This window comes from Hypanus sabinus, unplaced genomic scaffold, assembly GCF_030144855.1.
Source record: "Hypanus sabinus isolate sHypSab1 unplaced genomic scaffold, sHypSab1.hap1 scaffold_710, whole genome shotgun sequence".
NCBI classification, from domain to species: domain Eukaryota; kingdom Metazoa; phylum Chordata; class Chondrichthyes; order Myliobatiformes; family Dasyatidae; genus Hypanus; species Hypanus sabinus.
The window spans coordinates 88145-232323 of NW_026781562.1; the positions used below are offsets into that span (position 1 = coordinate 88145).

At 47.6% G+C, this 144179-nt stretch overlaps 2 protein-coding genes across 5 annotated transcripts; both read left to right on the forward strand.

The window, feature by feature from the left end:
• Positions 1 to 45604: 45604 nt before the first annotated feature.
• On the forward strand, positions 45605 to 56414 carry LOC132389931 (C-type lectin domain family 2 member B-like). Its single transcript, XM_059962501.1, has 5 exons — positions 45605 to 45695; positions 46325 to 46441; positions 54662 to 54804; positions 55093 to 55157; positions 56234 to 56414. The coding sequence occupies exons 1-5, from the start codon at positions 45605 to 45607 to the stop codon at positions 56412 to 56414; spliced, it is 597 nt and encodes a 198-aa protein (XP_059818484.1).
• Positions 56415 to 73149: 16735 nt separating this feature from the next.
• LOC132389930 (uncharacterized) lies at positions 73150 to 116574 on the forward strand. 4 transcript variants are annotated; one of them, XM_059962496.1, is made up of 3 exons: positions 73150 to 73613; positions 82345 to 83012; positions 114322 to 116574. In XM_059962496.1, exon 3 carries the CDS (start codon positions 115517 to 115519, stop codon positions 116201 to 116203), a length of 687 nt encoding a protein of 228 aa, XP_059818479.1. In that variant the 5' UTR covers positions 73150 to 73613; positions 82345 to 83012; positions 114322 to 115516; the 3' UTR covers positions 116204 to 116574. The 4 variants fall into 4 exon arrangements, with proteins under 4 accessions (XP_059818479.1, XP_059818481.1, XP_059818480.1 ...); XM_059962498.1 differs by lacking the exons at positions 73150 to 73613; positions 82345 to 83012 and adding an exon at positions 102184 to 102224; XM_059962497.1 differs by lacking the exons at positions 73150 to 73613; positions 82345 to 83012 and adding an exon at positions 108294 to 108572.
• The last annotated feature ends 27605 nt before the right edge of the window (positions 116575 to 144179 follow it).

Here is a 144179-nt window from a genome sequence, read left to right on the forward strand (position 1 = left end):
CGTCGCAGCACACCCTACCGGAGTCAACGAAAGTGCGGAGCCCTCTCCCTCCTCCGGTCTCCCCACTCACCGATACCCAGAATTTCGGCTTTCCAGTAGTCTTGAATTGTGTGTGTCTCTCGAAGATGGTGTGTGTGTGTGAGCGGACTGTGTGCTGCCGTTAGAGGAAGGAAGGGGAGGAGAGAGGAGGCCAGGGAAAGGGTGGGGAATTTGCAAACACTGATGCAAGTGGTGTGGAATCACATGACCGGCCTGTGCATGCAGAGTTGTGGAGAGTTTCAGATCCTGGTGATCGATATCCGGCGGAACGGGGAGAAGTGTAATACAGAGAGAGGATAAAAAACTAAATGTATCAGGGATGGCGCAAGAAGTGGAGGGGCATTAGCTGAAGTTAGAGAAGACAATGTTCATGCCACCAATTTGGAAGCCGGTATATACCGGCTGGGCAGCCTCCAAGCTGATGGAATGTACATTGAATTCTCTCACTTCCGTTAATGCCCCGTCCTGTTCTTACCCCATCCCTGATATTTAGTTGTTTCTGATTTTCTCTCTCTCTGCCCATAACATGTTGCCTGTTCTCCATCTTCCTTTGGTGCTCCCCTCTCTCTTTCTTTCTCCTTAGGCTTCCCGTCCCATGATCCTTTACCTTCTCCAGCGCTGTATATCTTTCGCCAATCACCTTTCCAGCTCTTAGCTACGTCCCACCCCCTCTGGTCTTCTCCTATCATTTCGCATTTCTCCTTCCCTCCCACCCCCCCCGCTACTTTCAAATCTCCTCCTATCTTTCCTTTCAGTTAGTCCGGACGAAGGATCTCGGCCCGAAACGTTGACAGCCCTTCTCCTTACAGACGCTGCCTGGCCTGGTGTGCTCCACCAGCACTTTGTGTGTGTTGTTCAGGAGAGGGTGTGGGTCACGAAATAGGGTTGCTTGTAGTCGAGGGGTGGGTGACGGAGACCGGAGTGGTGTACCGCAGTCTGTGTGACGGTGACTGGAAATGGTGTAGGAGTAGGGTGAAGCAGTCAGGGGGTGGTTTTGGAGAGGGAGGGTGTTATGCATACGGGGAAGGTTGTATTCGAGTTACTGTGCAGGGCCTGACTCTATGTTGGTATCGTTGAGTGGTCAAATCCTGCTGTGGTGTAGACCCTGTCAGTGTCACGATGAAGGGCGGGTTCATGTCAGATGTGGGTTGTGGCATTGACACCGAAACACTTTCAGTGTCCCATTGATGAACATCTCCGTGTCACAGTGAAGGTTGTGTGTCTCGTTCATAGCTTATGCAAACGGTACTGTCCCACTTGCAATCAAGTCTCACTAATATCTGTCGAGTTAGGCTTAGACGCGTTGACCCCCGACCTGAGCGCAACTGCCCTTCAAACAATACTTCCTGCATTGAAAAGTATGCAGCTCAGAACATGAGTCCCAGCAGGATCAACCTTTTGCTTCTTGACTTTTTCAGAAATCTTAGCAACATCTGTCCCAACAACCACTGAACTATCTGTATTGGTGCTCTTATTTACATGTCCCTGCAACTCTCGTTTATACGACCACTCTCCCCTTTTAATGGCAAACCCTACCGCTGGGATGTAAGTTCGATTACAGTCCAGATGTAAATTCGGAGAGTTGCTCACGGGAGAGGAAATGAAGGAGCTGAGCCAGGTGGGGGCGGTGTGGCGAGTCCTCCCGGCAGGAGTCTGTGCTGCCCCTCAGTGTTCGCTCGGCAGAAGACACCCTATGCTCTGATCAATTGCAGATTGCGGTGGCATTCAAAATGCCCAGGGGCCTCAGGCTGCATAAATGTGTGTGTGTGTGTGTGTGTGTGTGTGTGTGTGTGTGTGTGTGTGTGTGTGTGTGTGTGTGTGTGTGTGTGTGTGTGCGTGTGTGTGTGTGTGTGTGAGTGTGTGTGTATGTATGTGTGTGAATGTGTGTGCGTGTGTGTGTGTTTGTGCGCGTGCGTGCGTGCGTGCGTGTGTGTGTGTGTGTGTGTGTGTGTGTGTGTGTGTGTGCGCGTGCACATAATACGTGAATGTGTTTTAATGATATCCTACATAAGCGTGCTATCTTTCCATTTTATATGTGGGACTGTCGGTACTGCAATTAGCAGCCAGGTCCGGGCTGTGTTCTGTATTCATGGGCATTCCTGTGTGATGACTTTACAATCAAACTTCAATTGAAATTAATTAAAATGAAATGAAACCGTTCCGTCTGTAGAGTTCGTACCTTCAGTGGAAAAGAATCTAGTGACACACATGTCTGAAGTTCTCTTTCCAACCCTAATGTTAAACTGAAAGTTCTTTTTGATTTTGACTACACCTGCACATACATAAGTTTGCAGAAACGAATCCCTCTCTGTTCCTATATACTGGTGTCTATAACATAGGCAACGTAGAAACATAGAACAATCTACAGCACAATGCAGGCCCTAAGGCCCGGAAATCGGTGCCGATCAAGTCCCTAACTTAGAACGACCTAGGGTTTACCTATACCCCTCTATTTTTCCAAACTCCATGCAGCCAAAAGTCTCTCAAAAGCCCCTCTCGTATCCGCCTCCACCACCGCCGCTGGCAGCCCATTCCACGCACTAAACACTCAACATGAAAAACGTACCCTGGCAGCTCCTGTGTACATACTGCCAAGCACCATCAATCAATTGCTTTTGTGCCAGCCATTTCAGCCTTGGCGAAAGGGGTCTGACTGTCCACACGATAAGTCACTGTCATTATCTTGTACACATCTATCTGTTCACCGCTTATCCTCCTTCGCTTCAATTAGAAAAGATCGAGTTCATTCAACCTCATGAGGCATGCTCCCCAATTCCAGGAACAACATTGTGTTTTGGGGACCGCATACCATCGAGGAAGCTGGTTCTCGTCCACAGTACCTCTTTTCCGTTCCCCTAACAAAGACAACCCTATCGATACAGCTCGTCAGATTTCACCCGCCTCCCTGCTGAGCCACAGAAACATACTAAGTGCCAGACACCTGACCGGTGAGACTTTCCCCTGATTGGTCATTTGCACCTCTCCCCTCCATTCCAGAAGTATCTAAAGTGGTCTACCTGTTATTGTGCAGGTAGGCCACAAGCGGTCTCTGCACTGTTTCTGGCTGCTTAACCCCTTTCACCTTCCTGTCTGTCACCCAGATTCCTGTATCCTACACCTTGAGTGTAAATACCTCTCTATATTTCCGCCCTATCACTCACTCAGCTTCCAGAATGATCCCGAGGTTCCATGCCCTCCCACAACCCATAAGACAAGCAGTCAACTCTCCTGCAGGAATGCTTACTGCTCTTTCTAACTGTAATTATAAACGAAACAATCAATAAACTGAAAAGAAATATACCGCAAGTTTTGCGCCTTCTATCACCCGAGTCTCTCCTCCTTTCAGCATCAAATTGGATAAGCCCTCTAACTCGAACAATGTCCACACCTTGACTACGATATAAGCACCTTCTCCTCCGGTTCGTTACACCGATACAGGAATTCAAGCAATGAACGAAATTCACCCCACCCCCTCCCATCACCCAGACCCGGGTCAGGCACAGAGTGAAGCTCCCTCCCCCCGGACCCGTCACACACTCCGGGGATCAGAAGCTGCTTTCCTCTCCCCACCCCCAGCACTCCGCCGTTCCAGTAGTCCTTCATTGTGTGTCTGTCTCGGAGACTGTGCCTGTGTTCGTGTTCAGATGGTGAGCAGTGAAAAGCAGAGATGTGGGAGAGGTTGACGGGGAGGGAGTAGGGGCGTGGCGTTGAGACAGTGGTCACTGGGAGAAAGTGGAGTGAAACCGCAAGACCGGCCAGTCTGCGCAGAGCAGTGAACAGACTCAGAACCGAGAGATCAACATCCGGAGGAGGGGTTTGGGTGTTGTCACTCCAGACGTCACCTCTCCCCGTTCCTCCTCAGAATTCCAGATGAACCGAGGAGCGAGAGGGTTGATGGAACAATGGAGAGTGTAGGGGATCGAGCGGGTCATGGAGACGGGAAGAAGAGATGGGTAAGGAGGAGACGACGGAGACGGCAACGAGTGCGGGAGACGGAGGGTTGGTGGAGTCGGGGTGTGTTAAAGAAGATTGCGGTGATGGAAATGAAGGTAGGGGAAACCGACATCGGATGGAGGGTGTTGTGGAGTGGTGTTGTAACACCAGACGTCACCTCTCTCTCGTCCCCACAATTCCACATTATCACAGAAAGGGAGCGTGGTAGATGAGGGAGAGGGATGACGGAAACGTGGAAGGCTGTAGGGGACGCAGCGTTTCAGAGAGACGGGGACAGGAGTTGTGGAAGGGGGGATAACAGAGTGTGTGAGGTGTAGGGGACAAAGCGGTAATGGAGACGAGGTGTGTTGAAGGGAAGGGATGACGAAAACGGGGGAGGGTTGTGACGTAGAGGATGTTTTGTCTGACTGTGGCGAGGTTGATCGTCGGGGAACAAGGCATTGACGACGAGGGGAGTCGTAGGAGAGGAAGTGGCTGGCGGAGACAGGGTAGGGTGCAGGCACTGCTTGTGGTGACAGAGACTGGCGGTGAGTACAAGAGCGAGGGGGTCATGGAGGTGGGCAAGTGTTATTGGAAGAGATAAAGTGATTAGAACCGAGATTGGGGAAGAGGGAGGGACGGACAGAGACGGGGAGGGAATGAGGAGGAGAAGTAGGAACAACTGACATGTGTAGCGGGACACAGGAGGGAGGGAGCCATGGAGTCGGGTAGGATTTTAGTGGAGGGGAACGGTTCTGATGTCGGGGAGGGAGGAGATGATAGGGACGAAGGCGGCGGCAGTTGAGTAAGTACACGAGTTGGAAAGTCACGTTCTAGTTGAAAAGGGCGTTAGAAAGGGGCACAATGTCCGGCTCGGCTCGCCCCCTTCTCTTCTGTAAACTCTATTTTTTCGGCCGATGTCAGAATTATTCTTCAGGTGGGTGAACCCTCACAAGGCATCGCGTTCCGAATGTGTTTCCAGTAGGGCACTGAAAACCTTTGGCAACAACAAGCTGGATTGTTCAAGGACTCGGTAGTGAGGAAGCCTAATAAAAGGTTCGCATTCATTTCCCGGGCAAGGACTTAATTTTAAGGCTCTGGTGTGGCCTCATTTGGAGTATGCTTCGCAGTCATTTTCACTTTAAGACTCGGACTGCCAATTTCTGCCTGTCACAATCCTTCCTGGAATGTCTGTAGTTAAATGGATTGTGCTGAGCACTCAGTGCTCAAACGCAGGAGATCCATTTCCAGCACTTTGGGTTGTGGTTGACACTTCGGATGAAGTTACTGCAGTCGTTTATTTTGAGTCTAAGTCTGAGTTAATTCCAGACCTTACTCTGCACTTGGGTTGAAACCATCCATAACACCCTGGCCACAGAAGTTATTGTGACGTCAGGAGTTTGCGACGATTTGATCTCTCATTGAACACGAGTAAATGTCCATGGATATCCGCTGGGTGGCGCTCTCTCCAGTCGCATCTCTGTCTGGTATGTTGTCGACGACTCCCAGGGTGGCCAGATACTGCAGAGGGATGTAGACTCAGTCCCGTCAAGGGCAACACCGCTCCCGCCGTCTCGTAGATGAAACGGTTTTTAACACGATTGCAAGACGAACTCTTCCTGGACGATTTGCATTCGGTGCATTCGAACATTCTGGAGTTCATCTTGTACACAACATCAGAGGCCACTTTCCTATCAAAAATAGATCCAGTTGGCAACCAAGAGAGTTTTCTGGAAATATTCCCACTACTCCACTCTCTCGACGGCCCGTGCCATTCTCGAAACCAATCCCACTACACCGCGGTATCCGCGCAGCCCCACGTCGGTCTCCAAACTATTCCCACGATCCCCGTCTCACTCCACGATCCCGCGTCCATTTCCAGACAAATCCCACTGCAACTTCAGGTGATCCAGAGGGGCACCGAGACGGGTTGTGGCGGTGGGCCGACAGGAGATAACGGAGACGGTGATGTTTACAGAGAGGGAGTGTGCACGAAGACGGGTCAGCTTGTAAGGGAGGGACGGTGACGGAGGCGGGAGTGGAGTAAAGGAGGGAGTGTGTGACGGAGACAGGGAGTAGAGAAGGAGAACGAGTGTAGACGGAGATGGAGAGGAGTCTTAGAGTGTGAGGGGATATTGCATACGAAGTGATTGTGTCCCTGCTGCGTTGAAGGTCGTGACAGTATGTCGGTACCGTTGAGCGGTGTGTTTCTGTTATGCTGCAAGGCGTGTCGGTGTGCCGGTGTCACGGTGAAGGGTGCGTTCATGTCCCGTTGAGGGCTGTGTCGGTGTCACTGTGAGGGTGTGCCTGTGTAGTGGTGAGGTCTGTGTGGCTCGTTCACTGCCTATGTCGAGAGGTCGTTCCCTGAGTTTCTCAATGCAGTGTCATATTCCCTCATCTACCCCGCCCCCTGCGTTTCCCATCCCATGAGTTCAAAACACTCCCTGACCCTCCTGTAGAACGGTGAACGTAAATAACCGAACAGATGAGTTCCTTCGTCCCGCAATGTTGTGATATAGCAATTAATATAAATCCCTTCTGCAGACACACGTCCATCTCTATTAATTCCCTGCAAATCCACGTGCCTGTCAAAGAGCCAATGAAGCGGCTCTATAGATCTGCCCTCCCAACCGTCTCTGGTAACACAGTACAATCACCCACCAGTCTCTGTGTGAATAAAAAAACTTGCCGACCTCATCTCCTTTGAAGTTGCCACGCTCACCTCAATACATGCCCTCTGGCATTAAACATTTTCATGCTGAGGTTAATAACATCCGCTCTCAGCTCCATCTGTGTCTGTTCTAGTGAGATAACCCTCTGCCAGTTGTCCTCTCCGCCTTCGCCGCTCCAGAGAAAAGAAACCGAAAATTCTGACCACTGCCTATACATAGTACCCTCTATTCGGTGCACCATCCTCGTGATTATCCACTGTTACTTCTCTGAACACCCCCGCACACTTCCTTTAACGAAATGTCAGTAATTAGTCAGGAATCTCCGAAACGTCCAACCCAGTCCCAACTCTTATCTGCTCCGCCCCTTGGTTACCCGGCACGCTTCCCCATTCACAGTGTGTGGTCCCCAATCCTCCAGACTGAATTTTCTCTCTCCTTCCAAACCTCCCACAATTCTTGTGAGACTGCGCCTGGGCTCCAACTTAGCAGGTACATCTTTGCCAGAAAACAACCTGGCCGAATCCGCACTTGCCAGATCATCCCTGACGCCAAAAATATTGGCCTTTTTTCAATTTATGAACTAAATTCGAGAGGTAGTCAGCGTTGCTTTTTAAAGGGCAGGTCGCGCCTTACAAGCCTGATTGATTTTTTTGAGGATTTGATGAAGGAAGCGCAGTAGATGTAGAGTATATGGATTCCAGCAAGGCTTGCTGAGAAAGTAAGGAGGCATAGCATTAAATAGGACACTGCCCCCAGAAGGCAAAACCTGCTTTTAAACGTGTCATATTCTGCATGGAGTTCGGTCACCAGTGGAGTCTCTCGGGGATCCCTTCTGGGACGCTTACTCTTCGTGATTTTTATAAATGACCTGGATGGGGGAGTGGAGGGATGGTTTAGCACTTTTTGATGATGACACAAAGTTTGGATGTGTTGTGGATAGTGTGGAGGGCTGTCACAGGTAACGGCGGGACATTGGTAAGACGCGAAACTGAGCAAGAAAATTGCAGATGTTCAACTTTGGTAAGTGTGAAATGGCTCATTTTGGTTGATCTTCTTCATCAACTTACCAACTAGCAAAACGACAAATTGGCAAATGCAACACAATATTGGAAAATGCATGGTCGTGCACATTGGTTGTAGAAATAAATGTACGGACTATTTTCGAAACGGGGAGAAATTCCAAAACACAGAGAGGCAATGGGACATCTTCCTCCACTGCGCCATCACATTTTTCAACACGCGAGAACTAACTCCACATTTTTGCCGTATTTTTTAATATGTTTTAATTTACATGAATATTACATCATTCGTCCATACTGATGCTTCAGAGTAAGAAATTTCAGGCCGTGTAAGTCTCGGATAAACTGGTCTTTATTCCCTGGAGCGTAGTTGTAACTTTACAGAGTTGCTTAAACTCAAGCGGGGCACAGACAGAGGGAATGCGCACAGACTTTTTACCCAGAACTGGGGTATCGAGACCCAGACGGCACAGGATCGAGGTGACAGAGGTTGGAAAGTAGATAGAGAGAGAGAGAGATCAGAGATACAGGTGTTTGAGGGAACGGAGAGGAGAGGGAGAGAGTGTGGTAGAGGGGGGAAAGAGAGAGAAATATAAAGAGGTTGGAAGAGGGAGCGGAGAAATAGCAGACGGAGAGAGGTCGAGGAAATAGGGAGGAGATGGGGTAGAGAGAGTTAGAGGGAGTGAGGAAGTACGCGATGCGGAGGGATAGCGAGACAGAACCGGATAGATGGAGACTGGGGATTTCCATGCGTGGTGGGGACAATGGGGTTGCGAAAAGAGGAGAATAGAGAAGCAGGTAGGGCAGAGACCGTAGGGAGGATTTTGAAAGGATGGGGTGATTGAGAGTGGAGGAGAGATAAGGAAGGCAAAGACGGGTCAAGCATTTGATTCAAATCGGCTCTCCGGGCTGTTGACAGAGAACCTGGATCTTTTCAGGAATATCCGGACAGCAGGGGGCGGACTTCTCGCAGATGAAATGGTGCTTATCATGAAGGCAATATTCACTCCCTCCACTCGATGAGCATGCACTGCAGGAGGAACTTCCGGAGGACACATTGTACAGCAGACCAGTGGCATCATCCCTATCAATAAATGATTAAAAAATTTGAACAGAAACAAAACAGATCCGGCGGAACAAGAGCCCGTCGCCAAACTAGTCCCATTAAATCCGGGAAATCACCACAGCCTTGTGTCGTTCACAAAATAATTACAGTGCCCCAATGCCTCCCCACTGCTCTGTGTCAGTCGACAGATTAATCCAGCTACACCACCTCCCCCATAGCCTCCGGCCCGTCTTCCCGCGGTCTCCACAGTCCTGTGGCAGTCCCAATGCGAATCGAACACACCCACTTTCTCCCGTCAGATCTATTTCAGTCCCCAAACAAATCCCAATATACCACCCTACCCCCACAGACATACGCGGTCCCGAAATTAATCCCTTCGGCACAAACTGATCCTGCAAACCTCTGTTGGTCACCACATCCATCTCACGGCTCATTCCTCTCCCCACAGTCCATGTCCGTCTCCAGGTTAATCCCATTGTCTCTCACTGCTCCCTCAGCCTTGCGTCAGTGCGTCGTCTGGATCCACTGACCGAATCTGTGCCCACATACCCGTATCGGTCTCCAAACTAATCCAGTTCTCCCACTCTCTCCCCTCAGATCAGTGTCAGACCCCAAAATGATCCTGCTGCATATCTCTTTCTCACAGAGCAAGGCCTGTTGCCAAACTAATCCGACTTTGTCTCCTGCTCCCCACAGATCTGTGTCAGACTCCAAACTAATTCAACTGCATATCCCAGTCCCCACAGCCCTGCGTCAACCATCAAAATAATCCCAGGGAAATAATCCCCGGAGCCCACTGACAGTCGTTAAAAAAAAATCACTGTCCTGTCCCGCGACAGACACGTATCGCTCCCTAAAATATTCAACTTGTATCGTCCTCTCCCGACAGCAAATTCCAGTACCCCACCCTCTTCTCACAAACCTACTTCAGTCCGTACACAAATCCCATTTTCTCCCCTCAATACAGTGTCATTACTCATCTCCCATCACACAGATCAGTCCAAATCTCACCCGATCGCGCATTTTCCAACCCAGTAAGCACGGTTTCGGTTGTCAACAAGGCGGAAAACAAAACTCTGTAAAATTAAATCCCTTTGATTAATGCCAAGAATCGAAAACGGTTTACAGGAGTGTGTGATGGGGCGGTGTGGAGGCAGATTCACTCTGTGTCTAACCCCGGGAGTGTGTGATGGGACGGTGTGGAGGGAAAGTCACTCTGTGTCTGATTCCGGGAGTGTGTGATGGGACGGTGTGGAGGCAGATTCACTCTGTGTCTGACCCCGGGAGTGTGTGATGGGACGGTGTGGAGGGAGATTCACTCTGTGTCTGACCCCGGGGGTGTGTGATGGGACGGTGTGGAGGGAAAGTCACTCTGTGGCTGATTCCGGGAGTGTGTGAGGGGACGGTGTGGAGGGAAAGTCACTCTGTGTCTGACCCCGGGGGTGTGTGATGGGACGGTGTGGAGGGAAAGTCACTCTGTGTCTGATTCCGGGAGTGTGTGATGGGACGGTGTGGAGGCAGATTCACTCTGTGTCTCATCCCGGGATGTGCGATGATTCCTATGTTACTGTGGGATCTTCCCGTGCTGTGACACGTACCACTTCATCCCTCGAATTGATTTCCAGCAGCCTTGAGTCACGGGTTGAACATTCTTGCATCGCTCTGGGGAAAGATGTGTCAAACGTGGATACGTAATAACGCCGGTCTGTATTTGTGGCACAGTCCTTGAAACACGTTTGCTCTGGAAATCAGGAACAAGAAACAGTGAGACACAGAGAGAATCTCTCTTCACACCGTCCAATCGCACATTCCCGGAGAGAGACACAGAGTGAATGTCTCGCCATGCTGTCCCATCACGCACACCTGAGTTCAGGCACAAAGTGAATCTCCCCCACACCGTCCCATCGCACATTGCCAAGGATCAGACACAATAACCTTCAGTCCAATCCTTCCCACACACACTCCCGGATTCAAGGCACAGAGTGTATCTCCTGCCACACTGTCCCATCGCACACGTCCGGGGAGAGACACAGAATGAAGTTCCCTCCACAACGTCCCATCTCAAATTCACAGAAGCAGGCAGAGAGTGAGTTTCCTCCACATCATCCATCACAGACTATCCAGTCAGGCATAGATTGAGGCTTCCTCTATCCCTCCCCTGATGCACTCACGGAGTCAGACACAGAACGATCCTCGCGCGACACCATCCTACCACGCACTCTGTGTGTCAGGAACAGATGCTGCCTCCACAGCGTCCCGTCAGAGATCCCTGAAGTGGCGTGGAATCGTCACACAGCCTCTGGGCCGGACCCAGAGTGACGATTCCCCCACACTCTCCACTTCCAATGTTTAAGACACAAAGTGAATATCCCTCCACACCGTCTCATTACACACTCCCGGGGTCAGTCACAGATTGAATATCCCTCCACACCGTCCCATCACATACTCCTGGGGTCAGACACAGAGTGCATCTCCCTCCACACCGTCCAATCACACACTCCCGGGGTCAGAGAACATAATTTAGATCCTTCCACAAAGTCCAATTACACTCAAACTTAGTCAGACACATAGTGAATTTATTCCTCTCCATGGCCCCATCACACACTCAAACTGTCAGACAAAGCAAGACATATGTCAGACGGAGAGTGATTCTCCCTCTGCAGCTTCTCAACGCGCCACACAGCAACGTGTCAGACACAGAGGGAAGCTGCCTCCGCAAGGCCCCATTACACACTCCTGATTCTAACACAGTGTTAATCTCCCTCCTTAAGTCCTATCACAATTCCTGGCGAGTCACAGAGTGAGGCTCTCTCTGAACCGTCCCATCACACTCCACTGTTTTCTTACACAAATTCCGCCCACAGCCTCCCATGGCAAACTCACGGAGTCTGTCTCCCTCCACAATATCCAATCACACAGTTTGGCGACACATAAAATGAACGTTCCTCTACACTGTCCTGTCACACAATCTCGCTGTCAGGCACGGAGTGAAACTGGATCCATACTGTCCCATCAGACATTCCCGGAGTGGGACTTAGAGTGAAACTCTAATGTTACGTCTCACAATCCCGTGTTCAGACACAGAGTGAATCCACCTCCACAACGTCCCGTCACGCTCTGCTGGATTCATTGATAGAGTGAAACTTCCTCGCAGAACCATCACACACTCACCGGGTCAAACACAGAGGGAGTCACCCTCCATACCATCTCTTCACTCTTTCCCGATATTACACACAGTGACGTTTCCTCTCTCCATGCCTGCTCTGTGATGAGGATCGGGTGAAAGAGGGGGATGGTGCCTCACCTCTTCTGCTTGTCAACGATTCACAGATTTCAGCCTTGGTTTCGTTGACAGATCTGTACTTCGTTTCCATCTCAGTGAACTGGTGACGGAGATCGCTGTGCATTCCTTTAAGAAATGACAGATTAGAGTTGAATGAGGAAAGCTGGGACTGAAGAGATGAGTTTAACTCATGGTAGTTTCGGTCGGAGGTGACCCTAGACTGACGAATCTTTGATACTGAGAGACATGGTGAAGGATGCTTAACGTTTGCAGTGACACGTGAATCAGCGTCACGCTACCGAACGGGTCACAGAGAGTGTTGTGTCAGAGTCACGGTGAAGGGTGTCACAGTGAAGGATGTGCTGGTGGCACAGTGAGAGGCGTCGGCGACACTTTGAGGGGCGTGTCTGTGTCACACTGAGGGGTTATCAATGTCCCGGTGAAGGCTTTATTGTTGTTACCATGGAAGCTGCCTCTGTATCTTGCAGGGCATGTCCAGGTTGTTGTGAGGGACGTTTCGGTGTCATTGTGATAGGAGTATCTGTGCCCCGGCGAGAGGTGTGCCGAATCACAACGAAGTGTATCTCGATATTAAGGTGAATACAATGTCAAATGAGGGGCCTTGTGGTGTCACCGTGGGTGCAATATCTGACTCATGCAGTGCTGTTCTCACGTATATTTGTGTCACGTTGAGAGACATGTCATGGCCACGGTGTCACACTGACCTGTCCGACGGCGTCAATGTCGGTGTCATTGTGAATTTAGGTGTCGGTATCAGTTCAGGGATTTGCCTGTGTCAGGGTGAGGTGTGGATAATTGACTCTGTGAGGGCCCATACTGTCTCGGTAAGTGGTGTCACTGTGACTTTTGAGTGTTTGTCACGGGCCGATGCGGAGCGGATCACGTTGAGGAGTGTGATGGTGTCACGGTGCACGTTATCTCAGTGTCACGGTGAAGAGCGTGTCGCTGTCACTGTGAGATGTGTTTTGGTGTCCATGACATGTCTCTCACCGTGAAAAAGACATACCCCTATCTGTGAGACCTGCACACCCCTCACTCTGACATTCCCCTCGTCTGGACATCGAGATACACTTCATTGTGATCCGGCACACCTCTCGACGGGGCACAGAAACTATTACCATCGTGACACCTACACGCCCCTCACTGCAACCGGATATGGCCCGCAGGATACGGACGCAGACCCCCCATGGTAACAACAAAAAAACCTTCACCGGAACTTTGATATACCCCTCAGAGTGACACAGACATGCCACTCAAGGTTGCCCCGACACCACTCACTGTGCCACAAGACATCCTTCACCGTGACTCTGACACAACACTCTCTGTGACCCGTTCGGTAGCGTGACGCTGACTCACGTGTCACTGTAAACGCTAAACATTCTTCACAATCTCTGCCAGTGTCACAGATTCGTCAGTCTAAGAACTCCGACCGAAACTACCCTGAGTTAAATTCATCCCTTCAATCCAAGCTTTTTTCGGTTAGCTCTACTCTGTCTTTTCTTAAAGGAATGCACAACGATCTCCGTCACCAGTTCACTGAGATGGAAACGAAGTACAGATCTGTCAACGAAACCAAGGCTGAAATCTGCGAATGGCTGACCAGCAGAAGAGGTGAGGCATCATCCCCCTCTTTCACCCGCTCCTCATCACAGGGCAGGCGTGGAGAGGGGAAGCGTCACTCTGTTCTTGACATCGGGATTGTGTGAAGAGATGGTATGGAAGGTGATTCACTCTGTCTTTGAGCCGGTGAGTGTGTGATGGGGCTGCGTGGAGGTAGTTTCACTCAATCACTGAATCCAGGAGAGAGTGATGGAAAATTGTGGAGGTGGATTCACTCTGTGTCTGACCCTGGGAGTGTGTTATGGGACGGTGTGGAGGGAGTTTCACTCTGTGTCTAACCCCGGGAGTGTGTGATAGGACGGTGGGAAGGGAGTTTCACTCTGTGTCTAACCCCGGGAGTGTGTGGTGAAACGGTGTGGCGGGGGTAACACCCAGATTCTGACCCCGGAGGGAGCTTCACTTCGTCTTTGATTCAGGGGTCTCTGATGGGACCGTGTGGAGGAAGCATCGCTCTGTTTCTGACACTCTGAGTGTGTGATAGGATGGTGTAGCGCGAGGATCCTTCTGTGTCTGTCTCCGTGAGTATATCAGGGGAGCGGCAGAAGTGGCCTTATACTGTGCCTGACTGGAGAGTCTGTGATGGATGATTTGGAGGGAACTTCACTCTGTAACTGAGCATGTCAATCTGTGATGGGACGTTGTGGAGGGAACTTCATTCTGTGTTTCTCCCCAGGCGTGTGCAATAGGACAGTGCGCAGGAAGAGTCACACTGTTTCTCACTGTTTCTTGTTCCTGATTTCCAGAGCAAACGTGTTCAAAGGACTGTGTCACAAATACAGACCGGCGTTATTACGTGTCCAAGTTTACAACATCTTTCCCCAGAGCGATGCAAGAATGTTCAAACCGTGACTTCAGGCTGGTCGAAGTCAATTCGAGGGATGAAGCGGTATGTGACACAGCACGGGAAGATCCCACAGTAACACAGAAATCATCACACACCCGCGGTGTCAGAGACAGAGTGAACACACACAATACACTCCCATCACACATCCCGGGATCAGACACAGAGTGAATCTTCCTCCTCACCGTCCCATCACACACTCCCGGGGTCAGACACAGAGTGAATATCCCTCCACACCTTCCCATCACACACTCCCGGGGTCAGACACAGAGTGAATCTCCCTCCACACCGTCCAACACACTGTCCTGGATTCAGTGATAGAGTGAAACTTCCTCCACACCGTCCCATCACACACTTCCGGGGTCAGACACAGAGTGAATCTCCCTCCACAACAACCCATCACACTCTCCCGTAAAGTTTTCGATTCTCGGCATTAATCAAAGGAATTTAATTTTACAGAGTTTTGATTTCCACTCTCTTGTCCGCTGGAACGTTACATACTGGGTTGGAAAATGTGCGAACGGGTGAGATTTGGACTGATCTGTGAGTGGGAGATGGAGAATGACACTGTCTTGAGGGGAGAACGTGGGATTAGTTTTCTGACTGAAGTATTTTTGTGAGAAGAGGGTGGGGTACTGGAATTGTTGTCGGGTGAAGACGATATAAGTGCAATATTTTAGGGAGCGATGCGTGTCTGTCGCGGGACAGGGCAGTTAAATACTTTTGACGATTGTCAGTGGGCTTCGGGGATTATTTCCCTCGGATTATTTTTGTGACTGACGCAGGGCAGTGGGGATTGAGTGATGCAGTGGAATTAGTTTGGAGTCTGACACAGATGTGTGGGGAGCAGGAGGCAGAGTAGGAGTAGACTGACGACAGGGCTTACTCTATGAGAAAGAGTTATGCAGCTGGATCAGTTTGGGGTCTGGCAATGATCTGAGGGGAGAGTGTGGGAGAACTGGATTAGTTTGGAGACCGATACGGGGATGTGGGTACAGAGTCGATCAGTGGGTCCAGTCTGCTGACTGACACAGTACTGAGAGAGCAGTGAGGGGCAATGGGATTAACCTGGAGACGGGCATAAATTGTCGGGCGGGATACCAGACGAGGGATGTATTTTGGGACCGAAAGAGGGTTGCAGGATCAGATTGTGCCGATGGGATTAATTCCGGAACCGCGTACATCTGTGCGGGGTTGGGATATTTGGATTTTTTGGGGGACTGAAATAGACCTGACGGGAGAAATGTGTGTGTTCGATTCGCACTGGGACTGCCACAGGTCTGTAGAGACCGCGGGACGACGGGCCGGAGGCTGTGGGGGAGGTGGTGTAGTTGGATTAATCTGTCGACTGACACAGAGCAGTTCGGAGACATTAGGACAGTGGAATTATTTTGGGAACGACACAAAGCTGTGGTGATTGCCCGGTTTAAATGTGATTAGTTTGGTGACGGCTCGTGTTCCACCGGATCTGTTTCGTCTCAGTTCACATTTTTTTAACCATTTATTGATAGGGATGATGCCACTGGTCTGCTATACAATGTGTCCTCCGGAAGGTGCTCATGCAGTGCATGCACATCGTTTGGAGGGAGTGACAAGTGCCTTGATGATAAACACCATTTCATCTGCGAGAGGTCTGCACCCTGCAGGCCGGATATCCCTGCAAAGATTCAGCTTCTCTGTCAACAGCCCGGAGAACCGACTTGAGTCAAATGATTACCCTGTCTTTCCCTTCCTTATCTCTCCTCCATTCTCACTCAGCCCATCCACTCAAAATCCTCCCTGCAGTCTCTGCCCCTACCTGTTACTCTATCCTCCTCTTTCCGCAACCCCATTCTGTGACCTCCCGACTCCTGTACTCGGTGTCCTGACCAGTGAAGACCAGCGGGCCAAGTGTCCTGTCCACTCGCATCGGATGTCTCCTACTGGAATCTCCATTTGATTTATTATCTAAGACCTAGAATTCCTCTTTCTGCAGCATCAGCGCGGCGCAAAAAAGTAAAATGAATGTAAACTACAAATATTAATAAATACCGCAAAAATGTGGAGTTAGTTCTCGTGCGTTGAAAGATATGACGGCGCTGTGGAAGAAGATGCCCCATTGCCTCTCTGTGTTTCGGAATTTCTCCCCGTTTCTGCAATAGTCCACACGTTTATTTCTACAATCAATGTGCACGCCTATGCATTTTTCAATTGTGTTCCATTTGCCAATTTTTTTGCACATTCTACAAATTCTGTCTGTCCTTCTGCATCCTGCCTTTCTCCTGGTTGGTACGTTGATGGAGAAGAACAAACAAAATGAGCCATTTCACACTTAACTGGGTTGAACATCTGCCAACTTGCTCAGTTTTGCATCCTACCAGTGTCCTGCTGTTACCTCTGACAGCCCCCAACACTATCCACAACACCTCCAACCTTTGAGTCATCAGCAGATGTGCTAACCCATCCCTACACTTCCTCATCTAATTCATTTATAAAAATCACGAAGAGTAAGGGTCCCAGAAGAGATCCCCGAGACACTCCACTCGTGACCGACCACCATGCAGAATATGACCCGTCTGAAAGCACGCTTTACCTTCTGTGGGCAATGTCCTCTTTGATCCTACGCCTCCTTACTTTCTCAGCAAGCCTCGCTCGGGTTACCTTATCAAATGCCTTGCTGAAATCCATATACACTACATCTACTGCTCTTCCTTCATCAATGTTTAATCACATCCTCAAAAAATTCAATCAGGCTTGTAAGGCACGACCTGCCCTTTAAACGCCATGCTGACTACTCCTCCAGTTTAGTTTATCAATTGAGATAAGGCCAATATGTTTGGCGTCAGGAATGATCTGGCAAGTGCGGATTCGGCCAGGTTGCTTTCTGACAAAGATGTACCTGATAAGTTGGAGCCCAGGCGCTGTTTCCTAAGAATTGTGGGAGGTTTGGAAGCAGAGAAGAACTTCAGTCTAGAGGATTGGGGACCACACACTGTGAATGGCGAAGAGTGCCGGGTAACCAAGGGGCGGAGCAAATAAGAGTTGAGACTGGGTTTGACGTTTCGGAGATTCCTGATTTATTTCTGGACGCTCCATTAAAGGAACTGTGAGTGTCTTTGGGGAGGATACAATGGGGATTCACTAGGATGCTGCCCGGTATAGAGGGCAATATCAATATCAGAATTTTCGGTTTCTTTTCTTTGGAGCGACGAAGTCGGAGGGGGAAACAGGCAGAGGGCTATCTCACCAGAACAGACACAGATGGACCAGAGAGCGCGTGTTATTACCCCCAGGATAAAAATCTCTAGTAGAAGAGGACATGCATTGAGGTGAGAGTGGTACGTTCAGAGGAGATGAGGTTAATAAGTGTTTTATCCGCACAGAGACTGGTGGGTGATTGTTCTGTGCTACAGGCGGTGGTGCGGGCAGATCGATAGAAGCGTTTCACTGGCCCTTTGGCAGTCACGTGGATTTATAGGGAATTGATAGAGATGGACGTGTGTCGGCAGAAGGGATCAAGATTAATTGGTATAGCACAACACTGCGGGCCGAAGGGTCTCCTCTGTTACGTGATTGACGTTCACTGCTCTACAGGAGGGTCGGGGAGAGTTTTGAACTCATGGGATGGGAAACGCAGGGGGCGGTGTAGATGAAGGAATATGACACTGCATTGAGAAACTCAAGGAACGACCTCTCGACATAGGCAGTGAACGATCCACACAGCCCTCACTACTACACAGACACACCCCTCACCGTGACACCGACACAGCCCTCACTACTACACAGACACACCTCTCACCGTGACACCGACACAGCCTCAACGGGACATGAACGCGCCCCTCACCGTGACACCGGCACAGACTCAACGGGACATGAACGCGCCATTCACCGTGACACCGGCACAGCACTCAGTACTACACAGACAGCCCCCTTATCGTGCTCCCCGCATCGTGACATCTACACAGCCTGAACGGGACATGAACGCGCCCCTCACCGTGACACCGACACAGCCCTCAACGGGACATGAACGCGCCCCTCATCGTGACACCGGCACAGACTCAACGAGACATGATCGCATCCCTCACCGTGACACCGACACAGCCTCAACGGGACATGAACGCGCCCCTCACCGTGACACCGGCACAGCCTCAACGGGACATGAACGCGCCCCTCACCGTGACACCGACACAGCCTCAACGGGACATGAACGCGCCCCTCATCGTGACACCGGCACAGACTCAACGGGACATGAACGCGCCCCTCACCGTGACACCGGCACAGCACTCAGTACTACACAGACAGCCCCCTCATCGTGCTCCCCGCATCGTGACATCTACACAGCCTCAACGGGACATGAACGCGCCCCTCATCGTGACACCGGCACAGACTCAACGAGACATGATCGCACCCCTCACCGTGAACCCGACACAGCCTCAACGGGACATGAACGCGCCCCTCACCGTGACACCGGCACAGCCTCAACGGGACATGAACGCGCCCCTCACCGTGACACCGACACAGCCTCAACGGGACATGAACGCGCCCCTCATCGTGACACCGGCACAGACTCAACGGGACATGAACGCGCCCCTCACCGTGACACCGGCACAGCACTCAGTACTACACAGACAGCCCCCTCATCGTGCTCCCCGCATCGTGACATCTACACAGCCTCAACGGGACATGAACGCGCCCCTCACCGTGACACCGGCACAGACTCAACGGGACATGAACGCGCCCCTCACCGTGACACCGGCACAGCACTCAGTACTACACAGACAGCCCCCTCATCGTGCTCCCCGCATCGTAAAATCTACACAGCCTCAACGGGACATGAACGCGCCCCTCACCGTGACACCGACACAGACTCAACGGGACATGAACACGCCCCTCAGCGTGACACCGACAAAGCCTCAACGGGACATGAACGCGCCCCTCACCGTGACACCGACACAGACTCAACGGGACATGAACGCGCCCCTCACCGTGACACCGACACAGCCCTCAACGGGACATGATCGCACCCCTCATCGTGACACCGACACAGCCCTCAAAGGGACATGAACGCGCCCCTCATCGTGACACCGGCACACCCTCAACGGGACATGATCGCGCCCCTCACCGCGACACCGACACAGCCTCAACGGGACATGAACGCGCCCCTCACCGTGACACCGGCACAGCCTCAACGGGACATGAACGCGCCCCTCACCGTGACACCGACACAGCCTCAACGGGACATGAACGCGCCCCTCATCGTGACACCGACACAGCCTCAACGGGACATGAACGCGCCCCTCACCGTGTCACCGACACAGCCTCAACGGGACATGAACGCGCCCCTCATCGTGACACCGGCACAGCACTCAGTACTACACAGACAGCCCCCTCATCGTGCTCCCCGCATCGTGACATCTACACAGCCTCAACGGGACATGAACGCGTCCCTCACCGTGACACCGACACAGACTCAACGGGACATGAACGCGCCCCTCACAGTGACACCGACACAGCCCTCAACGGGACATGAACGCGCCCCTCACCGTGACACCGACACAGCCCTCAACGGGACATGAACGCGCCCCTCATCGTGACACCGACACAGCCCTCAACGGGACATGAACGCGCCCCTCACCGTGACACCGACGCAGCCCTCAACGGGACATGTTCGCACCCCTCATCGTGACACCGACACAGCCTCAACGGGACATGAACGCGCCCCTCATCGTGACACCGGCACAGCACTCAGTACTACACAGACAGCCCGCTCATCGTGCTCCCGCATCGTGACATCTACACAGCCTCAACGGGACATGAACGCGCCCCTCACCGTGACACCGACACAGACTCAACGGGACATGAACGCGCCCCTCACCGTGACACCGACACAGACTCAACGGGACATGAACGCGCCCCTCACCGTGACACCGACACAGCCCTCAACGGGACATGAACGCGCCCCTCACCGTGACACCGACACAGCCCTCAACGGGACATGAACGCGCCCCTCATCGTGACACCGGCACAGACTCAACGAGACATGATCGCACCCCTCACCGTGACACCGACACAGCCTCAACGGGACATGAACGCGCCCCTCACCGTGACACCGACACAGCCTCAACGGGACATGAACGCGCCCCTCACCGTGACACCGGCACAGCCTCAACGGGACATGAACGCGCCCCTCACCGTGTCACCGACACAGCCTCAACGGGACATGAACGCGCCCCTCATCGTGACACCGGCACAGCACTCAGTACTACACAGACAGCCCCCTCATCGTGCTCCCCGCATCGTGACATCTACACAGCCTCAACGGGACATGAACGCGCCCCTCACCGTGACACCGACACAGACTCAAAGGGACATGAACGCGCCCCTCACCGTGACACCGACACAGCCCTCAACGGGACATGAACGCGCCCCTCACCGTGACACCGACACAGCCCTCAACGGGACATGAACGCGCCCCTCATCGTGACACCGACACAGCCCTCAACGGGACATGAACGCGCCCCTCACCGTGACACCGACGCAGCCCTCAACGGGACATGTTCGCACCCCTCATCGTGACACCGACACAGCCTCAACGGGACATGAACGCGCCCCTCATCGTGACACCGGCACAGCACTCAGTACTACACAGACAGCCCGCTCATCGTGCTCCCCGCATCGTGACATCTACACAGCCTCAACGGGACATGAACGCGCCCCTCACCGTGACACCGACACAGACTCAACGGGACATGAACGCGCCCCTCACCGTGACACCGACACAGCCCTCAACGGGACATGAACGCGCCCCTCACCGTGACACCGACACAGCCCTCAACGGGACATGAACGCGCCCCTCATCGTGACACCGGCACAGACTCAACGAGACATGATCGCACCCCTCACTGTGACACCGACACAGCCTCAACGGGACATGAACGCGCCCCTCACCGTGACACCGACACAGCCTCAACGGGACATGAACGCGCCCCTCACCGTGACACCGGCACAGCCTCAACGGGACATGAACGCGCCCCTCACCGTGACACCGACACAGCCTCAACGGGACATGAACGCGCCCCTCATCGTGACACCGGCACAGCACTCAGTACTACACAGATAGCCCCCTCATCGTGCTCCCCGCATCGTGACATCTACACAGCCTCAACGGGACATGAACGCGCCCCTCACCGTGAGACCGACACAGACTCAACGGGACATGAACGCGCCCCTCACCGTGACACCGACACAGCCCTCAACGGGACATGAACGCGCCCCTCACCGTGACACCGACACAGCCCTCAACGGGACATGAACGCGCCCCTCATCGTGACACCGACACAGCCCTCAACGGGACATGAACGCGCCCCTCACCGTGACACCGACGCAGCCCTCAACGGGACATGTTCGCACCCCTCATCGTGACACCGACACAGCCCTCAAAGGGACATGAACGCGCCCCTCATCCTGACACCGGCACAGACCCAACGAGACATGAACGAGCCCCTCACCATGACACCGTCATAGCCCTCAACGGGCCTTCAACGCGCCCCTCACCGTGACACCGACACAGCCTCAACGGGACATGAACGCGCCCCTCATCGTGACACCGGCACAGACTCAACGGGACATGAACGCGCCCCTCACCGTGACACCGGCACAGCACTCAGTACTACACAGACAGCCCCCTCATCGTGCTCCCCGCATCGTGACATCTACACAGCCTCAACGGGACATGAACGCGCCCCTCATCGTGACACCGGCACAGACTCAACGAGACATGATCGCACCCCTCACCGTGAACCCGACACAGCCTCAACGGGACATGAACGCGCCCCTCACCGTGACACCGGCACAGCCTCAACGGGACATGAACGCGCCCCTCACCGTGACACCGACACAGCCTCAACGGGACATGAACGCGCCCCTCATCGTGACACCGGCACAGACTCAACGGGACATGAACGCGCCCCTCACCGTGACACCGGCACAGCACTCAGTACTACACAGACAGCCCCCTCATCGTGCTCCCCGCATCGTGACATCTACACAGCCTCAACGGGACATGAACGCGCCCCTCACCGTGACACCGGCACAGACTCAACGGGACATGAACGCGCCCCTCACCGTGACACCGGCACAGCACTCAGTACTACACAGACAGCCCCCTCATCGTGCTCCCCGCATCGTAACATCTACACAGCCTCAACGGGACATGAACGCGCCCCTCACCGTGACACCGACACAGACTCAACGGGACATGAACACGCCCCTCACCGTGACACCGACAAAGCCTCAACGGGACATGAACGCGCCCCTCACCGTGACACCGACACAGACTCAACGGGACATGAACGCGCCCCTCACCGTGACACCGACACAGCCCTCAACGGGACATGATCGCACCCCTCATCGTGACACCGACACAGCCCTCAAAGGGACATGAACGCGCCCCTCATCGTGACACCGGCACACCCTCAACGGGACATGATCGCGCCCCTCACCGCGACACCGACACAGCCTCAACGGGACATGAACGCGCCCCTCACCGTGACACCGGCACAGCCTCAACGGGACATGAACGCGCCCCTCACCGTGACACCGACACAGCCTCAACGGGACATGAACGCGCCCCTCATCGTGACACCGACACAGCCTCAACGGGACATGAACGCGCCCCTCACCGTGTCACCGACACAGCCTCAACGGGACATGAACGCGCCCCTCATCGTGACACCGGCACAGCACTCAGTACTACACAGACAGCCCCCTCATCGTGCTCCCCGCATCGTGACATCTACACAGCCTCAACGGGACATGAACGCGTCCCTCACCGTGACACCGACACAGACTCAACGGGACATGAACGCGCCCCTCACAGTGACACCGACACAGCCCTCAACGGGACATGAACGCGCCCCTCACCGTGACACCGACACAGCCCTCAACGGGACATGAACGCGCCCCTCATCGTGACACCGACACAGCCCTCAACGGGACATGAACGCGCCCCTCACCGTGACACCGACGCAGCCCTCAACGGGACATGTTCGCACCCCTCATCGTGACACCGACACAGCCTCAACGGGACATGAACGCGCCCCTCACCGTGACACCGACACAGACTCAACGGGACATGAACGCGCCCCTCACCGTGACACCGACACAGACTCAACGGGACATGAACGCGCCCCTCACCGTGACACCGACACAGCCCTCAACGGGACATGAACGCGCCCCTCACCGTGACACCGACACAGCCCTCAACGGGACATGAACGCGCCCCTCATCGTGACACCGGCACAGACTCAACGAGACATGATCGCACCCCTCACCGTGACACCGACACAGCCTCAACGGGACATGAACGCGCCCCTCACCGTGACACCGACACAGCCTCAACGGGACATGAACGCGCCCCTCACCGTGACACCGGCACAGCCTCAACGGGACATGAACGCGCCCCTCACCGTGTCACCGACACAGCCTCAACGGGACATGAACGCGCCCCTCATCGTGACACCGGCACAGCACTCAGTACTACACAGACAGCCCCCTCATCGTGCTCCCCGCATCGTGACATCTACACAGCCTCAACGGGACATGAACGCGCCCCTCACCGTGAGACCGACACAGACTCAAAGGGACATGAACGCGCCCCTCACCGTGACACCGACACAGCCCTCAACGGGACATGAACGCGCCCCTCACCGTGACACCGACACAGCCCTCAACGGGACATGAACGCGCCCCTCATCGTGACACCGACACAGCCCTCAACGGGACATGAACGCGCCCCTCACCGTGACACCGACGCAGCCCTCAACGGGACATGTTCGCACCCCTCATCGTGACACCGACACAGCCTCAACGGGACATGAACGTGCCCCTCATCGTGACACCGGCACAGCACTCAGTACTACACAGACAGCCCGCTCATCGTGCTCCCCGCATCGTGACATCTACACAGCCTCAACGGGACATGAACGCGCCCCTCACCGTGACACCGACACAGACTCAACGGGACATGAACGCGCCCCTCACCGTGACACGGACACAGACTCAACGGGACATGAACGCGCCCCTCACCGTGACACCGACACAGCCCTCAACGGGACATGAACGCGCCCCTCACCGTGACACCGACACAGCCCTCAACGGGACATGAACGCGCCCCTCATCGTGACACCGGCACAGACTCAACGAGACATGATCGCACCCCTCACCGTGACACCGACACAGCCTCAACGGGACATGAACGCGCCCCTCACCGTGACACCGACACAGCCTCAACGGGACATGAACGCGCCCCTCACCGTGACACCGGCACAGCCTCAACGGGACATGAACGCGCCCCTCACCGTGACACCGACACAGCCTCAACGGGACATGAACGCGCCCCTCATCGTGACACCGGCACAGCACTCAGTACTACACAGATAGCCCCCTCATCGTGCTCCCCGCATCGTGACATCTACACAGCCTCAACGGGACATGAACGCGCCCCTCACCGTGAGACCGACACAGACTCAACGGGACATGAACGCGCCCCTCACCGTGACACCGACACAGCCCTCAACGGGACATGAACGCGCCCCTCACCGTGACACCGACACAGCCCTCAACGGGACATGAACGCGCCCCTCATCGTGACACCGACACAGCCCTCAACGGGACATGAACGCGCCCCTCACCGTGACACCGACGCAGCCCTCAACGGGACATGTTCGCACCCCTCATCGTGACACCGACACAGCCCTCAAAGGGACATGAACGCGCCCCTCATCCTGACACCGGCACAGACCCAACGAGACATGAACGAGCCCCTCACCATGACACCGTCATAGCCCTCAACGGGCCTTCAACGCGCCCCTCACCGTGACACCGACACAGCCTCAACGGGACATGAACGCGCCCCTCACCGTGACACCGACACAGCCTCAACGGGACATGAACGCGCCCCTCATCGTGACACCGACACAGCCCACAACGGGACATGAACGCGCCCCTCACCGTGACACCGACGCAGCCCTCAACGTGACATGAACGCGCCCCTCATCGTGACACCGGCAAAGACTCAACGAGACATGAACGAGCCCCTCACCGTGACACCGACATAGCTCGCAACGGGCCTTGAACGCGCCGTGACACCGAAACACCCCGAATGGGACATGAACGCGCCCCTCACAGTGACACCGACACAGACTCAGCGGGACATAAACGCGACCCTCACCGTGACACCGACACAGACTCAACGGGACATAAACGCGCCCCTCACCGTGACACCGACACAGACTCAAAGGGACATGAACGCGCCCCTCATCCTGACACCGACACAGACTCAACGGGACATGAACGCGCCCCTCACCGTGACATCGACACAGACTCAACGGGACATGAACGCGCTCCGCACCGTGACACCGACACAGTCTGAACGGGACATGAACCCGCCCCTCACCGTGACACCGGCACAGCCTCAACGGGACATGAACGCGCCCCTCACCGTGACACCGACACAGCCTCAACGGGACATGAACGCGCCCCTCACCGTGACACCGGCACAGCCTCAACGGCACATGAACGCGCCCCTCACCGTGACACCGACACAGACTCAACGGGACATAAACGCGCCCCTCACCGTGACACCGACACAGACTCAAAGGGACATGAACGCGCCCCTCATCCTGACACCGACACAGACTCAACGGGACATGAACGCGCCCCTCACCGTGACATCGACACAGACTCAACGGGACATGAACGCGCTCCGCACCGTGACACCGACACAGCCTGAACGGGACATGAACCCGCCCCTCACCGTGACACCGGCACAGCCTCAACGGGACATGAACGCGCCCCTCACCGTGACACCGGCACAGCCTCAACGGCACATGAACGCGCCCCTCACCGTGACACCGACACAGCCTCAACGGGACATGAACGCGCCCCTCACCGTGACACCGGCACAGCCTCAACGGGACATGAACGCGCCCCTCACCGTGACACCGACACAGCCTCAACGGGACATGAACGCGCCCCTCACCGTGACACCGGCACTGCCTCAACGGGACATGAACGCGCCCCTCATCGTGACACCGGCACAGCCTCAACGGGATATGAACGCGCCCCTCATCGTGACACCGGCACAGCCTCAACGGGACATGAACGCGCCCCTCACCGTGACACCGGCACACCGACACGCCTAACAGCGTAACATGAACACACCGCCCGACGATACCGACACACCGTCACGCTCTTCACTCACCTCAAGGATTATTCTTACATCGGCCTTCGAGACGGGGGCGAGCAGAGCCAAACATGGTGCCCCTCTATAACGTATTTTTCAACTGCAACGCGACTTTCCAACTCCTGTACTTACTCAACCCCTTTCGTCTTAGTCATCTTCTCCCTCTCCGACATTAGAAACGGTCCCTTTGACCAAAATCCTACCAGACTCCATGGCTCCCTCCCTCCTGTGCACCGCTACACATGTCAGCTGTTCCTGCTTCTCCTCCTCATCCCCTCCCCCGTCTCTGTCAGTTCCTCCTTCTTCCCCACTCTCGGTTCCAGTTACTCTCTCCCTTCCAATCACCCTTGCCCATCTCCATGGCACTGCCAGTCTCTGTCAACACCAGCAGTGCCTGCACCCTACCCTGTCTCCATCAGCCCCTTCCTCCCCTACGACTCCCCTCGCCGTCACCCCTTGTTCCCCATCGACCAAACTCGCCACAGTCAGACAGAACATCCTCTACGTCACTACCGTCCCCCGTTTTCGTCATACCTTCCCTTCTACACACCTCGACTCCATTACTGCTTTGTCCCCGACAGCTCACGCCGTCTCTGTTATCCCCCCTTCCCCAACTCCTTTCCCCGTCTCTCTCTGTCGATTTCCCCTACCTTAATTTCCATCACCGTCATTTTCTTTTATCCAACCAGACTCATCCAACTCTCCGTCTCCGGCACTCCTTGCCGTCTCCGTTATATCCTTCTTCCTCATCTCCTCTTCCCTCCTCCCTGACCCGTTCAATCCCCTACAAACTCTGTTGATCTGGAATTCTGGGGAGGAAGGGGTGAGGTGACGTCTGGATGTTGGACTCCCAACCCCCCTCCTCCGGATTTCGATCTCTCGGTTCTGATCCTATTCACTGCTCTGTGTGGACAGGCCGGTCTTCCGGTTAAACAGCCGGAGCCAGTGCAGAGACCCGCTGTGGCCAACCCGCTCAATAACAGGTAGACCACTTTGGACACTTCTGGATGGGAGGAGAGAGGTGCAAATGAGCAATCAGGGGAAAGTCTCACCGGTCAGGTCTCTGGCACTGACTATGGTTCTGTGGCTCAGAAAGCAATGCGGTGAGATGTGGCGAGTTGTATCGATAGAGTGGTCTTTTGAGGGAAACAGGAAAGAGGTACTGTGGACGAGAACGAGATTCCTCGGTGGTATGTGGTCCCCAGATTTACAACGATGAGGCCTGTATTGGGGAGCAAACCTTATGAGTTTGAGTGAACTCGACCTTTTCTCCTTGGAGCGACGGAGGATGAGTGGTGAACTGATAGTGGTGCACAAGATAATGAGTGGCATTGATCGTATGGATAGACAGAGGCTTTGTCCGAGGGCTGAAATGGTGAGCACAAAAGAACATTGCTTTATGGTGCTTGGAAATAGGTACAGAAGAGGACTCAGGATCATTGTTGTACGCAAAGAGTGGTGAGTGCGTTTAATGGGTAAAGCTCAGGTAAATCTAAGGTAAGGTCATGTTCGGCACAGCTTTGTGAGCCGAAAGACCTGTGTTGCGCTGTCAGTTTTATATGTTTCTATGTTATAGACACCGGTATATAGGAAAAAGACTGAGCCGGTTCTGCAAACTTATGTTTGTGCAGGCGTGCACAAAATTATGAAGATCATTGAGTTCAACATGTTGCTAAACAGTTAGGGTTGGAAAGAGGTCTTCATATATCTGAATCACGGAAGGTGCGACCTCTACCGACGAGGCGGTTTTATTTCATTTCGTTTCAACTCAATTATTTAAATTATAGTTCTATCACAGAGAAATGCCCATGACTACAGCCGGGATCAAGCTGTTAATCACAATACAAGCAGTCACACTCGGCACAAGGCACACAGTTGATGTCAGAAGTTTTCGTACACCTTAGCCAAATACATTTATAGTCAGCTTTTCCCAATACCTGGTATTTAATCCTGGGAAACACCCCCTCTCTGAGTTCAGATAGGATCACTACTCTACTTACTGAATGCGGAATGTCAGAACAATAGTAGAGAGTGTGATTTATTCCAGCTATTTTCTTTTTTTCATCCCATTCCCAGTGGGTTACAAGTTTACATACACCTCGGGTGAAGTCATTAAAACTATTAGTTTAACCACTACACAGATTTCATATTCGCATACTACAGTTTAGGCAAGACGTTGAGAACATTTAATTTGTGCATATAACCATATAACAATTACAGTACGGAAACAGGCCATCTCTGCCCTTGTAGTCCGTGCTGAACGCTTCCTCATACCTAGTCCCACTGGCACGTACTCAGCCAATAACCCTCCATTCCATTCCTGTCCATCTACCTATCCAGATTTACTTTAAATGCCAATACATAAACTGCATCTACCCCTTGTACTGGAAGCTCGTTCCACACAGTTACCACTCTCTGAGTAAAGATATTGCCCCTCGTGTTACCCATAAACTTTTGCCCACGAACTCTCAGCTCATGTCCTCTTGTTTGTATCTCCCCGACTCTCAAAGGAAAAATAAAACCTATCCATGTGAACTCTATCACCCTAATAATTTTAAGTACATCTATCAACTTCACCCTCAACTTTCTACGCTCCAAAGAATAAAGTCTTAACTTGGTCAACATTTCCTTGTAACTTGGGTGCTGAAACCCAGGTAACATTCTTGTAAATGTCCTCTGTACTCTCTCTGTCTTGTTGATATCTTTCCTATAATTCGGTGACCAGAACAATACAAAATGCTCCAAATTCTGCCTGACCAATGCCTTGTACAATTTTAACATTACATTCCAATTCCTATACTCAATGCTTTGATTTTTAAAGGCCAACATACCAACAGCTTTCTTCACCACCCTCTCCACATGAGAGTCCACCTTCAGCGAAATATGCACCATTGTTCCTAGATCACTCAGTACTACTGCATTCTTCAATGCCCTACCATTTACCATGTGTGTCCTATTTGGATTATTCCTACCAAAATGTAACACCTCACACGTATCATCATTAAACTCCATCTGCCATCGTTAAACCCTCTCTTCTAACTGGCCTAAACCTGTCTGCAAGATTTGAAAAACTACTTGATTATCAACAGTGCTACCTAACTTAGCATCATCTGCATAGTTACTAATCCAATTTGCCACCCCATCATCCACATCATTTATGTATATGACAAACAAAATTGGACCCAGTACAGATCCGCGAGTCACACCATTAGACACAGGCCTCAAAACTGACGGACTGTTATCCACGACTACTCTCTGGCATCTCCGCTCAAGCCACTGTTGAATCCATTTTACTACTTCAATATTAGTATCTAACGATTCAACCTTCCGAACTAACCACACTTGCGGAACCTTGTCAAAGGCCTAACTGAAGTCCATATTGAAAACATCCACTGCTTTAACTTCGTCATCTTTCCTCGTAGCCGCTTCCAAAAATTCAATAAGAGTTGTCAAACATGACACGCAAAAAATCCATGCTGACTGTTTCTAATCAAACCCCGTCTGTCCAGATAATTATAGATACCATCACTAAGAATATTTTCCATTAATTTACCCACCACTGACGTCAAACAGACAGGCCTATAATTGCTAGGTTTACTCTTAGAACCGTTTTATAAAAATGGAACCTCTTGAGAAATACTCCAATCCTCCGGCACCATCTCCGTCTCTGATGACATTTGCAAGATTTCTGTCAGAGCCCCTGTTATTTCTACACTATGTTCTCTGAAGGTCCTAGTGAATATCCTGTCAGGACCCGGAGATTTATCCACTTTTATATTCCTTAAAAGCGCCAGTAATTCTTCCTCTTTAATCGTCATAATTTAGATAACTTCCCTACATGTTTCCTTACGTTACTCAATTCAATATCCTTCTGCTTAGTTGATACAGAAGAAGAAAAAAATGTTCAAAATCTCCCCCATCTCTTTCGACTCAACACATAACTGTCAATTCCGATTCTCTCAGGGACCAATTTTATCCCTCACTATCCTTTTGCTATTAATATAACTGTAGAAACACTTCGGATTTATTTTCACCTTACTTGCTAAAGCAACCTCGTATCTTCTTTTAACGTTTTGTAATTTCTTACTTAAGATTCTTTTTTTTTACATTCTTAATATTCCTTGAACATCTCATTTACTCCATCCTGCCTATATTTATTGTAGACATCTCTCTTTTTCCGAACCAAGATTCGAATACCACTTGAAAACCATGCCTCTCTGAAATTTTTAACCTTTCCTTTCAATATGACTGAAACGTTCTGTACCCTAAAAAGTTCCACTTTAAATGACTTCCATTTCTCTGTAAAATCCTTCACATAAAACAAAATGTCCAATTCAACTGCTTTTAAATCCTTTCGCATCTCCTCAAAGTCAGCCTTTCTCCAATCAAAAATCTAAAACTTGAGTGCAGTCCTATCCTTCTCCATAATTATAATGAACCTAAAGGCATTGTGATCACTGGACCCGACACATACTTCCGTCACTTGACCGATCTCATTCCCTAACAGGAGATATAACACTGCCCCTTCTCTAGCCGGTACCTCTATATATTGCTGCAGAAAAACTATGCTGCACAAATTTTACACACTCCAAACCATCCAGCCCTTTTACAACATGGGCTTTCCAATCGATGTCTGGAAAATACAAATCTCCCACAATCACATCTTGTGCTTACTACAAGAAACTGCTATGTCCTCGCAAATTTGCTCCTTCAATTCTCGCTCCCCATTAGGTGATCTATAATACACCGCTATAAGTGTTAATATACCTTTCCGCATTCCTTAATTCCAACCAAATAGGCTCCCTACACGAGCTCTCTGATGTATTCTGCCAAGTTACCGTTGTAATATTTTCTCCGAGAAGCAATGCAACACCTCCCCCTCTTTCACCCCCCGCCATAGATTCTATCACTCCTGAAACACCGAAATCCAGGAATATTTAGTTGCCAATGACACTCCTCCTGCAATCATGTTTCACTAATAGCTGCAACATCATATGTACAGGTATCAATCCATGCTCTAAGCTCATCCACCTATCTTACAATTCTCCTAGCATTAAAATAGATGTATTTAAGAAACTCTCCACCTCTTACTCTCTGTTTCTCCGTAACGATGCAAACACCTTTATTATATTTGTCTTCCTTCTCCCCAAGATCTTCGGTCTGATCACTCCCATTCTCTGTCACCTGCTTATCCTCCCTCACACTCTGTCTACTAGTTTTCTCTATCTATGAACTAGCCTCCACTCTCCTAGTCTCTTGAATTTGATTCCCACCCCCCAACCGTTCTAGTTTAAAGTCTCCCCAGTTTGGAAGAACTGGAGCTTGTTTTTAAGAACTGAGGAAATGATTGTGCTGAACGCTGAGCTACGGACGATAAACCGCAGCCTGACGTAATTATTGCTGTTGTGCAATGGTCCAGGGCCCGGTGGAGAGCAAATGAGATTGCACCCGTTGTGGACCTATCGTGGAGAGAGACAAAGTGCAGCTGGTCAGCGTTCAGGGCCCTCTATAGATACTCTGAGATGCTAACATCCGTGATATTCAAATAATTCGACAGGCTTCCCGGGTGACAGACAGGACTTATAGAGAGGCAGTTACACCCATGGTGAAGGACACAGGAAACTGGGTGACAGCGAGACAGGGGAAAGCGGTTAATGTGCCAGTGCAGAGTACCCCTGTGACCATCAGCATTAGTAGAATGTAGAACACTTTAGATACAGGCGCGCATACAAGCTATCAGAGAGAGGCTGGAGAGCGGGTGTGGGGTATGCGCTAAGTCTCATTGAAACTTACCGAATACTGAAAGAACAAGACAGGTTGAATCAGGAAGGTCGTTTCCTTTGGTTGGGGGGGGGGGGTTCTGTGCAGAACTGCAGTGAACTCCATCAGAATTGTGGGGCACCCTCTTAGACCAGAGGTAGGGAGGAATTATTTATTTACCCAGGGAGATGTGAATCTGTGTTATGTTCTGCCACACACCGGATGAGGCCGAATGTCAGGGATGATTAAAGCGAATTTTTGATCGTTGCTTCATCTTCTCCTAATCTGGAATTGAATGTGATGTTGTATTTGCCTTCCTCACCACCCACTACACCTGTAACCTAATGTTGAGTGAACCCTGCACGAGGATGCCCAAACCCTGTTCTACGTGTTCTGCTGCATTTTCTCTACATTTGGAAAGTAGTCTACACCTTTATTTCTGCTACCAAACTGCATGCCAATGCCGCTCCTCGCACGGTATCCCATCAGCCTCTAATTTGCCCATTTTCCTAATATGTATAAACCCTTCTGCAGCCCCTCTGCTACTTCAACACTCTTTGTTGATCGGAACTGTTATGGCCCATCTACACCGAGTGTGGTTTTGCGATGAGGAAGTATAACATTCTGTTGCAGATGGAGATGCAACGGCCCGGGATTAGGAGCGTGTCGATAAGAACTGAGGAAATGATTGTGCTGAACTCTGAGCTGTTGTCATAATCCGCAGACTGATGGAGGTCTTGCAATTGTCCAGATGGTCCAAGGCCCAGTGGGGAGACTGTCTGATCGCGTTCCATTTGGCTACTATTGGTATGGGTAGGGTAAGTGAGGAGCTCATACAGGGAGTTAGGTTAATGGGCAGGATCTCGAATACCATTGCTCGCCGTGCCCAGAACCATGAAGGTAATACAGTTTACGCTCATGGGTCTCAGGTAATTACAGAGAGATGGGAGACAGAGTTCCAGAACAACAACTGGAGAGGTTGTGGAGGCGGATGGTGGTAAGAACTCACACAAAGTTGGTGATCAGATAGTTGACATCACAACAAATATTGTGCTGGTCTGCATACATTTCAATGCAGAAGGACCTGAATTGGCTGAAAGCAGTTCTGAAGATGAGGTAACTGGTTTACAAACAGAGGCAATGCTTACTGAGGAGAGGCTATTGAGTGGGCAATATGGCAGTCAATTGGCGGAGTTGCAGCTCCATAGATACCATAGAAAAGGATGAATACAGAACTGAAGGTTGTGAATTTTACTGTGCGCAGTATAATGGATAAAACGGTGTTTTAGTTGCAGGGGCAAAGTGTTGGAATGAAAGGAAACCTTTTGGTTGGCTGCTGGTGGCTCATCACTTTCCAGGTGGGGCTGTGTTGGGACCAAAACGTTTTAGCTTGTATATTAATCATTTGGATGATGGAGCTGATTGCGTTGTTGCGAAGTTTGCAGAGAATTTGAAGATAGGTGGAGTGACAGGCTGTTTTCAGGAAGCAGAGATTATAGATCCTATTTTTTAAATTGAGAGAAAATTCGGAAAAAAAGAAAACTAAGGATGAATGGGTTCGAAAGCAAGGATCGGATGGGTCTATAGAGGAATATAGGGTAGGAAGAAAGGAGCTTAAGAAGGGGCTGAGGAGAGGAGGTAGGAGTCGAACTTGGCGAGAAGAGTAAAGGAGAACCGCATGGCACTGTTCAATGATGAGAGGAGCAAAAGGATGACAGGAGTGAAGTTAGGAACGATTAAAGAAGTTGGAAGGTGTACATGGAGGCTGTGGAAGAGAGCGAAATACTCAATGAATACTTCTCTCCGGTATTCACCAATGAGAGGGAACTTGATGGCGGTGAGGACAATATGAATGAGTTTGAAGTTCTGGGGCATGTTAGTTCTGGGATCCCTACTTTTCCGAGTATTATGGGGGTATGGGGGTATTATGTGGGGGTAGAAGGGTGGGTTGACAAGTTTGAAGACAACACAAAGGTTGGTGGTGTTTTGGATAGTGTAGAAGATTGTCGAAGGTTGCAGAGAGACATTGATAGGTTGCAGAAGTGGGCTGAGAAGTGGCAGATGGAGTTGAATCTGGAGAAGTGTGAGGAGTTACTCTTTAGAAAGACAAACGACAAGGCAGAGTACAAAGTAAATGGCAGGATACTTGGTTGTGTGGAGGAGCTGAGCGATCGTGGGTGTAAATGCCCTCTGATTTCAGAAAGTTGCCCCACAGGTAAATATAGTAGTTAAGAAAGATTATAGGGTGTTAGCTTTCATAAGTCGAGGGATAGATATTGTTTCGCGAAGTAATGATGTTCTATAGATCTCTTGTTAGGCCACACTTGGAGTATTGTCTCCAGTTCTGTTTTTCCTCACTGTAGGAAGGATGTGGAAACATTGGAAACGGTACATGGAGATTAACCAGAATGCTGCCTGCAGAAGGGAGTATGCACTATGATCAGGGATTAAGGGAGCTAGGGCAGTACTCTTTGGAAAGAAGTCAAGTCAAGTCACTTTTTATTCGTCTTATCGACCATAACTGCTGGTATAGTACATAGTAAAATCATGACAGCGTTTGTCAGGACAGTGGTGTTACATGACATAGTACAAAAACTATACTGAACTATGTTAAAAAAAAACAAACAAAAAAAAAAGAAAATAAAATCTACACAAAACAACGGAGCTATGCAGGCATTACAATAAGTAATATACAGGACAATAGGGCAGTAAAGTTTCAGTCCAAATCTGGGTATTGAGAAGTCTGATAGCTTGGAGGTAGATATTGTTACAAAGTCTGGACGTGAGAGTCCGAATGCTTCTGTGCCTTTTCACAGACGGCAGGAGGGAGAAGAGTTTGTTTGAAGGGTGCGTGGGGTCCGGCATAATGTTGTTTACTTTGCGGTTGCAGCGTGTAGTGTCAATATCTGTAATGGCGAAAGAGAGATGGAGGATGAGAGGAGTTATGATAGAGGTATACAAAATATTAAGATGGGTAGATAGAATGGACAGCCAGCGCCTCTTCCACAGGGCACGACTGCTCAGTACAATAGGACATAGCTTTAAGAGAAGGGGTGGGATGTTCAAAGGGGATATTCGAGGAAGGTTTTTCACTCAGAGAGCGGTTGGAACGTCAAATGCACTGCCTGAGCCAGTGGTGGAGGCAGATACACTAGTGAAATTTAAGAGACTACAAGACAGGTATGTGGTAGAATTTACATTGGGGTGTTATATGTGAGGCAGTGTTTAAGGGTCGGCACAACATGGTGGGCCGAAGGGACTGTACTGTGCATTCTATTTTCTATGATCTATATTACGGACTCGGCCCTGGATTTCGAGCTTCTTTTTAAGAACTGAGGAAATGATTGTGCTGAACGCTGAGCTAAGGCCAATAAACCGCAGCCTGACGTAACTAATGCTGTTGTGCAATGGACCACGGCCCAGTGGAGAGAAAATGAGATTGCACCCGTTGTGGAACTATGGTGGAAAGAGACAAAGTGCATCTTGTCAATGTTTTGGGCCCTGTGTAGATCATTTGAGATGCTAACATCCGGGGTATTCAAATAATTCTGGAGGCTAACCGGGTAATAGATAGGACTTATAGGGAGGCAGTTACACCCAAGGTGGAGGACACAGGAGACTGGGTGACAGATAGGACGGAGAAAGCGGTCAGCGAGCCAGTTCAGTGTACCCCTGTGGTCATGCTTATCTGTAGCCCAGGTAAACACTTCAGATACAGTCGGGCAAACGAACTAATAGAGACAAGGAGTTTCCAATGCTCCAGTGGTCTGCCTCTTGACTCAGAAGGGAAGGGGGACGAAGAGACACGCTGTGGTGATAGGGTATTCATTAGTTTGGGGAACAGACAGGAGGTTCACGGTGCCAGAATGAGATTCCCGGATGGTCTGTTGGCTCCTGCGTGCCTGAGTCCTGAATATTTCAAACCGAATCACCAGCATTCGTAAGTGCGAGGTCCAAAAAGCCAAAAGCCTGTTTACAGAAGTACGATTATTTACATACTCCAATTAGTGCGGGAGAAGCATCAGTCACATGTATCAGTAGCACCGTGGAATAATGGGATTTACAGAGTCATCGAAGAGGAACTTGCCCAGGGAGAACGGACTTGGATAATGGCTGGGACGCCGGCAGAGCAGGGATGGCTGAAATGTCTGGTGATTGAACACAATGAGCTGGATAGATATGTCACACAGAAGAAGTTCTCAAATGACAGACACTGACAACTGACGCTGACAAAGGAAGTTAAGGACTGCAGTTAAGCCAATAAATGGTAGCAAAATTGAATGGGAAAATAGATGATTTGAAAGTTTTTAAGATCCATCAAAAGGCAACCAAAAGGTTATAAAATGGAATAAAAATGGATCATGATGAAAAATTAGGCAATAAAATAAAGCAGGATCCCATAATTCATTTTCCTCAGTAATACAAATGGGAAGGTGTGAGCTGTTATCAGGCCACTGGAAAGTAATTCTGGTGAGGTATTAATGGGTGACAAAAATAGCAGATGGACGTAACGTCTTTGTCTTCACTGCGGAGGAAACCAGCAGTGCGCCAGAGAGCCATGAGTGTCCGGGTGAAAGAGTGAGTGCCATTGCGATTACAAAGGAAAATGCGCGAGTAACACTCAAAGGTCTTAAGGTGGATAGGTCACCTAGAGCAGTCAGACCACATCTCAAATACCTCAGAGAGGTTTCCGAAAAGAAATCGGATGCATTAGTCTTGATCTTCGGAAATCACGTATCTCGCGGAGGACGGGAAGATTGCAAATGTCATTCCACTCTTTGAGAAGGAAGGGGGGCTAAATAACTGAAATTATAGGCCCGTCAGCCTGATCTCAGTTGTTCAGAAATGTGTTGGAGTCTGTTTTCAAATTTGAGCTTCCGGGGTTCATGGAGGGGAATGATAAAATATGTCAAACTCAGCATGGTTTCTGTTGAGGGAAATCTTGCCTGACAAATCTGTTAGAGTTGCTAGAGGAAGTAACAAACAGTCCGGGCAAAGGAGAGACAATGGAAGCCATTTACTTGGATTTTCAGAAGGAATTTGATAAGATTCAACACACGATGCTCCTCAACAAGACAAAATCCAGTGGCGTTCCGGGTAGGATACTGCCATGGATACAGGGATGTCTGTCAGGCAGGAGGTAGCGATAGGGAATAATATTGTCCATTTCTGGTTGGCTGCCTGAAACTAGAGCTTGTCCTCAGTTGCCAGTGTTTGGATCAAACACATTTCCACATTGTTTGACAATTATTTGTATCGTGATTTGGACGGTTTTGTGGAAACATTTGCGCATTATACGAAGATAGGTGGAGAGGTAGCTAGTGTTGAGGAAACAATGCGATTGCAACAGGACAGGACTTGGGCAGATTGGAAAAATGGGAAGGGAGTATCAAGTGGAACACAGTGTAGGGAAATGCATGATAATGCGTTTTGGTTAGAGGAATAATAGGGCAGACAATTATCTAAATGCGGAGACGTTTCATACATCACAGTTGCAGAACAACTTGGAACGCTTGTGCGAGACTCCCAGAAGTTTAATTTGCAGTTTGAGTCTGGGGTCAGAAGGCAAATGCAATAGTGGTATTTATCTCAAGGGGAAATAAAAGTGATAACGGTGAGGCTTTATAAGGCAACAACAAGGCCGCTTTTGGAGTATTGGCAAGGGTCTGGGCCCCACATGTCAGAAGGGATGTGCTGTCATTGGAGAGAGTCCAGACGGGTTTAACGAGGATAATTATGGAAATGAAGGGGTTAACATGCGGGGAGCGTTCGGCAACTGTGTGCCTGTACTCACTTGAATTTAGAAGTTGATAAAGCTAAATACGGTGGATGCGCAGCGGATGTTTCCGGTGGCGGGGATATCCAGAACTAGATGGCACATGCTCAGAATCGCGGGACATCGTTCTAGAATAGAAGCAAAGAGGAGCGTTTGTTGCCAGGGACGAGAGAATATGCGGAATGCTCTGTCACAAACCATGCTGGAGGCCAAGTGCACCGAGGCGGAATTTGACAGTTTTCTGATTGGGGAGGCAAAAAATTATACGGCGAGAAGAAATGCTGAGTGGGATCCGGGAGCAGCCGGGAATGAAATGGCAAATCAGTTTCGATGGGCTGAATGGTCTTATGCTTCGCAATGCCTTATGATCGTATCATCTCCAATGTCAGCAAACCCTTTACTTTATAAGGGGACCAACACAGCTCATAATGCTACAAATGAGCCCACACCAGTGCCTTGTATAGTCTAAAAATTAAAAAAAAAATTGTTCTGACGTTGCGGTCATCTGGAAATGAACGTGAACATTGCGCTTGTCTTTCTCACCACTGACTCCACCTGTCAGTTAACCTTGAGGGAATTCTGCAGCAGGACTCCCAAATTCGCTTTGCGCCGTAGATTATTGATTTTTTAAAAAGTTATATTCTCTACACTTTTATTTCTTCTGGCAAATTGCATGACTGTACACTTCCAGGCTCTGTATTCCATCTGCCAGTTCTTTGCCCGTTTGTATCTGATCTGTATGACACTTGGTAACCTCTCTGTTACTGCAATACTACACCTGGATCGGAAATGTTAAGACCGATCTCCACGGACTGTGGTTTCACGATGAGGATGTCAAACATTATTTTGCAGAGGGAGAAGCAACGGCCCAGGGTTTGGAGCTTGTTGATGAGAACTGAGGAAATGACTGTGATGAACGCTGAGTTGTTGCCAATAAACCGCAGCGTGACGTAAGAATTGCTGTTGTCCGGATGGTCCCAGGCCCACTGCAGAGCAAATGAAATCGTGTTACTTGAAGGTACCAGTGCCATGGATAGGGTGTATGAGGAGGGAGTACAGGGAGTTAGGTTCTAAGTTAAAGGGCAGGATGTCCAGGGTGGTGATCTCAGGATTGCTGCTCGTGCCGCGTACTAGTGAGCCCAGAACCAGGAAAACTGGACAGTTGACAGTCATCGGTTCGGACCAGTTGCTGAGGGATGGGAGCCAGATTGCCAGAACAGATTATGGCGTATGTGTGGAGGCAGATGGTTTTAAGACCTCACACGATATTCGGAATCATACGATTGAGCTCAGTGCAACTCCTGTCCTGAACTGCATACATTTCATCGCAGAAGAATTGTAGGAAATGCGGGTAATAGTGCTGACGATGAAGTATTTGGTTTAGAAATAGAGGCAATGCACACTGAGGAGAGGTTGATTACTGGGGGAAATTGCAGTCAGTCGGCTGAGCTGCAACTTACACGGTGGACAAAAAGGAAAAGAAACTAAAGAGGTAAAGATGGGATATAATATTAAACTAGCCAATAATGTTAAAGAGGATGCCTGAAGTTTCTTCAGATGGATGAACCGGAAAGAGGTGAGGAGGTGCGTGTAGGACCGCTGGAGAGCATCTGGAGAGAAAGAAACAGCAGATGGAATGAATGAGTACTTTGCACTAGTCTTCACAGTGGCAGACACGACCAGAAGGATGGAAGTTACAGGTTTTCAGGGTGTCGGAAGTGTGAGAAGTTACCATCACTGGACAGAAGGTTCTTGCGATACTGAAAGGTCTGAAGGTAGGTGAGACAGCTGGACCTGATGGTCTACACGCCTGGGCTCTGGGGAGTTTTGACGCCTGGTCTTAAATCATTTTCTACTCGATATCGGCCACTCGTTTCTGAGCCTCTCCACAGTTCTGTGTAGATAGGTCGATTATTTGGTTCCTGTCGTGTGTGCAATGTCACCAAACCGGTCCCGCCCACTCTTCGCCTCTCCTTCCTTCCTCTTCCCTCTGCAACACAGCAGCTATCAGACACACACAGACACAGACGCGCAGTCTCTGAGGCAGTCACACGAGTCAAGACTTCTGGAACGGCCAGAGGTAGGGAGATGGTGGGGAAGGGGGGAATGGTGAGAGGAAGAGAAGGAGCGGGTGAGGGCTGAGGGTGGGAATTGAGGGATACGGAGGGCGGGTCGTGAGGGAAGTAGGCGAGAGGGAAAGAGGAACTGTGTGGTGGTAGGAAGGGGAAGCGAAAGAGGGTGTGGAGGGAAGGGAACGAGAAATGAAGCGGACGGAGTGAACGGGTGAGGAGGGTGGGTATTGGGGGAATAGGAGAAGCTGAGAGACGACTGCGTGTGCCGAGTTAAGAAGCCCAAAACCCTTCCCCACCCTCGAAAAGTCGGAAGGGGAAAGTGTAGTGGGATATCTGGAAAAAGAGCGAGTGGGATTAGGAGAGAAAATGGGAATGGGAGAGAGAAAGCAACGGAAGAAGGAAAGGAGAGAGTGATAAAAGCAGGAAGGTGGGAGCGGGAAAATGAGAGCGAGATGGAGTGAGAATGAGATGGATTGAGAGAGAGATATAGAGAGACAGAGAGAGAGAGAGAGACAGACAGAGAGAGAGAGAGAGACAGAGAGAGAGAGAGAGAGAGAGAGAGAGAGAGAGAGAGAGAGAGAGAGAGAGAGAGAGAGAGAGAGAGAGAGAGAGAGAATGTCGTTTGATAAGGGCAGATCAAGTACAAGGAATTCGAGTGTGTGCTTGTGTGCTGGGGAGTTTCCTTTGGCCAGTCACTCTCCAGATCTCTCTCCTCCCTCTATTTCTCATCACCCCGCCCCCGCCACTCTCATCTCACTCAAACACCCTCTCTCACACACAATCTCTCACCTCCCCGCACTACCTCTCTTATCTCTGTCCCTCTCTTTATCGGCTGTTCATCAGGTGTTAGTGGATCACGGTGTCCCACTCCGGGTTTCCTGTCCCGAAGGTCCCGTCCCTTTCAGGAGCTCAGAGACTCGACAGGATGGACGAGAGCGAGACCTACGCGAACATGCGGCTTACAGGAACGGACCCACAAGCTCCTTCGGGAGGTGAGTAGTGCAGAGAGAGGGAGACAGCTTACAGCTGTCTCTGACCCCGGGAGTATGAGATAGGATAGCGTGGACGGAGCTACTCTCCATGGCTGACCCTGGGGATGTGGTGTGGTCGGTCGGTGCTGAGGGCGCTTTACTCGGTGTCTGAACCCAGGTACTCATGACGACTCGCTGCGAAGGGAGTTTTAAGGCTGATTTACACTCTGCGTCGTTGCCGAAAGCGTAGCCTTTGTAAGTAGCCTGCGCCGTTGTGAACATTTATATCTGTGCCTCGGTATGTCTGCGTTGCTCTGCAATTCACTAGCCAAACGCTAGATGGCGGTATGGTTTATATGATTCTCAGTCACTGACCCGGGATCAGTGACGTGACAGTGTGGAGGGAGCTGCACTGTGTTTCTGTCTAAAAAATGTGTGATAAGACTGTGTGGAGAGAGTTTCTCTCTGTGCCTCAACCGTGAATGTGCTGTGTGAAGGTGTGGATGGAGACTTACTCTGCGTCTGACCCCGGGAATGTGCGGTGTGACGGTGAGGAGGTAGCCACTCCCAGATTCTCACCCTCAGATGTTCTGTCCCCAGCTGAACCGGATGTATCGTACGTGCAGCTGAATATCTCGGCCACCTCGGCGCCCCGGGTCCGGAGAGATGAAGGTCAGTTTCATCTTTTTTGGTTTGACAGTGTTTAGGTGACGTGTCGATTCCTTTCGATAGATTTCAGGGCAAAGTACAGTTGACCCCGATGATTCACTGCTGCAGAATACGTCAGAGGGAACTCGTGATATAGACCATGATCAGGGAGCTCTGTGAGACGGTCGGTGTGGAGGGGGCGCTCTTGGACGTACAGTGAGCATTCAGCACATTGGAAGCGGGGGGCGGTGTTTGGTGTGGACGGTGCTTCGTGACTGGATGTCTGGACAGAGCCCTGTGGGATGGGGTGAGGAGGCAGTGCTGTGCGAGGGGGCGCTGAGGAGGGGATTCACTGGGAGGCGTGTAGTGGTGGGTGAGGCTTGGAATTCGGTGAGGAGGATTTGCTGTGAGAGTGGTCGCTGAGGGGAAAAGGACATTGAGGAGGGAGCACGGAGCGGAGGGATCACCGTGGGAGGGTCGATAAAAAGGAAACAACATTGGAGTGGTGGTGATGAGGGAACCATGGAGGAAGCGGAAAACTTGAACGAATCTCTCAACTTTCGAACCACCTTGTTCTCTCATCTGATCTCTCTGTCTCCCTCTCTCTCTCCTCCTTTCCCCGCTTTCCCTCCCTTATTCCCCTCCCTTTTTCCTCAGCTTTGCCTTCCACCACCCTCCCTCTCACACATCTTTCATTCCACTCTCAACCTCTCCATATTTTACCACCTTTGCCCCTCTCTCTGCCTATTCTCTCTAATTTCGCACATCTATCGAAAATCCTTATATCTCTCCCGATCCGTCTCTCTCCCCATGCCCTTTCCCCTCTACTCTTCCAACCAATTCCCCTTCTCCTAAATTTCAACCTCCCTCCCCTTCCCTCACTTGCCCAACTCTCCAAACTCGCCCGTCTATCACACTCCCCCTTTCACCCTTCCTCACCCTCGCACTCTCCTTCGCACTCTTTCCCTCATTGAATACTTATTCACTGACCTCCGGCTATCTCCGCCCCCTCTCAAACTGCTCTCTCCCCTTCTCCCCATTTTCCGCTTATCTCCCGCTCCGCAACCTCTTCTCTCTTTCTGTCCCGTCCCCTTTTCCCCTCTCTCGCAATCTCCCTTTCTGTTCCTCTGTTCCTTACCCTCTCTGCATCCCACTTATCTTCTAACCTCACTCTCCTATCTCCCACTGCTCTCTTTGCTCTCTCTCGTCCCTCCCCCTACCCTCACTCTTATCCTCTATCACCGCTCTCTCTTCCTCTGCCACTCTCTGCGTCTCCTCTAACAATTCTCAACCCAATTCTCTCTCTTCTATATTCCCGCTCATTGCGTCTATCGCTCACCACTCTCCTCCTCTCTATCCATCTATCATCCTCTCTCCCCCCGTGTTCCCCGTTCCCTCACATTCTTTCTCCCTGCCTCTCATCCTTTCCCCCCTTTACTTAACCCACACTTCCCCTACTCTCCTTTCGCCTTTTTCTGCTCTCTCTCTCTCTGCCCCCACTCCCCGTTCTATCACCTTCTCTCTGTTCTTCCCTCGCTCTGCATCCCAGTTGGTCTGAGCTCCACCTACGCAGAGGTGAAATTTCTGAACGATCAGCCCGTAATCGATGAGGATCAGGCTTCTCCCATTGCCCCAGGACCCCGCAAGCTGCCAACCAATGCCCAAACAGGTCAGAGTTCACAATTATGACGCCACTGTGGACACTTCACATGTTACATGCAGAAGTGTGTGTTTTAGTAAATACTGCAAATTACTCTCCTTCGGCCAATTTCCTAGCATCTCGTCCCACATACCGGCCACCATTTGGGTCCAAAAATTAGTCACTTGGATGCCCAATTAAATGTATTTCTTCTCTCATCTTCGCCGTGTGCATTCTCGTCCGTGACTGTAGCAGAGGTGACCCTCATGAAATTGTCCACCTCTGTAAGTTCACCCGTACACTCCAACGAACAAAGGCCCTCTGTGAGGTCACCCGTACACCCCAGGGAACAAAGCCCCTCTGTGAGTCACCCGTACACTCCAAGGAACAAAGCCCCTCTGTGAGGTCAGTCCTAGGCCCCAAGGAATCAAGACCCTCTGTGAGGTCACCCGTACACTCCAAGGAACAAAGCCCCTCTGTAAGGTCACCCGTACACTCCAACGAACAAAGCCCCTCTGTGAGGTCACCCGTACACTCCAAGGAACAAAGCCCCTCTGTGAGGTCACCCGTACACTCCAAGGAACAAAGCCCCTCTGTAAGTACACCCGTACACTCCAAGGAACAAAGCCCCTCTGTGAGGTCACCCGTACACCCCAGGGAACAAAGCCCCTCTGTGAGTCACCCGTACACTCCAAGGAACAAAGCCCCTCTGTGAGGTCAGTCCTAGGCCCCAAGGAATCAAGACCCTCTGTGAGGTCACCCGTACACTCCAAGGAACAAAGCCCCTCTGTAAGGTCACCCGTACACTCCAACGTACAAAGCCCCTCTGTAAGGTCACCCGTACACTCCAAGGAACAAAGCCCCTCTGTGAGGACACCCGTACACTCCAACGTACAAAGCCCCTCTGTAAGGTCACCCGTACACTCCAAGGAACAAAGCCCCTCTGTGAGGACACCTGTACACTCCAAGGAACAAAGCCCCTCTGTGAGGTCACCCGTACACTCCAAGGAACAAAGCCCCTCTGTAAGGTCACCCGTACACTCCAACGAACAAAGCCCCTCTGTGAGGTCACCCGTACACTCCAAGGAACAAAGCCCCTCTGTGAGGTCACCCGTACACTCCAAGGAACAAAGCCCCTCTGTAAGGACACCCGTACACTCCAAGGAACAAAGCCCCTCTGTGAGGTCACCCGTACACTCCAAGGAACAAAGCCCCTCTGTGAGGTCACCCGTACACTCCAAGGAACAAAGCCCCTCTGTGAGGTCAGTCCTGGGCTCCAAGGTATTAAGCCCTGAACTGCCCGACATCACTTCATAACTCAGTCCCTCGAGCTCTTGCAACATCCTGGAAAATCTCCCTCTGCACTCTTTCCAGCTCAGTTACATCTCTCCGACAGCAGGGCGAACCAAGACTGAACCGAAATCCGAGTGCCTCCTCGCCGACGTCTTGTACAACTGGGATGTGACCTCCCGACTCCCGGACTCAGTGTCCTGACTGATAAAGGCAAACGAGTCGAACACCTTCTTCACCAGCCTGTCGACCTGTATCTCCCGTCCTCCTACAGACTCCTTCATTCCTTAAACTTCCCTGTCCTCCAGCAATCTTCACGTCGTATGCAAACTCAAACCGGAGTATTAATTCAAGCATCCAAGTCTTTGACATAATAGAAGAATAATCGGACACAACGAGACCCTGTGGAACACCACAGGACACCGTCAGCCAACATGTAAAACCTACAGCACAACACCGTCCCTTCGGCCCACAAAGTTGTGCCGAACATGTCCCTACAATAGAAATGACGAGACTTCCCGTTCACCCTTTATTTTTCAAAGTTCCATGTACCTGTCCTGAAGTCTCTTAAAACACCCTATTTCTGTGTGGGGTATCTATCCATGTTTCCATAAAATACCCGAGCGTATCTTACCCTAAATGAGGTACAACGTTGGGAAAATGTATGCGTACAGACATTAGTGGGTGAAATGAACGTGCGGACGACTATTTAGATGGACAGAACATTCAAAATGCAAAGGGACTTGGATACCCTGAAGGTCAGTCTCCAGTTTGAGTCGGGGGTGGAGAAGTCGAGTGCTATGTTGCCATTGATTTCTAGAGGTACGAAATATAAGAACAGGGATATGATGTTGAAGCACTCGGAGACCACACTTGGAGTATTCTCTGCCGTCTGGGGCTCCTTATGGATGTGCTGACATTGGAGAGGTTTCAGGGAAGATTCACCAGAATGGTTGCAGGAATGAGAGGGTTATTGTATGAGGAACATCTGGAGCTTTTAGACTGTATTCCCTGGAGTTCAGGAGACTGAGGGGGGGGGGGAAATCTCACAAAAACTTTCCGATTGTCTAAAGGCCTGAACAGATTAGATACAATATGTTATTCCGCGTGATAGGGGAGTCTAGGACAAGAGGTCACGACTTCAGGATTGAAGATAGTCCATTTAGGACGGAGATGCAGCTAAATTGCGAGTTAGTCAGAGACTGGTAAAGCTGTGGAATTTGTTGCCACAAGCGGCTGTGGAGGCCAAATCATTTGGTGCATTTCAGGCAGAGATCTATAGTTTCTTGATTAGCCGGGATATCGAAGGGTATTTGCAGTATGCAGGGGAGTGGGGATGACGGAAGAATTGGTTCAGCCCATGACTGAATGGCGGGGCAGACTTGAATAACCGAATGGCCTCCTTTTGCTGCCATTTCTTATCATCGCATGGTCTTGTGGTCTCTCCACAGCTGCGCATGAACAGCAGCCGAAAGTAAAGATCGGAAATAGACCGCACCGTCTGATCTGCCTAATCTGCCTAGTTACGTCAGCCATTATGGTGACTGTGGCCGGTCTCTCGATCCATGGTGAGTGGAACGTTCTCCCAGTGGAGTCACACCATACGTAAAGAGAGTGGAATAAATTGTTATTGTAAAACACCACAATGACACAGACGCGCCGTTTGCCATAACACCGATTAAAACCCCATCACCACAACACGGACACACCCCTGACCGTGATAAAAACACGGCCTTTACCGTAACACAATCAAGACTCGTCCTGACACCGAAGCGCCATTCACCATAACATCAACAATGCTGTTGCCGTAGCACGGTCACGACCTTCAACGAGACACAGATATACTCCTGACCGCGACGCTGACACTACATCGCCGTGACACAAACATGACCCAGTCCCCAATTGTAACATCAACAAAACCTTCACCAGGACATTGATATACCCCATCGCCGTGACAGTCACACTGACCGCAACTTACTCCTCACTGTAATATCGACATGCCCCAGAACGTGTCACTGATAAATTCCTTAAGCGACACCGAAACACACCTCACAGTGACACCGACACGGTCTTCACCGTGACACTGAGGTACCGCATACCGTGACATCTCCACGCTCCACAACGTGATCCAGTCCGCACCACACCGTGACAAAGACTCAGAAATCGCATTAACACCCTTTACCGAGACAGTATCGCTCCTCTGCACCGCTCGCTCAGGCAATGCCCCACACCTCACCCTGATACAGGCAAATCCCTTAACGTGATACTGACACCTAAATTCACAATGACACCAACATAGTACTCTCTGTGACACCGAGACACACCTCAGCGTGACCGTCTCACACCCAGCGTGGCCATGACATGTCTCTCATCGTGACACTGACATACCCCGCTCTGTGAGACCAGCACACCCCACACATGACACAGATACTCCACCCACGGTGACACCACAAGGGCCCCCACACTGGCATTTTCCTCGACTTGACATCGAGAGACACTTCATTGTGATCTGGCACACCTATCGCCGGGGCACAGAAACTCCTCACAGTTTCCTCACACGTCCCTCACAGGAAATCGGACATGTCCAGCATGATACTGACGCAGACCCCCATTGTAACATCAACAAAATCTTCATCGGGACATTGATGTACATCATAGTGTGACACAGACGCGCCCCACAATGTGGCGCCGACGCCTCGCACTGTGCCATCAGCACGTCCTTCACTGTGACACCCTTCACCGAGACACTGACACAACAAAATTATAATGGTGCATAGCTCCCTGAAGGTGGAATCTCATCTGCATAGGGTGGTAAAGAAAACTTTTGGTATGCTGGCCTTTATAAATCAGACCACTGAGTATAGGAGTTGGGATGTAATGTTAGAATTGTACAAGGCATTGGTAAGGCCAAATTTTGAGTATTGTGTACAGTTTTGGTCACCGAATGATAGGAAAGATGTCAACAAGATAGAGAGAGTATAGAAAAGATTTACTAGAATGTTTCCTGGTTTTCAGCACCTGAGTTACAGGGAAAGGCTGAACAAGTTAGGTCTTTATTCTTTGGAGCGTAGAAGGTTGAGGGTGAACTTGATAGAGGTATTTGAAATTATGAGGGGGATAGATAGAGTTGACGTGTATAGGCGTTTCCCATTGAGAGTACGGGAGATTCAAGCAAGAGGACATGAGTTGAGACTTACGGGGCAAAAGTTTAGGGGTAACACGAGAAATATTTTTTTTTACTCAGAGACTGGTGGCTGTGTGGAACGAGCTTCCAGCAGAAGTGGCAGGGGCAGGTTCGGTATTGTCATAAAAAGTAAGATTGGATAGGTACATGGACAGTAAAGGAATGGGGGGTTATGGGCTGAGTGCAGTGCGTTGAAAATAGGTGAGAGTAAGCGTTGGGAACGGACTAGAAGGGCCGAGATAGCCTGATTCCGTGCTGTAATTGTGATATTGCTACATGGGTATAATCTCCGTGACCAGTTTGGTAGCGTGACGCTGACTCACGTGTCACTGCAAAGGCTAAACATCCTTCACCATCTCTCTCAGTGTCACAGATTCGTCAGTCTAAGGAAACCTGCCACCGAAACTACCATCAGTTAAACTCATCCCTTCAATCCAAGCTTTCAGCGCTCAAATCTAATCTGTCCGATCTCCATCACCAGATCTGCGAATTGTTGACCAGAAGCAGAGGTGAGGCATCATCCCCCTCTTTCACCCCCTCCTCATCACAGGGCAGGCATGAAGCGTCACTCAGTGCTTAATATCGGGAGTGTGTGAAGAGAAGGTATGGAGGGTGATTCAATCTGTGCTTGACCCGGTGAGTGTGTGATGGAGATGCGTGGAGGAAACTTCACTCTATCACTGAATCCAGTATGGATCCAACTTCACTCTGTGTCAGACTTTGGGGTTCTGCGATGGGACACTGCACAGAGAGATTCACCCCATGTCGGACCCCTGAAGAGTGTTATGGCACCGTGGAGAGAACGTTTTACTCTGAATGTGGGAGTGTGTGATGGGACGGTGTAGCGGGGGATTCACTCTGTGTCGGAATCCGGGAGTGAATGATGGGAAGTTGCAGAGGAGGATTCATTTTGAGTCTGAATACGGGAGTGTGTTATGGGATCGAGGAGAGACAGCTTCAGTATGTGTCTAATTCGGGGAGTGAGTGATGGGACGTTGCAGAGGGAGCGTCACTCTGTGTCTGACTCCCGGAGTGTGTAATGGGATCGTAGAGAGAGAGCGTTTGTGTTTGATTCCAGGAGTGTGTGATGGGACGGTGCAGATGGAGGGTTTATTCTATGTGACACCGGATTGTGTGTTTGGATATTTTGGAGGGAGTCTGACCCCGTGAGTGTGCCATTGGAGGGTGTGGGCGGAGTTTCGCATTGTGTGAAAACACAGGTGGGTGTGATGGAACGGTCCAGAGAGAGCCTCACACTGTGACCTGCCAGGAGATGCGTGACGGGACGTAAGGATGGAGATTCACACCGATATTCGTCGTGTGCACAGAGGGAGTTTCTTTCTGTCTCTGAACGCTGGAGTGTGTAATGGGGCCGTGGAGAGAGAGAGATTCACATTGTGCCTGATCAGGCTGTGTGTTATTGGACTTTGTAGAGGATCTAAATTCTGTTGTCTGACCCCGGGAGCGTGTGAGTGGCGGTGTTGAGGGAGCTTTCCTCTGTAACTGACCCCGGGAGTATCTGACCCCGTGCCTTTATAAAAGGCAGTGTGCACGGAGCTTCTCTCCGCGTCTGACCCCGGGCCTTTATTAAAGGCAGTGTGCACGGAGCGTCTCTCCACGTCTGACCCCGGGTGTTTATAATAGGCAGTGTGCACAGAGCGTCTCTCCACGTCTGACCCCGGGTGTTTATAATAGTCAGTGTGCACGGAGCTTCTCTCCACGTCTGACCCCGGGTGTTTATAATAGGCAGTGTGCACGGAGCTTCTTTCCACGTCTGACCCCGGGCGTTTTTAAAAGGCAGTGTGCAGGGAGCACCACTCCACTTCTGACCCCGGGTGTATATAAAAGGCAGTGTGCACGGAGCTTCACTCTACTTCTGACCCCGAGTGTTTATAAAAGGCAGTGTGCACGGAGCTTCACTCCACGTCTGAGCCCGGGCGTTTATAAAAGGCAGTGTGCACGGAGCGTCTCTCCACGTCTGACCCCGGGTGTTTATAATAGGCAGTGTGCACGGAGCTTCACTCCACGTCTGACCCCGTGCGTTTATAAAAGGAAGTGTGCAGGGAGCTTCACTCCACGTCTGACCCCGGGCGTTTATAAAAGGCAGTGTGCAGGGAGCATCACTCCACGTCTGACCCCGGGCGTTTATAAAAGGCCGTGTGCACGGAGCTTCACTCCACGTCTGACCCCGGGGGTTCATAATAGGCAGTGTGCACGGAGCCTCTCTCCACGTCTGACCCCGTCTGTTTATAAAAGTCAGTGTGCATGGAGCTTCACTCCACGTCTGATCCCGGGCGTTTATAAAAGACAGTGTGTACGGAGCTTCACTCCACGTCAAACCCCGGGCGTTTATAAAAGGCAGTGTGCACGGAGCATCACACCACGTCGGACCCCGATGGTTTATAAAAGGCCGTGTGCATGGAGCTTCACTCCACGTTTGACCCCGGCCGTTTATAAAAGGCAGTGTGCACGGAGCTTCACTCCACGTCTGACCCCGGGGGTTTATAATAGGCAGTGTGCACGGAGCTTCTCTCCACGTCAGACCCCGTCTGTTTATAAAAGACAGTGTGCATGGAGCTTCACTCCACGTCTGATCCCGGGCGTTTATAAAAGGCAGTGTGCACAGAGTTTCAGTCCACGTCTGACCCCGGGGGTTTATAATAGGCAGTGTGCACGGAGCTTCTCTCCACGTCTGACCCCGTCTGTTTATAAAAGGCAGTGTGCACGGAGATTCACTCAACGTCTGATCCCGGGCGTTTATAAAAGGCAGTGTGCACAGAGTTTCAGTCCACGTCTGACCCCGGGCGTTTATAAAAGACAGTGTGCATGGGGCTTCAGTCCACGTCTGACCCCTAGCGTTTATAAAAGGCAGTGTACGGAGCTTCAGTCCACGTCTGCCCCCTGGCGTTTATAAAAGACAGTGAGCATGGAGCTTCAGTCCACGTCTGACCCCGAGCGTTGAAAAAAGGCAGTGTGCACGGAGCTTCACTCCACGTCTGACGCCGGGTGTTTATGAAAGGCAGTGTGCACGGAGCTTCACTCCACGTCTGACCGCGGGCGTTTATAAAAGGCAGTGTGCATGGGGCTTCACTCCACGTTTGTCCCCGAGCGTTTATAAAAGGCAGTGTGCACGGAGCTTCACTCACGTCTGACCCCGGACTTTTATAAAAGGCAGTGTGCATGGAGCTTCACTCCACGTCTGACACCGGGCGTTTATAAAAGGCAGTGTGCACCGAGCTTCATTCCACGTCTGACCTCGGTGGTTTATAAAAGACAGTATGTACGGAGCTTCACTCCACGTCAAACCCCGGGCGTTTATAAAAGGCAGTGTGCACGGAGCATCACACCACGTCGGACCACGTTGGTTTATAAAAGGCCGTGTGCATGGAGCTTCACTCCACGTCTGACTCCGGGCGTTTATAAAAGGCAGTGTGCACGGAGCTTCACTCCACGTCTGACCACGGGCGTTTATAAAAGGCAGTGTTCACGGAGCTTCACTCCTCGTCTGACCCCGGGCGTTTATAAAAGGCAGTGTGCACGGAGATTCACTCAACGTCTGATCCCGGGCGTTTATAAAAGGCAGTGTGCAAGGGGCTTGAGTCCACGTCTGACCCCTAGCGTTTATAAAAGGCAGTGTGCACGGAGCTTCACTCCACGTCTGACCCCGGGTGTTTATAAAAGGCAGTGTGCACGGAGCTTCAGTCCACGTCTGCCCCCTGGCGTTTATAAAAGACAGTGTGCACGGAGCTTCACTCCACGTCTGACCCCGGGTGTTTATGAAAGGCAATGTGCACGGAGCTTCACTCCACGTCTGACCGCGGGCGTTTATAAAAGGCAGTGTGCACGGAGCTTCACTCCACGTCTGACCCCGGGTGTTTATTAAAGGCAGTGTGCAGGGAGTTTCACTCCACGTCTGACCCCGGGCGTTTATAAAAGGCAATGTGCAGGGAACTTCACTCCACGTCTGACCCCGGGCGTTTATAAAAGGCAGTGTGCATGGGGCTTCACTCCACGTTTGACCCCGAGCGTTTATAAAAGACAGTGTGCACGGAGCTTCACTCCACGTCTGACCCCGGGCATTTATAAAAGGCAGTGTGCACGGAGCTTCACTCCACGTCTGACCACGGGCGTTTATAAAAGGCAGTGTTCACGGAGCTTCACTCCTCGTCTGACCCCGGGCGTTTATAAAAGGCAGTGTGCACGGAGATTCACTCAACGTCTGATCCAGGGCGTTTATAAAAGGCAGTGTGCACAGAGCTTCAGTCCACGTCTGACCCCGGGCGTTTATAAAAGACAGTGTGCATGGGGCTTCAGTCCACGTCTGACCCCTAGCGTTTATAAAAGGCAGTGTGCACGGAGCTTCAGTCCACGTCTGACCCCTAGCGTTTATAAAAGGCAGTGTGCACGGAGCTTCAGTCCACGTCTGCCCCCTGGCGTTTATAAAAGACAGTGTGCATGGAGCTTCAGTCCACGTCTGACCCCGAGCGTTTATAAAAGGCAGTGTGCACGGAGCTTCACTCCACGTCTGACCCCGGGTGTTTATGAAAGGCAGTGTGCACGGAGTTTCACTCCACGTCTGACCGCGGGCGTTTATAAAAGGCAGTGTGCAGGGAGCTTCACTCCACGTCTGACCCCGGGGGTTTATAATAGGCAGTGTGCAGGGAGCTTCACTCCACGTCTGACCCCGGGCGTTTATAAAAGGCAATGTGCAGGGAGCTTCACTCCACGTCTGACCCCGGGCGTTTATAAAAGGCAGTGTGGAGGAAGCTTCACTCCACGTCTGACCCCGGGGGTTTATAAAAGGCTGTGTGCAGGGAGCTTCACTCCACGTCTGACCCCGGGCGTTTCTAAAAGACAGTGTGCACGGAGCTTCACTCCACGTCTGACCCCGGGCGTTTATAAAAGGCAGTGTGCATGGAGCTTCACTCCACGTCTGACCCCGGGGGTTTATAATAGGCAGTGTGCAGGGAGCTTCACTCCACGTCTGACCCCGGGCGTTTATAAAAGGCAATGTGCAGGGAACTTCACTCCACGTCTGACCCCGGGCGTTTATAAAAGGCAGTGTGGAGGGAGCTTCACTCCACGTCTGACCCCGCGGGTTTATAAAAGGCTGTGTGCAGGGAGCTTCAATCCACGTCTGACCCCGGGCGTTTATAAAAGTCAGTGTGGAGGGAGCTTCACTCCACGTCTGACCCCGGGAGTTTATAAAAGGCAGTGTGCACGGAGCTTCACTCCACGTCTGACCCCGGGGGTTTATAAAAGGCAGTGTGCACGGAGCTTCACTCCACGTCTGACCCCGGGCGTTTATATAAAGCAGTGTGCACGGAGTTTCACTCCACGTCTGACCCCGGGGGTTTATAAAAGGCTGTGTGCAGGGAGCTTCACTCCACGTCTGACCCCGGGCGTTTATAAAAGGCAGTGTGCAGGGAGCTTCACTCCACGTCTGACCCCGGGGGTTTATAAAAGGCAGTGTGCACGGAGCTTCACTCCACGTCTGACCCCGGGCGTTTATATAAAGCAGTGTGCACGGAGTTTCACTCGACGTCTGACCCCAGGCGTTTATAAAAGGCAGTGTGCACGGAGCTTCACTCCACGTCTGACCCCGTGCGTTTATAAAAGGCAGTGTGCACGGAGCTTCACTCCACGTCTGACCCCGGGGGTTTATAAAAGGCAGTGTGCACGGAGCTTCACTCCACGTCTGACCCCGGGCGTTTATATAAAGCAGTGTGCACGGAGTTTCACTCCACGTCTGACCCCGGGGGTTTATAAAAGGCTGTGTGCAGGGAGCTTCACTCCACGTCTGACCCCGGGCGTTTATAAAAGGCAGTGTGCAGGGAGCTTCACTCCACGTCTGACCCCGGGGGTTTATAAAAGGCTGTGTGCAGGGAGCTTCACTCCACGTCTGACCCCGGGCGTTTATAAAAGGCAGTGTGCAGGGAGCTTCACTCCACGTCTGACCCCGGGGGTTTATAAAAGGCAGTGTGCACGGAGCTTCACTCCACGTCTGACCCCGGGAACGGTGACTCATGTCTGGAGAGGAGACATGACAGAGGTATACAAGATATAAAGTAGAATAGATAGCCAGCGCCTCTTCCCCAGGGCAACACTTCTTAACACAAGAGGACATGACGTGTAAGGGGTGGGAAATTCAAGGGGGATATTAGAGAGAGGTTGGTGCGTGGAATGCACTGCCTGAGTCCGTGGTGGAGGCAGATACACTAGTGAAATTTAAGAAACTACTAGACAGGTACATGGAGGAAATTATGGTGGGGGGGATATATGGGAGGCAGGGTTTAAGTGTCGGCACAACATTGTGCGCCACTGGGCCTGTAATGTGCTGTATTATTCTATGTTCTATTCACTCTGTGTCCTGACCACAGCAGTGTGTGATGAATGGTGTGGAGGGAACTTCACTGTGTCTGATCCTTGTTACTTTCCGACGGGAGTTTGTGGAGGGAGATTCACACTGTTTCTGACCTCGGGGGTGCGTGATGGGACCGCGTGGAGGGAATTTCACTCTGTGTGTCAACCCGTATGTGTGTAATGGGGAAGTGTGAAGGGAGATTCACTCTTTGTGTCACCATTCCTTGTCCCTGATTTTCAGAGCAAACATGTTCCCAGGAATGGGTCACAAGTAAAGACCGGTGTTATTACGTATCCAGGTTTGAAACATCTTTCCAAGAAGCGAAGCAAGAATGTTCAATCCGTTATTCAAGGCTGCTGGAAATAAATTCAAGGGATGAAGCGGTATGTGTCACTGCACGGGAAGATCCCACAATAACCCAGGAATCATCACACACTCCCGGGGTCAAACACAGAGTGAACCCCCCTCCCAACCGTCACATCGCACACTCCAGGGGTCAGGCACAGAATGAATCTCCCTCCACACCTTCCCCTCACACACTCCCGGGGTCAGATACATAGTGAATCTCCCTCCACACCGTCCCATCACAGTATCGTGTTATAATCAATAGAGGGAAGGTACGTAGATAGTTTTCAATTCTTGGCAATAATGAATTAAATTTAACTTCTCAGCTCTTTGTATTCCACAATCTTCCTGACAGCAACTTTGCTTACTGGATCGAAAAATGCGAAAACGGGTAAGATTATAACTAATCTGTGGAGTGAAGATTCGTTATTGATATAGTCCTAACGGGGGAAAATGGGATTACTTTACGGACTGAAGTAGTTTTGTCATAAAATGGAGGGGCATTGTGATTTGTTTGTAGACTGCACCTGGGAAGGGGGTAGGGTGTTTGAATGGGAACATTTTGGGGCCGAAACGTGTCTGTCGGGGAGGACAGGGCAGTAGGAATATTTCGAAAACTGCCAGAGGGCAGTGGGGAGAGATCAGTGACAGAGTTTATTTTAGTACTGACGTATCTGGGTGAGGACAGCGCGGTTCAGTGGGACTATTTTGGAGATATTCGCCGGACTGTGAGGAGAGGGAGCAACGGCGGGATTCGTTTGGTGAATGACACGGATCTCTGTGGCGAGAGTTGAACAAATGGATTAGTTTGGAGACCGATACAGGGCGGCGGACACACACTGGGTTAACGGAATTAGATTGCCAACTGAGGCAAGGATGTGGGATAGAGGGTGCCAGTGGTATAAGTCGGGAGGCGGACCAGAGGCTATGAGGAGAGCGCGGTGTAGTGGGATATGTCAGGAGACAGACACGAAGCTCTGGGTAGAGGAAGGGGCAACGAGATGAACCTGGAACCACACAGGGCTGAGGGAAGACTGTGGAACAGTGGGATACATTTCGGGACAGCCATAACTGTGGGGAGACGGTGGGACGGGGGGGGGTTTGTTCGGGGACTGAAACAGATCAGAGGGGGGAGTTTCGGCCTGTTCGATTCGTATGGGAACTGAAAGGGGAATGTAGCGGGGAAGCGGTTGGGTGGGATTAGTTTGGGGGTTTACGGGGCTGTGGGGAGACATTGGGTCAGTACGATTAATTTGGGAACTGACACAGGATTGTGGGGCCATGGGATTTTTCTGGGTACCGGCACGGGGCTGTGGGGAGAGAGTGGTTGAATGGGATGAGTTTGGGGATTCACACAGGCAATTAGGAGAGATCGAATTCATGGGATTAGCTTGGGGACGGATTCTGATCGGGTTCTCTACTGAAGCTGTTTTGTCTCTGTTGAAATTGTTTACCCCTCCTGGATAGGAATGTGGGACAGAGTCTCCTTTACAAAGCGTCCTCGGGAATACGCGTCTGCAGTCAGTGCGTAATGACTATACTTTGTGTTCATGATCGGCGTTTCATCTGCGAGAGGTCAGCAACTTTGTTCCCGGATGTTCTTCAAAAGACCCAGGGTCTCTGCCAACAGCCAGTGGAGTCGACATAAATCAAGTGACTACCCCTATATTCTCCTCCTGCTCTCCCCTTCACTCTCATTCCTAAATCATGTCAAATTCGCTCCGCACCCTCCCTGCCCCTCCCTCCTACATCTCCTAATCTTGTCGCCATCATATTCTCTCTAACAGACTACGACAAACCCTTCTCGTCGTCTATTCCCTTCGTTCTCGCCATTACCCACGTCACGATCTTCCTAGTTCCCTCTACCTTCCTGTCTGCCCCTCAGATCCCCTTATTCCAACGAAAGTTCTCCGCCCGCACTTTCTCTGCTCCCTCTGCACTCCTCTTTCACCTCTCTCACCTTCCCTCCTCAGGAACTCTATACCTCCCCTCCCTGTTCTCTCTAAACCCTCCGTCTCCCTGATCTCTCTCTCAATTTCTCCTTTCCACTCACTCTCACCTCAATCCTGTGCCATCTGGTTCTCTACAACCCGACCCTGAGTGAAAGTCTGTGCGCATTCCATCTGTCGGTGCCCCTCTCGGGTTTATGGAACTCTGTAAATGTTATAACTACGCTCCAGGGAATAATGTTCCCACCTTCCTTCCCGCTCTCCTTAACTCAGTCCTCCGAGTTCTGGCAGTATCCCCGTAGAATTCCCTGTACAGTTTATCCAGATCACTGACATTTTTCCTAAAGCAGGGCGGCCTCACCGACGTCTTGTACCACGGCAACGTGACCTCCCGACTCCTGGATTCGGTGTGACTGGTGAAGACCAGCGGGCCAAGTGTCCTGTCCACCCTATCGGATGTTGTCCACAGGAATCGCTATTTCAATTATTATCTGGAAATAACAACCCCTGGAATTTGTTCTTTTGAAGCATAAGTACGGTGCAAAGATGTATAATTAATGTAAATTGCAAATATTAATAAACAACGCAGAAATGTCGAGTTTTTGCTGATGCATTGGCGTAGGGGAAGAAGCTGTTACTGAATCGCTGTGTGTGGGTGTTCAATATCCCGGAGCTGTCAAATACTCCTCCTACAATACGACTCCCAATCCCGTAATCATTCACCTGAACGCTCTCCAAATGTGACCTCACCAGTGACGTATTAAACCTGAGAATGACGTCAATGCTTTTACGTCCCAGTACTCTTGACATTAACGCTGTCACCGGCTCAAGCTGCAGGTTAATCCTTTAGGGAAGCTGAACGAGGTCTCCCAAATCCCTCTGTACCGCAGATTGTTTTTAACCCTTACACACTGTGCCGGTCATGTTTGACCCGTTCGGACATTTGACAACAGTAAAAACACCCTGAAGCTTTATAGTTTTGTACAGGTGCTGCAGATGTTTGTACGTTGCGTCTGCTCCGGGTCGAATTTGACCCGTAGCTATTGAAATGGATTTTGGAGCTCTGAAAAATTAATTAAATATTCATCACCCATTTATTAACGTCAGATAGGTTATTTATACATACGAAATAGACCCGCGGTTCAAACTTTTGTATAGACACTTGTTATCAGGAGATTCTTGGGCCGGTTCAAAATTGATCCAGACCATTCTGTGAAGATATAGAATATGAACAGATTGCCTGGGTTACAAAAAAACATCCCGTAAGAAACTATTCTACGATTTTATTTATTTATTTTCAAATTGAATGCCCATACGATTCCCGGCACTGCATTCTATCTGCTACGTCTATTCCCATTCTCCTAATGTGTCCGAGCCCTTCTGCAGCCCCCCCCCCCCCCACTTCCACAGCACAAATTGTCGCTCGGTAACGCTGCTACCGACTGTGGTTTCTGGTTGAGGGAGTCTATCATCCCGTTGCAGAGGTTCGGACCCCCGACCGGGATTTGGAGTCGGTGATTATAACTGGGAGCACGTGCGCGCTGAATAATCCACATCCTGTCACGCGCACTCACAGTATCCGGGACAGATACTGGGACAGAATTCCAGACGACTGGGATGGGGGAGCGCTGGGGATTGCTGAGAGGGGAAAGTGGAGGACGGAGGGGGTTTAGCTCTCCTATTGACTTGGGTAGTGTGTGATGCGATTGTGCGGGTGTTGGGCCGGGGAGTTGCAGTTGAACTAAACAATATCTGAACGGTGAATGTGTGAGGGAATGGGGAACAGGGAACTCACTCTGTGTCTGTACCCGAAAGAATGTGATGGGGCAGGGTCGAGGGAGCATCACGTGTTTGATCTCGGGGGTCTGCCTTGGGACGGTGGAGAGGGAAAAGCACTCTGTGTCTTCTCCGGAAAGTGTGTGATGGAACGGTGTGGAGGGATCTTCACACTGCACCTGATCCCGGGAGTATGTGATGGGACGGCGTGGAGGGAGACGCACTCTGTGTTTGACCCGAGCAGTGTGTGACGGGACAGAGTGGAGGGAGATTCATTCGCTCTCTGATTCCAAAATTGCGTTATACGACGGTGAGTGGGAGCTGCCCTCCTTTTCCGAAACTTTAGGACAGCGCGGAGGGAGCTTCAGTCGTTTTCAGACTCCGAACTTGTGTGATGTAATGTTGGTGAGGGAGCTTCACTCAGCGTCTGACTCCGGTTGTGCATGATGGGATTGTATGGAGGAGTCTCGCTCAGGGTCTGACTGACTGTGTCAGAGACTCATGTATATTTTCCCCTTGGGGCAGCCTCCAATCAGAATTCGGGAGCGGGAAATATGTGCATTATAAACCAGTGCCACGCGTTTGTTTGAACAACAACCAATCAGCAAGGCGGATTCATCAGCAAGAGAAAAGGAAGATAGAAACATAGGAATATAGAAAACCTACAACACAATGCAGGCCCTTCGGCCCACAATGTTGTGCCGAACACGTCCGCACCTTAGAAATTACTAGGCTTACCTATAGCCCTCTATTTTTCTAAGCTCCATGTACCTATCCAAAAGGCTATTAAATGACCCTATCGTTTCCGCCACCACCACCGTTTCCGGCACATTCACCACTCTCTGCGTAAAAGACTTACCCCTGACATCTCCTCTGTACCTACTCCCCAGCACCTTAAACCCGTGTCCTCTTGTGGCAAACATTTCAGCCCTGGGAAAAAGTGAGGATAAAGCCATTAGATAGAAGGTAATTTTTGTAAAGGTTATTTTTGACCTCATGATTAGTTTCTAAATTGACTTGCCAACTTTATTGGAGTCCGGAATGATCTGGCAAATGTGGATTCGGCCAGGCTTTTTATTCTGGCAAAGATGTACGTGCTAAGTTGGAGCCGAAGAGCTGTTTAACCTGTGTGGAAGGGAAGAGTCTGCACTTTAATAATGGGAGGTGTTGAAGGAGAGAGGGAGTTCAATGTAGAGGATTAGGGTTCACACCTTGTAGATGGGGGAGAGAGCCGGGAAACCAAGGGGCAGATAGGAGTTGGCATTGGGTTTGACGTTTTGGAGATTCCTGAATAATTTCTGGACGCTCGGTTGAAGGAAGTGTGCGGGGTCTTTGGAGAGGATACAGAAGGGATTTATTCGGATGCTGCCCGGAATAGAGAGCACAATCCATAAGCAGTGGACGGAATTGTTGGTTTCCTCTATTACTGAGGTGTGGGTGGCAACTTCAAAGGAGATGAGGTCGGCAAGTTTTTTATTCACACGAAGACTAATGGATGCTTGGACTGTGTTACCAGAGACAGTGGTGAGGCAGATCGATAGAGGCGTTTCACTGGCTCTTTGACAGACACGTGGATATACAGGGGATTTATATAGTTGGACGTGTGACGGCCGATGGGATTTAGGTTAATTGGTATATCACAACATTGCGGGCCGAAGGGTCTCATCTGTTCGGTGATTTACGTTCACTGCTCTACAGGAGGAACAAGGAGGGTTTTGAACTCATGAGATGGGAAACGCAGGGGGAGGTGTAGATGAAGGAATATGACGCTGCATTCAGAAACTCAGGGAACGACCTCTCGACATAGTCAGTGAAAGAGTCACACAGCCCTCACTACAACACAGACACCCACCCCTCTCACCGCGACACCGACACAGCACTCAACGGGACACGAACTCAACGCCCAACGTTACCGACACACCGTCACGCCCTTCACGGTAGCAGGGCACAATCCCCCCGTATGCATAATCCCCTCGCTCTCCAGCACTACTCCTGTCTCCGTCACAGACTGCATCCTTTACAGTACTCCCGTTCCCATCACATTCCCTCCCTTTCAAGCTGTCCCGTCTTCGTGACACATTCCTTCTCTGCACACATCACCGTCTCGGTCAACTCCTGTCTTCCCACCGACACAACCCGTCTCGTGCCCCGCTGGATCCCCGAAATGTGTAGTGAGATTGGTCTGGAGAATGACACGGGGCCGTGAAGAGAGAGAGAGAGAGCGAAGCACTGGGAAATGTTCGAAGAAATCCCGGGGTTGTCTGCTGAATCTATTTTGCTTCTGTTCAGATTGTTCAACACTTTTGATAGGAAATGTCCTGTACAAGATGATCTCTGGAAAGTCCGAATGCAGTGAATGCAAATCGTCCAGGAAGAGTTCCTCTTGTTGTCGTGATAAACACAATTTCATCTGCGAGACGGTGAAGCGCTAGTGTCCTTGAGGGGGCTGTCTGAGTCTACATCTCTCTGCAGAGTCTGGCCACCCAAGGCGTTGACGACTCCACATCAGGCGGTGATGCGACTGGACAGAGCGCCCCCGAGCGGACATCCATGGAAATTTGCTGGTGTACAATGAGAGACCAAATTGTATCAAACTCATGACATGGCAATACTGTACCTTCTTCCTGACACATTTCCTCTCTGCACCCATTACCGTCTCCGTTATCTCCTGTCTTCCCACCACCACAGCCCGTCTCGGTGCCCCGATGTATCCCCTGAGATTAGTCTGGATAATGACGCGGGGTCGTGGAGAGTGATCGGTGTAGTGAGAATAGTTTGGAGACTGACGTGGGGCTGCGTGGAGATCGCAGTATATTGAGATTAGTTTAGAGACCGACACGGGCTGTGGAGAGAGTGGAGTAGTGGGAATATGTCCAAAAAAACTCTTGGGGTTGCCAACTGGATCTATTTTGCTTCGGTTGAGATTGTCTAACACTTCTTAATAGGAAAGTGGCCTCTAATGTTGTCTACAAGAGGCACTCTGGAAAGTTCGAATGCAGAGTGCAAATCGACCATGAAGAGTTCGTCTTGCAATCGTGATAAACACCGTTTCAACTACGAGACGGAGGGAGCGGCGTTGCCTTTGAAGGGACCGGCTGAGTCTACATCCCTCTGAAGTCCCTGGCCACCCTGGGCGTCGTCGACTCCACACCAGGCGGTGATGCGACTGGTCGGAGCGCCCCCCAGCGGACATCCATAGAAATTTACGCGCGTTCAATGAGAGACCAAATCGTCACATACTCCTGACGTCACAATAACTTCTGTGTCCAGGGAGTTATGGATGGTGTCAACCCAAGTGCGGAGTCAGGTCTGGAATTAACTCAGAGTTAGGCTCAAAATAAACGACGGCAGTAACTGCATCCGAAGTGTCAATCACAACCCACAGTGCTAGAAATAGATCTTCGACGGTTGAGCACTGAGTGCTCAGTACAATCCATTTAATTACAGACATTCCAGGAAGGATTGTGATAGGCAGAAATTTGCATTCCGAGTCTTAAAGTGGAAGTGTCAGGGAAACACACTCCAAACGAGGCCTCAGAAGAGCCTGAAAATTAATTCCTTGACCGGGAAATGAATGCGAACCTTTTGTTAGCCTTCCTCTCTGCCGACACCTTGTCCACTCCAGCCTGTTGGTGTCAAAGGTTTTCAATGCCCTACTAGAAACACATTCGGAACCCGATGCCTTGCGAGGGTTCACCCACCTGAAGGATGAATCTTACATCGGCCGAGAAAATAGAGGTTACAGAAGCGAAGTGGGCGAGCAGAGCCGAACATGATGCCCCTCTATAACGTCTTTTTCAAATGCAACGTGACTTTCCAACTCGTGTAGTTACTGAACTGCAACCCCCTTCGTCTCCGTCATCTCCTCCCCGCCCGACATCAGAACCGGTCCCCTCCAATAAAATCCTCCCCGACTCCATGACTCCTCCCTCCTGTGCACCGCTACACACCTCAGTTGTTCCTACTTCTCCTCCTCAACCCCGCCCCCGTCTCTGTCAGTCCCTCCCTCTTCCCCACTCTCGGTTCCAGTCACTCTGTCCCTTCCAATAACCCTTGCCCATCTCCTCGCTCTTCTGCACACCGTCAGTCTCTGTCACCACCAGCAGTGCAAGCACCCTACCCTGTCTCCATCAGCCCCTTTCTCCCCTACGACTCCCCTCGTCGCCAACCCCGTTCCCCGTCGACCAACCTCGCCACAGTCAGACAGGACATCCTCAACGTCACCACCCTCCCCCGTTGTATTCATACCTTCCCTTCCACACACCTCGTCTCCATTACTGTTTTATCCCCTACACCTTACGCCGTCTCTGTTATCCCCCCTTCCCCAACTCCTCTCGCCGTCTCTCTGAAACGCTGCGTCCCCTACAGCCTTCCAGGTTTCCGTCATCTCGCTGCATCCTCTGCCCCGCTCCCTTTCTGTGTTAATGTGGAATTGTGGGGAAGAGGGAGATGTGACGTCTGGTGTTACATCAGCACACCCCTACACCCTACACCCGATGTCGATTTCCCCTACCTTCATTTCCATCACCGCAATCATTTTTACACACCCCGACTCCATCAGCCCTCCGTCTCCCGCACTCTTAGCCGTCTCCGTTATCTCCTCCTTCACCATCTCCTCTTCCCGTCCACCTGACCCGTTCAATCCCCTACACTCTCCACGGTTCCATCAACCCTCTCACTCCTCTACAGCCCTCCCCCCGTTCATCTGGAAATCTGGGGAGGAAGGGGGAGAGGTGACGTCTGGTCTTACAATACCCAACCCCCTCTTCCGGATGTCGATCTCTCGGTTCTGATCCTGTTCACGGTTCTGTGTAGACAGGCCGGTCTTGCGGTACCACACCACTTTCTGCCAGTGACCACTTTTTGCCAACACCCTCCCTACCCCCTCCCCGTCAACCTCTCCCACTTCTCTGCTCTTCCCTGCTCACCATCTGAACACGAACACACGCACAGTCTCCGAGACAGACACACAATGAAGGAGGACTGGAACGGCGGAGTGCTGGGGGTGGGGAGAGGAAAGCAGCTTCTGACCCTCGGAGTGTGTGAAGAGACCGGGGGGAGGGAGCTTCAATCTGTGCCTGATCCCGCGTCGGGGTGTTGGGACGGTGTGGGGTGAATTTCATTCATTGTTTGAATTTCTATATCCGTGTAATTAACAGGAGCAGAGCGGACATACCTCGGAGTAAAGGGGTGGGCAATCGCAGCGGAAATTGTTCAAGTAATCAGTGTCCGAGTGAAAGGTAGAAGGCTGATCAATTTGATGCTGGACGGATGAGAGAGGCATAAAAATGTTGCTAGATTTGTTTTCAATTTATTAATTGTTTCGTTTATAATTGCAGTTAGAAAGAGCAGTGAGCATTCCTGCAGGAGAGTGGACTGCTTTCCTTACGGGTTGTGGGAGGGCATGGAGACCGCCAGAGTCCCTGACAACTTCACCTGTAGGAAAGTCATCCAGCTGCACCTTCTATCACTGTGCGTAACAACGTTGGAACTGGAACTGGACGAACTCGGGATCATTCAGGAAGCTGAGCGGGTGATAGGGCGGGTATATAGAGAGGTACTTACACTCAAGGTGGAGGATACAGGAATCTGGGTGACAGACAGGAAGGTGAAAGGGGTTAAACAGCTATAACCATTGCAGAGAACCCTTGTGGCCAACCTGCTCAATAACCGATAACCCACGTTGGATAGTTCTGGATGGGAGGAGAGAGGTGCAAATGACCAAGCAGGGGAATGTCTCACCGGTCGGGTCTCTGGCACTGCCTATGATTCTGTGACTCAGCAGGGAGGCGGGTGAAATCTGACGAGCTGTGTCGATAGGGTTGTCTTTGTTGGGGGAACGGAAAAGTGGTACTGTGGATGAGAAACACATTCCTCGATGGTATGCGGTCCCCAAAATACAAGATTGTCGCTGGAATGGAGGAGCATTCCTTATGAGGTTGAATGAACTCGATCTTTTCTCCTTGGAGCGACGGAGAATGAGCGGTGAACAGACAGATGTGTACAAGATAATGAGAGGATTTTATCGTGTGGACAGTCAGACCCCTTTCGCCAAGGCTAAAATGACTAGCACAAAAGCGCATTGAGTTATGGTGCTTGGAAGTATGTACACAGGAGTTGTCAGGGCAGTTTTTTTTTACGTTGTGTGGTGTGTGCGTGGAATGGGCTGCCGGCGGCGGTGGTGGGGGCGGATACGATAGGAGCTTTTGAGAGACTCCAGGCTGGCTGCATGGAGCTTGTAAAAATAGAGGTCTATGGGTAAACCCTAGGTCTTTCTAAGTTAGGGACATGTTCGGCACCGATTTCCGGGCCTAAGGGTCTGAATTGTGCTGCAGATTCTTCTATATTTCTATGTTGCCTATGTTATAGTCACCAGTATATAGGAACGAAGAGTGAGCCGTTTCGGCAAACTTATGTATGTGCAGGTGTGGCTAAAATTAAAAATAACTTTCAGTTTAACACTAGGGTTGGAATGAGAACTTCAGATATGTGTATCACTAGATTCTCTTCCACTGAAGGGGCGAACTCCACAGACGGAACGGTTTCATTTCATTTCAGTTAATTTCAATTGAAGTTTCATTGTAATTTCAACACAGAGAACTGCCCATGAATACAGCCAGGATCTGCTGTTAATTGCAATGCCAACAGTCCCACATGGCACAAAGCACACACAATATGTATAGAATGGAAAGATAGCAAGCATATGTAGGATATCAAGAAAACACATTATGTACACGCGCGCACACGCGCGCACACACACACACACACACACACACACACACACACACATTCATGCAGCTTGAAGTCCCTGGGCACTTTGAATACACGGTAATCTACAATTGTTCACAAAGAGATTGTCTTCTGCCGAGCAAACACTGGGGGGCATCTCAGACTCCTGCTTGGATACAGCGCCTCGCCGGCTCCATCTTGCGCAGCGCCTTCATTTACTCTCCGATGAGCAACCCTCTCACTTTACACCGAACTTTATTGGAACTAATTTACCATCGGTAAGGTTTGCCATTAAAAAGGCAGAGTGGTGAAATAAAATAGAGTTGCAGGGACATATAAGCAAAAACGCCTTTGCAGATAGCTGAGTGGTTGTTGAGACAGATGTTGTTAAGGCCTCCGACAAAGTCAGGTATCAAAAAGTTGAGCCTGCTGGGACTCTGTGGTGAACTATGTGCCTGTCTGGACACGCCCCCTTCTGACTGCTCCTGTGGCACCTCCCACAGGCCCCTGTATAAAGGTGATTCAGGTCTAATCCTCTGCCTCATTCTCCAGGATGTAATATGATGGTCACTCACTGCTGGTTCCTTCTTCAGTCAACAAAAGCCGATATATCGCCTTGCGTCACGGTGTGAGTTATTGATGGTTGCATCAATTTTATTGACTGAAAGTTTTAAAACATGGAAACCGTTTTACGTCCGGAAAGGTTGGATTTGGACCCTAAAGACCCTGACGCAGCTCTCGCTTTTGAACACTGGCTTGCATGCTTCCAATCAGACTTGGCGGAGCTTCGTGCGACTGACCCTGCCGTTATGTACAGAATTCTCCTCTCGAGGGTCACTCCAAAAGTTTATTCCATTATCCGGGACCTGCCGACCTACGAAGGGGCACTGGACGCCCTCATCAGACAGTACGTGCGGCATGTGAACACCGTCTACGCAAGACATCGTTTAGCTACCCGGCGACAGCTGCCTGGAGAATCGAGCGCGGAGTTTCTCCGAGCACTACAGACACTCGTCCGAGCTTGTGACTGTAAGACGCTCGCGGCAGAACAACATGCGGAACTGCTGGTGCGAGACGCCTTTGTGACGGGACTGAGGTCAGTGTACGTGCGCCAGCGACTGCTGGAACACTCCGATCTTACCTTACGCTCGGCGATCGAGACGGCCAAAGCTCTGGAAGCTGCGCTGCACTACGCCGACGCTGTCGAGTCGCTCGATTCCCCGCCGGTTCCGTGGACGCCTCCGACCCCGCCACCGCCGGCTCCCGCGAGCGAAATCGACGCTGCCAGTGCGATTCCACCAGCTCCCCGAACCCGACCATGGCAGTGGCCCGTCAGAAGCCTGTGCTTTGTTATTTCTGCGGCCTCAAAATGCACCCCCGAAAACGCTGTCCAGCGCGAGAAGCGACCAGCTCCAGCTGCGGAAAGCGGGGCCATTTCGCCGAGGTCTGTAAGTCTAAATTGCGAGCGGAGTGCAGTGCTGCTAGTAAGACGTGGGGGCCGCCATCTTGCATGCCCGGATGTTGGCGGCCATCTTTGTCGGCGTCAGCACGCCCCGCCCCCGACCCTCCGATGCTTACCGGGTACCCCGGATGTGGGCGGCCATCTTTGTCGGCGACAGCATTCCCCGCCCCCGACCCTCCGATGCTTACCGGGTACCCCGACGGCTCGTCTCTGGCCACTGTGACCCTCGACCAAAGCGCCCCACACCAGCTTGCAAGGTCAATGATGGACATCCGGGTGGAGGGGCACAGGACGAGATGCCTGTTTGACACGGGCAGCACGAAGAGTTTTATTCACCCGGACACAGTGCAACGCTGCGGACTCGCAACACGGCCAGTAAGTCAGAAGATCCATTTGGCTTCTGGGTCGCATTCCACAGACATCCGGGCGGGTTGTGTAGCGACATTGGTGGTGCAAGGCACAGCATATCGGAACTTTGCGCTACTGGTCATGCCTAATCTGTGCGCACCTGTGCTATTGGGGCTGGACTTCCAGAGCCATCTCGGAAGTGTGACTGTGGTATATGACGGGCCCCTCCCACCACTCACTGTCTGGAATCCTCAGTTCTGTGAAACTTCATCACTGCTGACAACACACACAGCGGCACACACATCCCATCCAGCACAACAGCTGCCCTACCGACACCACTGGCAGTCTCTCAACTCTCAAGGTCCCTCCCCCGCCGCGGTTCGCCAACCTGAACCCGACTGTAAACGTGTGGCGACTAAAAGCAGGCGGTACAGTGTGTGGGACAGGGCCTTCATTCAGTCAGAGGTGCAGCGGCTGCTCAGGGAGAGGATCATTGAGCCAAGCACAAGCCCTTGGAGGACCCAGGTGGTCGGATGGCGGCCCCAACCCCCCCTCACTAACTCCTATTCTCTTTTCCCAGGAAGTCTGTCACTGGGACCACTCTACCAGTTTGGCTGACGTCCCCGGGGCCAGTGCTGCTCCGGAAACATGTGAGGAAGAATAAATACTCCCCGCTGGTCGAGAGGGTTCACCTTCTGCATGCGAACCCCCAGTTTGCCTACGTGGTCTTACCTGATGGGCGAGAGGACACGGTCTCCATCCGCGACCTGGCGCCCGCAGGTGCAGCAGACCACTACCCTGAACACTCTCCGGTAACTATGAACCCTGTACCCGAGGTGACACCGCGCTCACCAGGCCCTACATAGACTCCTCATGACACCTATATACCAGGTGCCTCGCACATGCATGAGCTGGAACCAGCACAACCTCCGTCTCCTGTGCAATCACCAATATTGCCGGCATCGGTGCAATCACAGCCGGTGCTACGTAGATCGCAGCGACAGATTCGACCACCTGATAGACTTGACCTGTAAGAAACTTCGCCACATGGGGACTCTTTTAAACAAAGTGGGGGGGGGGGTGTATGTGGTGAACTATGTGCCTGTCTGGTCACGCTCCTCCCACAGGCCCCTGTATAAAGGCAATCGAGGTCTGATCCTCTGCCTCATTCTCCAGGATGTAGTATGATGGTTACTCGCTGCTGGTTCCTTCTTCAGTCAATTAAAGCCGATATCTCGCCTTTCGTCTCAGAGTGAGTTATTGATGGTGCATCAACCACCTCACACCAGCTCCTCAGCCACCACTTTACCTGGGGTTTAGAAGGCGCCAGAAGCGTGGTCTATATATCCTAATATCAGTCTTACCCTGCTCCTTAATGTGACCGGACTTTCATTTCCCTCGCGACCCAGAGGAACAATTGTTCTGATGAATTGACGCTCTTATCACTGGAAGTGACGGCACCCTCGCCCACCAACTGCTGTGTGTGAGGGCGCTCGCACTGGTCACGGGGCCGGGGAGCGACAGACCGAGTTTCTCGGGTATTTGCGGAATGGAAAAGCACTTCCTATAATTTAAAGCATAAGAATCAGCAAACCTCCAGAAAACCTTCAGTGTGTCCGTGTTGTGTGAGGGAGTTTTTTTTCCGCTCGAGCGCTGTGCTGCGGATAGGAAATTGCCGGGCCTAGTAAAGTGAAGGCGGAGAACAACAGGAAGACTCTTCTAAGAGCCACCCAACACCTCACAGAGGGAGCCGTGTCCACAACCTTTTAATTATTTTTATCGATATATTTGGCTGAGTTACTTTTGAAGCAGATTAATCCATGATACAATTAATGGTACATAACATGAAAAAGTAATCAAGCACCGTTGCTGGGTACTCTGAAATTGGCGGGCGATTTGAAATTAATCCTGCGCCAATCACACTGTAATCTGATTGCATGAAGTCCGACAGCCAGTAAATTCCTAGGAATCTTTCACTATGTACGTGGTGTGTGAGGGAGTTTTCTTTCCCCTCTCTGGAGCTCTGTGTTTCGGATAAACCATTGGAAATTGCCGGGCCTAGTAAGGTGAAGGCGGAGCTGGACGATGAGAGGCCGTTCTCGGCTCTGTCCGTCACTCTGACTCTGTCTCCTCCCCTCCCCGCTCTGTCTCTCTGTGTGTTTCTTGGGCAGGAGTAGTGGCAGAGGATTGGAGGATGGGTTATGTTATCCAGTAACTTGGGAAAGGATCGAAGGAAAACCAAACATTGTTCAGATTCTGGAGGGTCTCGGCCTGAAACGTCGGCTGTTTACTGTTTCTCACAGATGCTGCCTGGCCTGCTGAGTTCCCCCAGCACTGTGCGTGTATCGCTGCAAGGAAAAGCCTGGGAGCTGAGTCAGGTCTGCTGCTGCAGTTCAATCATTAAAGACTCGGCTGACAATTTCAATGCCCGGCTCAGCAAATACGCAGATCCCTTTAAAGTGTGAAAAAATGTAACTAGCAATACAACAGGACGGTGATCAATGAGCTCAGTGATTTGAGGAATGTGAGATAGAAACATGGAAAATAGGTGCAGGAGTAGTCCATTCTGCTCTTCGAGTCTGCAAACAAGAACAAGAGATGTTCCATTGTCATTCACGAACCAGGGCAGAACTGCCGTGGGGAACGGTCGGTCCCTGGGAGTGCTGTAAAACAGAGATATCGGGGTGCAGATATCGAATTCCTTCAAAGTGTAAACACAGGTAGGCAGGACGGAGAAGAAGGTGTTTGCCACACCAGCATTCATCGGGAGAGTTTTGGACACTAGGCCGTGACGTCACATTACATCTCTCCCAGCCTTGGGGAAACGACTCTTGGAGCATGACGTACATTTATAGTTGCCCTGTGAGCAGAGGGTGACATTAAACTGGAGAGGGTGCAAAAGGGATTTAACAGGAGGCTAGATAGGCTGGAAATTCCTCATCAGAGTGTATGTGACATTAGAGAGGTTGATAAAATAATGGCAGACATTGATATGGTCAGTAGTGAATCTGTTATCCCCAGGGTCATGGAGTTGGACGCTAGAGATTCCAGGTATAAAGTGAGAGAGGGAAGATTTAAATGGGACCATGAGGAGCAGGTTTTGTACACAGAAGGCGCTAATTACATGGAACAAACTACCTACAGTGATGGCATAGGTCGGCACCATTGCAATTTCTCTTGCACTGTGGAGAGGGAAGTTTTACAGGGACATGGGGCAAATAGAGGTAACTGAGAATGGTTTTGTTTGTCCACTTTGTCAGCATGGATGTTTTGGGCTGAAGGGCCTGTTTCTGTGCTGCACAACTCAGTGACAAAGTCTGTTGCTCTGGCAGAGTGGGACGGACAGTGTTAGTAGTGAGAAGGTTTGGGGGATGTAGAGAGGAGAGTGAATGGTTGAGGATGGGGCGGATGGAAAAGAATGTGCGGAAAAGTGAGATCACCTATTCCCAGGATCAAACTGTAAGAGTCATTTCCACATGGGGATGTTCAAAGGGACCTGGGTGTCATTGTAAACAAATCACTTGAGTTAACATGCAGTTACAACAAGTAATGAGAGGGGCAAACAGTACTTTGTCCTGTGATGCAGGAGGAGTGGAGAAGAGGGGTACAGATATCTCGGTGGGTTCTGTAGGGTCCTGGTGAGAGCACACCTTGAATGTAGTGTCCGTGTTTGGTCACACTTCCTCAGGAAGGATATCCCTGCAATAGAGGGAGTGCAGTGACTGTTCCCCACACTGACTGGGCTGGTTCCAAGGATGGAGGGTTGGTTATGTGAGAGGACAGTGAGTGGGCTGGGTCTGTATTCCTTGCAGTTAATGAGAAAACGAGGAAATCTGTTAGATTCTTTCAGGATGTGACAGACAGTAGGCAAGGAGGATCTTTCCCCTGAATGAGAGTTCCAAAACTGAGGAAAATACCCTCAGAATGAAGTGTAAATCGCAAACACGAGAGAATCTGCTGATGCTGGAAATCCAAAGCAACACAAGATGCTTGTGGAACTCATCAGTACAGGCAGCCTGTATGACAAAGAGTAAACAGTTAACACTTCGGGCCATGACCCTTCCATCAGATCTCAGTGTGAAGGTTCTCAGCCCAAAGCATCATTACTCTTTTACATCAGAATGAGTTGACATGCATTCAGGATGGAAATAGAATTATATCTCTTTAATCAGAAAATGAAGAAATTCTGTATTCGCTGTATAAGTAATCTGGAGCCTCAGGTGCTGGGTTGTGTCAAAGCTGAGATCACCAGTCTCTGGGAGAGTTTTCGTCACAAAGTCCATAAGACCATAAGATATAGGAGCAGAATTCAGCCATTTAGGCCATCGAGCCCGCTCTGCCATTTCATCATCACTGATCAATTTTTCCTCTTACCTCTTATCTGCCCTTGTATCCCTTTATGCCCTGACCACTAAAGAATCTATGAATCTCTGCCTATACCCAGTGATTTGGCCTCTCCTGCTGCCTGTTGCAAAAAATTCCACCGATTCACCACTCTCTGGCTGAAGGAATTCCTCATCCTCTCCATTCTGAAAGGATATTCTATTTTGAAGCTGGGTGGTCTGGCTTTAGACACTCCCACCACAGGAAAAATCCTCTCCACATGCACTCAATCAAGCCCTTCCACTATTTGATAGGTTTCAATTCGGTAACTCTTCTTTCTTCAATGTCACGGGGAAGAGAGGCCCAGAGCTATGAAACGCTTTTCATATGACAAGCCATTTAATCCTGGTAAAATTCACCATTTGTGACGTCATGTCAGCAGAAAAGGTTCTGGATTTCAGAGATTTTTGTATTTTGGAATAATGGACAAATCTGCAAACCTCGATCATTAACCCATGCAATCCCAGGCACACAGATGCAAAATAAAGACAGATGTAAATTTAAAGCAGGAAAGTGGAACCTTACGAGGAGGTAAAGCCTGATTACAAGGCCTCAGAATATTGTACTCTACAAATGGTCAAAATACAGCCAAGTAACAAGTTCGAAAATACCCACAACTTGCAGAATTACAGTGCCTCTCATTATCTTGGTCCATGGGATAAACACAAGCTGGGTCTGATCAACCCTGGCTCGGTCACCTGGGCAAGAGAGTCTCATGATTAACGACCCGAAACCCCCAATGACCCCAGGTTGCAGTACTGATGATGTGTCCCTTTGCACACCCGGTTCTTTAAGCCAAGTGGGAGTCAGGCCACGTTAATGAAAGGCATCGGCTAGATGAAAGTGGCTCCACTACACTACCCTATCCACCATAGTCCCACATATCTCACCATACTAAACTCCACAGCTTTATCTCTTCCAGCCTGACATATACATCCACCAGCCCTACCCTCAAACCCAATCCTAAGAAGGGGCACCCACCGCTTCTAACCCTGGCCACACACCCACAAACCCGAAGCCGAGTGTACGGAGGAGTAAGATCCAACAAAGGCAAGTGTTGGACCTGGTGGATGAAAGCATGGGCCGGATCAATGTGGCAGCGTTGCGTGACACTGAATCGAGAGTGACGAGATGAAGAAGCACAAGAGGGGTGATTCTCCGACTGCCCGCATAATCTCTTTGTTATTTTGATTTTGTTCTGATAGTCCTCTGACTATTTGAATATGTTGGTATAATTCATATTTAATTACAGTGTTTCTTGTCAATGTTGTGTCTGATGAAATGTGTCTGTGATGCTGCTACAAATCCGTTGTTCCTTTCACCTGTGTACATAAATATACTCGATTTGAACTTTACTTTGAAATGTCCAAATCTCTCCTTCGCTCTCCTGCTGCCCTGTGTCATGAACTGAACGTCTTCGTGTTTAATTTTACAATATTTTATCTAATTTTATTTTCGTACTGCTTTTGAAATTTGCGTTTCCCTTTTCAATTGCAACCCGCACCCCCGCCTGTCTCTGCCCTCTGTCCTTCCTCCTGTATTAAACGCAGCGCGAACCGTCACACATTGGTGCCGCTTCCCATCCCCCAGCGTTCCGCTTGGTGAGTCCTTTCTCCAAGCAGCCAATCGGAATGCTCAGCGTCACCATTCTAATTAACATACCATTTTGTGCGCTGCCCATTTAGTCCGGGCTCCGAACAGTTTCTGATTATTATTGTGTTTGAAACCGACGGGGAAGTGCCTGATCCACCGAAACCCGCTGCCAAGAAGGGCGCCAAGAAAGCTCTGTCCAAACCGGCGAGCAAGTCTGGCAAGAAGCGCAAGAGGTCGAGGAAGGAGAGTTACAAAGTGATGAAGCAGGTTCACCCCGACACCGGCATCTCCTCCAAGGCCATGAGCATCATGAATTCATTCGTGAACGATATCTTCGAGCGCATCGCGGGTGAGGCTTACCGCCTGGCAGACTACAACAAGCGGTCCACCATCAGCTCCCGGGAGATCCAGACCACCGTGCGCCTGCTGCTGCCCGGGGACCTGGCCAAGCACGCCGTGTCCGAAGGGACAATGGCGGTGACCAAGTACACCAGCTCCAACTGAAGAGAAGTTTACAGACAAAACAAACGGGAAATTCAAAGGATCATTTAAGAGCCACTCACGCTTTCAGTAAAAGAGTTACAAAATATTGAGCCATGGACTTGAGGTAAGTTTGAAAATTGCTTTTTGACGCGCTCATTGAGAATCTTATCTCCGTTACTCAGAAATTGCTGTCCACTATTCAGCAGAATCCAGATTTCTCTGTTACATTCCTGCGTACTGCACAGGCACGGAATCGTGACGCACCCCTTCCCTGTCATTTCCTCTCGGTCATCAGGTTTCTCTGAAGAAGACACTAATTGTTGCTTCTGGTTTAATTACCGTGGAGAATACCGTTCTTTGAGTTTTGTCCCATTTTGGTTACTTCTCTTAACCCCATTCCAACACGAGAGCTGAACACTCACGGTTTGTTCAGACTGTATTTGTTAAAGCCCCACTTTCTGAAGGGCCATCCGTTGGTAAACTGACTTGAGTTTACACAATGACCGTCCGCGAACATTTATCAATTGAAAGAAATCGGTGAACTAAATCTCCAGACACCGTGGCAATATTAACTACACTTAGTTTAAATCTGTTTCACCAATCATAAACGTCCCGCTACATTTCTCCAGACTGTATATGAAGGGAGAACACGCATATTTCCGGAAGCCAGAATTTTTCACGGTCAAGACTCCAAGTTTATTTCTGATTTATCAAATCTATCTGACGTTGTATGTATTCAGGAAACCTGGTTTCCCGCATTTAAATTTTACCTTCCAGGATCATATTGTAATTAGGCGTGATAGATTATTTGGTAGAGAAGGTGCTATTGCAAATTTTATACAGAAAGGGAGAAGGCATACAGTTGTGGATGTGAATGAAATGTATGAGATACTTGTAGAAGTATTTGATTCAACAGGGAGCGACATTAAATAGGTATATTATTATAACCATGGTGGAAAGCATTCGATTGATGTGTTGGAGAGTATATGTAGCTCCAGCTCACTAAGGGTTGTATGGTTGGGGATTTTAATGCATAGACTTCACTGTGGGCTTGTTCTCAGAATGATGGTGCTGGTTTGATTGCAGAAGAGTTTTAGATATGTCACTGTGTCTAACTGGTGGGAGAGTTATGAGATTTAATGTTCATAATAGTTCTGAAATTGCTGTAAATTTAACTTTGGTTTCAAACATTCATGCTGCAGTGAGTGAGTGGTATGTCATGGGAGATGAAACATTGGGGAGTGATCATTTTCCTCTATTTATAAGCCTGGGTTTAGACCAAGATGCCACTTTGAGGAGGTGGAATTTCGGTAAAGCAAATTGGAGAAGTTTTAATGCTTTATGTGATGAATGGAACATTTGTGTGGATGGAATGGTGAGCATTTCTGCAAAGAAAGGTTGTCACGTTATTCCTCAAATTTGCTGGAAGAGACTCATATTAAAAAGTTCATTAATAGGAGAAAAGCTGTACCATGGTGGACGGAGGAGTGTGCAGAAGCAATTATTGAGAAATATGTGGCATTTTGGAAAGTTAAGAAGTATCACTGTCCGCGTGATCTTATTAAGTGTAACAGGTCACAGGCCGTGGTGAGGAAAATAATGATGATTGTGAAAAATATTTACTAGAGGTCATATTGTGCTAGAATTGGAAGGACTATTAAACTTGGAGGTGGGGAATGATTAAGAAAATGGGGGTGAGGGATTCATAGGGTTCCCAGTATTGATTAAAGAAGGTGATACAATTGTGTCTGAAACAGAGAGGGTTTAGTTACTGGCTTGGTCATTTGCTGTAACTCATAATCAAAATAATGAAGAGACTAAACAATGTAGGGATAAGCTGTTAAGTGAATACCCAGACGTGTTGGAAACCTGCTGTAGCAATGACAGTGATGTAGAGTTTTCTTTGTGTGAATTTAGGAAAACGATTATTAATACAGGGCTGACGGCTCCAGGAAAGGATGATATAAGTTATTGCATGTTTAAACGTATGGCCACAGCTCTTTGGAGATAATATTACATTTTTGAATCCTATTTGGCATTCAGGCCATCTTCCCTCCTCATGGAAAATTGCAATTGTAGTGTCTATTCAGGATCCTGGTAAACCCCTGTTGGATCCTCCTAGTTATAGACCAATATTCCTGATTTCCCATTTGTGTAAACATATGGGATATATGGTATTAGAGTGGTTGAATTATATTTTGGAAAAGGGAGGGGTCATGTTGTTGTTAATATACTGGATTAGCTTGAGGGGACAAGTGCTGGTTCAACAGCACATGTCCCAAAAGCTGTCAATGTTTTTATGCAGAAATCTCAGCATCTACTTCAACACAGCAAGCTTCCAGAAACAATAGAGTCAGTGGAAATGTCAATCCATCGCCTCCTATATTGTCGCGATGAGGCCACACTCAGGTAGGAGGAACAACACCTTGTATTCTATCAGGTCAGCCTCCAATCTGATGGCATGAACATCGATTTCTTGATCTTCCGGTCATGCCTCCCCTCCCTCATCAATCCCCATCCACTTTTCCCTCTTGTCGCCTGCCCATCACCTCCCTCGGGTGTTTCTAACACCCCCACTTTTCTTTCTTCCACGGCCTTCTGTTCTCTCCTATCAGACTTGCCCTTCTCCAGCCCTGTAGCTCTTTCACCAATCAACTTCCCAGCTCGTTACTTCATCTCTCCCTCTCCCAGTTCCAGTTATCACTTTGTGTTTCTCTCCCCCCTCCCCCACCTTTAAATTTACTCCTCATTGTTTGTTCCCAGTCCTACTGAAGAATCTTGGCCCAAAATGTAAACTGTACTTTATCCACAGATGCTGCCTGGCCTGCAGAGTTTCTCTAGCATTTTGTGTGTTCTTGGATTTCAATAACTGCAGATTTTCTCCTCTTTATTACTCAATGTCAACAGGCATTCTGTATGACAACTGTCAAAGTCCCACTGCAGATATGAAACTCGAGGTTCGGCAGATGCTGAGAATAAACTGCAAAGTAACACACAAAGTACTGCAGGAGCTCAGCAAGTCAGGCAGCATCTCAGCAGAGAAATAAACAGTCTAGGTAGGATGAAGTGTTTGGGCCCATAATATTCACGGTTTATTCCTCTGCATAGATGCTGCTGGGGCTACTGAGACCCGCCAGCATTTTGCAAACATAAACCTCTTTTTTTCAGTCAATCAGTTTCCAGATGTTGCTGAACTTTCATTTGTAGCCTCATCCTCCTGCTCTGGTTCCCTCTTTCTACTCCCCATCAACTCGAGCCTCCATCACATCTAGAGCCTCCTTTTTGCTGACCCCACTTGTTTCTGCTCCATCGAATATTTACCCACCATTCTGCTCATACCTCAGAGGAGAGTATTGTATTGCAACAGTCTGGCTGTGTGAGGCACGGCCCTTCAAAATCAGTGAAAATCACCCAAAACAGTGAACAGAGAAGGGGAGAGCCTATATTACCAGCAATATCGAGGAGCAGATAGGGAAACAGATTCCGGAAAGGTGTAAGAATAACAGAGTTGTCATGATGGGAAATTTTAATTTGCCAAATATAGATTAGCATCTCTCTAGAGCAAGGGTTTTTATGAGGTGGAGTTTGTTAGGTGTGTTCTGGAAGGCTTCTTGACACAATACGTAGTTAAGCCTACAAAAGGAGAGGCTGCACTTGATTTGGTATTGGGAAATGAACTTGGTCAGGTGTCAGATCTCTCAGTGGGAGAGCATTTTGGAGATAGTGAATATAATCCTATCTCCTTTACAATATCATTGGAGAGATATTCGGAGCAGACAAGTTAGAAAAAAATTTAATTTGAATAAGGGGAATTATGAGGCTATCAGGCAGGAATTTGGAAACAAATGCTCTCAAGGAAAAGTACGGTAGTGTGGCAAATGTTCAGGGAATACGAGTGAAGTTCTGCAATAGTTACGTTCCCATGAGACACGGAAGTAATGGTAGTGTGCAGAAACTCTGGTGTACAAAGGCTGGTCAAGAAGAAAAGAAAACATTACTTCTTACTTCTTACTTCTCCTGACAGTAAGAGTGTTCACTTTGATTTGTAAATATGTGGATTTCATCTCCAGGCACAGTGAGGATATAAAATCCCCATTTGAATACACTCAGATATGAACTGATTGTTCATAGTCACAGTGCATTGATTACTCTTCACAAACATGTCTATCCAAATAGAAACTATTTGCACCATTGCAAAATACTCCACTTGAGGTTCCTCCCCTCCCTGAATCACAATATATAGGGGACAACCACCTAAATCTGATACAGCAGCTCAAAGAAAGCAACTTCCATTTCTTTGTTACAGGTACATCTGATTTTTCTGAGTCTTTCTGAAATAATTATTGTCAAGCATTAAATGTAGATGGCTTCATTGGTAAATTGAAAGATGAAGAAACAATTGATGGAGCTGTGGATAGTGTGGAGGACTGGCAATAAATACAGCAAAATGTAGATCAATTGCAGATATAAGCTGGGAAATGTCAAATGGAATTTGACCCAGATAAATGTGACGAATTGCACCTCAGTAAGGCAAATGCAAGACAGAACACTGTTATGGGCAAGGTCCTTTGGTGTTGCTGAGCAGAGAGATCATGGTATCCTAGTTCATTGCTAGTTGTAAGTAGCTACACAAGTTGGTATGTTGTTTAGAATTAGGCTTACAACATGCTTGCATTTATTATTCGAAGCATTTAGATCAATAGTCATGTTCCTACTTTGTAAGACTCTCGTTGGGCCACATCTGGATGACTGCATACAGTACTGGTCGCCCCACACTTGGAAGGATGTGGAGGCTTTGGAGAGGGTGAAGAATATGTTTACCAGGATGCTGCTTCATTTAGAGGGTGTGTGCTATCACAGGAGGCGTAATAAATTGTTGTTTCCACTGGAGCTCCAAAGGCTGAGGGGTGATCTGATAGAGGATTGCAGGAAGATGGAGGGTATGGACATGGTATAGGCAGGAAGGATTAGTGTTTGGGTGTTTTTGATTTGCTTTATAGCTAGTTCATCACAACATTGTGGCCCTAATGGCCTGCTGTTGTGCTGTACTCTTCATTGTTCTATGTTCTGAGTTTTCCAAAGCCCGAATGGCCGGACGTCTTGATATCGGATTAAACAGTAATGCAGAGAGACTTTCTGAACAGGTGGGATTGTCTTACCTCCACTTCTTTAACATTGTTCATTGTTGAAATTGCCTGCAATCCCAAAAAATGAACAGGTTCAGGAACTCGAGATCAAATTCAATTTTCTTTACAGATATACAACCAAACGAAACAACATTCCTCTACAACGTGCTCCAACCACAGAACATCGATCGCACAAAGCACATAAAACTAAATATTGTCAAAAATAAGTGAATAAAATATAATTCACAATGCATGCAGTGTGCAGCTAATAAAAAAAAAAACAACTAACAGTAAAGAGCTCACTGTCTTGTGATGAGTGGTCGGGAGTGGCAGGGCATTCATTGGTTTTGTAACCTAATGGAAGAAGCTATTACCCAGTCTAGCAGTCATAGTTCTCAAGCTCCAGTGCCTCCTTCCCGATGATTATAGGTCAAAGAGATTGGGAGATATATGCCAGGGATCCTCAATGATGCTTTGGGCTTTGACTAAATCAAATGTGTCAAATCATTAATATTCCAAACAACATTTTATTTAAAGTCAAACATCTATTTTTTGATATAATGAACATACTGAAATGCAATAAAAAACATTAATTTTTCCAAGTCAAATTGAGTTTATTCTTATTATCATAAGTTCAGTGAGGTACGGATTCAGTACCAAGGAAAATTTGCATGCAGCAACATCACAAAGATGAAGGGACAGACAGCACACAGAATATAGATTATGCATTAGGTCTACCTTAAGTCATGTCATATGCAATAAAGTCGATTTGCCATCATGAGTATATATTTTCAGAAGTTAATTGGCTGGAATAGTAATGAATGGGAGATTGGTTTGACTAGACAAAATAGATGAATGTTACTTGAGGCAGGCATCCCCAAGAGTGCTGAAAACATTGTCAATTACAATTTCCCACGAGACGTTACTCACGGACAGTTATAGAAAATCGTGTAGGTCTTGTAATGGAAATGTTCCCATGATAGTTCAGGGTTTATTCATCGAGAAGATACTTTGATTGATGTACCAGTTCGGTGGGAGGTGGACGGGGTAATATTTTGGTAATATTTTCTGAGGAGCTGACTGGTCAAACTAAATAGTGCGAACTGGTGCCGAATACTTTCCTGTATTCAATGGTGGGTGAGGTTCACCAATGACGGACTGGGCCATATTTAGTACTTATTACTGGCTTTTCCGTACAATTGCATTGATGCTTCCATATCAGGCCAAGATGAAACCAGTCAATAAACTCTCTAACAGACATCTGTAGAAATTTGTCAATGTTTCAGATAATAATTCAAATTTTGTCAAGCTTCCAAGAAAGCATAGCGTTTTTGGTGACATTCCAAATCTCCTCAAATTCCTATTGAAATATAGCCGCTGTCACACCTTCTTTACAGCTCTATCAATATTTTGGGTCCAGGTTAGCTCCTCGGACATACTGGCCCCCAGGATCTTAAAATAGCTCCCTCACTGCATTTCTGATCCCTCCATGAGGATTAGTGTGTGTCATTCACTCAACTATTATGTGTCATCTGTCCTCATACCCGAACTCCGGAAAACACGTTGAGGAATTCTTCCATGGACAACAAAGTCAATGGTCTGAGATAACTGACCAGCAAGTTGACTTCACAATACTTTGTTAATTGTCAATTCAAATATGAGCGAAAGTCTGAGAATCAGATTCCCACGACACAATAGGTGACTTTGTGGTTTGTTAGAAGTAAAGGTCTGTTAAGATCTATCAAGAACAGTGCATTCCAAAGGGCAGGCATTTGAACACACACCTTCTCACTTTAAATGCCTGCCCTTTGGTATTTGACATTTCAACCCCGGAAATCAGATACTCCCTGTCTACTCTATCTATGCCTCTTTTAAACTTATAAACCTTCATCGGAATTCCCCTCAGGCTATGGTGCTCCAGAGGAAACAAATCACCGTCCTTTCCAATTGTACCCAGTCTCAATTGTAAGCCAGTCTGACGCTGTGGAAATACAGCTCCAGAAATATGATTTTTATTTCTGCAAGGAGCATGTGTGTGTGTGGCAAATATCCGTCGACATTTCCTGGTACATGCTTCAGAGCATCGACTGATGATAAGAGGATGCTCACCATGACACTGGAGTAAACTCCGGATGTCTCCTTCTCCTGTGTAGTAAAGGACTTCAATTTGCTGCATCCTACTACAGGTTCTGAGTTATCATAATTCGAAAATGAGCAATGCTAAAAGTTCAGGTGCAACTGTTCTATTTATATTTTCTGCCCATTACACTACTGGTGTTTTGGCAGCAATAAAGGTCTTCCTTCTTTGGCTGTGTTCAGGGCTTCCTTCATCATGTCAGTGTTACGCCTGTGACAATAGACAATAGGTGCAGAAGTAGACCATTCAGCCCTTCGAGCCTGCACCGCCATTATGAGATCATGCCTGATCAATTACAATCAATACACTGTTCCTGCCTTGTCCCCTAATCCCTTGATTCCCCTATCCATAAGATACCTCTTTAGCTCCTTGAAAGCATCCAGAGAATTGGCCTCCACTACCTTCCGAGGCAGTGCATTCCAGACCCCCACAACCCTCTTGCAGAAGAAGTTTTTCCTTAACTCTGTACTAAATGACCTTTTTTAATGATCCTCTTTTTAAAACGTTTTTTATCGCGTTTTCAAATAATTACAGAAAGAAAAACAAATATACCCTTAGCCCCTCCCCTCTAACAACCCTACAGAAAAAAAGAAAATGAAAAAAAAGAATGAAAGCGAGAGTGCCTGTATATCTGAAGATCCCCACATGCTCCACGGAGTTCGTAATAACTTTATTATATATACTTATTTCTTTCCCCAAATAACCAATTATTTTATCTTCGGAGCAGTCATTTGAGATCTTAAGCTGTGTTGCCTTTAAGGCATTTGTTTAGTTTATTATACTTTTGCTTTAGTAATTTGTTTGTTATCATTTTCTAGTTAAAGTTAAGGTTGTTTAAAGTAAATTCGTTTTCTGTGACATATAGCGGCATGCGATGACGTCACTCCCGGTTTCGCCGTGTGTTGTGGGAGAATACTGGTTTGGAGAAACAGGAAGGAGGGGGCTTATGTGTACAGTATCAGCGCGAGAAAAGTTTTCTTTCTACGCACGAGAAACATTAGTGAATCAACGCCCTAAGTTCATGAGATAATCGATATGTTGAATTAAAAATGTTAACGCTGATTCTGTTAAAAGTAATGATGATTGATAAAGTTTATGTTTTTTGTTATTTAAAGAGTTGCGGATAATTTGTGTTGAAGTGTATTTAAAGCCAGTCGATGGCGTGGGTAGATTCTGACTGTATGTTGCACTTTAATGTAAGATTGTTGTTGTTGTTTTACTTTTGCAAGTGTTTATGATGTAAATGTGACGTCAAGAAGGAAACAAATACAGTATATTTTTTGTATTGTTTTATCAACAGTTTTCACCATACCTTAATGTGGAAGAGTGAACAGTAAATGGTTCATCTTACTGGGAGCGCCTCATTGATTGGTTTATGCTTGGTGTTTAGTACAGAGTTATTTTACAGCTGTGCGAGAACACTACGTAAGCATTTACGAGAATGACACCATCTAATTTCAAATCCCAGAAAATCCTGCAGTCTCGTTCCTGCAGTTCTTCCATTGGAGTGAAAATCATATAGTTATTGGAGATGATGTATGTTGCCGTATGTCGATTACAATAATGACATTTGTGCTGTTCATTTTTTTCAGACAGCTGCACCATAGACCCTGAAAGTGACATCAGGAATATCTTCTCTGCAAGTTACAGTGAGCATCTGGGTTAAATCTGATCAACAGCACAAGGTCAGAAACTTAGTGTCACTACCAAAAGTTCCAGCCAATAGAAGTTCAACACTGTATAATGTGTGTTAAAGAAATGTGAAATAGTGCAACACTTGTAATAATAATTAACAATCAATGAAGCATACAAACAATGTGTTCTTCATTAGCATTTATTGTAAGACTGGAAGTGGTTACTACTGATATTGGCAACATTTATTCACCATACCTAATATCTGTGCTCTTGAGATTGTCCCCATTAAACACAAAATTATTATAAATAATTAATTTTAGACGTACTTATTTAAGACCATATGACATAAGAGCAGAATGAGATAATCTGGCCCATTGAATCAGCTCTGCCATTCAAACACTGATGATCCTTTGTATTATCTCCTCCTCAACCCCATGAGAAAGTAAGGATACATGGGATCCAAGGAGACACTGCTTTGTGGATCCTGAACTGACTTACCCCCAGAAGGCAAAATGTGCTTGGAGACGGGTCATATTCTGCATGGAGGCCAGAGTCCAGTGTTGTGCCTCAGGGATCTATTCTGGGACTCCAACTCTTCGTGATTTTTATAAATGACTGAGATGAGGTAAGTTAATGAGATGAGGCATTAATAAGATGCAAAACTGGGCTGAGAAATGGTAGATGAAGTTCAACCCAGATAAGTGTGGCCTGGTTCATTTTGGTAGGTCAAATATGATGGCAGAATGTAGAGTTAATGCCTAGACTCTTGGCAGTGAGGAGGATCAGAGGGATCTTGGGGTCCCAGGCCCAAATTTTCTTTAAATAACTATTTATGGTTCTTAGTAATTGTTCCATCCAAATAAGTAAGTTTATTTCTTACAATTTTAAAAGGAAGGTTAGTATTAATTGATACTAAATGATTCAATAGAATAAGTTCACTCTTATCCTGAATACTGACTAAAACAGGAGACAAAAGAATGTACGATAGCTAATAAAGTCTCAACATTAGGAATATAAAGCAAAAGCTCATCGGCATAATGCAAAATTTCTAAGGTAAGGACATGTTCGGCACAGCTTTGTAGGCTGGAGGGCCTGTATTGTGCAGTAGTTCCGTGTTTCTATGTTTCTATCATATCTGTTTCCTCAACATTTCATGTCCCTCCACCAATATTCCTAATATCTGCAAACCTGGCAGGAAAGCCATCTATTCCTTCATCTAAGTCATTATATACAGCATAAAAATAAGTGGCCCCATAGGAACCCTGCGGATCACCACTAGCCACTGGCAGGCAACCAGAACAGGATCCATTTATTCCCACTCGCTGCCTCCTACCAATCAACCAATGTACAACCCATGTTAGTAACATTCTTGTAATACCATGGGCTCTTAATTAAATGCGCAGCCTTCTGTGTGGCACTTGTGTCAAAGGACTTCTTAACGCCCAGATATACAAAATACACTGCATCCCCTTTATCTATCCTACTGGCATTCTCATCAAATTATTGCAAAAGGTACATATTTTTAGCCAGATGGTGGTGGAATTATGGAATTCGTTGCCACATACAGTGTGGAGGCCCAATCATTGAAGGTGCTTAAGGAGGAGATTGATAGGTATCTAATTAGTCACTGTATCAAGGGATATGGGGAAAATTATTTCTACTTGGCATAATTTATAATTATTTATTTCTGGTTAAATATTGCTATATTTCTACACAATTCCTGCTTAGTATGAATGTAACAAGACCCAATTTCCTTCGGGATCAATAAAGTATGTCGTTCAGTCTGTCTGTCTGACTGAAGTTTCTGGCAGACTGAATTCCTTCCGATGGATCATTGCTGGGAGTGCTCGTTCCTTTTGGGCAGCTCGCCATCTACAACACAAGTTCAGAAATATTCATTTGTTACTGAAAGCATAGTACCTTAAAACCTGGAATACAACAAATGATTAATATTGAATAGGATAAAAAAACCTGACACATAAAGGTTTGGAACAAGAGGAAGTGGATTATGATGAATGTTAAATTGTGCCAATGCTTGAAATAAGGGATGGCAATAAATAAAGGGCTGCAAGAAGACCACAGACATGTCATCAGGTTTGAAGGACCATGTGCCTCAATGACCCTGAGTTCTATGTTGTCTGGAGTCAGGGCCTTCTGCTTTAGCTCTTGGTAGTATCAGCCATACCTAACAGGTCAATAAGTAGAGGCCAGGTGAAGAGATGTCCATGGGTCCTGCCCGTTCAGGGTTTCAGTTCAGCAATAAAAATTCAGACTAGTAAATCAAAACCGGTCTGGAAAAGCAATAAAGAATAATTCTACATCTGAGTGTAACTGTATTCCTGAGTCTCCACATGAAATGCATACTAGACAGTAGAGAAAACTAAGTGGAAGTACTGACATGATGAAGGAAGCCCTGGACACAACCAGAGAGGAAGACCTTTATTGCTGCCAAAAACGCCGGTAGTGTAATGGGCAGAAAATATAAATAGAACAGTTGCAGTTGACTTTCAGCATTGTTCGTTTTCGAATTATGATAACTCAGAACTTGTAGTAGGATGCAGAAAATTTAATTCCTTTACTGCACAGAAGAAAGAGACATCTGGAGTTTACTCCAATGTCGTGGTGAACATCCTCTTATCATCAGTCGTGTGCTCTGAATCATGCACCAAAAAATGCTGCTTGATATTTGCCACACACACATACTCCTTGCAGAAATAAAAATATTATTTCTGGAGCTGTATTTCCTCAGTGTCAGCTTGGCTTACAATTGAGACTAGATACAACTATTGTATTATACAATATTAATTAAAGTTCATAATGTGCTCCTTTGTTGCCTTTACATAGATCTAGTTTTATCAAGAGAACAGAAACATTCCCCGATATGTGACACAGCAGACTCTGCTTAGCTAATATTATAGACTGATTACTTTTGTTGAAAGTTATCAATATACGTTATCAAATGACAATTTTAATTAAATTACAAAGCAGTTCAAATCACTACAACAGGACTGACGATTTGGTATTCACTTAATGAGTGACATGTCAACAGAAACATTGAGAAAGTTTGTAGTATGATACCAAAGCAAAACGGATTATTGTGTAATGTGGGCATTGATTGCAAATTGATTGGAACTCATTGTCCTGTAATTCTGTTTGAGGCATCATGGTCGTGGAATTATGGAATTCGTTGCCACATGCAGTGTGGAGGCCCAATAATTGAGGGTGTTTAAGGAGGAGATTGATGGGAATCTAATTAGTCAGGGTATCAAGGAATATGGGGAAAAAGTCGGAAATTGGAGATGGGAGAATACTTAACTTCATGGTGAAGTGGCGGAGCAGACTCAAGGGGCCGAATGGCCTACTTCTGCTCCTTTACCTTGTCTTGTCTTGACATGTGAATTATTAATATAGTAAATGAATAGACTAAACTCAGAAACAGTGCTTAGCAGATAACGAATTAATGTTGTCACGAATAAAATGACTATGAATCACTGATTACTTCCACTTGGCATAATTTATTATTATTTAATTATTTATGGTTTTATATTTCTATATTTCTACGTGGGCTTTTCTGCCAGCTTTCACTATTACGCTGTTACAGGAGTTCTAGCCTTTCTTCTGGTGCGTCTCAAGGAGCTGTTCCCCAGACCCTCTTTTATCCCCACTCATAGGGTCTCAGATGTCACTCAGGGTGGAATGATGCCATCCCCTAACCTGCCCACGTTGCCTGAGGGCTTCCATGAAGCAGAGTACTCAATACACAATTCCGCCTCCAAGAAACAATGACCTTTTCCGTGGCTTTGTATCGCTGGGGGCCAGGACATTCCAAACTTCTCTCTCTCATTTCCTGGGTCTCCTACCCTGACTTAATAGCGATCTTGCAATTCTCAAAAATGAAGAGGGAGAAAACAGAGAACTATCGACCTGTCAGCCTGACATCGGTGGTGGGAAAAATGCTGGAGTCCATTATTAAGGATGAAATAGTGGCATATCTAGATAGGAGTGATAGGATTGGCCCGATCCAGCATGGATTTACCAAGGGTGAATCATGCTTGACTAATCTGTTGGAGTTTTTCGAGGAAGTAACCAGGAAGTTAGGCGGGGGAGATGCAGTGGATGTAGTGTACCTTGATTTTCAGAAGGCATTTGATAAGGTCCCACATAGAAGATTGGTGGGTAAAATCAAAACTCATGGCATCGGGGGGAAGGCATTTACATGGATAGAACACTGGTTGGCAGATAGAAAGCAAAGGGTAGGTGTGAATGGGTGTTTCTCGGAATGGCAGGTGGTGACTAGTGGGGTGCCACAGGGCTCGGTATTGGGACCACAGCTGTTTACCACTTACGTTAATGATTTGGATGAAGGCATAAAAAATAACATCAGCAAATTTGCTGATGATACTAAGCTGGATGGCAGTACGACATGTGATGAGGATGCTGGGAGAATTCAGGGTGACTTAGATAGGCTGGCTGAGTGGGCAGATACTAGGCAGATGGCGTTTAATGTGAATAAGTGTGAGGTTATCCACTTTGGGAGTAAGAACAGGAAGGTAGATTATTATCTGAACGGTTTAGAGTTGGGTAATGGAGCAATAAAATGAGATCTCGGAGTCCTTGTTCATCAGTCACTGAATGTGAATGAGCAAGTGCAGCAGGCAGTGAAGAAGGCTAATGGAATGTTGGCCTTTATTGCAAAGGGAATTGAGTACAAGAGCAAGGAAATCCTTCTGCATTTGTACAGAGCCCTGATGAGATCTCACCTGGAGTATTGTGTACAGTTTTGGTCTTCAGGGTTAAGGAAGGACATCCTGGCTGTAGAGGAAGTGCAGCGTAGATTCACGAGGTTAATTCCTGGGGTGTCTGGACTGTCTTACGCAGAGTGGTTAGAGAGACTGGGCTTGTACACGCTGGAATTAAGGAGATTGAGAGGGGATCTGATTGAAGCATGTAAGATTATTAAGAGATTGGACTAGATAGTGGCAGGAAATATGTTCCAGATGCTGGGAGAGTCCAGTACCAGAGGGCATGGTTTGAGAATAAGGGGGAGGTCATTTAGGACAGAGTTAAGGAAAAGCTTCTTCTCCCAGAGAGTTGTGGGGGTCTGGAATGCACTGCCTTGGAAGATAGTGGAGGCCAATTCTCTGGATGCTTTCAAGAAGGAGCTAGATAGGTATCATGGATAAGGGAATCAAGAGATATGGGGACAAAGCAGGAACAGGGTATTGATAGTAATTGATCAGCCATGATTTCAAAATGGCGGTGCAGGCTTGTAGGGCCGAATGGTCTACTGCACCTATTGTCTATTGTCACAGGCGTAACACTGACATGATGAAGGAAGCACTGAACACAGCCAGAGAAGGAAGACCAAAAACACCAGTAGTGTAATGGGCAGAAAATATAAATACAACCGTTGCACGTGAACTTTTAGCATTGCTCATTTTTGAATTATGATAACTCAGAACTTGCAGTAGGATGCAGCAAACTGAAGTCCTTTACTACACAGGAGAATGAGACATCTAGAGTTTACTCCAGTGTCATGGTGAACATCCTCTTATCATCAGTCGATGCTCTGAAGCATGTACCAGGAAATGTCGATGGATATTTGCCACACACACACATGCAGAAATAAAAATCATATTACTGGAGCTGTATTTCCTCAGCGAAAGCTTAGCTTACAATTGAGACTGGATACAATTGGAAAGGACGGTGAGTTGTTTCCTCTGGAGCACCATAGCCTGAGGGGAATTCCGATGAAGGTTTATAAGTTTAAAAGAGGCATAGATAGAGTAAACAGGGAGTATCTGATTCCCGGGGTTGAAATGTCAAATATCAAAGGGCAGGCATTTAAAGTGAGAAGGCGTGTGTTCAAAGGGCATGTGAGGCGTAGGGTTTTTTTTTTATTCAGAGAGTGGTGGATCACTGGAATGCACAGTTCTTAATAGATCTTAACAGACCTTTACTTCTAACAAACCACAAAGTCACCTGTTGTGTCGTCGGAATCTGCTTCTCAGACTTTCGCTCATATTTTCCTGTGAATTGACAAGAAACAAAGAATTGTGAATTCAACTTGCAGCTCAGTTATCTCAGACCATTGACTTTCTTGCCCATGGAAAAATTCCTCACCGTGTTTTCCGGAGGTCGGGTTTGAGAATATAGAGTTCGGGTATGAGGACAGATGACACATTATAGTTGAGTGAATGACACACACCAATCCTCATGGAGGGATCAGAAATGCAGTGAGGGAGCCATTTAAAGCTCCTGGGGGCCAGTATGTCCGAGGAGCTAACCTGGACCCAACATATTGATACAGCTGTTAGGAAGGTGTGACGGCGGCTATATTTCAATAGGAATTTGAGGAGATTTGGAATGTCACCAAAAATGCTATGCTTTCTTAGAAGCTTGACAAAATTTGAATTATTATCTGAAACATTGACAAATTTCTACAGATGTCTGTTAGAGAGTTTATTGACTGGTTTCATCTTGGCCTGATATGGAAGCATCAATGCCATTGTACGGAAAAGCCTGTAATATGTACTAAATATGGCCCAGTCCGTCATTGGTGAACATCATCCACCATTGAACACAGGAAAGTATTCGGCACCAGTTCTCACTATTTAATTTGACCAGACAGCTCCTCAGAAAATATTTCCAAAATTTCCGTCCACCTCCCACCCCACTTGTGCATCAATCAAAGTATCTTCTCGATGAATAAACCCTGAAGTATCATGGGAACATTTCCATTGCAAGACCAACACGATTTTCTATAACTGTCCGTGAGTAACTTCTCGTGGGAAATTGTAATTGACAATGTTTTCAGCCCTGTTGGGGATGCCTGCCTCAAGTAACATTCATCTATTTTGTCTAGTCAAACCAATCTCCCATTCATTACTATTCCAGCCAATTAACTTCTGAAAATATATACTCATGATGGCAAATCGACTTTATTGCATATGGCATGACTTAAGGAAGAGCTAATGCATAATCTATATTCTGTGTGCTGTCTGTCCCTTCATCTTTGTGATGTTGCTGCATGCAAATTTTCCTTGGTACTGAATCCGCACCTCACTGAATTTATGATAATAAGAATAAACTCAATTTGACTTGGAAAAATTAATGTTTTTTTATTGCATTTCAGTATGTTCATTATATCAAAAAATAGATGTTTGACTTTAAATAAAATGTTGTTTGGAATATTAATGATCTGACACATTTGATTTAGTCAAAGCCCAAAGCATCATTGAGGATCCCTTGCACGTATCTCCCAATCTCTTTGACCTATAATCATCGGGAAGGAGGTACTGGAGCTTGAGGACTATGACTGCTAGACTGGGTAATAGCTTCTTTCATTAGGTTACAAAACCAATGAATGCCCTGCCACTCCCGACCTCTCATCACAAGACAGTAAGCTCTTTACTGTTAGTTGTTTTTTTAATGTGCTGCACACTGCATGCATTGTGAATTATATTTTATTCACTTATTTTTGACAATATTTAGTTTTATGTGCTTTGTGCGATCAATGTTCTGTGGTGTGGTTGGAGCACGTTGTAGAGGAATGTTGTTTCGTTTGGTTGTATATCTGTGAAGAAAATTGAATTTGAACTTGAGTTCCTGAACCTGTTCAATTTTTGGGATTGCAGGCAATTTCAACAATGAACACTGTTAAAGAAGTGGAGGTAAGACAATCCTACCTGTGAAGAAATTCCCTCTGCATTACTGTTTAATCTGTGTTCAAAATGTCCGGTCATTTGAGCTTTGGAAAACTCAGTGTTAACAAGCAGCAGGAGAAACACCAGGACGACAAGTGTTTTTTGGAAGGCCATTATCTGGAGGAAGGTATCTCACTTTTGATAGCTCTGGTAAAGAGAAAAGAAGGACATTGAAAGCTTATGGTTATTGAAAGACCTAGATAGAGTTGAAGTAGAGAGGATGTATTTTGTGGTGGTGGAGTTTGGGACCAGACGGTACAGCCTTGGAGTAGAAGTATGTCCCTTTACAACAGGGATGAGGAGGGATTTCTCGAGCCAGAAGGTGGTGAATCTGTGGAATTGCTTGCCACAGACAGCTGTGAAGCTAAGTGATTGGGGATGTGTAAAGTGGAGATTGATAGATTATTCATTAGTATGTTTGTGAAAGGTTCCTGACCAGGGGAAGCAAATGGGGTTGAGAGGGATAATAAATCAGCCAAAATGGAATGGTGGGGCAAACCCTTTGGGTTTAAATGGCCTTTTGGAAACTACAAATTGAGAGGTAGAATATTTCAGAAAACTGAGAATACAGGTAAAGTGAATACAGACATACTTCTATATGACAAGAATGACTTATCGTTGGATAGCTGGGACAGTAAATCAGATCAGTTTTAAAGGCAATACTGTATTTTTGTAGTTTAAGTTGTGTGTGTTCAACAATAGGCTATAGTATATCTGTGCTGAATTCAGTTCCCACATATTGTCTTGTACAATCAGATACCTGTCACTGAAGGTAATAGATTATCTGCAGAAGTACAGACTCTAGTAGCCTTGAAGACTACTTTAGAAGACCCTTCAATTGTACATAGAATAACATTAAAATTACTATTCTCTTCTTTAATCACAGAGAGTATGAATTTAGATTCCATTCCGTATGAGCTGCAAGTTCCTGTACTGCTGCCTTTGCTGAGCTGATTGTTTTCCATTTCCCTAAAGTTGTTTTTATGCTGAGTTCGTATCAGTGTCAAGTGTGACCAGGTGGTGTGATTCTTCCCTTGAGGCTATAGAATGGGTTCAAGGTCCAATCTTGTGAACAGTTCAAATTCTAGGATGCTATTTCAATGCAGCTCTGAAGCAATCCAGACAGAGATGTTAAAGCCTCTTGAGTGATTTCCATGTACCTTGGAAAAGATGGGCAAGTTCTCCCTGGTGTTCAGTCCTTGTCCTTTCTATCAGTGTCATTATCAAACACATTGTCGTAACATTGCTGCATGAGTGAGATTGGATGCTGTTTTTTCAATTTATCAGAAACTCTACTTCTAAAATACCTCAATGACAGAGAAATGGTTCAGGACAGCCCAATCAGAGCATAATACATTCAGTGGCCATTTTATTATGGACACCCGTACATCCCATTACACTTGTTAGTGCCGATATCTCATCATCCAAAATTTTCGATGTAACTTAATGCATAAAAGCATTCTGGAATGGTCAAGAGATTCATTTGCTGTTGAGACCAAACATCAGCATAGAAGAGAAATGAGATCTTAGTGACCTTGACCATGGATTGATCACATGTGCCAGGCAGGGTGGTTTGAGAATCTCAAAACCTTCAGCGACTTCCATGTACAAGAGATTCCAGCGTTTAAAGATAAGTCATCTGATCTTTGGCAGTTCTATGGGTGAAAATATTTGTTTCTGTGATATGTCAGACTGTTTAAGGTGACAGAAAGGTGCTATTAACTCAAATTACGACATGTTAAATCAATGGTGTGCAGAAGAACATCTACATCTCATGAACATGGAATGTCGAAACTAATTTAACGTCATTGCTGCTTGTGTAGTTTAGGAGCCAACATGTTTAATGATATTGTGAGAGATTTAAAATTCTAATTGGAATCTTTACCTTGAGTTTAGAAATAGCAAGTTGTAAATTGCAAAGGATTTAACCAACAGCTACAAAGTAACAGTCAAACATGTCAGTTTGCTATGAAAATGCTTTGAGAACATAGAACAATGACGAGTACAGCACAGCACCAGGCCATTTGGGCCACAATGTTGTGATGAACTAGCTATAAAGCAAATCAAAAACACCCAAACACTAATCCTTCCTGCCTATACCATGTCCATACCCTCCATCTTCCTGCAATCCTCTATCAGATTACCCCTCAGCCTTTGGAGCTCCAGTGGAAACAACATTTTATTACGCCTCCTGTGATAGCACACACCCTCTAAATGAAGCAGCATCCTGGTAAACATATTCTTCACCCTCTCCAAAGCCTCCGCATCCTTCCAAGTGTGGGGCAACCAGAACTGTATGCAGTCATCCAGATGTGGCCCAACGAGAGTCTTACAAAGTAGGAACATGACTATTGAGCTAAATTATTTGAATAATAAATGCAAGCATGTTGTAAGCCTATTTCTAAACAACATACCAACTTGTGTAGCTACTTAGAACTAGCAATGAACTAGGATGCCATGATCTCTCTGCTCAGCAACACCAAAGGACCTTGCCCATAACAGTGTTCTGTCTTGCGTTTGCCTTACTGAGGTGCAATTCGTCACATTTATCTGGGTCAATTTCCATTTGCCATTTCCCAGCCTATATCTGCAATTGATCTACATTTTGCTAAATTTATTGCCAGTTCTCCACACTATCCACAGCTCCATCAATTGTTTCATCATCTGCCAATTTACCAATGAAGCCATCTCCATTTAATGCTTGTCAATAATTATTTCAGAAAGACTCAGACAAATCAGATTTACCTGTAACGAAGAAATCGAAGTTGCTTTCGTTGACCTGCTGTATCAGATTTCGGTGGTTGTCCCCTATATATTGTGATTCAGGGAGGGGAACAACCTCAAATGGAGTATTTTGCAATGGCGCAAATATTTGGATAAACATGTTTGTGAAGATTAATCAATGCACTGTGACTATGAACAAACAGTTCATATCTTAGTGTATTCAAATGGGGATCTTATATACTCACTGTGCCTGGAGATGAAATCCACATATTTACAAAATCAAAGTGAACACTCTTACTGTTAGGAGAAGTAAGAACCAAGATGCACTTATACCTCATCCGTAGCATGGACTCTCAAATTGCACCGTCCACTGCAATCTTGGTCAGCAACCAATAATTTCCTATCTTTTTCCTTCCTGTGTTCCTCAGGAGTAGAGTGACATTTGTGATTTCCCGGTCACGGGGAGCAATTCCTGACTAATTATTCTTGCACTATGAATGCCTTCACAATCGCTTCAGCCTCTTTTTGCGAATCCGTGGTGTCTTGTCCATCCACCGTCAGGATTTACAACTCTCCAAGCAATATCTCCTTATTAAAAGTGATGATACTCAATGCCGCCCAGGCTTCAATTTCTGGCATCTCTTCATGACGGAAAACATTGGAGACTGACACAAAGTACGTGTACAGTTCTCTGCCGTTTCAGTGTATCTGACAATTTCTCCAGTGTCATTTCCCAGAGGTCCAATATCCATTCTACACTCTCTTTTACTGTTTATACATCTGTAAAAGTACTCTTTGTATCCTCTTTAATATTCACAAAAAGAATTAGGTTTAATATCACTGCTATATGTCTTGAAATTTGTTATGCTCGAGAAGTACATCGTAATACATTATAATAAAACCAGTAAATCACAGTTAGATTTCTATAAAAATAGTATAAAAAAGTTAAATAAGTAAGAAATCCGATGTCAGATGGGAAGAGGCTGTCGCTGAACCATTGAGTGTGTGCCTTCAGGCTCCTGTACCTCCTCCATGATGGTAGAAATGGGAAGAAGGCATGTCCTGGGTGGTGGCGGTCCCTCATGATGGATGCTGCCTTTTTGAGGCAGCGCTCGTCAGTGATGTCATGGATGCTATTATTTCATCCATACTTTTCCTTAATTCTATTGTAATTATTCAGCACATTATTCTACACCTTCTGCATTATTAATGTTTTACCTTATCCTACCTCATTACACTGTGTAACGATATGATTTGATTTGTCTCAAGGGTACACATGCAAAACATTCACTATTGCGGTACCTATGGCAATAATAAAAACATTCCAATTCCAATCTGTTGAACCGACTTCCCTGCTATTTAGTGAAATACAGTCCACAGCCCTAGTTATGTGATTTGTCAGGACTTCAGACCTAGCATGTTTCAGCTGGAACCTGTCCAATCAAATCATCTCCATCCTTCCCCAATAGTGGAAGCAAAGTACCATGAATCTAAGCACTCTTCTCTTCCTCCAGCCAGCCCTCCTGTCACCCGGAGCCATTGGATCGTCCTGACTTAAGGAGGGACAGCTGTCGCCTAATAGGGGGCAGGTGTTTATAAGGGACTCGCGGACTGAGCCTGGGTGTGGGTTGTCCTACTCCGAAGCCGGTTTTACCCGATCTGTACCTGGGCTGCCGGCTCTGAATTCTGCTCTTTCCCTGGTTGCCGGCCTGCTCGGAATCCTGTTTTGCCCTGGTTGCCGGCCTCTTCTGCATCTGTTCTGTCCGGTTGGTCTTGTTCCACTGCTTCTCTCCTGTGCGCTGGTCCCGCTGTTCCGCCTTAGTCGCCTTGCCTGCGCTGTCACGCTGTCGGTTGCCCTTCCCAATAAACCGGTGTATCATGGTAGCCCTACTGCTCTCCCTGGACCCAACTTTCTTCTGATTCCTCGCCTTCCTCGGGCAGGACTGGCTGGACTGCCGCTGCCCGGTGGGGATTCTGCCCTTTCCACCCATTACTCACTAAGGGTTGTGCCCCGCACCTGCCCAGGTGTCCGCTCCTTGCAGATGCCTCCGTGTTTTTAGCCTGGGAGGTGGCCCTGCCCGGGATCCATGCGGCCCGCCACGAGCTCTGGGATCCTCCTGCCCTATCACGAAATCGGGAATCCAGCCCCGCCTGCATAAGCCCCTGCATGCCATGGCATCCCCATCCTGTCCTACCCCTAGTACTTCCAGTGCCTGCGTTCTGCATTTGGGTCCAATCCTGTCCCCGTCCTGACAAGCTCCTGGAGACTTGATACTATCAAAAGGCTTGTCAGGAGGCAGATAAGAGTCAGGAGTCTAGATGTAGGGATGAGAGTGAAGAAAAACCAGAATGGGTAAGGATGGGATTTCTCTATTAGGTCTCCAGATAGAGTTTGAATAACCAACAGACTTATGATCTGTTATGGCTTCTGTCACATGAAGTGGATGCTTTTCACTGGGTACTGTAAAACAAATGGAAAGTTAAAAACAGTATATTCCATGAATGGATGGTTACGTACTCGTGACATGACAGTGGTGCCCTTATCACTTGACAGGGGTTGAAGCTGTACTGGACTTGAGGTAATGGTCTTGTGATGGTGAAATAACGTCAGTTTCCCACCAGTAGAGATCATGTGACAGTTTTTTTTTTAACTGGTTATAAAAGGAAGACTCCACCCTGTGAGGAGGGACAGCTCGTGGCTGGATTTGTCAAGTTGATTTCATGCCACTGCGTGATTTAATGGGATGACGCAGTTTAGCTGAAGGGTGAAGTTTTATCAAATGCCAAAAGTTTAAAAGATCATTGCCAGCAGGTTCTTGAAATACTGCTAGTTCCGAAATCAGTGGAGAGTGAAGATCGAAGATCGAGGAGGATCTACTTCGACGGTGAAACGGGTTCGACCTTATTTAATCCTTATTCGAAAGGATTTCGTGGACTGTTCACGTGTTAATCTCTGCGGGAAAGCAGGAGATTGAGGACAGTGCGATAAAGGAAAGGTCAGTGCCTTTAAGCCGTTCCGTTTTGTAAATTCGTCGTGGGAGAAGTTCGACATCGGGTATCGAAGTGAAGCGACGTGAAAGAAAATTTAAATAGTCTTATAAAGTCTCTCCTTTTAGCTGAACTGTGAGCACATCGAACTTTTGGCAATACTACTTTAAAGAACTGTTTTTGCAATATCGCTTTAAGGACTGTTTGAGCTGCCGCACAACAGCTGTTTCCGGTTACGTTAGTGTTTGGTTACTTTTGGGGGGTTTGTTTTCTGTGTTTAATAAACGTGTTATTTGTTATACAGAACCCCTTGCCGAACTCATATATTCATTGTTGCCGGAATATGTAACAGGATGACGTCAGCTTTTCTGTCAATGCAGAAGCATCTCACCCACTTCCACGTAGCAAATCAGTGGTCAGCACTTTACACCACTTAATATCTTTGAATCCAAACCCCAGCTCCTGAAGGGAAAAAGGTAGGTCATCAGGCATCGTGAATAAATTATTGAGATTTATTTCTCGTCAGCTGAGGAATACTATGTTACCCTGCAGACTTTATATGAATTGAACGAGCTGGTCTTTGTGCAATAGATGTCAAGTCTGATCTCTAATTGCGACTAATACGTATCTGTGGAGGGAAATCCCCATAAATGGACAGCTGTAAATCCTGCATTGGACTCAGCCGACGGCCCCTGTGCTCCACCATAGACTTTCCATAGAGTCCAAAAAGAGAGAGTGACATTCCACAGATCTTCCCAGTTCACAAGCTGGGAAATCCCCTGGCTAAATTCATCTCAGATTTACTAAGTACAAACTAAGTTAATAGACATGTTTATACCATTTAGAAGACATTTGGACATGTGCATTGATTAGAAAGGTTTAGAGGGTCATTGAGGGCAAATAAGAAGCTCATTCAGGTAACTTGCTCAGAGTGGATGTGTTTGGCTGAAGTGCCTGTTTTCTGTGCAGTATATTTCTCCAAATCTATTTTATTAAGTAGTTCAGATTATTTTCTTTTTGTAATAGTGGACATGTGTTTTCAGCCGATGAATCTTTAACACTGAGTTTGTGGAAAAAGCTCCTCACTGATTGCCGATGTCAGCAGAGCAGCAGCTCGCTCTGGAACTGGCCCTGTGCTCTTCGAGTCCAGCTGATGTGCAGTCAGCTGGCAAACCAGTGCAGAGGATCAATTGTCAAACTGATCTACTGTCACTGGTGCTTCCAGCTCCCCTGTGAGCTGACTCCGTTATCGAGTGTGACTTTATATATAGTAAGCAGCACTCAGCTTTCGGGCTGGCATGGACTGGCGTTATGAAGTGTCTGTGGGCCAAGATGGAAACATACCCAGATGAATTGTCGTAGGCCATGCTGAGCAGGTTCTCCAGAGAAAAATTGTAGTAAGAGGACAGCTTGCATAATGTAGATTTTGAGTGAATGATGAGTGATAATCGCAAACACTTTAGAATCTCAGTGTTTCCCGTGGGACTACTAAACCTGTTCCACTGTCCAGCAGAGATCAGAGGCTGGTCACTGTCTGAACTTGATAGATTCATGGTGTTCTTTGCCTTACATCCACATCAGGTTTAAAAATGTTACTGGTGTTTATCTGCTGCACCTATATTTCCAGTACGCTCATCGCTACCCTTTCAGTGACAGATCTGAATGCCACTCGTATTGACCCAGACATTTACATTCGGACCTAAAATATCCTCTTCTACACCTCACCAATTGTTCACTTACATCGAAACTGTGCATCGTATTCCAATATATTTTCTGTGCAGTCATAAAAAGTACAAATTGATCAATGTATATTTCACCCTTTGTGTGTTCTACTGGTGCCTGTCGACCATGTGGCCTTGCTTATCTTGTTGCTGCTCAGTTCTGTTATTCAGCTGATGGAAGACTGACGTATCATAGAGGGAGAAAGATGAACTTAGAGAAATGGAGACTGCAAGAACTGCTTCTGTTCTCAGCCATTCTCCATGACAACAAGAATTCTGGACTGGCTGGTTGTCAGGACACGCTCAAGGAACAAAGACAGAATGAATGTTAACAACGTTTGAGGGCAGCATTAGTGAAATAACAAAGTTGAATTTGTTCAGGTCTCGTACCACACATCCGCCAAACTCTTTGACACCCACAATCTTTAGGAATTAAATGCTGGAGCATCAGGTCTACGACTGCCAGACTGGGTAACAGCTTCTTCCCTCAGGCTGAGAACCTAATAAATATCCTCGCACCACCAAGGTCTCATCACGAGCAATGTGAGCTGTTTATTGTTTACTGTTTACTCTTTACAATTCACCCGTGCTGCCCACTGCATGTATTGTGAATTTTATTTTAGCCATTTATTTGTGATAATGGTGTGTTTTATGTGCTGTGCTTTGTGGGTATATGTTTTCTGAGTGCACCATGGTTTGGAGGAACATTTCTTTATTTGGTTGTCTGTACAGAGGAACAGAGGGTCCAAGTCCATAAGACACTCAAAGCTGCTGTTCAGTTTGACTGTGGTTGATGAGACATACGGTGCATTGGCCTTCACCAACTGTGGGATTGAGATCAAGAGCCGAGAGGTTAATATTGCAGCTATATAGTACGCCTGTCAGACCCCACTTGGAATACTGTGTCCAGTTCTGGTCGCTGCACAAAAGGAAGAATGTGGAGACTACAGAGAGAGTGCAGAGGAGATTTACGAGGATGGTCCCGGTAGTGAGGAGCATGCCCATTGAGAATAGATTGAATGATCTTGTCCTTTTCTTCTCAGAGCAACGAAGGATGAGTGGTGACATAATAGAGGTGTATAAGATGATCAGGGGCTTTGTTTGTGCAGATAGTCAGAGGTCTTATCCCAGGGCTGAAAAGGCTAATGAGTGAGGGCACATTTTGAAGGTGTTTGGAAGTAGATACAGAGGAGATGTCAGGGGTAAGTATTTTAAGCAGTGAGTGATGAGTTTGTGGAATGGTGCAGGAGGATACAATAGGGTATTTGAAGAGACTCCTGGGATGGAACATGGAGTTTAGAAAAAATAGAGGGCTATGTGTAATCCGGGGTAAATTCGAAATTCAAAAAAATGTTCGGTAAACCATTGTGGGCCAAAGGACCTGCATTGTGCTGGAAGTTTTCCATGTTCTATGTTCTAAATGCTCTTCATATTACAAGACATTCAATCCTCGGTTTTATATTCTGATTCTCTTGAAATAAAATTTTACACGTCATTTACCTTCCTGACCACAGAATCAACCAACAAATTAAGTTTTCAAATGCTGCACAGGAATCCCAAATGCTTTTGCACTTCAGATTTTTATGTTTTATTTCCATTTAGAAAGCAGTAAAACTTTCATTTCTTCTAACAAAGTTTACAACCATAAACCTCTCAACATTGGATTCATCTGCCACTTATTTGACCATTCCCTTAATGTGTCGAATTCTTCTGTATCTTCCCTATTCTTTCAAATCTACCTGCCGATTCACTTCTCTTTGTATCGTCTGCAAACTTTGCAACAAGGCCATCAATTCCATCAGGTCCATCAATCCCATCATTCAAATCATTCTCATATAATAAAAAAAAATTGGTCACAACACAAAGCCATGAGGAACACCAATAGTCAGGGTAATGAATCAGAAAAGGATCCCATTCTCCCCGCTCTTTTCCTCCTGCTAAGCAGCACTTCTTGAATCCGTGCTGGTATCTTTTCAATAATACCATGGGTTTATAGTTTGTTAAACAGCCTTATGTGTGGCAGCTTGTGAAAAGCCTTCTGAAAATCTATGTCCACAACATCAACGTATCTACATCGACACAACATCAACATATTTGTCTATCTTATTTTTTTCTTTCTTCAAAGAATTCCAACAGATTAGTCAGGCATGGTTTTCTCAAGGAAACCATGCCTCCGACAAGCTATTCGTGCCTCCCAGAATCCCTAAACCACATCCTTTACAATCAACTCCAACATCGTCCCTACCACTAAAGTCTGATTATCTGGTCCCTTGTTTCCTATCTTCTGCCTTTCACATTTCTCAAAGAGTGGGGCGACTGGGACGTTCCGGAGTTTGGAGAACAATTCCAGTCCCATCATGCTCGGAGTCTCTTTACATCCACTGAGTGGAAAGCTTGGGATATTCCCGACTGATCGAGTTTCTTTTCACGGTTCAAAGACCGATAGGCTTGGGAATTGATCATTACAAATTGTCCTGTGATTACACAGCTTGTACCTTGGTTTACTAGGTGGCGCAGCTTGAGGGGATGGAAGTCCTTGTTCCATCTTGCATCTCAATAAATAAGTAAATAATAGATTTGGGGCATCACATCTGAACTGCGGAGGAATTTGGGGTGGGAGAAAAAAAATGATCAGTGGTCCTGGTCCAGGTGAGTCCAGCAAATAGGATAACCACTGAAAAGTGACTGCTAAGCAGCTAAGAAATAAATATAGGAATCAGAATCAAAAGGTTAATATACTCTGCATTGTTATGTAAAGTGCGTGCGCTTGTTACAGGATCAATTAGATTAGGGAGTTAAAAGTGTGCCTCAAAGACTGGAGGAAGATTGCTGATATTCATGATACTTTGGTCCCACTTTTGGGGAGGAATGGAGATGATTTGATTGGACAGGGTACAGCTGAATCATGCTCGGACTGAGGTCCTGACAAGTCACATAACTACGGCTATAGACAGTCTTTCACTAAATTGCAGGGAAATGGGTTCAACAGATTGGAAATGTTATGGATGATGTTTAAGTGTATCTTGTTTCTCACTTCTTCTGGCAGCAATAGTGTTAACTTTGATGTCTAAATATGTGGATTTGATCCCAGGGACAGTGCGGACATACGACCCCCAACTGACGACACTGAGTCAGGACCTGCTTGTTCATGGTCACCTTCAATTGATTATTCTTGGCAAACTTGTTTATCCAAATAGAAGCTATTTACATAGAGCTTGATAAGGGTAGGCAGTGCGTGTATCTACATTGATTTTACTCAGGCGCTGGGCAAAGTCTTTTTGGATGGTAATCCGGAAAATTCAGATGCATGTGGTTGGCAAGGAATTGGCTGTTTGGAGTCAGTACTGGCTTTCGCATAAGAGACAGGAGGAGTGGTTAAAGGAAAACATTGGAGCTGGAGGTCTTCGATTAGTGGAGTTTCACAGCGATCTATTATGGGACCTCTGCTGCTTGTAATGTCTCTAGATGTCCTGGATGAAAATGTAGATGGATTCGTTAGTAAATTAGCAGATGATACCAGGATTGACGGAGCTGTGGATAGTACAAGGGAGTGGCAATAAATACAACAAAATATAGATCAGTTGCAGATATAGGCTGAGAAATGGCAGATGGAATTTGACCCAGAGAAATGTGAGGAACTGCAACTCTGCAGGGCAAATGCAAAGAGACAGAACTCTGTTATGGACAAGGTCTTTTAGAGTGTTGCTGAGCAGAGATCATGGCATCCCCATTCATTGCTAGTTGAATGTAGCTACACAGGTTGATATGTTGCTTCAGAGAAGCTTACAGAATGCTTTCATTTATTTGTCCAGGTACTGAGTTCAAAATTCATGTTCCAACTTGGTAAAACTCTCGTTGGGCCACGTCAGGATCACTGCATAAAGTTCTGGTGGCCCCACACTTGGAAGGATGTGGAGGCTCAGTAGAGGGTGCAGAGTATGTTTACCAGGATGCTGCCTCAGTTAAAGGGTGTGTACTATCACAAGAGGGGTAATAAAATAGTTGTTTTCACTGCAACTCCAGAGACTGAGAGGTGATCTGATGCAGAAAGATGGAGGGATTTGGACATGGTGTAGGTAGGAGGGATTAGTGGGTTTGGTTTACCAATGACGGACTGGGCCATATTTACTACTACTGACAGGCTTTTCCGTACAATGGCATTGATGCTTCCATATCAGGCCACGAGAAAACCAGTCAATAAACTCTCTAACAAACAACTGTGGAAATTTGTAAATGTTTCAGCTAACATGTCAAATTTTGTCAAGCTTCCAAGAAAGTATAGCGTTTTTGGTGACATTCAAAATCTACTCAAATTTCTATTGAAATATAGCCGCCGAAATACCTTCTTTACCACAGCATAAATATGTTGGGTCCAGGTTAGGTCCTCGGATATTTTCACACCCAGGAACTTAGCTCCCTCATTTAATTTCTGATCCCTCCATGAGGATTGGCGTGTGTTATTCTCTCAACTATTTTCTGTCACCTGTCCTCATACCTGAACCCTTTTCAGTGCAACAGCACTCCAGAAAGCATGCTGTGGAATTCTTCCATGGGCAACAAAGTCAATAGTCTGAGATAACGGAGCTGCAAGCTGAATTCACTGTTCTTTGTTTCTTGTCAATTCACAGGAAAATATGTGCTAAAGTCTGAGATGCATATTCCCACATAGCTGTCCAGAACACAGCAGGTAACCGTTTGGTAAGTAAAGATCTGTTAAGAGCTCGTAAGAACAATGCATTCCAGTCATCCACAACTCTCTGAGTCAAAAGCCTACCTCTCATGTGCCCCTTGAACCCATGCCTTCTCACTCTAGATGCCTGCCCTTTGGTATTTGACATTTCAACCACGGGAAACAGATACTCCCTGTCTAATCTATCTGTGCCTCTTTTAATCTTATAAGCTTTTATCTGATCCCGCCTCAGTCTCTGGTGTTCCAGAGAAAACATTTCAGCTTCCTTTCCAATTGTATCCAGTCTCAATTGTAAGCCAAGCTGATGCTAAGGAAATACACCTCCAGAAATATGATTTTGATTTCTGCAATGAGTATGTGTGCGTATGGCAAATATCCATCAGCATTTCCTGGTGAATGATTCAGAGCACACGACTAATGATAAGAGGATGTTCATCATGACAATGGAGTTGTTTCCTTCTGTGTAATAAAGTACTTCAATTTGCTGCATCCGACTACCACTTCTGAGCTGTTATAATTTGAGAATGAAAAATGCTAAAAGTCCAAGTGCAACTATTTTATTTATATTTTCTGCCAATTACACTACTGACAGTTAGGGCAGAAATAAATGTCTTCCTTCTCTGGCCGTGGTCAGGGCTTTCTTCACCATGTCAGTAGCTTCCTCTTGGGTTTCAGTGCAGTCCAGTACACATCCCACGTGGAGACTGAGGAGAAGTCTTACACTCAGATCTAGAATAATTCTTCATTGCTGTTTCTGGAGCAGTTTGGTCTTACCAGTCAGAGTTGTTATTCCTTGGCTGAACGCCCAGACCCGTGGACCTCTCTTAGCCTGGCCTCTACTTATTGACCTATTTGGTACAGCTGATACTGCCGAGAGCCAAAGCGGAAGCCCCTGTCTCCAGACAACATAGAACTCGGGGTTATTGAGGCACAATGGCCTCCAAACCTAAAGCTTGTGGTCCTCTTTCAGGCCTTTATTTTTTGCTATCCCTTATTTTAAGCATTGGCACAATTTAACATTCATCATAAACCACTTCCTCCTGTATCCAAACCTTTATGAATCAGGTTTTCTATCCGATTCAATGTTAAATGTTTATTTTATAGCATTTTTATGGCTCCAAGCTTTCAGTAACAAATGAATATTGCTGACCTTGTATTGTAGATTGGGAATTGCACAGAGGGTTAGGATCACCTAAAGTCTGGATGGTGACAATCTTCAAACTTCCACGACTCTTCAGTCAGTGATAAATGGATGCTTTAGTTGTGTCAAAATAATTCGTCATCGGCTAAGCACTATCTCTGGGAGTCTATTTATTTACTCGTTGAATAATTCACGTCTTCCTGTTGGAATTCTTTGAGGAGAATACAAGTAGGATAGATAAATGGGATGCAGCGGATTTTGTTTATCTGGACGTTAGGAAGGCCTTTGACAAGTTACCACACAGATGGCTGATTACCAAAGTAAGAGCCCACGATATTACTAGAATGTTATTAACATTGTTAGGTCATTGGCTGATTGGTAAGAGGCAGCAATTGGGAATAAAATGTTCCTTTTCCGGTTACCTGCCAGTGGCCAGTGGTGTTCCACAGTGGTCGGTGTTGGGATCACTTCTTTTTTTTGCTGTATATAATGACTTATATGATAGAATAGATGGTTGTGTTGCCAAGTTTCAGATGTTAGAAAGATTCGTGGAAGGGCATGTAGTGTTGAGGAAACAAGTAGAATAGGAACATACAGAACATAGAATTGCAACAGCACAATACAGGCTCCTTGGTCCACAAAGCTGTGTCAAATATGCCCTTTCTTTAGAACTTTTGCATTATGCCGATGACCTTTTGCTTTATATTTTTAATGTTAAGACCTCATTATCTTTCGTATTTCCTTCATTCTCCTGTTTTTGCCAGTTTTCAGGACATAAAATAAATTTTCATAAGAATGAACATTTTCCTTTGAATAATTTGGTATCAATTAATAGCAACCTTACTTTTAAAATTGTAAGAAATCAATGTAAACACAAGGAAATCTGCAGATGCTGCTAATTCGAGAAACACACACAAGATGAAGGTGGAACGCAGCAGGCCAGGCAGCATGTATAGAAAGAAGCATTGTCGATGTTTCGGGCCGAGACCATTCGTCAGGACTAACTGAAAGAAAAGATAGAGATTTGAAAATAGGAGGTGGAGGGGGAAATGCAAAAATATAAGAAAAGACCTGAGCGCGTAGGTTGAAGCAAAAAGCTAGAGAGTTGATTGGCAAAAGGGATACAGGGCTGGAGAAGGAAAAGGAACATGGGACGGGAGGCCTAGGGAGAAAGAAAGGTGGAGAGGAACACCAGAGTGAGATGGAGAACAGGCAGCATGATGGACAGAGAGAGAACAGAAAGTGGCGGGGGGGGGGGAAATAACTAAATCAGGGCTAGGGTAAGAAGGCGAGGGGCATTAACGAAAGTTAGAGAAGTCAATGTTCATGCCATCAAGTTGGATGCTGCCCAGATGGTATATAGAAAAAGGAAGACATCTCCTTCGTCCTGGAATGAAAATCCTCATCCCAAGAGCAGATGCGGCGGAGACGCAGGAATTGCGAAGAGGGGATGACATTTTTGCAAGAAACATGGTGGGAATTCAAATAGTCCAGGTAGCTGTAAGATTCAGTCGGCTTATAGAAGATATGTGTAGATAAGCCGTCTCCAGAGATGGAGACAGGAAGATCAAGAAAGGGGAGGGAGTTGTCGGAAATGGACCAGGTAAATTTGAGAACAGGATGGAAGTTGGAGGGAAAGTTAATGAAATCAACGTGTTCAGCATGCGTGCAGAAAGCAGCACCAATGCAGTCTTCGATGTAGCGAAGGAAAAGAGGGGGGCAGATACTCATATAGGCTTGGAACATGGACTGCTCCACAAAGCCAACAGGAAGGCTGACGTAGATGGGAACCATGCGGGTGCCCCTGGCTGCACCTTTGGTATGGAGGAATTGGGAGGAGCCAAAGGACAAATTATTGAGAGTGAGAACGAATTCCTCTAGACGGAGTTTAGTGGTGATAGACGGGAATTGGTTTGGTCTGGAATCCAAAAATAATCGGAGAGCTTTAAGACCTTCTTGGTGGGGGATGGAGGTATATAGGGACTGCACGTCTATTGCGAAAATAAAGCAGTGGGGGGCAATAGAACTAAAAATCACTGAAAAAAATTCAGAACATGAGAAGTGTCACGAACATAGGTGAGAAGGGATTGAACAAGGTTGGATAAAACAGTGTCAGGATACACAGAAATGAGTCCGGTCGGGCAGAAGCAAGCTGAGACAATAGGTCTACCTGGACAGGCAGGATTGTGGATCTTGTACAGGAGGCTGAGACGGGAAGTACGGGGTGTGGGAACTATGAGATTGGTGGCAGGGGATGGGAGCTCCCCTGAGCTGACAAGGTTGGTGATGGTGTGGGAGACAGTGGCCTGGTGCTCCTTAGTAGGGTCATGATCGAGGTGTAAGTAAGAGGAGGTATCAGTGAGTTGTCGCTGTGCCTCGGCCATGTAGAGGTCGGTACACAAGGCCACAACAGCGCCCCCTTATCAGCGGGTTTGATACTGAGTTTGGGGTTGGTGCGGAGGGAGTGGAGAGCAGAGCGTTCGGAAGAAGTGAGGTTGGAAGTGGAACAAGGTGCGGTGAAGTCCAGATGGTTGATGTTCCGTCAGCAGCTAGCAATAAAGAGATCCAGAGCAGGCAGAAGACCAGAGCGGGGTGTCCATGAAGAGGAGTTTGGTTGAAGACGGGTCATCGGTGGGGGTGGGAGTCCTTGCCGAAGAATTAGGCTCGTAGACGGAGCCGGCGGAAGAAAAGTTCAGCATCATGGCGTACGCCGAACTCGCTGAGGTGTGGGCGAAGGAGCACAAAGATGAGGTCTTTACTGAGGACAGAGCACTCTGCCTCAGAGAGTTGAATGTCGGAGGGGATGGTAAATACCCGGCACGGGTGAGAGATGGGATCACGGGGAGAGGCTGTTGAAGTCGGTGGAGAGGGGAGGATTAGGGTGAGAGGAAGGTGGAGCCTCTGAGGGTCCAGGAGCTGACGATGGGATTGAGGGAGAGGGGAATGCAGAGTGGTGCTTGGGGAAGGTCAGGCAGGAGTCACAACCGCTGCACGTGAAGACCCGGCCTGGTGTTCAAGGCTGGGGTCGCAGTTGGGGTCTGCGCAATCGCGTTGAAGGTGTCCATGGTCGTTGGAACTGGCATTGATGATGCTGGAGTCCGGGTTTTGAATATGCCCTGGGTTGCTGTGGCAGCCGAGATCGACGGCGGGGCCATTCCATGGTCTTTGGAACCAGTATTGATGGTGCTGGAGTCCGGGTATGAGAGAGTGTGAGATGTTTGAGAGAGCCATGGTTTTCAAGGGACATTGGAAGATTATTTCGAAAAAGAGAAAGGTCTATAATAAATATAGGCAGCATGGTGGAAATGACGTGTTTGAGGAATATAAAGAATATAAATAAATCTTAAGGAAGAAAATAGAAAAGCTAAAAGAAGATACGAGGTTGCTTTGGCAAGTATGGTGAAAATAAATCCTAAAGGTTTCTACAGTTATATCAATAGCAAAAGGATAGTAAGGGAGAAAATTGGTCCCTTAGAGAATCAGAGTGGACAGCTATATGTGGAGCCAAACGAGATGGGGTCGATTTTGAACAATTTATTTTCTTCGGTATTCAATAAGGAGAAGGATATTGTATCGTGTAAGATAAGGGAAACAAGTATAGTAGTGGTTTGGAAACTATGATGACTAAAAAAGAGGAAGTACTGGCGCTTTTAACGAATATAAAATGGCAAAAGCCTTCGGGTCCTGACAGGATTTCCCCTAGGACCTTTAGGGAAGTTAGTGTAGATACAGCTGGGCTGTGACAGAAATATTTCAAATGTCGTTAGAGACGGTCATCCCTACTTCGATGCACACCGCTAATTCTGAGACACCTCTGGTGCCTGACTGCATCGGTCTTGACCATTGGTCTGGAATCATCAGCTGCGTGGAGAGCATTCACCCCTGCATGGGCAACAGCTTGCTTTATGTATCGTACTACCCTGACTTGCATATTGACTTTCATCCGCGAAGGTACAATATCCATGGTCGAACCTGACCAGCGGAGGGCCATCAACAGCATGTCTGACTATGGCCTCCTCTCCTGCTGCGATGAGGCCAAGTAAAGGTTGAATGAACAACACCTCATATTCCGATTGTGTAGCCTCCAATCTCGACGGCATGAACATTGATTTCTTCAAATTCAAGAAATGAATATCCTGTGCTTCTTCCCCCCATTCTTCCTCAACGTTCCTTTGGATCCCCCCGCCCCATTCTGGTGGCTATTTACTCCTTCACTTCCCCTCACGCACCGCCATGACCTCCTCATCAATTCTGTCTGGCACTCCATCTCTTTTGTGTAATCCCGTGGTCCTGCGTCTCTCCTTTCTCTTCATCTCTTTGCCTTTTCTGCCTGTCACTCAGCTCTTCACATAATCGTTCCTCCAGAAACCAGACCCCTCCCGCACTCACTTGTCCTTCTACTCCTCCCCCATCACCTAATTCTGGCTTTTGTCTCTTTCTCTTTAATGAGAATGAAGGTTCCCAGCCCGAGCTGTCGACTGGTTGCTGAGTTCCTCCAACATTCTCTGTGTGTTTGCTTCTGTTTGTTTATTGATTAAAATAATCAGACTGGTACAGTGGAAGAGGAATTTGTGGAATGGTCAGAGACAGTTTCATACATTAGTTTATTTACCCAGGAACATGCCATTTCAGTTGTAATCTGTGTAAAGAGGTGGTATTACAGAGAGTTCTTGCGGTGAAGGATCCTGAATATGAGCAGTGGCAGATGTTTAAGGAGAAGGTTCGTTAAAGCCGACATTTATCCCGATCAGACAGAGGAATCACAGAGAGCAAACAGCCGTCTGTGGTTAAAAGAGTTCAAGGTAAATATTAACTCAGAGAACAAACAAAGAGGCAACGACAGGGTGGACAAAACAGTCGGGATTTTTCCAGTAACTCATGATGCGACAAAAGATAAAAATATCAAGGAAAAACAGATTAGTTAACTCAATAATTTCCATTAGTGTTTTCAGTGGGGACACAGCAAACATCCTACAGATATCTAACGGTGACATCTCAATGCTGTGCCATAATGTGTAGCAATCACCATCAGGGGTGATAAACTAATGGGACTAAAAGCAAAAATATCCAGTTCCCAACGACCTGCACCAGACGGTTTCACAGGAAGGCTGGAGAGAAAGTAGAGACATTGGAATCTGTCAAAAATCACTGTTACAGAAAGGTCCCAGTGGAGTTGAAAACCATTGCTGAAGGGTGGAAGAGAAAGGAAAACAAAGTAGGTAACTGTACTGGAGTCTATAATCTGTGAAGAAATGACAAGTCATTTAGAAAAGTTTAATGTCATTGAACTAAACCAAGAGGGTTTACAGTCAGATTCAGACAGCACAGAAACAAGTCTTCAGCTCAAATGGTCCACACTGACCAAAATTCCCATCTGAGCTTCTGGTCTGTAACCGCCTCACAACGATATTATGAACAATGTTATCCTCCGTCCTTGTCCCATTTCCCACCTTTTGACCCATATCCTTCAAAACCTTTCCTTCCCATTAGCCTGTCCGAGTACTGCTTCAATGTACCTGATTCAACCACTCCCCCAGTAGCTCATTCCATTTGCTGTCCAGCCTGTGTTTGGAAATGTTGTCCTTCAGGTTCCTATTAGATCTCCTCTTACACCAATGCCTTCCGGTTCCTGATTCCCCAACACTGGCAGAAAGACTGTTTTATTCGACCCAAACTGCAATACACCTCTGCAATACCAGCACTCATTCTCTGACATTCCAGGGAAAATTGTCCAAAACACCTTTCACAATTCAGTCCTTTGAGATCCAGTCACATCCCAGTAAATCTCCTCTGCACTCTTTCCAGCTGATTGGTGTCTGTCATACAGCAGGGCGACCTGAACTAAACACTATTTGCAAAATACGGCGAAACCAACGTGGTGTACATCTGCACCATTTCTTCCCAGCTTCTATATTCGGTGCCCTGACTGAAGAACAGTGTTCCAAACCCCTCTTCACCACCCTGTCCATCTGGAACCTGGTCTTGGACCCTGTAACCTGGGTTACTGAATATTAAAACAACACACAGAAAATGCCGGTGGAACACAGCAGGCCAGGCAGCATCTATTAGGAGAAGCACTGTCGACGTTTCGGGCCGAGACTCTTCACCCCACACTCAGGTTGGAGGAATAACACCTTATATACCAGCTGGTTAGCCTCCAACCTGATGGCATGAACATTGACTTCTCTAACTTCCGTTAATGCACCTTCTTACCCCATCCCTGACATATTTAGTTTTTTTCCGCTTTCTCCCTTTATTTTTTCTTTCTCTCTCTGCGCATCACTCTGCCTGTTCTCCATCTCCCTCTGGTGCTCCCCTCCCCTTTTCTTTCTCACTCGGCATCCCGTCCCATGATCCTTTCCCTTCTCGAGCTCTGTAACCCTTTTACCAATCACCTCTCTGGCTCTCAGCTTCACCCCACCCCCTCCGGTCTTCTCCTGACATTTTGCATTCCCCCCCCCCACTTTCAAATCTCTTACTATCTTTCCGTTCAGTTAGTCCTGACGAAGGGTCTCGGCCCGAAACTTCGACAGCCCTTCTCCCGATAGATGCTGCCTCGCCTGTTGCGTTCCACCAGCATTCTGTGTGATACCAGAGTTTTGAGACTTCATAGGGGAAGTTGGAGAAGTGTGTCTTTGTACTTTCAGGGGCAATTACCACATGTAAGGCAAGTGCACAAGACAAGAGCTCTGTGCTGGGAAGGAAGTGTGTTAATATTGATTGAAGTCAGGTTATCATACTGAGACAGAATAACGTGTAAGGAGGATATAATTGGTGGAGTTTTCCAGGGACCAGTTCTGGATCATCAATGACTTATTGATATTAATGACCCGATGGAAGGGCAGAATGTGCGGAATCCACGGTGTCAATGATGGGGAACGTGATGAGGGGACGTGATGCGATTGAACATTTGGTCTCTCCAACAAGACATGGGGAAGCTGGTGAGAAGAATACTTGGTAAATGAAGCTTAATGTGGTAAAGTGTGATGGCATGCAGAGAAGCAGGAGGAAACAAAAGTCAGACAATTATTTATGTAGAGATAAATTGTCAATGAGAGAAATAGAGAGGCGGCAATGTGTTCTCCTGCACAACAAAGTAGAGATGGGTGTAGTGAGTGGTTCATAAAAACATATATGACCAAGGTTCAGAGGTGAATGGTTCATTGATATTTATTGCTGTAGAGAAATAGAGAGGTTTTGTTACAGTGTCAGACAAATGCACAATGATGGATTTTGGAAAGTTAAAGCAGGTTTTGAAACAGACAGAGAACAATAGGTTCCTGAGGATTGTTGACGAAAAGAAAGACTTGGGGTACAGGTACATAATTTCATGAAGGTGCCAACACAGGTAGACAAGGTTGTGAAGAAGGTGCACGTCATGCTTGCCTTCATCGGCAAAAGGCTTTGGGAGGAGCTGGGACATCATAATACAGTTGTACAAATCAATAATGAAACCACATCAGGAGTACCCTGTGCAGTTCTGGTCACCACGAGAGGAAGGATGTGGTTAAGCTGAAACGATGCAAAAACGATTCACAGGAATGTTACCTGGACCGCGGGATTCAGTTACAAGGAAAGATCATACTGACTTGGACTGTTTTCCACGAAGTGAAGGAGGCTGACAGGTGAAATGGTAGAAGTTTATAAAACTAAGAGAGGAGTAGACAAGCAGAATCACTTACCCAGCGTGCAAGTATCAAATATGACAAGGTGCAACTTTAAAATGCCAAGGTGAGTACTTAAAGGTGGACATTAGTGGAGGTAAGATTAGTGTCTCCATAAAAAGGGAGGGTGGGGAATAAATCGATCAGGGATGGGCTACGAAAGGGAGGAAGGTTATTAACGGGTTAGAAAAAATCAATGTTCATTCCATCAGGTTGGAGGCTACCCAGACGGAATATGCGGTGTTGTTCCTCTAACCTGAGTGTGGCTTCAACGTGATAGTAGAGGAGTCGTGGATAGACATATCAGAATGGGAATGGGACGCGGAATTAAAATATGGGGCCACTAGGAGGTGCTGCTTTCTCTGGCTTTTCATGTCTATCCACGGTCCCAGAACAGGAACACTGCAATCCAGTAACGTTGCTCAGTCTCCTTCATCCTTCAACGCTGGCAGATGGTATTTATTTGGTACTACATATGCCGAATTGTAATAACCCCTTGACAGCGTTTGTTCAGCCTGCCAGCCGACTCTGTATCTGCCATCAGCAGAAGTTGTGATATTACTGGTGACATAGCTTTTGTCCGTACAGTTAGCTAAATCTGATCCCATTACCCCGTAGTTGCAATAACAGACTTCACGCTCATTCTCGTGAAGTAGTTTCAGAGATTAGGATTCGTGCAGTCCATTATAAGAAATTTAATGTCAGCGTTCAAAACAGTTCCATTGGCAAGAGTAATTTCTCTGGGCAGTTCAGACCAGTGCTCCCTTCACAGATCTAACATTGCTACTAAAGTAAAACACAGACTCAATCTTGCCCAAACCTCAGCACCTGCAACTGGCTTTCGCACGGCGCTGATATCGATCGAAGCTTGTGTCTTCCTTGCTCTCAGCAAAGGATCGGCTATCTCGCCTCGGTTCAGCCACATCGAATTGTCTTCAATTCCAAAAGGAAGTTACAGACTATACACACAAATGGTCTACACACACAAATTGCTTGAAGAACTCAGCAGGCCAGACAGCATTAACAGAAGAAGTACTTTTTTTTCCAAAGATGCTGCCTGACCTGCGAAGCTCCTCCAGCATTTTGAGTTTGTTGCTCGAATTTCCAGCAGCTGTAGATTTCCTCTTGTTTGCCAATTGCGATGATCGTTTGTCAGCAAACGTGTGGTGAAAAAACAGCGCAGAACCTCAGGATACTGACCACCACCCCTTTCTAGTGAAGATGCAAACCATCCCTTTGGTATCGATCACCCCTGCACAGATGAAGTCCCAGTGATTGGGTCAATGCAAGTCGCCTTTTTCCACGGGGGTTGGGAGGTACTACAACCAGAGGGCATTAGTTAAGGATGATGGGTGAAAGTTTAAGGAGAACAGGAAAGGAAAATTCTTCACTCAGATGGTTGGGAGAGTGTTGGAACGAGCTGCCAGAATGAGTGTTGCATGCAAGTTTGATTTCAATATTTAAGAGAAGTTCGGGTAGATGCGTGTGAACGATCCCTGCTAAAAGCAGAGAGGGGTAGAGAGGGAACGATGTCCTTAGTGGTGGGGTCCTGTTGAAGGTGGCGGAAGTTGCGTAGGATAATATGCTGGTTCCGGAGGCTGGTGTGGTGGTCTGGCGGGGTCAGCAACCCATTGTGCTTTCCCCTTAGATTCCTTCTTCTCCTCTCCTGCCTAACCCCGCCCTGCTTCCCCTCCCCACCCTTGATCGTTCCTCTGATTCGTTTTCCACCATCTTCTTCATAGTGCCCCTGCCCCCTGCTTCTTTAGACCTGACGAAGGTTCTCGACCAGAAACATTGACTGCTTTTTTCAACTGATGCTGCCGGCCCTGCTGAGCTCATCCAGCTTTTTTGTACGTCCGGTAAATGGTTGACTCGTGCATAAGTCTTTACATTAATTCTTACTCATAGACTCAACTCACATCGGTAAAGGCATATTTTTTTTGAGGTTTGCAAAATGGCTTTGTGTGGGTGAGATTATAGTTTACAAACCTGATCACATTGTTTATGAAAAATGGTTGATTGATGAAGCCCGGGGTGGATATTGTATTAGTCGAATTTGAAAAGCTTACAACAAGGCCTCTCAAGGTGGTTCGGAGGGAGATTCCCTTTGTGTCTGACCCCGGGAGTGTGTGATGGGACGGGGTGGAGGGAGATTCACTCTGTGTCTGACCCCGGGAGTGTGTGATGGGACGGTGAGGAGGGAGATTCACTCTGTGTCTGACCCCGGGAGTGTGTGATGGGACGGGGTGGAGGGAGATTCACTCTGTGTCTGACCCCGGGAGTGTGTGATGGGACGGTGAGGAGGGAGATTCACTCTGTGTCTGACCCCGGGAGTGTGTGATGGGACGGGGTGGAGGGAGATTCACTCTGTGTCTGACACCGGGAGGGTGTGATGGGACGGTGTGGAGGGAGATTCCCTCTGTATCTGACCCCGGGAGTGTGTGCTGGGATGGTGTGGAGGGAGATTCACTCTGTGTCTGACTCCGGGAGTGTGTGATGGGACGGGGTGGAGAGAGATTCACTCTGTGTCTGATCCCGGGATTGTGTGCTGGGATGGTGTGGAGGGAGATTTACTCTGTGTCTGACTCCGGGAGTGTGTGATGGGACGGGGTGGAGGGAGATTCACTCTGTGTCTGACACCGGGATTGTGTGCTGGGATGGTGTGGAGGGAGATTTACTCTGTGTCTGACTCCGGGAGTGTGTGATGGGACGGGGTGGAGGGAGATTCACTCTGTGTCTGACACCGAGAGGGTGTGATGGGACGGTGTGGAGGGAAATTCACTTTGTGTCTGACACCGGTAGTGTGTGATGGGACGGGGTGGAGGGAGATTCATTCTGTGTCTGACCACGGGAGTGTGTGATGGAACGGTGTGGAGGGAGATTCACTCTGCGTCTGACACCGGGAGTGTGTGATGGGACGGTGTGGAGGGAGATTCACTCTGTGTCTGACACCGGGATTGTGTGATGGGTCGGTGTGGAGGGAGATTCACTCTGTGTCTCGCCCCGGGAGTGTGTGATGGGACGGTGTGGAGGGGTTAACGATTCAATGCCTGACTCCGGGACGGACGGAGGGAGAATCACTGTTCCTTGTTCCTGAATTCCAGAGCATGCTTGTTCCAAGGACTGGATCAGAAATGAAGACCGGGGAGGGGGGGGGGGGACACGTCACGTGATGACGTAGGATCGGGACGCTGAAACCCAGCCCTCCCGTAAAAAAGTTAATCAATTAATGTTTAAGTGAAGAAAAGTTAATTAATACTTTTTTAAGGTTAGTTATAAATTACTTTGGATTGTTTTAAGCTATGCCTCATAAACAGTGGACGAAGAAAACTGCTACCGCGAAGACCGCTCATGTTGGAACAGAATCAAGGCCTACTTCTACTGAAGAACCGCGGACTCAGGTACAACACACCACCGGTGAAACAGAAAAGGAGAGTGCGGCAGCATCGGCCATTTCTAAAGGGAAAGATCAACGAGAACTGCGCAAGCGTAAAGGAACGAGCATGCGCAAAAGAGAGCAACCAGAACTACAAAACCCAGCAACGACTGAAACCGACAGTGAATCAAGTCTGAGAGAGAGGCGGACTCTCTGGAAAAATCAGACGAAGATGGAGAAGAAGAAGAAGAAGAAGATGAAAGTTCCTCTGAAAATACAAAAAAGATTTTGAGGCAAATAATGCATAAATTAAATGCATTAAAAGTAATTAAAAGTAACCAAAAAGTAATTAAAGAAAACAATAACAAATATGGAGGCTATGTTTGATAAAATGACAAAGAAACAGGAAAAAATGGAAAAGAAAATTACAGATTTGGACGTCAAAATGGAAGAAATAGATGGAAGAATGAAGAAGATGGAAGATGATAATGATGCCTGGACATCAGAAAGAAAACAACTCGTGGGAAAAATTGATAAGCTTGAAAATTTTAGTAGACGCAACAATATTAAAATTGTTGGACTTAAAGAAGGTACCGAAGGAGAAGACCCAATAATTTGTTTTCAAAAATGGATTCCTGAGAAATTGGAAATGGGAGAAGAAACTTTAATTGAAATTGAAAGGGTGCACAGAGCCTTAAGACCAAGATCTCAAGATGATCAAAATCCGCGATCAATTTTGATAAGATGTTTAAGATACCAGGATAAAGAAAAGATTTTGAGGGCGGCTGCCCAGGGTGCTAAAAGAAGAAAAGGTCCGTTGATGATAGCAGAGAAACCAGTTCTTTTTTATCCTGATATAAGTTATTGTGGCGGCTCATTTCCTAGCGTATGCGAACCGACTCACAATTAGATAGCCTACGGGGGTTTGCGAGCACAGAGCTTTGGAGCCTCTTCGCCATGGGGGGCCGGTTGACAGAGGCTTAAAAGTGAGGCTGAAGTTTTCGTATAAAGTTTTTCCTTCGACTGCAGTTACCGACTCCGTGTCGTAATTTTAGCGCTGCTTGTAGCACACCGCTACAATTGGTGACCCCGACGGTCCAAACGATTTTTGGACCAGAAATGACCGACGCCGCCTCTGTTCATGCGGTTTCGTTGAAACTGCCGGGTTTCTGGACACAGCGCCCGGACCTATGGTTCCAGCAAGCCGAAGCCCAATTCCACGTTCGCCGGATCACCTCAGAAGACACCCGCTACTACTACGTGGTGGGCTCCCTCGACCAGGACACAGCTGCCCAGGTCGCGGAGTTCGTACAGTCGCCCCCGGCAGACGGCAAGTACACGGAATTCAAAGCCCTGCTCCTCAGGACTTTCGGACTCTCACGGCGCGAGCGGGCTGCCCGTTTACTGCACCTGGACGGCTTGGGCGACAGACCTCCATCGGCTTTAATGAATGAGATGTTGTCTCTGGCCGAGGGACACACAGGCCTCATGTTTGAGCAGGCATTCCTGGAGCAGCTGCCCGAGGACATACGCCTGCTGCTGTCCGACGCGGATTTCAGTGACCCCCGGAAGGTGGCAGCCCGGGCGGACTTGCTGTGGAACGCCAAAAAGGTGAGCGGGGCGTCCATCGCACAGATCTCCCAGCCACGCTCCCGGCAGCAAACCAGTCCAGGCCCGGCCGCAGAGCCCACTAACCCCCGGCCCAATGACCACTGGTGCTTCTACCACCAGCGGTGGGGCGCAGAAGCCCGCCGTTGCCGCCCGCCCTGCAAGTTCCCGGGAAACGCCAGGGCCAGCCGCCGCTGATGGCTACGGCGGCTGGCCATCGGGATAGCCTCCTGTATGTGTGGGATAGCAGGTCGGGACGCCGCTTTTTGGTCGATACTGGGGCTGAGGTCAGCGTTTTACCTCCGACGAGTTACGACACCCGCAGCAGGGCACCGGGTCCCCCCCTGAGGGCCGTGAATGGCAGCACAGTAAGGACCTATGGCACCCGTCAGGTGCAGCTACAGTTCGGCCCCAGCCAGTTCACGTGGGACTTCACACTGGCCGCCGTAGCCCAACCGCTTCTGGGTGCGGATTTTTTGCGAGCTCACAGCCTGCTGGTTGACCTGCCCAGGAAGAGACTGGTACACGCCGAGACCTTTCAGACGTTCTCCCTGGGCGCGGCCCAGTTGCCAGCCCCTCACCTCGGCTCCATCACGCTGTCCGACAACGACTTCACCAGGGTCCTGGCGGAGTTCCCATCGGTTCTGGCACCGCAGTTCACAGCAGCCATGCCCAGGCACGGCGTACAGCACCACATCCCGACACAGGGACCACCCCTCCATGCCCGTGCTCGGCGGCTTCCCCCGGACAAGCTCCGACTGGCGAAGGAGGAGTTCCAGAGAATGGAGGAATTGGGGATCATCCGGCGGTCCGACAGCCCCTGGGCTTCCCCCCTGCACATGGTGCCCAAAGCGACGGGGGGCTGGAGACCGTGCGGCGACTACCGCAGGCTGAACGAGGCTACCACACCGGACCGCTACCCTGTGCCGCACATTCAGGACTTTGCGGCAAACCTGCACGGCGCCCGGATCTTCTCCAAGGTCGACCTTGTCCGAGGGTACCATCAAATCCCGATGCATCCTGACGACGTCCCCAAAACGGCTCTCATCACCCCGTTTGGCCTCTTCGAGTTCCTCCGCATGCCGTTCGGCCTGAAGAATGCCGCACAGACGTTCCAGCGGTTAATGGACGCGGTGGGACGGGACCTGGACTTCGCGTTCATCTATTTGGATGACATCCTCATAGCCAGCGGCAGTCGTCAGGAGCATCTGTCCCACCTCCGTCAACTCTGCGCCCGACTGAGTGAGTACGGTCTTACAATCAACCCTGCCAAATGCCAGTTCGGACTTGATACCATTAACTTCCTGGGCCACAGGATTACTAAAGACGGGGCGACCCCTCTGCCCGCTAAGGTAGATGCGGTCCGCCACTTCCCCCGACCCACCACGATCAAAGGCCTTCAGGAATTCGTAGGTATGGTCAATTTCTACCGCCGCTTCCTCCCTTCAGCTGCCCGGATCATGCGCCCCCTGTTCGCCCTGATGTCGGGTCCGAGCAAGAACATTACCTGGGACGAGGAGTCCGCCGCCGCTTTCGTTCAAACGAAGGAAGCTTTGGCTGACGCCGCAATGCTAGTACATCCCAGAATGGACACCCCTACCGCCCTCACAGTGGACGCATCAAACACGGCAGTCGGTGGGGTGCTGGAGCAACTCATCGCAGGTCGCTGGCAACCCCTGGCGTTTTTCAGCAAACACCTGCGGCCACCCGAGCTCAAGTACAGTGCTTTTGACCGGGAACTGTTGGCGCTCTACCTGGCAATCCGGCATTTCAGGTACTTCCTAGAAGGCCGGCCCTTCACCGCGTTCACGGACCACAAACCGCTTACCTTTGCGTTTAAGAAAGCATCCGACCCCTGGTCATCCCGCCAGCAACGCCACCTGTCCTACATCTCTGAATACACAACGGATGTCCGGCACGTCTCGGGTAAGGACAATGTCGTGGCGGATGCGCTCTCTCGCCCTACCGTTCATGCCCTTTCCCAAGGGGTAGACTTTGAGGCACTGGCAGAGGCACAGCAGGTAGATGAGGAGATTCCGAGTTACAGGACTGCAGTCTCTGGTTTGCAGCTCCAGGACTTCCCCGTGGGCCCAGGTGAGAGGACCCTACTCTGTGACGTCGCCACCGGCCGGCCCCGTCCGGTCGTCCCCGCAGCCTGGCGGCGACGTGTTTTCGACTCCATTCATAACTTGGCGCATCCCTCCATCCGGACAACTGTCCGGATGGTTTCCAGCAGGTTCGTTTGGCACGGACTCCGCAAACAGGTCAGTGAATGGGCCAGAACGTGCATGCACTGCCAGACGGCCAAGGTGCAGCGGCACACCAAAGCCCCACCGCAGCAGTTCCATCCCGCCCACCGGCGTTTCGACCACATTCATGTGGATATCGTGGGCCCCCTGCCAGTGTCGCGCGGAGCGCGTTACCTCCTGACTATCGTGGACCGGTTCACAAGATGGCCAGAGGCGGTCCCGCTCACCGACACCACCTCCGAATCTTGCGCCCGAGCCCTGCTCGCCACCTGGATATCCCGCTTTGGTGTACCAGCCCACATTACCTCCGACAGAGGCGCCCAGTTCACCTCCAGCCTGTGGTCAGCTATGGCCAGCCTTTTGGGGACTCAGCTGCACCACACCACTGCCTACCACCCACAGTCGAACGGGCTAGTGGAGCGTTTCCACCGTCACCTGAAGTCGGCCCTCATGGCCCGCCTGCGAGGAGCCAACTGGGCGGACGAGCTTCCCTGGGTCCTACTCGGCATTCGCACAGCGCCCAAGGACGACCTGCACGCCTCGTCGGCCGAGTTGGTATACGGCGCGCCCCTGGCCGTCCCCGGGGAGTTCCTACCAGCCCCAAGGGGGCAAAAGGAAGCTCCCGCAGCAGTCCTGGGCAGACTTCGCGAGAAGCTCGGTAACCTGGCCCCCATACCCACTTCACAGCATGGGCGGCACCCGACCTGCGTACCCAAAGACCTGCGGAACTGTAAGTTTGTGTTTGTACGAAGGGGCGGGCATCGGCCGCCGCTGCAGCGGCCATACGAGGGGCTGGACGTTGGGGGGAAGGAGGAGGTTTTCACGGTGGACCGCCTCAAGCCGGCCCATGTGGACCTGGCGCAACCGGCCGAGTTTCCGGCGCCTCGGCGCAGAGGCCGACCTCCCAAGCAGGTTCTGGCCCAGGCTGTGGACATTGGGGGGTGTATCGCCGGTTCTGGGGGGGGGGTTATGTGGCGGCTCATTTCCTAGCGTATGCGAACCGACTCACAATTAGATAGCCTACGGGGGTTTGCGAGCACAGAGCTTTGGAGCCTCTTCGCCATGGGGGGCCGGTTGACAGAGGCTTAAAAGTGAGGCTGAAGTTTTCGAATAAAGTTTTTCCTTCGACTTCAGTTACCGACTCCGTGTCGTAATTTTAGCGCTGCTTGTAGCACACCGCTACATTATAACCTTTTGAAGAGAAAGAAAGAATTTAATCCAGCTAAAAATGTTTTATGTGAAAAAGGTTATAAGTTTTTAATGCGTCACCCAGCAACACTGATAAATTTTTTGGAGGAAGGAAAAAGATTTTTTTCTGATTATCAAGATGCGGAGGTGTTTGCACAAAAACTTCCATCTCTTCGTTAATTAAACGTAGCGATTTCTAAATGTAATGGTTAAAGACGAAGACAGAGAAAGCAAATGGAACTGATGGACATTTAAGGACGATATAAGAGAGAAAAGTAAAATTTTAGAAATATTAATTGAGAATAGTATGTTTTTTATATATACTTTATATGTTGGGGGGGGCTGCGGAGCTTTGAATCGGTTACTACGGGATTCACGTGTGTAATCACGGCGATTGCCATGACCCGTACAATAGAGGGGGGTAATGTTGTGTTTTTTTTCTTTCACAACATTAGTAAGGGGGTATTTTGTTTTTTTCTTTATTTTCTATTTTTCTTCTATTGTTTTGCCTGGATGATTGGTGGGGACACACATAGCAACATGGTGACTTCTAAAAAGATTTCCCAGGATGCAATGAAAGTTGAAAGATTAGGTATTATTATAGATTGGAGTGACATAAATAAAAATAATGACTAATTTATTGATTTTTTTAAGTTTTAATGTTAGTGGGCTTAATGGACCAATAAAAAGAAAAAGAATTTTAACATATAATAAAAAAATGAAAATAGATATAGCTTTCTTACAAGAAACTCATTTAATGGATATAGAACATCAGAAATTAAAAAGAGACTGGGTTGGAAATGTTATTGCAGTTTCACTTAACTCAAAGGCAAGAGGAGTTGCAATTTTGGTTAATAAAAAATTACCAATTAAAATACAAAATATATTAATTGATTCGGCCGGAAGATATTTAATTATACATTGTCAATTTTTTTCAGAACTATGGACTCTTATGAATATTTATGCACCAAATGAAAATGATGTAAAATTTATATAGGAGGTCTTTTTGAATTTGGCTAACGCACATGATAAAATTTTAATAGGTGGAGATTTTAATATTTTGTTTAGATCCAGTTTTAGATACATCAATAAAGGCTATTACAAAATCAAAAGTAGCAAACTTAACTCTATCATTGATGAAAGATTTAAATTTGATTGCTATATGGAGAAGAATCAATCCAAAAGAAAGGGATTATTCATTTTATTCAAATAGACATAAAACATATTCAAGGATAGATTTTTTCCTATTATCAACAAATACTCAAGATAGAGTGAAAAATGTGGAATATAAAGCAAGAATATTGTCTGATCACTCTCCTTTAATAATGACAATGATAATGATAGATAAAGAGGAATCAATTTATAGATGGAGATTTAATTCAATTCTACTAAAACGTCAAGATTTTTGTGATTTTATGAGAAAGCAGATTCAGTTCTTTTTAGCTACAAATTTACATTCAGTTGATGATAAATTTATATTGTGGGAAACAATGATAGCATATTTGAGAGGCCAGATAATAAGTTATACTTCTAAAATTAAGAAGGAATATATGATAGAAATAGATCAATTGGAAAAAGAGTTTATAAAATTAGAAAAAGAATCTCAAAGAAATATGACAGAAGAAAAACGAAGGCAACTTATTAATAAGAAGTCAAAACATAATACACTCCAGACATATTGAACAGAAAAAGCAATTATGAGAACTAAACAGAGATATTATGAACTAGGTGAATTTCTTGCATGGCAGTTAAAAACAGATCAGATTTCTAAAACAATAAATGCAATTCGAACAAAAGTGAATGAAATTACTTATAAACCTCTAGAAATTAATGAGGCTTTTAAGAATTTTTATTCTGAGTTGTATAAATCAGAATCAAAGAATGATGACGTTAAGATAGAAGAATTTTTATCACAAATAACTCTTCCAAAATTAAATACAGAAGAACAGAAGGGATTAGGTATGCCTTTTACATTGAAGGAAGTTGAAGAAGCTTTGGGATCACTTCAAAGTAATAAATCTCCAGGAGAAGATGGTTTTCCACCTGAATTTTATAAAAAAAGTTTAAAGATTTATTAATTCCTCCTTTTATGGAGTTAATATATCAAGCGGAAAGAACGCATAAACTTCCAGAATCTTTTTCAACAGCTATTTTAATAGTATTGCCAAAAAAAGATAGAGACCTTTTAAAACCAACATCATATAGACCTATTTATTTATTAAACACCGATTATAAAATAACAGCAAATATCTTATCTGATAGATTATCTAAATGCTTACCAAAATTAGTGCATATGGATCAAACAGGATTTATCAAAAATAGACAATCGGCAGATAATGTAACTCGGTTATTTAGTATAATCCATCTAGCACAAAAGAGGGAGGAAATGAGTGTGGCAGTTGCTTTAGATGTAGAAAAAGCATTTGATAGATTGGAATGGGATTTTTTATTTAGGGTACTGGAAAAATATGGACTAGGAACATCATTTATAAAATGGATTAAAACCTTAAATACTAATCCCAAAGCTAAGGTAGTGACAAATGGTCAAATTTCAACATCATTTCAGTTAACAAGATCAACTAGGCAAGGTTGCCCACTATCACCTGATTTATTTGTGTTGGCAATAGAACCACTAGCTGAATTAATTAGAATGGACCCAGATATTAAGGGTTTCAGGGTTAATCAGGAAGAATACAAGATTAACTTATTTGCTGATGATGTTCTACTTTATTTAACAGATCCATTACATTCACTACGCAAATTATCTTATAGACTAGAAGAATATGGGAAAATATCGGGTTATAAAATAAAATTGGGATAAAAGTGAAATTTTACCTCTTACTAAAGGAGATTATAATCAATGTCGATTAATAACTCAATTTAGATGGCCAGCAAATGGTATAAAATATTTAGGTATAAGAGTTGATAATGATATAAAAAACTTATACAAATTAAATTATTTACCACTTTTGAAAAAAATTCAGGAATATCTTGAAAAATGGATGGCATTACCAATAACATTAGTAGGTAGAGTAAATACTATAAAAATGAATATATTCCCTAGATTACAATATTTATTTCAATCATTACCAATACAATTACCCCAGAATTTTTTTCAAGAGTTAAACAAATATGTGAGGAAATTCCTCTGGAAAGGAAAGATGTCAAGAATATCGTTGGAAAAATTGACATGGAAATTTGATCTAGGAGGATTACAACTTCCAAATTTTAGGAATTATTATAAAGCAAATCAACTTAGATTTATTGCATCTTTTTTCGAGAAAGATAAACCGGCATGGATTAGAATAGAATTAGATAAAATAGGAGAAAACGTACCAGAAGATTTTATATACAAATGGGAATCTAAATGGATACGGGAAAAGAAAGAATCTCCTATATTAAAACATTTGATTGATTTATGGAATAATATAAATGTTGATGATGAGACAAAAAAATCTTTATTAGCAAAGAGATCTTTAATTCAAAATAGACTTATTCCTTTCACAATGGACAATCAACTTTTATATAATTGGATTCAAAATGGGATTAGATATATAGGGAATTGTTTTGAAGGAGGTATATTAATGTCATTTGATCAATTAAAGAATAAATATAAAATATCAAATAACATTTCATTTTGTTACTTCAATTAAGGGCTTATTTAAGAGAAAAATTAGGTCAAACAATGTTATTGCCGAAATCTAATGAAATAGAAATTTTAATTCAAAAAGGAAATAATAAAAAAATTATATCTTGTATGTATAATTTGATTCAAAGACAGGTATATAAACAAGGAGTCCATAAGTCAAGACAAAAATGGGAAAGTGATTTGAATATTAAAATTGAAAAAACAAATTGGTCAAGACTGTGTCTTGATAGTATGACAAATACAATAAATCTTCGGTTAAGATTAGCGCAGTATAATTTTCTACATCAATTATATATTACACCACAAAAAAAAAAATAAATAAATCCAAATTTATCGGATCAGTGTTTCCGATGTAACCAGGAAACTGGTACTTTTTTACATTCGACATGGTCTTGCTCTAAAATTCAACCTTTTTGGACAAATTTAAGACTTTTACTGGAACAAATTACAGGAACACAATTTCCTCATAATCCAATATTATTTTTACTAGGTGATATTGAAGGGATAAAACCGAAACTCAAACTAAATAAGTATCAGAAAGAATTTATAAAAATTGCACTGGCAGTAGCCAAAAAAGCTATTGCAGTTACTTGGAAATCGGATACACATTTAAGTATAGACTCTTGGAAGAAAGAAATCTATGGTTGTATTCCATTAGAAAAAAAATACTTATAATTTAAGAGATAAATATGAAACATTTCTGAAAATTTGGAGCCCTTATTTACAAAAGACAGGATTAAATATATAGATGCTCTGAAGATGAAACAATTGCTTATTAGGGGAAAGAAATAAATATACATATTAAATTTATTACGAATTCCATGGAGCATGTGGAGATCTTCCAACAACCAGGCATTCTGTCTTTCTTTCTTTTTTTTTCTTTCTTTCTCTTTTTTTTCTATAGGGCAGTTAGGGGGGAGGGGTTAAGGGGAGGGGGTAAGGGTTACATACATTGTTTTTTCATACTTTACTTTGTAACCATTTAAAAATGCAATAAAAAAAGTTTAAAAAAAAAGAAATGAAGACCGGCTTTATTACATATCCACGTTTGAAAGATCCTACACTGAGGCCGATCTGCATTGCTGCAACTCTAAATCGAATCTACTTGAAATCAGTTCAAGCCAGGAAGAGGTATTTGTCAGATGAAATGAAGAGAAGTATATATATATGTATATATATTGATAGATAGATAGATAGATAGATAGATAGATAGATAGATAGATAGATAGATAGATAGATAGATAGATAGATAGATAGATAGATAGATAGATAGATAGATAGATAGATAGATAGAGAGAGAGAGACAGAGCTCCCTCCATACGGTCTCCTCACACACTCCGGGGCTCAGAGTCAGAGTTAGGCTCCAGCATCACCGTCCCAACTCACACTCCCTTGATCAGACACAAAGTGAAGCTCACTCCACACCGTCGCATCACACACTCCCCGGTTCAGACACAGAGTGAGTCTCTCTCCAGTACGTCCCATCACACACTCCCGTGGTCAGACACAGAGTGGTCTCCCTTCCATACAATCTCATCACACACTCCCGGTGTCAGACACAGAGTGATCTCCCACCACACCGTCCCATCACACACTCCCGTGGTCAGACACAGAGTGATCTCCCTTCCATACCGTCTCATCACACACTCCCGGTGTCAGACACAGAGTGATCTCCCACCACACCGTCCCATCACACACTCCCGGGGTCAGGCACAGAGTGAATCTCCCTCCACACCGTCGCATTACACACTCCCCGGTTCAGACACAGAGTGAGGCTCCCTGCATCTTGCCATCACATTCTACTGGTGTGAGATACAGAGTTCCTTCCACACCGTCCCTTCGCGCTCTCCCTTTGTCAGACGTAACGTGACGCTCCTTAAATTCAAACTTTAATGATAGTAATTTATTTTCACAGAATTTTGTTGAGAAATCTGTCCGCGACCAAGGCAGTTCATACTGGATTGGAAAATGCAACTATGGGTGAGATTTGGGGTATTGCAAGTTTCTGAGAAAAGAGTGAGTCGGGGATCGGTGCAGGCTGAGTGAAGGGAGTGGGCAATGTGTTTAGTTTGGGGACTGACACAGTCTGCGAGAGGGGAGTGGGCAGTGAGATTAGTTTGGGGACTGACGCTGTTTGCTAGAAGGAGTGGGCATTGATATTAGTTTGCGGACTGATAAGGGCCGTATGGAGAGCGTGTGCAATTGGCTTTGTTTGGGGATTGACAAAGTCTGTTGGTAGAATGTGTGCAGTGTAATTAATGTGGGAACTGACATGGGCTGTGGGAAGAGAGTGCGAAGTGGGAGTGTTTTGGTGGTTGACACAGATCTTTAGGGAGAAGGCTAGGTATTGGGTTTATCGTGGGGACTCGCGCGGGGTCTTGGAGTGAAAGTGGGATGTACACGTATTTTGGGGACTAACATGGGTCTGTGGGGAGAGACTGGAGCTGCAGAGCTCTTTTGGGAACTGACCCAGGTTGTGGGAGAGAGTGAGGCAGTGGGAACACTTTGGGGCCTAGCACATGTCTGTGGTGAGGGAATGAGGGAGGGGTGTACATAGGGGACACACACAGATCTGAGGGGAGAGAATAGTTCAGTGGGAGTACTCTGGGGACTGAGACACGACCGTGGGGAGAGCATGATAAGCGGGAGGTGTTTTGGTGATTGACACAGGTCTCTAAGAAGAGGGTTGAGCAGTGGGATTATTTTGGGTTCCGGCACGGGGCTGTGGGGAGAGAGTCAGGCAGTGTAGTTTGGACTGACACTGATCTGTGTGGTGGGAGTGGTGAGTCTGAGTACTTAGGCAGAAAACACAGGCCTGTGGGGAGATTGAAGATGTGGCAGCATTTTGAGGACTGACATGGGGCCTTGGGAGAGACTGGCGCTGTGGGAATATTTTGGGGACTGACAAAGGGCTGCAGGGAGAAAGTGGACCATTGTGAAAATTCTGGATACTGACACAGGGCTGTGCTGGGAAAGTGGGATTGTGGGAAATTTTGGGGTGCCGCAGGTCGTTGGCGAGAGTGGGCGTCAGTGATTTTGGGGACTAACACACGGCTGCCTGCTGAAGGTACGCTGATATTGCTTACCCCTTCTTGATAGGAGAGTGGCCTCGAATATCGTGTTCCAAATGAAGGCTGGAGTCTTCGAATGCATTGAATGTGGATGGTACCCTCATTTTGAACATTGCAGTGAGGATAAGCGTTGCTTCATCTGCGAGAAGTCGGCGCTTCTGTGCTCAGATCTTTCTGAAAAGATCCAGGATCTCTGTCAACAGTCAATAGGGTCGACTTAAACAAGTGGCAAAACCGTCTTTATCTCACCGACTCACATTACATCATCAGCTCTGCCTCTCACCCTTGCCTTATTATCTTTCGCTCTATCGCAATCTTACCCACCATCTCGCCCACTCTTCACCTTCGTTCCTCTGAACACTCTCTCTCATCCCACTCCACTCCCGCCTCTTCCATTTCATCCGCATTTTCTCCCTCCCGCATCTCGCCTCCCTTTCCCCGAACTCTTCCTCTTCTATCCCTGTCTCTCTCTCGATTCTCTATTCCCCCTCTACACACTCTCCCAGTCCCTCTCTTTCCCTTTTATCGAACTCAACTCGCTCTCCCGCTTCTGTCTTCAGCTACTCTCACCTCAATCATGCGCGTCAATGTTCTCGATACCCCAGTCCTGTGGAATAAGAGTGCATGTATTCGCCTTATCCGTGCCCCTTGTAGTTTTGTACAGCTCTACATGGTCACAAAATAAAGCCTGAAAATTTCCGACTGCACCATAACTCAGCTCCTAAAATCCTGGCAGAAACTTCGGAATTCTCCCTCTGTAATCTTTCCAGTTCGTTGAGATTTTTCTCAGAGCAAGGCAAGCAGAACTAAACTCCATACTCCATGTGCGGCCTGACCGACGTCATTTGCAACTGCAACGTGACCTCCGACTCCCGTACTCAGTGCCCTGACTGATGAAGGGCAGCGTGTCAAATATCCTGTCCACCAGTATCGCATCTTCTCTACCGGATTCACGGTCTGTTTTATTATCTGTGACGTAGACCACCTGAGATTTGTTCTTTTGAAGGATCAGTGGGGCGCTAATATGTAAAAATTACCGACAAATGCAACAAGCTAATAAATGCCGCAAAAAATGTGGATGTGGTGCTCATACGTTCAAGAAAATGCCAGCGGAAGGGAAGAAGGTGTTTCTGGATCATTGAGATTTCGGCCTCCTGTTTCTCGTCAACCCTCCTTCCCAGACGACCATCCTTGTCACCGTCCGCCACGACTTCCTCTGCAGCCCTCTCCGTTTCCGCCACCGCATTCTTCTTCCACACTTCTTGACTCTAGCAACCCTCCGTTCACTGCGCTGCGTGCCGTCTTCGTCATCTCCTCCTTCTCCAACACCTCCACGTCTCCCTGATCTGCTTGATCCCCTGCAGGTCCACCCCGCTTCCATTAACCGTCTTCCTCCTTTACACGTCCCCCTCTCACTGTTTATATAGAAGTATGGCGAGGAAGGGGGAGAGGTGACGTCCAGTGTTACACCAACCAGCTCCCTTCAAACGGATATTGATCTCTCGTTTCTGAGCCTTTGCTCTATTCTCTGTGAACAGGCCGATCGTTTGTATGGACAAAACTTCATCCCGAGTGGGGTGGTGGGCGGATGGGATGAGGGTAGATGTGCGGAAAGATGCGTTAGACCACTTTAGACCAGAGCCAGTGCAGACACCCCTTGCGGCCAATCCGTTCAATAACAGGTAGACCACTTTGGATGCTTCTGGATGGGAGGAGAGGGGTGCAAATTACCAAGCAGGGGAAAGTCTCACCGGTCAGGTCTCTGACAGAGACTATGGCTCTGTGGCTCAGAAAGGAAAGGAGTGAAATTTGGCGAGCTTTATCCTGAGGGTAGTCTTTGTTAGGTGAGCAGAAAAGAGGTACTGAGGACGAGAACGAGATTTCTCAATGGTATGCGGTCGATATACTAACCAGTATATAGGCAGGAAAATGGAGCCGGTTCTGCAAACTTTGAAAGAACATTCAGTTTAAACTGTGACTGAAATGTTAGGATTTGGAACGAGGTCTTGAGATATCTGTATCACTGGGCGCTCCTGCTCGGAAGCTGCGACCTCTGCAAACCGAGCGGTTTATTTCATTTCAATTCAATTCATTTCAAGTTTATTTGCAATTCCATCACATATGACCGCCAGGGCCAAGCTTCAAAAACACAACACCAACTGTCACACGATACACCAAGCTCACGTAATATGTATAAAATAGCAAGTTAGCAAGCATATGTAGGGTATCAGTGAGATATATTCACGCTTTATGTACAGGCGCATACACGCACGCGCGCGCACGAGCACATGTATATATAATCAGCTTGAGGTCCTAGGCAGTGTAAAAGCCACCGAAATCTAGAAACTACAACAACTGCTCTTGTGTTCTGCCGAATGAACACTGGGAGACAGCACAGACTCCTGCCTGGAGATCGCGCCACACCGCCCCTCGTTGTGCAGCTCCTTCATTTTCTCCGCCATCTGGCAACTCTCTCAGTTTACACCTGAACCGGAGTGGAACTAATATCCCAGCGGGAAGGTTTGCCATTAAGAAAGGGGTCGATGTGTTGTTTAAGCCAGAGTTGCAGGGGGATGATAACCAGAATGATTGAACAGAAAGTTGAGTCATTGTTGGGACAGATGTTGTCAAGACCTCAGATAAAGTCAGCGAGCAAAACGTTGAACCTACTGGATCTCATGTTCTGAGCTACGTCCATTTCAAAGCAATAAGTATTATACGAAGAGCAGATGAGCTCAGGGTCGGAGCCAACGATTGAAAGCATGAGAGTTTAGCCATTAGTAAGATTTGTTTTCAGGAGGGGCAAGTCTGTTAGCTCAGCCTTCCAGTTTACCGCTGTTTTTGTCGTACTAATGTTTATATAATTTAAGCTAAGGTGAGGCTTCAGAGGTGGAACTGAGGAATGAGAAGGGTATGAACTCGTTCATGGGGCAACATTATCGACCACCGTACAGTCGGGGGATTTAGAGGAACAAATCTGTGGAGAGTTCGGAGTCTGTTGTAAGAGACATCAGGTTGTGGCATCGGGTGAGTTTAAGATTCTTGGTACTGACTGTGAAAGGACCACTGGGATAGTTTTCTTAATCAGTTAAGGAAGGAACCTTAATCAGGAGATAGTTATTCCCAATGAGAGAGTGCAATACTTGATCTCATCCTAGCGATTAGGACACGCCAGGGGTCAGAAGTGTGTGTCAGGGAACAATTTGCATCTAGTGTTGGTAATGCCATTAGATACAGGATAAGTATGGAAAAGGATAGATGCAACCTCGAGTTAAGTTTAGTTTTGAGGTTTATAACAATACGGGACGCAAGTAGACCAGAGAGCTTGTATCTTTTACCCGTAGGATGGAAATGTCTAATATTAGAAGACCTGCATTGAGGTAAGAGCGGGTAGGTTCAAAGGAGATGAATTTGGCAAGTTTTTGTCGTCACAGAGATTGGCGGGTAATTGGAAAGTTCTGGCAGCTCTGGTGGTGGAGGTAAATCCATACAGACTTTTAACTGGCTCTTCTATAGGTACGTGGGTGTGCAAGGAATGGAAGGAGACAGATGTCGGGAGAACAAATTCAGAATTGAGATATCACAATTCTTGAACCAAAGGGTCTGTTCTGTTGTGTGATTTACCTTCTCTGCTCTGTAGAAAGAGCAGAGTGATCTGACCTCATCCGGTGGAAAGTGCAGGGAGTTAGTTTGTGAAAAGGAACTTGACGATTTATCGATAACAAGAGGGAACGACCAATTCACAGAAGGCATACGGCATGAAAAAGACGCACAGAGACACCATCTTCAAAGGAACACTGAAAACCCCCCTACAATGCTTTTGTATCACAGACACAACCCTCGTCGTAATAAGAACACGCCCCTCATAGTGACAGCCACACACTGATAGACCCGGTACTGCAACAAGGAAACTTCCTCGCTGTGTGCATAGGGGTGATAGAGATATATAGAGATGTATTTAGACCGAACGTGCAGGATACAGGAACCTGGGTGACAGACAGTGCAGATCCAGAGACCCCTTGTGACCAACCCGCTCAATAGCAGGTAGACCCTTTGGATACTTCTGGATGGGAGGACAGAGGTGCAAATGCTGAAGCTGGGGAAAGTCTCAACGGTCAGGTCTCTGGCACTGACTGTGGTTCTGTGGCTCAGCAGGTATGGGTTGAGATGTGGCGAGCTGTATCGATAGAGTGTTCCTTGTTAGTGGAACAGAAAAGAGATACTGTGGATGAGAACGAGATTTTTCAATGGTATGTGGTCCCCAAAGTACAAGGATATAGCTAGGATTGGGGAGAATGCCTTATGAGGCATTCCTTTTCTCCTTGCAGCGACCGAGGAAGAGAGATGAATAGGTCGACGTGTATACGATAATGAGAGGCATTTATCAGTGGATAGTGTTACGAAGGATGAATAACTCTGGTGGGCAGAAGGGTGCAAGGTTGTCAATGTCCCCCTCCCCTGGGAGAATCACAAACTGTTGCTGTTACCACGCTGCTAACGAGAGAGTAGGAGAGACAAAAGAAAACATGCCAGGACATCTGTTACCGATAACAGCCTGAGAGAGAGTTATGTTTATCCACCATGTTATGACTCCCGAAAGACGTATGGCTGCGGAGAGGGCTGTTTACTTGGTACTATTCTGTTCATTAAAATTCCTCAGTGGGCAGCCGGAGTGGGCTGGTTTGATGGGCTAAGCCATTCAAAACTGATTGACACCTGAGACCCCGTGAGTGGGGATAAAAGTGAGGTCTGGGGTGTCACCCCCTCAGACGCAGCAGGAGACACACTAGTGATCATCAGAAACCCACGAGAAAGTGTGGGGCATCGGGGACCGAACGGATCGGTCAATTTCACTCACAGCGGTTATAGCAAGGCCGGTGGGGGCTTGTGTGTGTGTCCACCTTTGCCGGAGTGACGAGCCCACCACGGAAGAACGGTCTAGCTAAAGAACAGAGGGGTCATACCTCAATGGCCACAACGAAACGACGGATCCAGAAAGTAAAGGAAGGTTTGGAAGACAATAGCTGTCACTGTTTGATCGTCCTCTCTCTCTCTCTCGCTCTCTCTCTCTCTCCAACAACTACAACACATCGACCAGCAACTACCTGAGCCTGCATGAATTGAACTGAACTTTATACTTTCTCATGATAATTCATTATCCCCTATACAACGATAGAGCTTGTTTATCATTGATTGTTATTTTAGGTTTAGTATTGCTAACGTGTATTATCTGTATATTTGCCTTGATATTGACTTGTATATTTTACTAATAAACACTGCTGAAAATAGTACCACCAGACTTTAACGGATACTTCTATATTTGCTGGTAAGACACCCAGGTACGGGGTACGTAACAATAGTCGGACACTTTTTCCCCAGGGCTGTGATGGCTAGCACAAAAGGGTACTGTTTTATGGTGCTTGTAAGTAGGAACAGAGGTGATTTCAGGGTAAGTTTATTTGCACAGAGAGTTGTGACGGCGTGGAATGGCTGCCGGCGGCGGCGGTGGAGGCGGAAATGATAGGGTCTTTTGAGAGACTCGTGGATGACTAAGTAGAGCTTAGAAAAATAGAGGTCTAATGATAAAGCCTAGGTAATTCTAAGGCAAGGACATGTTCGGCAAAATTTGTGGGCCAAAGGATCTCTGTTGTGCTGTAGATTTTCTATGTTTCTATGTTGTCTACGCTTCAGACGCCAATATATAGGAAAAAAAGGGGGAGTAGGTTCTGCAAATTTATGTACGTTCATTTGTGGTCAAACTTAGAAAGAAATTTCAGTTTAGCATTATGGTTGGAATGAGAACTTCAGGTATGTGTATCCCTGGATTCTCTTCCACGGAAGGTGAGAACTCCTCAGACCAGACGGTTTCATTTCATTTCAATTAAATTCGATTTAAGTTTAATTGTAATTCCAGCACACGGGAATGCCCATGAAAACAGCCAGGATCTGGCTGTTAATTGGATTACCAACAGTCCAACATGGCATAACACACACATAACATGTATACAATAGAAACGTAGCAAGCATGTGGAGGATATCAATAAAACACCTTCACACACACACACACACACACACACACACACACACACACACACACACACACACACACACACACACACACACACACACACACACACACACACAGAGTTATGCAACTTGAGGGCACTGGGCACTTTGAATGCTGCGGTAATCCACAATTGTTCACCACAGAGTTTGTTTTCTGCCACGTGAACACTGGGGGGCAGCAGAGGCTCCTGCTTTGAGGCAGCGGCCACCGCCATCACCTTGCTCAGCTGCTTCATGTCGTATCCCATGAACAACTCCCTCATTTTTACACCTCAACTGGATTGGAACTATTACCCCATCGGTGAGGTTTACCATTAAAAGAGGGTAGTGCTGGTATGAACGAATGTTGTAAGAACTCTCTAAAACTTTATGAAAATAAGAATGCCATTGCAGATAGTTGAGTGGTTGTTAGGACAGATGTTGTTAAGACCTCTGACAAAGTCAGGAAGCAAAAAGTTGAGCCTACGTCACTCAGTCTCTGGTGCACCACTCCCGTCTCCGGCACTCATCCCTCGCCTATTGGCAGCTTCGTCTCCGTGACCCATGCCCTCTCCTGCACACATCGCCTTCTTCATCCTCCCATACGTTGCCATACGCCCCTCCCCGTCTCCGTGATACACTCCACTCGCTAAACGCTCCTCATCTACGTCGTCGTCTTTCCTCCCGTTCTGTGACACAGGCAATTGTTGCGTGTATGAGGGAGAGTTACACCTCCCTCATTCCACTGGATATCCATAAACATGATCTGATCCTCTCTACGGCTCCGTATGCACATGCCGTTCGAGTAGTTCCACACAAGATGCATCAGTGATTGCAATCTCTACACCCTTGCCCTGGCCTCCTCTCTTCTCCCCTTCCTTCCAATTCTGGCAGCACACAATCCGCTCACACCCACATACACACACACACACACACACACACACACACACACACACACACACACACACACACACACACACACACACACACACACACACACACACACACACACACACACACACACACACACCATCTCCGAGAGACACACCCAGTTCGTAGGCAGTCATCATAACATGACTGAGTTCACTGTGAAATTTCAGAAAGAGAAGAGGTTGAGTCGGTGGTGAAGAAGGCGAATGCAATGTTGGCATTCATTTCTAGAACAATATAGGTGCAGGGATGTGACGTTGAGGCTGTGAGCAGCATTGGGACCCTTATATATGAAAGGATGTGCTGACGTTGGAGAGGGTTCAGAGGAGATGCACTAGAATGATTCCCGGAAAGGGAGGGTTAACATATGGAAAACGTCTGACCACTCTTGGAGTGTGCTCACTGGAGTTTGGAAGAATCCGGAGGGCGGGGGGGAAACTCATAGACACAATTTGAAAGTTGAAAGACATGGAGAGAGTGGATGTGAAAAAGTGGTTTCTCACGGTGGGCGAGTCTAGTACGAGCGGGCATGACTTGAGAATTGAATGGCGCCCATTCAGAACAGAGATGCAAAGATTTTTTTTTTTTAGCCAGAAGGTGGTGGATCTGTTTAATTTGTTTCCACAGGCGGCAGTGGAGGCCAAGTCCTTGGGTGTATTTAATTCAGAGATTGATAGGTATCTGTGTAGTAAGGACATCAACGTTTATGGTGAGAAGGCGGCGGAATGGAACTAAATGGGACAATGGAGCAACTCATGAAAATAAAATGAGTCGATGGGCCTAATGGCCGACCTCTGCTCCTTTGCCATAGGGTCTTAAACGCATCCAGCTGCAGCTTCTAACACGCCGCGTTAAGCAGTGGGAAAATGAACTGGATGAACTCAGGGTCATTCGGAAAGGCGATGGTGTGATAGCGAGGACACAGTGGGAGTAACTGAACCTGCACTGTAACTCGAAAACACTCGAAAACATTCCTCCCCGCATGCATAACATCCTCCCTCTCCAAAGCCCCTTCCCGAATCCGTCAAACTGTCTCTCTCCTCCACTATTCCCCGTCACTGTCACTCCGACTCCAGTACACCACTCCCGTTTCCGTCACCCATCCCTCGCACTCAAACTATCGCGTCTCCCTGACCCACAACCTATCCTGCGCACTTCGGCTTCTCCATAATCCCGTACATACCCAGGTGCACTTCCCCCGTCTCCGTGATACACTCCACCCGCGAAACGCTCCCCATCTACGCCGTCCCTCCACTCTCCTTCCACTCTGTGTCACAGGCAATAGTGGAGAGTATGGGGGAGCGATGACGTCTGGTATTTCTACTCCCCCGTTCCATTGGGTATCTATCACCAGGATCTGAGCTTCACCACAGCTCTGTAGACACAGTCCGGTCGTGTGGTTCCACATCACTTGCATCAGGAACTCACCACCCTTTCCCTGGCCGCCTCTCTCTTCCCCTTCCTTCCTCATTCGACAGCACACAGTCCACTCTCACACACAAACAATCTCCGAGAGACACACACAATTCGTACTACTGGGAAACCGAAATGCTGGGTACTGGTGAGTGGGGTGACCGGAGAAGGGAGAGGGTTTGGTACATTTTCTGATTCTAGTAGAGTGTGCTGCGATGGTGCGGGAGGTACCTCAGATGTCTGACTCCGGGAGAGTAATGGTTTAATATTTCGGCAGCTTCGCTGGTTGTGTGACCCTGGAAGTGTGTGATCGCGAGGTGTGGACAGAACTTCACTCTGTGCCTGGCCCCGGTCTGTGTGTGACGGATCGTAGCTGAGGGAGCGTTACTCAGTGCATGTTTCCTGGTGCGTGTGATGAGATTGTATGGAGGGATTCTCGCTCTGTCTGTGACTCCTAGTCACGGGTCAGTGGATTTCGGCGTTCAAGCTGACTCGAAATAGAGATGGGTGCCACAAAATGGCAACTCACACGTTCTGCTCCAACGGCTGCAGTCTGAACACCCTTTCTATAGCCTCCAATCTCCTCCCCTTCCTTCCTCTATTCTCCCAACACCATTCCTTCTATATGTTCCTGAAGTGGGTGAGTGAACAATAGTATGTCCTGGTCCATAACGGTACCAGCGACATGGGAAGGTGGTTTTGCAAAGTGAAGTCAGGGATTTATCTGTTAAATTAAAGGACAGGATAACTACCCGTCCCAGCTGAGGGCATGGATGAACACATTCGATTATGATATTGTGACCATTATTGAGAATTGGTTGTAGGAGGAACAAGCAGGACAGCACGATATTTCGGGGTTCCCTATTTTTAGGCGTGAGAAAGCGGAAGAATTTCAGAAAGATTGGTGACATTACAGGACTGAGAAAATCTCACCGCAGAGCGCAGGCACAACATACAAGGCAGCTCGTCTAAGTGAGACTTTATCGGTGGAAATGAGGAATAAGAAATGCGTGGTCATGTTATGGGGCTACATTATAGACCAGCAAACAGTCTGCTGGATTAGGAGGAAGAAACCTGCAGAAAGATCGCAGACTGCTGCAGTAAATATAAAATTGTTATAGCAGGTGATTTCGGCTTTCCACGTATTGACTGAGTCGCCTACTGCTCAAGGACCAGTGGGATAGAGTTTAACAAAAATATTCAGGGATGATTCCTTGATCAGTCCCAGTGAGAGAAAACACTACTTTATAATCTACTGCGGAATGAGACGGCAGGTGTCAGCGCTTTGTGCAGGAGCAGACTTTGTATCGAGTGATCATAAAGTCATTTGTCTCCAGGTTATTATAGAAAAGTATAGGGCAGTCGTTGGGTTGAGATTCGGAAATGGAGCAAGGCCATATTTGTTGGGTACAGAAAGGATCTGGAATGTGTGGATTTGGACAACATGTTTTCTGGAGCTTTAATTACCTTGGCAGCTTTACGTCACAAGATGCTGGATGTAGAGTAGAAATAAAAATAAGAATTGTCATTGCCAAAACCAACTTCCAAAAAATGAAACCCATTTTACCTGCTGACAGATTTCTATGACAACAAGGCTTAGGCTACTGAAATACTACTTCTGGTCAACCTTGCTGTGTGCTTCCGAAACGTGGACTGTAAGACCAGAACTCAAAAGAAACTTAGAAGCAACAGGAAGGTGGCTTCTTAGAAGAATGCTGAAAATATCACATAGAGATGGGGTACTAATGAGACAATACTCCAACGTCCCCATATAGCAAGATCTTTAGTGAGAACATTAAATGAGAGGAAACTAAAATTCCTGGGCAATGTCATCAGGAAGGAAGAAATGCAATGTTTTGTATTATATATAACCATCTAAAAATTACAGCACAGAAACAGGCCATCTCGGCCTTTGTAGACCGTGCTTAACGCTTACTCTCACCTAATCCCACTGACCTGCGATCATCCCATAACCCTTCATTCCTTTCCTGTCCATATACCTATCCAAGTTTAACTTTAATAACAATATCGAGCCTGCCTCTAACACTTATACTGGAAGCTCGTTACACACAGCCAGCACTCTCAGAGTAAAGACATTCCCCTTTGTGTTACCTCTGAAATTTTGCCCCCTCTCCCTCAACTCGTGTTGTCTTGTTTGAATCGCCCGGCATCTCAATGAAAAAAGCCAATGCACGTCAACTCCATCTTCCCCCTCATAATTTGAAATACCTCCATCAAGTCCCCCCTCAACCTTCTACGTTCTAAAGAATAAAGACCTAACTTGTTCAAACTTCTCTAACTTCCTTTAATGCCCCTCCTCCTCTCTTACCCCATCCCTGATTTATTTATTTTCTCCCTTCCCCTTTTAGTTCTCTCTCTGCCCATCACTGCCTGTTCTCCATCTCCCTCTGGTGCTCCCCTCTCCTTTTCATTCTCCCTAGGACTTCAGCGCCTTGTTCCTTTCCCTTCCCCAGTTCAGTATCTTTTTTTAGCCAATCACCTTTCCAACTCCTTGCTTCACGCAACCCCTTCCGGACTTCTCCTATGTTTTCGCGTCCCTCTCCCCTCCGATTTTGAAATCTCCTACTATCTTTTCTTTCAGTTAGTCCGGACAAGGGGTCTCGGCCCGAAAAAATGACAGTGCTTCTTCCTATTGATTCTGCCAGGCCGGCTGTGTTCCACCAGCCTTTTGTGTCTGTTGCCTGAGTTTGCAGCATCTGAGGATTTCCTCGTGTTTCCTATACACAATACTCGGATTTATAAAGGGAAGCATACCAAAAGCTTTCATCACCACCCTATCCACATGAGATTCCACTTTCGGGGAACAATGTACTATTCTCCCTCGATCACTCTGTTCTACTGCATTCTTCAATGCCCTACCATTTACCATGTATGTCCTATTTTGATTATTCCTACCAAAATGTAGCAGCTCATACTTATCAGCATTAAACTCCATCTGCCATCTTTCAGCCCACTCTTCTATCTGGCCTAAATCTCTCTGCAAGCTTTGAAAAACTACTTCATTATCTACAACGCAACCTATCTTCGTATCATCTTCGGATTTACTAATCTAATTTACCACCCCATCATACAGATCATCAATGTATATGACAAACAACATTGGACTCAGTATAGATCCCTGAGGCACACCACTAGTCACCGGCCTCCAACCTGACAAACAGTTATCCACCACTACTCTCTGGCACCTCCCATCCAGTCACTGTTGAATCCATTGTTCGACTTCAAAATTAATATCTAACAATTGAAACTTCCTCACTAACCTTCCGTGCGGAACTTTGTCAACGATGATACTGGTGTTCTGAGCTGTGTACATTTCAATGCTGTAAGTTTTTTTTTAAAGGCGGGTGAGCTCAGGGCATGAATTAACACATTTTGATGATATTATTGAGTCCTTGCAGGAGGAACATGTCGGACAGACCAATATTTCTGGGATCCCTATTTTCAGCCGTCTACATACGGAAGGAATTAAAGGAGGTGGGGTGACATTACTCGGGAGGGAAAATGTCACCGAATGCCAAACTGAAAACCTACGGTCACGCAGGGCTCAAAACACAGAGGGAATGTACAAGACAGAAAGATAACTATCAGATGCATAATATAACAAGCAGACGGATAACAAGACAGAGATAGACCAGGCAACCGGTAGCTTTCTCATCCATCCCCGGAGAGAAATTACTAATAGCGCGGTGGAAGTGGAGAGGGAGTATCTTTTCAGGAGAGGTGAACGGCAATGTTTTGTTTGCCCAGAGAGTGCGATGAGTGGAATGTGCTTTCCGGGTTGGTGGTGGAGGTGGAGGCAAATCGACATAGGCGTTAAATTGGCTCTTTGGTAGGCACGTGTATGTGCAGGGATTGCATGGATTGCAACTAAGTCGTAAAACCGGCTTAGATAGAATGTATAATTGTTATAGCCGAGTTTCGGGCCGAATGGTCTGCTCTGTTCTGTGATTTCTGGTCACTGCTCGGCATGAGGAAACAGAGTGATTTGAACGCAGAGGGTGGGAACAGCAGGGATCAGGGACTATGACGATGGATTGGCAAAGACAAGGAATGATTTTTCAGCAGACGGAATGGGCAGTGATCGATCCACAAGGAGTGACAGATCAGACTCAAGCAGATGGATAATCTTCGTTTTAACAGCGACCCTCATTATCACGGGTATCTGCTGGAGGATTCATGGTGAGTTTCACACCGGTCGGAACGACAAAACCGCAGAGAATAAAAATGTCCACTGTAACAGCGACACATTCCCATCATTTCCCAGAAAAACCCTTTACGGTGATAACAACACACCCCTCACTGTGGTACTGACGGGTCTCTCAGCATGACCACGACACCGACGACACCGACGAGTCTCTCTTTGCAACACCGTCACACCTCGCACTGTGACTCCGACATATCTCTCACCGTGACATAGAGAAACACCGCGATATGACCCGGTGCATTTCTCACATTGAACCAGAAACACCTATCACAATGACAGCTAGACGTCTCTCACTGAAACACCGACTCGGTGTGACACGGAATCAACTATCACCGCGATACTGACGCAGCTCCCATCGTGTCACCAACAAAAACCTCGCTGGTAACATAATATACCCCTCAGCATGTCCCAGACACGTATCGCACTGTGGCGCCGACGCCCCTCACTGTGCCAACAGCACACACCTCACTGTTACACCCTCACCGTGACACTGACACACTATAAACGCCAAACATCCTTCACCATCTCAGATCTCTCCTGAACGAAACTACAAACTCCTTTGGGCAGAAAATCAGGAGATCAACAGGAACCAACGCCAATGTCGAATACCAGTCCAAGAGTTAAACTCAAACTTGGAATGTAAGATATGTGAGATATCCCACCCGTATGACCCCAGAGAACCTGTCACAAGGAGACTCCGAAACACACCTCACAGTAACACCGAAACGCCCGTCACTGTGACACTGAGACACCACTGACACCTACAGGCTCCTCAACGTGACCCGTCCAGCTCCGCACCGTGACAAAGACTTACACGTCACTGTAACACCCCTCACCCCGAAGCAAATACCCACACCTAACCCTGACACAGACAAAACCCTTACTGTGATACCGACATCTAAATTCACAACGGCGCCGACAAAGTTTTATCCATCATACCGACACACACCTCAGCGTGGCAACCGAACACACACCGTGGCCATGACATGCCTCCCACGGTGACACAGACACCATTCTCAATGAGAGCAGCATCCACACGTTACACAGATACTCCATCCACCGTGACACGAACAGACTCCTCACTTTGACATTTCCCTCTCCGTGATGTCGAGAGACACCTCCATCACAGCAACACGAGCATGCCCCACGCTGAGACTGTGAATTGATCATCACCACGATACTGTCACAGACCACATTGTAACAACAACAAAACCTTCACCAGGGCATTGATAACCCCTCAGAGATACACAGAGACGCCCCTCAGGTTTCCGATGACGCCTCTCACCGTGACACCGGCACATCCTTCACTGTGACACGCTTCACCGTGACACTGACTCAACACTCTCTGTGACCCGTTCGGTAGCGTGACGCTGACTCCCGTTTCTCTGTAAACGCTAAACATCCTTCACCATCTCTCTCAGTATCACAGATTTGTCCGTCTTTTAAACGAATGCACAGCGATCTCCGTCAGCAGTTCACTGAGATGGAAACGAAGTACAGATCTGTCAACGAAACCAAGGCTCAAATCTGTGAATTGTTGACCAGCAGAAGAGGTGAGGCATCATCCCCCTCTTTCACCCTCTCCTCATCACAGGGCAGGCATGGAGAGACGATGCGTCACTCTGTGTTTGACCCAGTGATGTGTGATGGGGCTGCGTGGAAGAAGTTGCATCTTCACTACTGTGTGGATCCAGCTTCACTCTGTGTCTGACAGCGGGATTGTGTGATGGGACAGTGCACAGAGAGATTCACCACATGTCTGACCCCTGAAGTGTGTCATGGCACCTTGGAAAGAGAGTTTCAATCTGAATCCCGGAGTGTGTGATGGATTCGTGGAGAGACAGCTTCAGTCTGTGTCTGATATCGGGAGTGTGTGATGGGACGTTATTGAGAGACGTTTATTCTGTGTGACAATGGATTGTGTGATTCGATGTTGTGGAGTGCGCCATTGGAGAATGTGGACGGAACTTCGCCTTGTGTGTGAACACTGTGAGGTGTGATTGAACGGTTCAGAGGGAGCTTCACTGTCTGACACACCAAGAATTGTGTGATAAGATGGGAGGAAGAAGATTCACGCTGTGTTAGACTAGGGTGTGTGCGATGGGACCATTTGGTGGCAGCTTCTCCTTCTGTCTGACCGGTGGAGTGTGTGATGGGGCCATGGAGAGAGAGATTCATTCTCCGTCTGATTGTGAGTGTGTGATCGGACTGTGTGCAGGGAGTTTAAGTTTGTGTCTCACCCCCTCACCCCGTGTGTTTGTGATGGGACTCTGTGTTTGACAGTGCGTGCGTGTGATGGGAAGGTCTGGCTGGGCGGTGGGGGGTGAGTGCTTTTGGGATGGGATGTGCCGTGGTCATGATTGTGTCTTACACCAGTAACGGTGACGCGTGCTTGGACGGAATGCCGCCCCATATCTGAAACCAGCGTTGTTTGATTGGACGGTGCGGAGGGAGCTTCCCTCGTTCTCCGACCCCTGTACTGTGTGACGTCACTGGCTAGAAGGCGCATTATACTCTGACTGACCACGGGAGTATTGCCTCATTTCCTATCTGATCACGGGAGGGTGTATAGAGGTAGTGTAGAGGGTGGTTCACTCTGGGTTTGTCCGCAGTACTTGTGATGGGAGAGTGTGCAGGGAGCTTCACTCCATGATTGACCAAAGGAGGGTGTGATAGTGCGGTGGAGTGAAAGCTTCAGACCGAGTTGACCCCAGAGCTACGGGACAGTGTGGAAGGAGGTTCACTCTGTGTCTGACCCAGAGAATGTGCGATGGGAGAGTTTGGAGAAAGCTTCACTCTGTACTTCACCTCGGCAGTGTGTGCCGGGACGGTGGGGAGGTAGCCTCAATCTCTGTCTAACCACGGCACTGTGAGGTCTGACGGTGCAGTGGGAGATTCACTCCCTCTCTGACACCAGGGTCGTGTTTTCGGATGCTGTACAATGAACTTTTATTTGTGTCTGACCCCGGGAGTGTGCGAAGGGACAGGGAGGAGGAAGATTCACTCTGTGTTTGACCACAGGAGTGCGTGATGGGACCTTTTGGATGGAGGATCACTACGTTTCTGACCCCTGGAGTGTGAGATTGGACGGTGTGGAGGAAACTACCTGATCGCGGGAGCGTATGATGGGGCTGCGTGGAGGAAGATTCACCCTGTGTCTGACCCCGGGTGTCTGTGATGGGACGAGGTGGAGGGAGATTCACTCTGTGTCTGACTCCGGGAGTGCGTGATGGGACGGTGCGGCGGGAGATTCACTCTGTATCTGACCCTGGGAGAGCGTGATGGGTCCACGCGGAGACAGATTCACTCTGTGTCTAACTCCGGGAGTGTGTGATGGGACGGTGTGGAGGGAGATTCACTCTGTGTCTGACCCCGGGAGTGTGTGATGGGTGATGCGGAGACAGATTCACTCTGTGTCTGACCCCGGGAGTGTGTGATGGGACGGTGTGGAGAAGCTTCACTCTGTCTCTGAACCGGTGAGTGTGTGATGGGTTAGTGTGGAGGGATACCGATTCAATGCCTGACTCCGGGACGGACGGAGGGAGAATCACTGCTGCTTGTTTCTGAATTCCAGACCATGCTTGTTCCAAGGACTGGATCAGAAATGAAGACCGGCTTTATTTTCTATCCCCGTTTGCAATTCTCTACGGTGAGGCGAAGCAGCATTGTTGTAACTCAAAATCAATTCTTCTGGAAATAAATTCAACACAGGAAGAGGTATGTTTCTGATCGACGGAAGGTATATATATAGATATATATATATATATGTGTGTGTGTGTGTGTGTGTGTGTGTGTGTGTGTGTGTGTGTGTGTGTGTGTGTGTGTGTGTGTGTGTGTTTGTGTGTGTGTGTGTGTGTGTGTATATATGTTTATATACACCAGAGTGAATCTTGTTTCACAGTCTCCCATCACACACTACTCCCGGGATCATGCACAGAGTGAAGCTCACTCCACACCGTCCCATCACACACTCCCGGGGTCAGGCAGTGTGAATCTCCCTCCACATCGTCCTACCACACAGTCCCGGGGTCAGACACAGAGTGAATCTCCCGCCACACCGTCCCATCACACACTCCCGTGGTCAGGCACAGAGTGAATCTACCTCCTCACTGTCCCATCACACACTCCCGTGGTCAGACACAGAATGAATCTCCCTCCATACAGTCCCATCACACACTCCCGGGGTCAGACACAGAGTGAAGCTCCCTCCACACCGTCCCATCACAGACACCCGGGGTCAGACACTGAGTAAGGCTTCATGCATCTTGCCATCTCATTCTCCTGGAGTGAGATACAGATATAACTCCTTCTGCACTAGCCCTTCACACTCTCCCTGGGTCAGACATAAAGTGACACACCTGAAATTCAATCATTCATGATACTACTTTAATTTCACAGAATTTTGTTAACAAATTTGTCCAGGACCAAGGCAGTGCATTCTGGATTGGAAAATGCAAAGATGGGTGAGATTTGGGCTCTTGCATGTTCCTGAGAATAAAATGAGTCGTGAGATTGATACAGGTTGCGAGAGTCGAGTGGGCGGTAGGTTTAGTTTGCGATCTGGCACAGGCTGCGGGAACGTTTGGGGACTATGGTGCTCTTTTGGGAACTGACCAACGTTGTTTGAGAGTGTGAAGGAGTGGCAGTATGTTGGGGTGTACTTTGGGTTCAGACACAGATCTGTGGGGAGAGAATGGTTCAGTGGGAGTACTCTGGGCACGGAGACACGTCCGTGGAGTGCATGGGACTTGGGGGATGTTTTGATGATTGACACAGGTCTCTAAGAAGAGGGTTGAGCAATGGGATTATTTCGGGGACTTCGGGTGCTGTGGGGAGAGAGTCAGCCAGTGGGTGTACCTTGGACTGACACTGATCGGTGGGGTGGAAGTGGTGAGTGTGAGTACTTAGACAGATAACACAGTTCTGTGGGGAGACATTAAAGACGTGGGAACATTTTGAGGACTGACATGGGGCTTTGGGGGACACTGGCGCTATAGGAATATTTTGGGGACTGACACGGAGCTGTGAGGAGAATGTTGGGTACTGTTATTATTCTGGTCACTGAAACCGATCTGTGGGGAGATAGTGAGGGAAGGGATTACTTTGGGGTCTGACGCAGGGCTGCAGAGAGAGAGAGAGAGTGGGTCAGTTTGAGTATTCCGGGTACTGTAAGGGGGGATGTGGGAGATTTTGGGGTGCCACAGGCCAATGGTGAGGGAGGGCGTCTGGGATGTAGGGGATTGACACACAGCTGCCAGGTGGAGGTGCATTGAAATTCTTTACCCCTCCCTGATAGGAAAATGGCCACGAATGTCGTGTACCAGATGAAAGCTGGAGGCTTCGAATGCGGTACATGTGAATGGTTCGGCGAGTTTGAGATTTGCACTGAGTTTCGTCAGCGCTT

Coding starts and splice junctions, on each gene's coding strand:
- LOC132389931 (XM_059962501.1), top strand. CDS start 45,605: ATGCAAAGGGACTTGGATACCCTGAAGGTCAGTCTCCAGTTTGAGTCG. Junction 45,696..46,324: donor GTTGCCATTGATTTCTAGAG/GTACGAAATATA, acceptor GTCTCTCCACAG/CTGCGCATGAACAGCAGCCG. Junction 54,805..55,092: donor TAAATTCAAGGGATGAAGCG/GTATGTGTCACT, acceptor TTAACTTCTCAG/CTCTTTGTATTCCACAATCT.
- LOC132389930 (XM_059962496.1), top strand. CDS start 115,517: ATGACCGACGCCGCCTCTGTTCATGCGGTTTCGTTGAAACTGCCGGGT.